Source organism: Lactuca virosa, chromosome 4 (genome assembly GCF_052849685.1).
Source record: "Lactuca virosa cultivar CGN04683 chromosome 4, Lactuca_virosa_CGN04683_v6, whole genome shotgun sequence".
NCBI lineage: Eukaryota > Viridiplantae > Streptophyta > Magnoliopsida > Asterales > Asteraceae > Lactuca > Lactuca virosa.
In genome coordinates this window covers 462,473,497-462,617,675 of record NC_136429.1, presented here as the reverse complement: position 1 = coordinate 462,617,675, position 144,179 = coordinate 462,473,497, and positions in this window count along the sequence as shown.

Here is a 144,179-nt window from a genome sequence, read left to right as displayed (position 1 = left end):
TTTGCATTGTTAAGCAACATTGTGCACATAGATTTCCAATGGTTCTTCTGTTTACAAAAAACACATTCATCAAAAGCAACTTTAGGAGATGTTATAGTCTAGTTTGTAACTTAAGGACATGGTGGGATATAAAAAAAACAGCAAGAGTAATAGATGTTTTAGACCCTTTATCAACTTGAGACTTGAAACGAGTCTCCTCTTCAATAAATTCATGAACAACCAATTAAAAATTAAGAAGCGGGGTATGATGAAGGAATTTTCCATGTAATCCTTCAAAGTTAGATCGTAATGCCATAAAAAATCAAACAAAATATTGTTATTCCTCCTATAATATAGGGTTTGAATGCCTCTAACTCAATAGATTTTGTAAGGGCCAACTAATCCTACATATATTACATAGCAACATGAAATTCCTAAACACCCATAGTATCATGTTGGAGTGCTTAAATACATGTCTCAAACTGGCATTATTTAGCAAAATTAAACTGGATATATAGTATGTCCAAGTGATCCTAAACTTCTTTAGTTGTATTATATTTTTCCAATTGGGTGCCAATGGACTGGATCACATAAATCTTAATCCAAGTGATAATTTTTGAATTATTGGTCTTCCACACATCAAAAAAAGCCGCATAGTTGGTTTCCTTCTAATCATTAGGTTTATCTGACGTGCAATATCCCTACTTATGTTTACCATGTAGAGTATTCTTCATCGCATAACTCCAATAACTATAACATTTGACATCTAGTTAGGTAATAAAGGACTATTGAGATTTATCCTTACAATACATATTGAATGCCTCTAACTCAATAGATTTTGTAAGGGCCAACTAATCCTACATATATTACATAGCAACATAAAATTCCTAAACACCCATAGTATCATGTTGGAGTGCTTAAATACATGTCTCAAACTGGCATTGTTTAGCAAAATTAAACTGGATATATAGTATGTCCAAGTGATCCTAAACTTCTTTAGTTGTATCATATTTTTCCAATTGGGTGCCAATGGACTGGATCACATAAATCTTAATCCAAGTGATAATTTTTGAATTATTGGTCTTCCACACATCAAAAAAAGCTGCATAGTTGGTTTCCTTATAATCATTAGGTTTATCTGATGTGCAATATCCCTACTTATGTTTACCATGTAGAGTATTCTTCATCGCATAACTCCAATAACTATAACATTTGACATCTAGTTAGGTAATAAAGGGCTATTAAGATTTATCCTTACAATACATATTAACAGTAACCAAAAAAATGAATATCAGTAACAAATATGAACAAATACCAACAATATCCAAAACTAACAAACAACAACAAAACGAACTAGAATGAAGAAAAAGACGAAAAATTACTAAAACATCAATGACAAAGTATCGTTTGATCTGCGAGACTGGTGTCTGCTACACCATCATCCATATTCAACAACTCGAGAAGCATGGATCATATAAAACTCGGATACCATATAAACTAAGGCTATCCCTATTGATAAGCTAGAAGGTATGGTTCACCAATAAAATATTTAAAAATAAAAGAAAAATTGAAGAAATCCCACGATCCGCTCATGCCCACGATCCAAGCTCACCAATTTCTTAAACTTTTTGTTAGGAAATTAGCCGATACTTGTCAAGACTCAGATCAAATCTAATGCCACTTGCCAAGTTCTGATGACCCTTGTTAGGAAGTAATGCGAATACCAAGCAAAACTAAAAGCACACAAGAATACAATATTTACGTGGTTCGGTCAAGGTGACCTATGTCCACGGGCAGGAGGGGAGTATTATTTATTTCAGAGTTCTTAAATAGAGGTTATAAGTACAATTCACAAGAGATTTGTCATACTCACTAAGGATACGAGATACAAGACAAAAAACGACTTAGCAATCATCCATATTTCTACTTGAAGGATCAGACCTAATACCCTAATGGGCCAAGCCCATTGGCCCACATTCCTATGAATGGTGTCAACCAATCACAATCATCCATTCAGCATCTTCTGGAACATTTTCCATGTCATACAACACATGTGTATCAACAACGCAGATGATGGACCACCTTGACCATAGTGGAGCATCATGATGTACAGGTGGCACATCATAAACACTAATGGTCCAAAAGCCATCATGGTGACACAATGTAACGCCCCGATTCTCAGGTATCGATCTTTTATAAGAATTTCCTTGATTCAAGGTCTACTCGATGAGTTGGTTGCCCTACTCGTCGAGTAGCAGCGGGTTGGTCCACGTATTATAGTGACCTACTCGCCGAGTCCAAGAAGTGACTCGACGAGTAGGAGCTGGCAGATGAAACCCTAAATCCCGGGGCATTGCACCCTATTTAAAGGATCATTGGCCTTCCCCAGCCTCCCCTTTACTGATTCTTGTCCCTCTTTAACCCTAAGTCGTGTGTTTGTGTGTTCTTGTGGTGTGTTCAAGCTTGGAGGAGGAATTTTGGAGGAGGAAACACTTGGGGAAGCAAGGAAATCAAGGCTAGAAACTCGTGGGGAGCTAAGAGATTCATCAGTTGTCACTCTCTGGAAGGTACTAAGCTGCTTCTTTGGTTTGAGTGAATTGGAGGAACATGAGTGTGAATCCGGTTTCAAATCAAGGAAAGGTTTTCAAAATGCTTTCTAAAGTGGTTTTCAAATAAGTAAAGGGGGATGCAAGGTGTACGATCAGCCGGAGCCAGTAAGTTGACCCCAAAATACCATACAGTTATTCGATTATGTGATATGTTAGAACAGCATGCTAGAGATAGGCTAAGGATTTTCAGGAATTGCATGATAGAATTGCCTGATCATATGATGCCTGCTAGCCTAGGGTTTTCCTTATATGAGATTGACATCATTACTGTAGTTGCTTAATGTATGCATACACGGTTATACATAAGTAAGATCTTATAGTCTAAGAATGTTAGGCTCGACCTTATGTTTCGATCTCTTTGATTAGGGATTAGGGTAGGATCAAATATTCGAAAGTCTATAGGGTCCAGTGTTATGTATGGCTAGCATACACTAGTGCTGCAAGGTTGGTGGAAGTTTCATGGATGAATGGGTTATGAGATATCTAGCATTCCTCTAGGAGTGAGGATTGAGCGCTCGCTATGTTTATGTGTTAGTAGGGTGTTGTGGTGATACATGAGACAAATATGGGTAGGTGTGGAAGGTAGTATGGGCCCATACTACTGAAAGCACATGACCCTTACGCGTATCAAGGAAGTCACAACCCCAAGGTTTAGTCGGGAGTTGGCTCCCAGTTGCTTATGTGGATTATCTGATGTCTTGTGGTATATTTTAGAATGGTGATGACGAGACGCTTTGTGACTGGATCCGGTTCAGGATCAGGATAAGGAGATGGGGGCCAGGAGGGGCCACCAGCACCTGAGCCCGTGGTGCAGATGGGTACAAAAGAGTTGGACGCCAGGATTCGGGAGATCCTGGATGATGAGGTTGCTGCTGCTTTCCGGGCACAACTGCCGGAGATGTTTGGGTCTATTAAGACCGCCATGGTCGAGTACTTCGATGAGCGATACGCAACCCTTGCGGAGACGGCTGCCGCTGCAGCTGCATCGGCTGTAACAGTGGCAGGGGGAGGAGGAGGAGCCATTTGGGGCTTCCAGTACAGGGACTTTGATAACACGAAGCCCCCTACTTTTGATGGGACGCAGGACCCCATCAAGGCTATGAGGTGGATCTCAGATGTGGAGGGGTGTTTATTTACCTGCTCGTGCCCTACTGACCAGAAGGTCAGGTGTGCTCTGAACCTGCTACGGTCCGGGGCCAAGGACTGGTAGAGATTGGCGACTGGGTCGTACACTGATGATTAGAGAGCTGCTGTTACTTGGGAGTAGTTCAGGGATATGTTCCGTGCCCGATTCATTCTACGGGTCGAGGGAGAACGGTTGTCACAGGAGTTTTTGAGTTTGAGACAGGTTGGGTAGTCGGTGACGGAGATCACCCGCATGTTTACAGAGAGGCCGATGTTCTGCCTAGAGTTTGCTTCCGAGCAGGCTCAGATGACTCGTTATATGAGCATGCTCAAGGCTGACATCCGTCAATTTGTGTCTACCCAGCGATGTGATACTCTTTTGGAGTTGCAGGAGGCCGCTAGGCGGCGTGAGTTGGAGATTGAGCTGCAGTCGAGGGAGCAGCGGCAGGCCCCGGCACAGTCGCAGCCGGTGCCGAAGCGGTCTAAGACCGCTGATTCTAGGACCGAGGGTCAGCACAGCCGCACTTGTGGAAAGTGTGGCAAGGGTCATTCTGGTATGTGTCGAGCTGATAGTGGGTGCCACAGGTGTGGCAAGGAGGGGCATTACGCGAAGGACTGTCGCCAGGCAGTCCCGGTTCAGGGTATGAGGTTATGTTATTACTGTGATCAGGTTGGCCACGTGAAGGCCAACTGTCCGTTGCTTGCCGCTAAGCCGGCGCAGGTTTCCGCGCCAGCTACATTGATGATTTCTGATGGGAGGCCAGTTAAGGCAGAGCCTCCGAAGGCTCAGGGGCGTGCCTTCCAGCTTACGGCCGAAGAGGCCAAGGCAGCACCAGATATGGTTGCTGGTACGTTTCTTGTGAACTCCTTACCTGCATTGGTTTTATTTGACTTGGGGGCGAGTCGGTCTTTTGTATCTCAGACATTTAGTAGGGAATTCAGAGTGCCTGTTGGCGAACTAGAGTGTCCGTTGTGAGTCTCTATCGCTAACGAACACGGGGTTTCTGCTTCTTCAGTCTACCGAGGATGTGAGATGGAGATCTTTAGTATACCTTTTCCGATAGACTTGATCCCGATTCCCATGATGGATGTATGCGTGATTGTGGGGATGGACTGGCTCAGTCGATTCGGTGCCATGATTGATTGCGAGGGTCAGCGAGTGGTGGATCGAACCCCAAGTGGGGAAGAACTGATCGTATATGTCAGGGTTCTGTCCAGCCGCCAGGGCTCGGCGGGAGATTCTGCACGGGTGTGCGGGATATCTAGCGTATGTGGTGGATACGCGGGTCAGGGACAAGATTTCAGTTTCAGAAGTTCCGGTAGTCAGAGAGTTTGCTGATGTGTTTCCGGAAGAATTACCCGGAGTGCCTCCGGAGAGGCAGGTCGAGTTCAGGATCGACCTAGTGCCAGGTGCGGCCCCTATCGCCAAGGAGTCGTACCGGTTGCCACCACCTGAGATGCAGGAGTTGTCGTCACAGCTTCAGAAGCTGCTGGGAAAGCAGTTTATCCGACCTAGCAGTTCTCCATGGGGAGCACCGATCCTCTTCGTTAGGAAGAAGGATGGCTCGCACCGAATGTGCATTGATTATAGGGATATGAACAAGTTGACGGTAAAGAACCGTTATCCTCTCCCTAGGATAGATGATCTCTTTGATCAGTTGCAGGGGGCATCTTGGTTCTCCAAGATAGATTTGAGGTCAGGTTATCATCAGGTTCGGGTCAGAGAGGAGGACATGGAGAAGACCGCGTTTCAGACTCGTTATGGACATTACGAGTTCGTGGTGATGCCGTTTGGGCTCACTAACGCACCAGCATTATTTATGGCCCTGATGAATTGGGTCTGTAGACCGATGATCGATCGTTCGGTCATTGTATTCATAAATGATATCTTGGTGTATTCCAAGACCCGAGAGCAGCATGAGGAGCATCTACGGGAGTTATTGGGAGTCTTGAGGCGAGAACAGCTCTATACCAAGTTCTCGAAGTGCGAGTTTTGGTTACGAGAGGTCCATTTCCTGGGGCATCTCTTTAACCAGGAGGGGATTTTGGTCGATCCGGCCAAGATTGAGGCGGTCATGCAGTGGGAGGTTCCGAAATCTCCCTCGGACATCAGGAGCTTTTTGGGATTAGCAGGGTACTACCAGAGATTCATTCAGGATTTCTCCAAGATTGCAGTACCCCTCACTCGTCTGACGAGGAAAGGGGTGGAATTTCGGTGGGGCCCTGAACAGCAGAGGGCGTTTGAGACCCTTCGACAGCGGTTATGCGAGGCCGCAGTCTTGAAACTCCCGGAGGGAGTTGAGGATTTTGTGGTGTTCTGTGATGCATCCATCACAGGTTTGGGGGCGGTCCTCATGCAGACAGGACGAGTGATAGCCTATGCATCGCGGCAGCTGAAGCCGCATGAGACGAGATACCCTACGCACGATTTAGAGAGCTGAGAGCGGTAGTGTTCGCTCTCAAGATATGGAGACATTACTTATACGGGGTCCGTTGCACCATATACACGGATCACAAGAGCTTGAGGGATATCATGGATCAGCCGAACCTGAATATGAGGCAGCGCAGGTGGCTGGATGTATTCAAGGACTACAATTGTGAGATCCTTTACCACCCCGGTAAAGCGAATGTGGTGGCGGACGCTTTGAGCCGCAAGTCAGCTGGGTCTTCCACCCCAGAGAGATGTATGAGGATAGTTATGGATTCTCCGCTTATGAGTTTGATCAGAGATGCCCAGGTTGAGGGCATGCGACCGGAGAATTGGAAGCTGGAGAGGATCAAGGGTGAGAATACCCGATTTGTGCAGGATAGTCGGGGATTATTGACCCGATGCCGTCGGGTTTGGGTTCCGATGTCTGGTGGTGTCAGGCAGACGGTCATGGAGGAGGCTCATAAGTCTCATTTTTTTATTCACCCCGGGGCCACCAAGATGTATAGAGACCTGAGTTTGAGTTAATGGTGGCCATGTATGAACCGAGAAATCGCGTGATATGTCGAGAGGTGCTTGACCTGCAGGATGGTCAAGGCTGAACATCAGAGGCCGCATTGTAAGTTGCAGCCTCTAGAGATTCCCATGTGGAAATGGGAACAGATCACGATGGATTTCATTACCAAGTTGCCGAGGACGGCGAAGGGATTTGATGCTATATGGGTCATCGTGGATTGATTGACCAAGGGTGCCCATTTCTTGGCTATTCGGGAGAGTTCGTCGGTTGAGAAGTTGGCCGACATGTACGTTCGCGAGATCGTGTCTTGCCATGGGGTTCCCGTCTCCATTGTCTCCGACCGAGATGTTAGGTTTACCTCCCGTTTCTGGCAGAAGTTCCATGAGGAACTGGGTACGCGGTTGCACTTTAGCACAACATTCCATCCGCAGACTGACGGTCAGAGCGAGCGGACCATTCAGATCCTCGAGGATATGTTGAGGGCATGTGTCATTGACTTCGGTGGGAGTTGGGATTCCCACCTACCGCTTGCAGAGTTCGCCTACAACAACATCTATCATTCCAGCATTGGCGCCCCGCCTTTCGAGCTGTTGTATGGACGGAGATGTCGCACCCCGGTTTGTTGGGGTGAGGTTGGACACCGAGTGATGGGACGGACGGAGATAGTTCTGCAGACTACCGAAAAGATTCAGCAGATTAGGCAGCGATTGTAGACCGCTCAGAGTCGGCAGAAGAGTTATGCCGACAGGCGCCGATCTGAGTTAGAGTTCCAGGTGGGTGATATGGTACTTCTGAAGGTCTCACCCTGGAAGGGCGTGATCCGCTTCAGAAAGAGGGGGAAATTGGGTCCCCGTTATATTGGGCCGTTCAGGATCATTGCCAGGGTTGGCAAGGTGGCTTACAGGCTAGAGCTACCAGAGGAGCTTAGTCGGATTCACAACACTTTCCATGTTTTACAGTTGTGAAAGTGCATTATGGACCAGGAGGCAGTGGTGTCGTTGGATGATATTCAGGCCGATGAGCGCCTGAATTACGTGGAGAGGCCTGTGGCCATACTGGAAAGGAAGATGAAAGTTCTGCGGAACAAGGAGATACCTTTGGTGAAGGTACAGTGGGAACATCGGAGGGGGTCCGAGTGGACGTGGGAACCAGAGGCAGAGATGCGGGAGCACTACCCGGAGCTGTTCGCCGCGGCAGACCTCGAGGACGAAGTCTAGTTCAAGTGGGGGGGGGGGGATTGTAACGCCCCGATTCTCAGGTATCCATCTTGTATAAGAATTTCCTTGATTCAAGGTCTACTCGATGTGTTGGTTGCCCTACTCGTCGAGTAGCAGCGGGTTGGTCCACGTATTTTAGTGACCTACTCACCGAGTCCAAGAAGTGACTCGACGAGTAGGAGCTGGCAGATGAAACCCTAAATCCGGGGGCATTGCACCCTATTTAAAGGATCATTGGCCTTCCCCAACCTCCCCTTTACTGCTTCTTGTCCCTCTTTAACCCTAAGTCGTGTGTGTGTGTGTGTTCTTGTGGTGTGTTCAAGCTTGGAGGAGGAATTTCGGAGGAGGAAACACTTGGGGAAGCAAGGAAATCAAGGCTAGGAACTCGTGGGGAGCTAAGAGATTCATCAGTTGTCACTCTCTGGAAGGTACTAAGTTGCTTCCTTGGCTCATCTCTCTTTTAACCTCCTTTGGATGGGTTTTTTGAAAGGCTTCTTATGTTTGAACCAAGATCTAAAGTTGTAACTTCAGATCTGGACTCCCTTTGGCCTCTAGATCCATAAAGTTATCATCCTTGCCTAGTATGAGCCTTCCCTTAAGTGTGAGACTTCATTGCAAGCTTAGTTTTGTCATTTAAGGGCCTTAAAAGCCTTGCATGCACGTAAAGTTTGCAACTTTACGTGATAAGCATGCCTAAGGAAGTTGGATCTGCAATTTGGAGCCTTGGCATGGCTTAAAAAGTGTCTGTATGGTTAAAGGACTGAAGGGACTCGGCGAGTCGCATAGTCGACTCGGCGAGTCGTATGAAGATGGTCATGAACTCGACGAGTGGGATGAACAACCCGACGAGTCCGATGAAGATTGCCTTGGGCTCGGCGAGTCAGTCGATGACTCGGCGATTCGGCTAGGGTTTTCCCAACCTTTGGACACGTATGAACGCGACGAGTTGTAAGGGGAAAACTCGCCGAGTTGGCCAAGGAGTTACGGCCACAGACACTAGGAACTCGACGAGTCACTCAAGTGACTTGGCGAGCGGACGAGTATTACAAGGAACTAGGCAAGTAGCTGAGGGTACTCGACGAGTTGAGGTCAACATGGACTGTTGACCGTGGCAGTGGACTTTGACTTTGACCATGAGTTAACCAGTTGACTTTTGGAGGACATTTTGGAGAGATTGGAAATTTACAAGTATGGTTTGCAATGAATATAAGGGGTGGAGTTCGTGGCAATAATCCAAGAGCTTGAGTTTATCTTCGAGTCGACAGTGCGAGGTGAGTTACCTCACTATACTAAGGGGTCTAAGGCACCAAGGCCGGCCCAATGAATATGTTATCCTAGCAGTGTTAGTATGTTGAGTATGAAGTTAATGTTGCATGCTAGTGGTTATGCCAGTTAGGTAGATCTGTAGGACTACCTGTGTTGTTATATGATTATCTGCATGCTCAGTGGTTATGCCAGTTAGGTAGATCCGTAGGACTACCTGTGTTGTTATATGATTATCTGCATGCTCAGTGGTTATGCCAGTTAGGTAGATCCGTAGGACTACCTGTGTTGTTATATGATTATCTGCATGCCCAGTGGTTATGTTATATGTTGATATGTTATGTGGGATGGGTTGAAGTGATACTATTCCGTGCGGTAACCAACAAAACCGGGAGCATTCCAGTTACGGGCTAAGGGAGACTCATACTGTGGGCTCGATGGCAATCCAGATGTGAGTTGTGGGCCAGTACGGCAATCCAGACTCACACTGTGGGCTCAGAAGTGATCCAGTCTGCAAAGCGGTGGACCCAGTACATGCTGTTGCTTATTTATGTGTTATCTGCAGTGTATCGGTATTTTGGGGAAGCTCACTAAGCTTTCGGGCTTACAGTTTCAGTTTATTGTTTCAGGTACATCAGGGGATCGCGGCAAGGCGAAGGCATGATCGTACAGCTCCTCCTGTTTTATTTATGGTTCTGGGAAAAAAAACTCTGATATAAACTATTTTGGAAAATGAATTTGTAATCATTAACGGATCTTTAATGTTTTGAAAAGTTTAAATTTGGTCTCATTTTTTTGGGTGTTGCACACAACATGGTGTATTTCTTGAGCATACGTACGTGGATCATCATGGCACAACAAAGGAATCAAGATGACGCATCATGTACTAAGATGGTCCATGGTGGCGCAACATCTCCTCCATGGCGCAACTTCGCTTCTTGATGGAGCAACATCGTCTTCATGGCTCAACATCTCCTTGGCGCAACTTCAGACATGATGGCGCATCATGATATCATTTGGCGCAATATCTCCAAGGATGGCGCAACTTCCTTCTACATGGTGCAACATGATGTTCCATGTTACTCCATATTACTCTAAGTGTTGCAAGTGCTCCAAGTTGCTCCATATTGCTCCAAGTGCCGCAAGTGCTCCATGTTGCTCCAAGTGCTCCAAATGTTCCATGTTGCTCCAAGTGCTCCAAGTTGCTCTGTGTTGCTCCAAACCACTCCAAGTTGCTCCAAATCACTCCAAGTTGCTCCAAACCCCCTTTCGGAAGATCCGTTCCTTTGTCACTTGACCCGTTCCTTTGTGAGATGATCCATTCCTTTATCACTTGCTCCATAAACCTCAAGTGCTCAATTGAGATCTAAGTGCTCAAAATACTCCATGAGAATGCTCCAAATGCTCCATGAAAATGCTTCAAATGCTCGAGTGACATTTAGCACTTTTCATTGCCCACATATCCATCTCTCAAATATGGAATTCAATTAACTTTTATAAACCAAAAGTAATTTTGAAATAAATATAGTTTATCTTTATTAAAAAATAAAATAAAATATACCAAAATACATGATTTATTTTTCTCTACAAAATGAGATGAATATTGATATAACTTTTATGTATAATTTTTTAGTTAAAATTTGGGTTGGGTTGGATTGCTAATGAATGATAAAATTTTGGTATGATTGGGTTATGTATTTTAATGAGAGGTAATATTTTTTTAATAAATAATTGAGTTGGATGAGGTTGTGAATAGTGATAGTCTAGTAACAATCTATATAGAAAACAACTAGGACACATAAAATTTGATTATAAAGAAAGAGAAATAAAGACTACAAATAGAAAACCAATGTAAAATTAACCTAGTTAAAATGGCTAATTAAAAGTCCAACAAAATAAGTAAATAAATAAATAAATAAAATCTGGTATTTTATTATACTAATGTTTTAAGATGTTAACACTTACATGAATCTAATATATAATCGCCTTCCATAAACATGGATTGTAGATGCTAATGCTATATTGCCATACGCGGAAAACCCATTTATGCCTATAGCCCTATATGCAAAACTTTTATTAGATGAAAGGGTGGTTCGCTTTAACATATGTTGGGCTTTCGGCCTTTCACTATAAATGTAAGAACTCTTTCTTTTATATAAAGTAATCCAGATTCTAGCCCACAACCTCGGCAAGACTAACAACCAACAAGATACATTAATATTGTCCCAAATATAATTGTGATCACAATTCATGTGATGTAATAGTATAATGTTACCAAAGCAATATTCCAAAACTGAGCACGTTTTACAATAATAAAAGAAAATATAGAAATAAAAATAAAAATTCCAAAGTATATAATATAGGGCACAATCGACCTATATTTCTTAGGTGGTTATGACTAGCGAGTATTAAACTTTGAATCGTTCATTAATAGGTATTAAAAGAAACAAGAGCATATGGACCAAAATAAATTTACCTCGACGAATGCATCAAATCTTTAATGTACTGTTAAAAAATAACATCTTACTATCAATCTAAAATTCAAAGTGGGTTTTAGTTGTAACTAGTTAAACTTGGTATGGTTAGTGCGGGATTTGGAGATAACAGGAAACATGAGGGACTGAAAGTGTCAAGATTGATGTCTAGAGGGACTACGTCTCATATCAGCTAAAGAAGAAAAAGGAGACGCGGGTTTGACCGTTTGAGAGATATGTAGATAACAATCAGACAGCTCTCGTTTTCACTCTCTTGTATTTTAGGTTTTTTTCTTACATCTGTAACCCTAAAATTTTGTCATACTCTCTTTCTAGAAGATAGGTTAGTTTATACTAATCATCTTGATTAGTATTCTAGATTTGACTAATTGAGTGAGAGGGATTTTTTGTAGTGAGATTTTGATTTGTATTTGTTGAAAGAACCGGCTGCTTGTCAATAAATTAGTTGTACAAGTTTAGGTTGTTCTTTACTACAGATCTTATGATGTACCCAATTTAATTTATAGGTGTTGAACACAAAAAAGAATACATAGACTTATTCATTTCTCGAATGAGTATGAAATTTATTCTCTTTAAAGATTCGTTTGATCAGCATTTATCAGTTTGATGGGCTAAAGTGGAAGTACATTTGGATTTTTCTTAACATTAAGGGTTAATGTATTTGTTTTGAGAAGTATTGTATGTCCTTTCTATTAATGGTTTTCTAAGTTATTATGACTCTCAATACGTTTTTAAAGTATTATAAATAGAATACTGGTCATTAAAATTATTCTGTCGAAGATGGTCTTTGATTAAAGTATATGAAATTTTGATAATCCTTGAAAAACATAAATTGTTTTTGTGAGTTTCTTGAGACTTCCTGTCTATCTTCACTTCAAGCTATTTTTTCTTATAAGCTCCATATTATTTGGTATAGGAGCCCATTCAAGATGACTAAGTGTGGAAGACCTCACGTAGATGGTGCGACCTATGTTCCAAACTCGAATGATGCCAAGAATGAGAAGTTGACTGGGAAGAATAAGCGATTGTTTTTTGTTTTAGTTTGTTGAACGAATTACTGAATTCGTCTTTATGGTTTGCAAAAATTTCTTGTTTGGCCCTAACTTTTTTTGCACACGAACCGGCTCTATAGTATGATTTTATTGCATTTTTCATCCCTAACCGACTTCAAAAGACCAAAATACCCTTATTAATTATTTTATTAGTTTTCTTTATTAGTAACCTACTAAAAGGAAACACTTTAATATGTGGGGCCCATCTAACCCTTTATCCTCCCCACTCCCCACTGTGTACGTACTATACCCCTCACCAAACACTCCACCTCCCTCTTCCTCGTCGGAAACCACCATTGATAACCCTCTTCTTGCCGAAAACCACCACAACTATCTTCATTTGATAGTGCAGAAGACCGGAGACGATGGTGCAGAAGAGTGTCGTTCGTTTGACATGACTCAAAGCCACAACCACCATCGTCGAAGCAAGCGTGAGGTGCAGAAGAACACCGAACACCCATTCCTTCTCTCCAACGTCGTCATCATGATCACTCTATACCGTCGGAGTTGCTAAATCACCACCAACAGAATTGCCTTTGCCTTCGTCCAAGCCCTAAATTGCCACTATCAATGTCCGGCAATCCCATCTTCACAGTTGCAAGAAACCACCTCTAGCATACTTCATCTTCTTTCTCTACACCCTAGATCGAATACCTCTCTCTAAACTCATTGATCTCTCTCTTCTTCTCCCAACTTGTAACATCCTAACCGTCAGGTATCATTATTATTCCATTTGGGTTTCATGTTTTAAGGTCTACTCGACGAGTTGACGCTGTGACTCGTCGAGTAGCAGCGGGTCAGGACACGTCATTTAATGAGTGACTCGTCGAGTCGGCATGGGGGACTCGACGAGTAGGAGCTGGCAGTGGAAACCCTAAATTTCAGGGTTTTTGCACCCTATATATTGGACCATTAGCGCCTCCCACTGTCCTCTATCACCCCTTGAGAGCCAGAAACCCTAATTTCCGTGAGTGTGAGCTTGGAGAGTGTTTTGGAGCTTTGAGAAGTGATTTTGTGAAGGAAACTTGTAGATCAAGAGGCTAGCCTCAAGGATTTCGTGTGGATCCGGAGTCTACTTCAGCTTGGGCACGTTTTGGAGGTAACAAGCTGTTACCTTGACCTCCTTGCTTCTAGAATCTTTCATATGTGAAGATTAGGGTTTTCTTTAGCTATTCATGAAGGGATTATGGTATGGGAGCTAGATCTGAAGTTGAAACTTCAGATCTGAACCTCTTTTGAGTCCTAAGTCCATAAAGTTCTTATTAGGGTCATGAAGGAACCCTTGTTTATGAGTAAAGTCCCATTCAAAGCTTAGATGTGGATTTTGAGTCATGCAAATACGTAAAGGTAGCAACTTTATGTTGCTAATGCACTCTAGGGACCTAGATCTACTGTTTGGATCAAAGGGGTAGTCCAGAATCGCTTGATCATGAGAGTATGCGTATGGACTCGGCGAGTCTGGGAGAGGACTCGGCGAGTCGGGTAGGGTTTTGTCCAAATTAGTCCCGCTTGGACTCGGCGAGGTCTGGGAAATGACACGGAGAGTCAGTTTGGACTTCCAAGCTGAGTCGCGTATCGACTCGGCGAGTCTTCTAGAGACTCGGCGAGTCGAGTCGAGAAATTCTGGAATCAGAAGGGGCTCGAAGCAGAGAAAGTTATATCCAGCAAACAGGTCAACATGGACTGTTGACCATTGACCAGAGACTTGACTTGACTGTGGGATGTCTTGTACCTCCTAAGGGTATTTTGGTAATTTGGGTAATTATGGTGTGGACCATTTATGGGTACAGGCGAGGTGGTTGGAGCTATATCGGGAGGTGTGGACAGTATCATTCCGAGCTGCTAGCAAGGTGAGTTATCCTCACTATATCAATAGGGTCTAAGGCACCAAGGCCGGCCCTTTTAGTTGTTATCTTGGTTACAGTATGCTACATGTGGTTATGATCTGTTAGATCGGTAACAGGATAGACAGTATGTCGTTATGCTCTTATGATCCGTTAGGATTGAATGTTAGTGGCCTGTTTAGGTCGGTGCTCTGGTTAGGAAAGATTACTGTGATCGATGATCTGTGAGATAGTTATATCTGATGTCTGTATATGCTAGCCTATGTTAGTCTTGTGCACATGGTTATTGGTTTGATGTTTGGGTTGAGGCGGTCCTGCTTTGTGCTGAAGGCCAACATACCCTACGAGCGGTCCGGAAAGACTGTAGGCCCGTATGGCGGTCCAGTCATACCGAAGGCTCGGGATAGATCCAGATAGACTGAAGGCCCGTTTGGGCGGTCCAGTCAGGCCAAAGGCCCAGTATGCATGTTGTTGATTATCTGTTATTGATATGGTATTATTGGTGTGGTATTGGTATTTTAGGGGTAGCTCACTAAGCCCTCGGGCTTACAGTTTTAGTTTATTGTTTCAGGTACTTCCGGAGATCGTGGCAAGGCAAAGGCTTGACCGTACCGCTCCTCATCCATATGATTATACTTTTGGGACACTCTGATGAATAATATTTTGAAAACATTTTTGTAAAACTCTATTTGGTTTTATGGTTGAAAAAGTTTAAATTTGGCTTAAAATTTTGGATGTTACAAGTTGGTATCAGAGCCTTGGTTTGAGTGAATTGGAGGAACACTAGTGTGAATCCCGTCTCAAATCAAGGAAATTTTTAGAATAAATTCTAAAGTGGTTTTCAAAATAAGGGATGGAGGATGCAGAGTGTACGATCAGCCGAAGCCAATAAGTAGACCCCAAAATACCATACAATTATTTGATATTATGATATGTTAGAACAGCATGCTAGTGTTAGGCTAGGGATCTTCAGGAATTGCATGATAGACTTGCCTGATTATATGATGCCTACTAGCCTAGGGTTTCTTTTATATGGAATTGACATCATTACTGTAGCTGTTTAGTGTAAGCATCACGGCTGTGCATAATCAATATCTTATAGCCTGAGAATGTTTGATTCGACCTTAGGGTAGGATTAGATATTCGAAAGTCTATCGGGTCCAGCGTTATGTGTGGCTAGCATACACTAATGCTGCAGGGTTGGTGGAAGTTTCATGGATGGATGGGTTGAGAGAAGCCGTGAGGCCAGTTGTGAGATAGTTTCACATTTCTCCTAGGAGTGAGGGTTGAGCGCTTGCTATGTTAATGTCTATTGTTAGGGCGTTGTGGTGATACTTGAGAAAAATATGGGTAGGTGTGGAAGGTAGTATGGGCCCGTACTACTGGAAGCACAGGACCCATACGCGTAGCAAGGAAGTCACAACCCCTAGTGTTTGTGGGAATTGGTCTCCCGATTTTATGTTGTTTATCTAACGTCTTGGGCATATTTTCAGTATGGTGATGACGAGACGCTTTACGACCGGATCAGGATCAGGGGGCGGAGGCTCGGATGAGCCTATAGCACCTGAGCCCGTGGTGCAGATAGGGACAGAGGAGTTGGATGCCAGGATTCGGGAGATCCTACATGATAAGATTGTTGCTGCGTTTCGAGCCAACTGCCAGAGATGTTTGGGTCGATCAAGACCGCTATGGTCGAGTACTTTGATGAGCGTTATGCAGCCTTAGCAAAGACGGCTGCCGCGGAAGCCACATCGGCTGTAACAGCGGCAGGGGGTGGAGGAGGAGTCAGTCGGGCTTTCCAGTACCAGGACTTTGATAACACAAAGCCCCCAGCGTTTGATGGTACATAGGATGCGATCAGGGCTATGAGGTGGTTATCTGACGTGGAGGGTTGTTTCTTCACGTGCTCTTGTCCTACTGACCAGAAGGTTAGGTGTGCCCTGAACCTGCTGAGGCTTGGGGCCAAGGACTGGTGGAGACTGACGACTGGGTCGTACACTGATGATCAGAGAGCTGCTATTACTTGGGAGCAGTTCAGGGATATGTTCCGCACCCGCTACGTTCCACGCGTGGAGCGGGAGCGGCTTGCTCAGGATTTTTTGACATTGAGGCAGGATGGAGAGTTGGTGATGGAGATCACCTGCATGTTCACGGAGAGGGCTATGTTTTGCCCATAGTTTGCTTCTGAGCAGTCTCAGATGACTCGTTATCTGAGTATGCTCAAGACAGATATCCGTCAGTTTGTTGCTACGCAACGTTGTGATACTCTTCTGGATCTTCAGGAAGCCGCGAGGCGGCGTGAGTTGGAGATAGAGTTGCAGTTGAAGGAGCAGCATCAGGTTCCGGCTCAGTCTCAGCCGGCACCTAAGCGGTCTAAGACCGCTGATACTAGGACCGGAGGTCAGCAGAGCCGCACTTCTGGAAAGTGTGGCAGGGGTCATTCTGGAGTTTGTCGAGCAGGTGGTGGTTGCCACAAATGTGGCAAGGAGGGGCACTATGCCAGGGACTGTCGCCAGTCCGCCCCTTCGGCAGATATGAGGATATGTTATCACTGTCATCAGGTTGGTCATGTGAAGACCAACTGTCCGCAGCTCGCCGCCAAGCCGACGCAGATTCCCACACCAGCTACGTTGAGGATTGCGGATGGGAGGCCAGTCAAGACGGAGCCTCCGAAGGCTCAGGGGCGTGCCTTCCAGCTCACGGTCGAGGAGGCCAAGGCAGTACCAGATGTGGTTGCTGGTATGTTTCTATTCTCTATTTCAGTTATCATATTTGTGTTATGCTTATCTGTTGTACCTATGTTTAGGTACGTTCTTAGTAAACTTTTTGCCTGCATTGGTTTTATTCGACTCGGGGGCGAGTCGGTCGTTTGTATCTCAGACTTTCAGTAGGGGGTTCAGTGTGCCGATAGATGAGCTTGAGTGTCCGTTGCGAGTTTCTATCGCCAACAAACACGGGATTTCTGCTTCTTCGGTCTACCGGGGGTGTGAGTTGGAGATTTTTGGGGTATCGTTTTCGATAGATTTGATTCCTATTCCCATTGGGGAAGTATGTGTGATTGTGGGGATGGATTGGCTCAGTCGATTTGGCGACATGATCGATTATGAGGGACAACGAGTAGTAGTTCGAACCCCAAGTGAGGGAGAACTGGTGGTATATGGTGAGGACACCAGAGTAGGATCAGGGTTTTGTTCGGCAGCCAGGGCTCGGCAGTATATTCAGCACGGGTGTGCCGGTTATCTAGCGTATGTGGTGGATACGCGGGTCAGGGATCAGACTTCAGTTTCAGAGGTCCCGGTGGTTAGAGAGTTTGCTGACGTGTTTCCGGAGGATTTACCTGGAGTACCTCCGGAGAGGCAGGTGGAGTTCAGGATTGATCTAGTGTCGGGTGCGGCCCCTATCGCTAAGGCGTCATACCATTTGGCACCGCCAGAGATGCAAGAGTTGTCATCTCAGTTGCAGGAGCTGCTGGCTAAGCAGTTTATTCGTCCGAGTAGTTCTCCATGGGGAACACCGATCCTTTTTGTCAGGAAGAAGGACAGTTCGCACCGGATGTGCATTGATTATAGGGAGTTGAACAAGTTAACGGTGAAAAACCGTTATCCACTCCCGAGGATAGATGATCTTTTCGATCAGTTGCAGGGTGCATCGTGGTTTTCCAAGATCGATTTGAGATCCGGATATCACCAGGTCAGGGTGAGAGAGGAAGACGTGGAGAAGACCGCGTTTCGGACTCGTTATGGTCATTACGAGTTCATGGACCTGATGAATCGGGTCTGCAGACCGATGCTTGATAGCTCGGTCATTGTGTTCATAGATGATATCTTGGTGTATTCCAAGACCCGAGAGCAGCACGAGGAGAACCATAGGGAGTTATTGGGAGTTTTGAGGCGAGACCGGCTTTATGCCAAGTTCTCGAAGTGTGAGTTTTGGTTGCGAGAGGTCCAGTTCCTTGGGTACCTCATTAACCAGGAGGGGATTTTGGTCGATCCGGCCAAGGTTGAGGTGGTTATGCAGTGGGAGATTCCGGAATCTCCCTCAGATATCAGGAGCTTCTTGGGATTAGCGGGGTACTACCGGAGATTCATTCGAGATTTCTCCAAGATTGCAGTACCCCTCACTCGTCTAACGAGGAAGGGGGTGGACTTCCGGTGGGGCCCTAAGCAGCAGAGGGCGTTTGAGACCCTCTGACAGTGTTTATGCAAGGCGCCAGTGTTGACACTCCCCGAGGGAGTTGAGGATTTCGTGGTATTCTGTGATGCATCCATCATAGGTTTGGGGGCAGTCCTCATGCAGAGAGGACGAGTGATAGCCTATGCATCACGACAGCTGAAGCCGCACGAGACGAGATACCCTACGCACGATATGGAGTTGGGAGCGGTGGTATTCGCTCTCAAGATTTGGAGGCATTACCTTTATGGAGTCCGTTGTACTATATACACGGATCACAAGAGTTTGAGACACATCATGGATCAGCCAAACCTGAATATGAGGCAGCGCAGGTGGCTTGATGTAGTCAAGGACTACGACTGCGAGATTCTTTACCACCTCGGTAAAGCGAATGTGGTTGCGGACGCTTTGAGCCGCAAGTCAGCTGGGTCTTCTACCCCAGCAAGGTGCATGAGGATAGCTGTGGATTCCCCGCTTGTGAGTATGATTAGAGATGCCCAGGTTGAGGGCATACGGCCAGAGAACTGGAAGTTAGAAAAGGTCAAGGGCGAGAGCCCCCGGTTTGTTCAGGATAGCCGTGGATTAGTGACCCGATACGGTCGGTTTTGGGTTCCGATGTTTGGTGGGGTCAGGCAGACGGTGATGGAGGAGGCTCATAAGTCTCATTTTTCCATACACTCGGGGGCCACCAAGATGTACCGCGATCTGAGTTTGAGTTACTGGTGGCCATGTATGAAGCGAGAAGTCACTTGGTATGTCGAGAGGTGCTTGACCTGTAGGATGGTCAAGGCCGAGCATCAGAGGCCGCATGGTAAGCTGCAGCCTCTAGAAATTCCCATGTGGAAATGGGAGCAGATCACGATGGACTTCATTACGAAGCTGCCAAGGACGGCGAAGGGGTTCGATGCTATATGGGTCATCGTGGATCGATTGACCAAGAGTGCCCATTTCTTGGCTATTCGGGAGAGTTCGTCGGCCGAGAAATTGGCCGACATGTACGTCCGCGAGATTGCCTCTGGCCATGGGGTTCCGGTCTCCATCGTTTCTGACCGGTATGTCAGGTTTACCTCCCGTTTCTGGCAGAAGTTCCATGAGGAACTGGGTACGCACCTGCACCTTAGTACAACGTTTCATCCTCAGACCGACGGGCAGAGTGAGCGGACCATTCAGACCCTCGAGGATATGTTGAGGGCGTGTGCTATTGACTTCGGAGGGAGTTGGGATTCCCATCTACCTCTTGCAGAGTTTGCTTACAACAACAACTATCATTCCAGTATTGGCGCCCCGACTTTTGAGCTGTTGTATGGTCGGAAATGTAGAACCCCGATCTGTTGGGGTGAGGTTGGACACATAGTGTTGGGTCGGACGGAGGTAGTTTTGCAGACTACCGAAAAGATCCAGCAGATTAGACAGTGACTACAGACCGCCCAGAGTCGACAAAAGAGTTACACTGATAGACGCCGATCGGATTCGGAGTTTCAGGTTGATGATATGGTACTCTTGAAGGTCTCACCCTGGAGGGCGTGATCCGCTTCAGAAAAAGGGGAAAATTGGGTCCCCGCTATATTGGGTCGTTCAGGGTCATCGCCAGGATTGGTAAAGTGGCATACAGGCTGGAACTACCGGATGAGCTCAGCCGGATTCACAACACCTTTCACGTTTCGGAATTACGAAAGTGCATTGTGGACCCGAAGGCAGTGGTGCCACTGGATGACATTCATGTTGATGAGCTCCTGAATTATATTGAGAGGTCGGTTGCCGTTTTGGAAAGGAAAGTGAAAGTCCTGCGCAACAAGGAGGTTCCGTTGGAGAAGACACAATAGGAGCATCGGAGGGGATCCGAGTGGACATGGGAGTCGGAGGTTGAGATGCGGGAGCATTACCCGGAGTTATTCGCTACAACAGACTTCGAGGACGAAGTCTAAGTTAAGTGGGGGAGAATTGTAACATCCCAACCGTCAGGTATCATTATTATTCCATTTGGGTTTCATGTTTTAAGGTCTACTCGATGAGTTGACGCTGTGACTCGTCGAGTAGTAGCGGGTCAGGACACGTCATTTAATGAGTGACTCGTCGAGTCGGCATGGGGGACTCGACGAGTAGGAGCTGGCAGTGGAAACCCTAAATTTCAGGGTTTTTGCACCCTATATATTGGACCATTAGCGCCTCCCACTGTCCTCTATCACCCCTTGAGAGCCAGAAACCCTAATTTCCATGAGTGTGAGCTTGGAGAGTGTTTTGGAGCTTTGAGAAGTGACTTTGTGAAGGAAACTTGTAGATCAAGAGGCTAGCATCAAGGATTTCGTGTGGATCCAGAGTCTACTTCAGCTTGGGCACGTTTTGGAGGTAACAAGCTGTTACCTTGACCTCCTTGCTTCTAGAATCTTTCATATGTGAAGATTAGGACTTTCTTTAGCTATTCATGAAGGGATTATGGTAGGGGATCTAGATCTGAAGTTGAAACTTCAGATCTGAACCTCTTTTGAGTCCTAAGTTGTCGCACCCCAAAACCGGAACGGCGGAATCGTTCGGGGGTGGAGGACGTCATGTTTAGTATAACGAGATATGTATATGGTAAGCAAGTAATGAACAACCATTTCATTTCGAAAGAAAGTGTTTACAATGTGTGTGTTCACAAAACATAGAATTCATAAACAAATAACAAAACAAGACTTGAAGCTATAATGCTCCATCTTCTGAATTCCCAGCACGAGCACCTGTCTAATAGTCTCCTGAGAATACAAGTTATTTGAAAGAGTTGATCAGCAATTAAGCTGGTGAGTTCATAAGATTTTAGTGATGTAAGTAAGTTGTAAAGTGTTGTTAAAAATGTAGATGCAACATGTAGTTGTAAAATGTTGTAAGTTGTAAGTTCTGTTTTGAAAAGCTCGCCTGTTCCTCTAGAAAATCCTATATTTCCTACTTTGATGGAAGTTTAAGTAAAATGACACTACAACCCCTTCTATGGGTACTAAGTGGGTACAAGTTATATAAGACTCAGAGTAAACAAACAATCGATTGTGCGCATCTGCCCTAAGCTCACAACCAAAAAAGGAACATAAATTTAGGCGGATAGCACACATCCCATTGGTTGTTAGATCATTGTCATATATAACCCAGGTGTATTCACTTGTTACTCATGGATTTAATTGTAATGGTTCCTTTATATCTAATGAAAAGTTCTTTAAGAAAACCCTTATTTCTTATAATAAAATGGTGACCACAATGACTACTTTTATAATAGCTTAGTTTATACTGATATATATAATCTAATATCGGATAGAAAGTTAATTGAGTGAATCTGCCCTAAGCCCACAACCAAACAAGGAACAGGAAGTAAGGCGGAAAGCACACATCCAACTACCTATTGGGTATTAGTTTTATATATAAACATGATGTATAAACTAAGGTATTAGAGAGTTACTCACCTAAGATCCTTTAAATTGTACTGGTTAAATAAAATGGATTAAACCCTTTACTGGGAAGTTTCTAGTTTTGTATACCAAGAGTACTAATTTTGGAAAGTATGTTTTGTACTGGAAAAACTGTGCTTTGACTCTGTGTCCTAACCTAACCCATACCTGGTATCCTTATGATGACTTAATGTATACTAAGCATACATATATATAGAATCGGGTAGAAAATAGATTGCGTGAATTCGTTCCAAGCCCACAACCAAACAAGGAACAGGAAGTGAAACGGAGAGCACACATCCTATTACCTATCAGACTCTATTGGTATATATATATATCCTGTGATGTATACATTAAGGAATCATAAGACTAGCATTATGGTCCTTTCTTTTAAACGTAGCCTTCTACCAAGGCATCTTCTGTTACGTATTAGACTCGACTGTTCCGCTTGTCGATTGTAAAAATGTATATTTTCCCTAGTTTATAACTATCTTGACGCGAAAATAGTTTGAGTTTGACTTTCAAGTGGTACTGTCACTTTATGAAAGAAATGGGAAAAATGAAATAGTACTGTAGTGTTGTATTAAGTAACTACCGCTGTACTAATTACTTTAAACCTATTGTTATTTAAAGTACCATGTGATCGGACTGTATCCTGCTACCGACTCTATAGAAAAACGACGATGTAAGACGTCGTAAGAAATGACGTTTGGCAGCCGTAGACTTGCAAGTCCCACTGTAGCGAGCATCGAGGTGTAGGATTGTCAATCCAGTATAGATCTATACACAAACTCATACGCTCTCCACTTAAGGAGATTCTGGATACAAAACGGGTCATGACAGGTAGTGCCATGCCCCCGTTAAGTGGATCACATAACTGTAAGTAATGTATATGTATATGTATATGTATGTGCTAGTTGTATTGTGTGTTCTTTCTCTGTCTAGCCTGTATTGTTTGTTTCTCATCATAGTATCTATTGTTTGTTTCTCATCATAGTATCTATTGTTTGTTTCTCATCATAGTATCTATTGTTTGTTTCTCATCATAGTATTTATTGTTTGTTTCTGTACTTCATTGTACTAGAAGTAATGAAAAGTATTCTCCTAAACTATACCTATTATAGCTTACTAATGTTCTATTTGGACTGTTACTGAAAAGACTCGTTTATCTACCAAGTCATGTTTGTACTTTAAAAACGGAGTTTTGTATAACTATAAAGTAACATAACTTTAAAAGAGTTTTTGAAATGTTTTGACAACTTATAAGTGACATAAGTAACATTTTGAAAGATGTTTATAACAAACATTTACACAATTATCATTGTGTTCAACTTGTATTCCCCCCCCCCCTTAAAACAGTTAAAACAGTTAAAAGATTCATTACGGGGTATGAACTCACCTGATGTGGGTGATTCAAACGGGTATGTGTGTAAGGATGAGAAGTTCCACGAATGAAGTCCCGAGACACAATAAGTCCTAAATGACATATATTGGCATATATTGACATCAATATAGTGTTTATAAGCAACCAAATGCAAGGAAACACCTTCCAGGACTAGGAAACACTTTGACCAAGTGTTGGAATCACATGTGATTCAAACAAAGGGAGTGTACGGCCAGGGGAGTGTGCGGCCGCACACTCATGGTAAAGTGTGCTCAAAACGTTTTCCAAATGGTGGGGAGGCTTGTAGGGCTGATGTTCATCAAGTGTTGAAGCTAGAAAGGCATTTTAGAAACCCTAAAGCACCAAACAAAGGGGTGTGCGGTCACATGAGTGTGTGCGGCTGCACACTCCTTGATGAACATGTTTTGGACGTTTTCTAAGGCTCATAACTAGTAGTAACAAGCTTTGGGAATGGTCCTTACAATATGGAAGCCTTTAGGTGTGTTTAAAGGGTGACTTGAGGGGTTTTTGAGGGGTGTACGGCCACCACTGTGTGTGCGGCCGCACACACCACATGCTCTTGAGTTCTGGGCATTTTCAAGGCTTTAAACAAGTGTTCTCATCAAGTTCTAAGCTTAACGAAAGAATACTTACGATCCGGAAGCTCGAGAAGGTCCAAAATCGCCAAGAACAAGTGTGTGTTCTTGGTGAAATGGATGAAGATTTGAAGATCTAGCCAAATCACGATTTCAAATGGATGAAATCAAAGAGTGTTACTAGTTTGGAAGGATTAACAACAATTTAAGTGAAGAACACTTACATTCTTGAAGATCTAGGCTGAAAATCGGATGGTAGTTGAGAGAGAAATCGAGTTCTAAGCCTTGGAGGGTGAAAAGTGATTAAAGGAGGCTGAGTTCTACACTTATACTCATGAGTGTGCTGCCAGGAGAGGAGTGTGCGGCCGCACACCCATGTGTGCGGCCGTACACTCCTTGTGTTGGAGTGTAAGGCCCGGTTTTGATGCTAAAAGCGCACGCGATCCTTTTCTATGTTCAATGCTTGAATGTACTAACCTTTGGACCTTTAAATGGACTCTAAACAAGGCTAAATGATAGCAGACATGAGTTTGACACTCAGCTGAGTTGACTGGCTGAGCTTTACCAGGCAAAATTTTAAAAATTTTCGGGTTGTCACATCATCCCCCCGTTAGAGGGAATTTCGTCCCGAAATTAGCTTTCTTAGCCGTACTACTGGGGTTGCGCTCCTCTGATTTGCAGAATACCCACTCGTAAACCTGGCAACTTTTGCCCTTCTCTTCATAATAGGATTCGTACTTGGTCCATCTATCATTACCTCGTGTATACAAGTCGTATATGATTAGAATTAGTTAGACGGTTGGATGTGCGACTCTGCCCCAGGTCCACAACCAAACAAGGAACAGGAGACAGGGCGGAAACACACATACTAAATCTGTGTAATCATAATCATATACCACCCTCGCGTATACACTGAATAGTGACAGGTGGGCTGTATTCGTCCTTAGCCTCTGTGCTCGAGCTTGGTCTGCTGGACGAATGGTATTTCGTGACGGTCTGCGGACATCTGAGGATAAGGCTTCGGAGGACAAAGTACTCTTCGCACGAGTGCTTCGGGGTTGAGAATACAAAAGATAAAATCGAGGTTTAGGTCGTACTTTCGATACGAATGACGAAAGTTTCTAAAACTTTCCGATCGAGGCGATAGAAACATATGAACTCAGTATGGTGAGGAGCACGCCAACTCATGACGAATGAAAGTAACGGACTCTTTACCGAACAAAGTTTTGGTCAAATGAAAGAAACGTCGGTTATACGACGATGTATCCCTTGTATGCTCGATACTGTACTCCTAGTATGTTCGACAATGTACTCTTTGTAAATGTTCCCGTGTTTCCTGTTTTCTTTTTGAAGTTAACACTCCTACGTATCGTACCGCTATGTGCGCATACATACAAACAGAAGTGCTCTACTAACTGGTGGGGATAATTTATATCATAATCCTCCTTGGTACCACTACAATCGCCTGCCATATACAAGTTATGAATATTTAAGATGAATCAGGCAGTCGACTGAGTAACTCTGCCTCAAATCCTCAACCAACTAAGGAATGGGGACCTAAGCGGAGTCACTCACTCTTAGTCTGCAACATCTTAGTTATGCACCACCCTGCTGTAAATGGTAAGCCATAATAGCTTCTCTAAACGGATCTTTTAGTTCTCTTGAATATTGTGACCTATTTTAACATGTGAGTTGTTATAATTACTTTTAAGTGTTGTCCCCAAATTTAAATCTTATACCAATATAAATTATTTTTAAAAGTAATTACTATTTCAAAAACGTACCTCTACTCGTCGACGACTCCGGCGTAGATTCTCCTGCGGTGATCATCAGAATGCGTCCATCTGCACCTGAGTTCCTTATTATCGGGCAGTCCCTCTGATAGTGTCCAGTCTCACCACAGCCATAGCAGGCTTGGTTTTCTTCAGCTCCGGGGACTTGGGAGATCGGTTGAGCCGGTGACCTGCAGAAACGGACTATGTGTCCCTTCCTGTGGCAGTTCAGACACTGCATTTCCCGGCATACTCCTGTGTGGTGAAAGTTGCACTTTCCACACTTCGGAAGGTTTCCAGCATATCGACTGGCAGGTGCTGAAGCAATAGGCGTCGTAGCGGCGTACATAGTACTCGCTCGTTGCTCTTGCGGGGTGTCTTGTGTTGTTCGCTTCTTCTTCCTCTTGTTCCCCGACTTCTGATTATAGTCCTCGTCCCTCGATGGCTCGGAAATAGGGACTTTTACACTATGGCGGACTCCATGGTCGATGAGTCGCTGTGCCAGGCGTTTAGCACTATCGAACGTGGTTGGGTTAGAAGACAACACATTTCCTTGGGTCGGAGCAGTCAGACCCCAAATGTATCTTTCTATCTTCTTGCTCTCCGAGGTAATCATCCCGGGGCATAGAGCTGCTAGTTCGCTGAACTGGTCAGTGTAGGTCACTATGTCTGAGCCGACCATAGTGAGATCCCACAACTCTTGTTCCAGTTTTTAAATCTCGCCTAACGAGCAGTATTCCTCCCGCATTAACTCTTTTAGGTTTTCCCAACCTATTAAGTTAGCCACTGATAAAGTCAGTGATTTAACGTGGCTGTTCCACCATGTTAGGGCCTTGCCAGAGAAGGTGCAGGCAACAAACTTCACCTTGCTTCCTTCTAGGCATAAACAAATTTCAAAGATCGACTCTGTTTTCTCGAACCATTGCATGAGGGTGATGACTCCTTCAGTCCCATTAAAGGACAATGGCTGGCATTTGGTGAAGTCCTTATAGGAGAACTCTCTCGAGCGCCCGAGGACCTCACCCTGAGTAGAATCAGTAGGCGTTTCACCTCCGCTGGTACTGATAGAGTGATATTGATCCATGGTTGTTGCCACAGCCGCAGCCACTGCAGCGTTTATAGCTGCCATATCGATTTGTGTAGGAGGCGGTATTGGAGTTATCGGAGTAGTGCGTCTGTTAGATCTGCGAGGAGGCATCTTTGCTAAAAGAATACAAAGATGATACGGAATAAGTCTAAAGCAATGGACACAAGCCGAAAGCTAAAAAGGGAAGGTTACCCTAGTTCTGGATGTATCGGGTCCTGACTTCCACAGGGTTCTAGAAACAATTCATAAAAGAGTCTATACCTAATAAACTCTATGAATTTGAAATAATTATCCTCGAATGAATATCTGTTTCCTGAATAACTGTTACCAGCTGCATGTAAGAAAATAATCTCAACATAAAATGTGAGCAGTATTTCCACTCGCTCATTTAATTAACCAGATTTTTATTTATTAGTGTGACGTGTAAGACGTTTTGGTTACTTCGGCTGATCCCTCTTTGAAAACTTCTCGTGAACTTGTTCTTGTTCCTCCTGGACTCTTATGTTGTATACTATGAGGAAGTGGTTACATCTATCTGGGCTTGTCGTGTGAGAATGAAAGTGACTAAAGAATCTATGAGCTTTAAGGTAACTTTATGGGGTGATCCTTACGGGGTCCTCCTATAATTGTACTAGGTACACAAGTTTGTATATAATTGAAGATTAAATAGACCTTCGAATAAGTGATCCTACTCCAACACTACACCCTTAAGAGGAATGGATAGCAAAGCGTAGACCACATATTCTAAGTCTATAAGATATTGATTATATATAAAACTTTAGGAATATACCTTGCAAGATTATAGACCTATCCGTAAGGGTCTTTAAGTTGTCACATAAGTTATTTATATGAACTAAAATACTCCTATAGTATTCTAACGTAATGTACTTGTTCTGGTGCTCAGGTAAGTTTTAACATTGTTGCAATACCACGTCATTCCCAAACACATGTCGGTCACATCTCGAATGAATATAGTTGATCAGGCTATATTGATCCTAGCTATGATTACATAACTGTTCAGGTTGACGACAGTGCCCAACCTTTAAATACTTTTAGTTCTGTTCTCCTCGTGACACTAGTTCTATTATGTACATGAATAAGCAAGTAGGTATATTTTTATAACTTGTAGTTATACTCTAAAAATATATCATTATCCAGAGCACTTAAGCTCCATTGTATTTATAGTTGTATATCTTTTATCGGTTGATATACTTAGTTCACTATAAACAATGCTCTGATACCAATCTGTCGCACCCCAAAACCGGAACGGCGGAATCGTTCGGGGGTGGAGGACGTCATGTTTAGTATCACGAGATATGTATATGGTAAGCAAGTAATGAACAACCATTTCATTTCGAAAGAAAGTGTTTACAATGTGTGTGTTCACAAAACATAGAATTCATAAACAAATAACAAAACAAGACTTGAAGCTATAATGCTCCATCTTCTGAATTCCCAGCACGAGCACCTGTCTAATAGTCTCCTGAGAATACAAGCTATTTGAAAGAGTTGATCAGCAATTAAGCTGGTGAGTTCATAAGATTTTAGTGATGTAAGTAAGTTGTAAAGTGTTGTTAAAAATGTAGATGTAACATGTAGATGTAAAATGTTGTAAGTTGTAAGTTCTGTTTTGAAAAGCTCGCCTGTTCCTCTAGAAAATCCTATATTTCCTACTTTGATGGAAGTTTAAGTAAAATGACACTACAACCCCTTCTGTGGGTACTAAGTGGGTACAAGTTATATAAGACTCAGAGTAAACAAACAATCGATTGTGCGCATCTGCCCTAAGCTCACAACCAAACAAGGAACATAAATTTAGGCGGATAGCACACATCCCATTGGTTGTTAGATCATTGTCATATATAACCCAAGTGTATTCACTTGTTACTCATAGAGTTAATTGTAATGGTTCCTTTATATCTAATGAAAAGTTCTTTAAGAAAACCCTTATTTCTTATAATAAAATGGTGACCATAATGACTACTTTTATAATAGCTTAGTTTATACTGATATATATAATCTAATATCGGATAGAAAGTTAATTGAGTGAATCTGCCCTAAGCCCACAACCAAACAAGGAACAGGAAGTAAGGCGGAAAGCACACATCCAACTACCTATTAGGTATTAGTTTTATATATAAACATGATGTATAAACTAAGGTATTATAGAGTTACTCACCTAAGGTCCTTTAAACTGTACTGGTTTAATAAAATGGATTAAACCCTTTACTGGGAAGTTTCTAGTTTTGTATACCAAGAGTACTAATTTTGGAAAGTATGTTTTGTACTGGAAAAACTGTGCTTTGACTCTGTGTCCTAACCTAACCCATACCTGGTATCCTTATGATGACTTAATGTATACTAAGCATACATATATATAGAATCGGGTAGAAAATAGATTGGGTGAATTCGTTCCAAGCCCACAACCAAACAAGGAACATGAAATGAAACGGAGAGCACACATCCTATTACCTGTCGGACTCTATTGGTATATATAAATCCTGTGATGTATACATTAAGGAATCATAAGACTAGCATTATGTCTTGGGTTTTGAGCATTCTAACACTCCTATGGTGTACATGCAACCCTATAAACCTTGGATCTATGTTTTCTCTATTATACATGCAAATATTAACTATTCCAAGGTTTCATCCTAACTAGCATATTATGAAGCAACTATACTACAAAGTTCTAGTTAGATGACATACCTTTTGATGTAGCTTGATGTCTTCAAGCTTTAAGAGCTTAGCCCCAATAGTGTGGAAGCCTCAAATGGAATCACAAATCACCAAAACATCTTGGAAGAACTTGAGAGAATATGTATGCACACTAAAATCGGCCCACTCTTATTTTCACACACTTGTCCAATTTTGTGAGCCAAGGACCCCTTTATATATTATGGAGGATTAGGGTTACATCCATATAAACCCTAATACCCATGACCTTTCATTTACATAGGATCCATGGGTTAAAAACTCCATGGACCATCCATGAAAGCTTAGCCCAACCTAAATGAACTTGGCCCATTCCATATATATAAGAGTCCATATTTAATTAGTTCTTTTTGATCACTTAATTAATTCTAAATTAATTCTTGATCAATACTAATTAAATAATATGATTCCATATTGATATATTAGAACTTATAATATATTAATATAAATCATAAATATATTATTCTCAAAAGACTATCCATATAAATTGTGTCGGTGAAGTGCAACCCAAATGGACCATGCCGGGTCGGGTCAAGTACATACCAAATATAGTTATGGACTTAGACATTAATCCAACAGTCTCCCACTTGGATAAGTCTAAAACTATTATTGAGTATGACTTCAAAACCTAACTGGCAATCGTAGCTCTTAAAGCCGCTGTCGAACTCTGACTTTGTCAATGACTTGTCCATTAGATAAGGGATCATATATTCCTCCATTCTAGATATCATATGGACTGAGACATGGATTATAATCATTCTCTCTGTCCATTTGTTGTTTCTTGATTTTCGATTTATGATAACTGACTGATTGAACAAATCAAATCAGTCCTGGCTTGGCCAAGCACTCACATGTGTCATCGCTAAATCATCGAGGGGCCCATAGATATCGCTTTTATCCCGAAGGTAAAAGGAATGGATAAACTTCGACTCATATGGCTTGTTCTACTACTTGTTGAATCATACAGAAAGGCACGTTTTATAACATCGAGTTACCAAATGCGTTTTCGTGCAATCAATGTATAACCAACTCATAGTAACAACTCATATGTCTAGGTTTGAAGAATATAAGATATTATCATCTCATGATCACTCGTGATAAAATCCATGAAGTGATTCAAATGAGCGCGGGTTGAATCCAATACTCAGAACTTATGAGCACTCATGAGTGTTGTAGCACCACTTTGTCCACCAACTTGGACCTCTACAAACCAACCCATGACAGTCTTGATTCATATCTACTTCCAACATATGACCGACTGTGGATGGTTTGAATAACTTAATCATTCAGGAAGAGCGACTTAGTTATTCTGGAAGTCAAAACATGCAAAGTGAAACACAAGAATAAATGAATCAAATATGGTATCATACCCTATGAATATAAATAAACACTTTTATTTATCACCATACTGATTACTCATTATTCATTGTTTCGGTTTTATCAACTTTATACTTGAATTAAAAACACTAGTTGTCCCATGCTCCAAGCATGTACACTATGTTTTTCTTAAAAAATAGCTTTGCCATACACCAAGTATGCACTCTATGTTTGTCTATGATCCTTACTTTGTGAAATAAACCAATTGAACATAATTTCAATGATTCTAATTTCACACTCCCAAATCCTTATCGAAAAATGTGAGAATTTCAAATTCCTATCATTTATCGAAATCTGTTTAGATTTTAAACTTATATGCACTGACCCTCCTGTAATAGTCACAAAGACTTGTCAACAGTCATTATAAGGTACTCCAATGGAGATCAACTCATGGAAACTAAGTCTCATATTCAAAGTACATTGCTTTGGACATGCTTCTTGCATTGAGTTTTCTAATCTTACACAGATAGCTTCCACCTATGGAGACAACTCCATATTCTCATTTTGACTATCACTTCTGAATAAGAGATGCCTCTTTTCAAAATATGTCAATATGGTCCTTCCAAAATTAGCACTATACTTCCAACTGTCCCTGAGTAACCAATCTTTGGTAAACCTCAGATTGTCCTCGACAATTGCTTAATCTTTTTAGTCATATCCAATTCTAGACCTTTTCCCTTTTTAATGCCTCTGGGCATTTGGAAAAATTTAGAAATGACAAATATTATAGCACATGCAATCGATCCTGTACCCAAAGCAAATGGTACACGATTCATGATGTCTCACATAAAGACATGATTCTAGACCAGTCTTTTGCTACAATATTTTTATTTGCCATGTTTTCAAAATTTGACTATGAAGAGGGATGCCGTAATCATAATCGAATTTTGAGAACGCAATATATAGAATTTCCTTAAGTTGAACCAATCCAACATGAAATTCATATATATATTCTTGACTAAAGATGATTAAGGTCTCAATCTAAGCCTTTAGAACTGAAATGAAGTATATCCTCTCCCTTAATTATAGCAAAACAACTTTTTCAATCCCTGCAGCCTCACGAATTGAAACTTTTGTTTTCTATAATTAACATTGCTAACTTGCAACACTAACAATAATTATCATGCTCCCACTAACATGATGATTATTAGCATAACACTTATGCTCCCACTAGCTTTGACATGTACTCAAAAATCAGCTGGACTTCTAGAAATCAATACTTTATTGACTTTCTTACCAAAGTTCAGATTTCTGATATGAGATGCTTTGATAAAACTTTATCAAAATCATACACCTTTCCTTAGATAGCATGCATGTGTGTCTAAAGAATTTCAGAACTATGAAAAGGGATGCCGTAATCATAGTCTCAATTGTTTAGACCTTTTGCCATCTGCTTCAAATCTACTTGGTGGAAGTATTTCCTCACCATCATTTTCATGAATCGGAGAGAAACCTTATGACCCTTAGATTTTATGGTGTATGTCTTCTTATCCATGTGAATCGTCAAAACCATAGTCATAAGACAAGGATAATGACAAATCCAAACTCATATGGACTGAACTTATGCAATCTTAACTTCTTGCCACCTGGCAGTACAGGGCCTGCCATTGCTTCCAAGTTGTTATGCAACCAATTGAGAACTTTCAGAACTCCTATGCAAAGCCAACTTTAACTGGAATGGGCACAGAATATGTCACCACGATAGGTTATAAACCTCAAGTCGTGTGCTAGTGAAGAACCTCAGGTTTTATTCTTGATTAGTTCTTGAAATTCTTTTTAGGATCTTTAAGACTCCCACTATCCTCTTGACATATAAGACTATCTTGCCAAATATTCAAGAGATAGTGCAGATTCTTTATCAAGACAAACACTTCACACAATTGGCCTTAGTTGGTCTTTGTTTTATCCAAAACATCACAACTTACCAATTTCAAATGTACAAGAGTAGGACACTTTTACTCTTACATTTGACAAGTGTTTTAAACCTTTCTTTAAGATATGTCACTCAAGTTACAATCTTGGAGTATGACTCTAAGAATTGTTTTGGAACGAAGTATGACTCATCTTCCTGATCTAACCATTTCAACAATTCATGACTCCTCTTCTTAGTCATAAGAATGCACTAAGATGACCTTTAGAGGACTAATTGTGATATGATTTCTAAATCATTAAGATGATCACAAACATGATACTAAAGTACTCTCCCATCTTTTCAGATTTGAGAAACTTTTATCTTTCTGCCTAATTTGATTCTTCCCATTCGTTCTGCCATACATTGAAACTTTTCCAATGTTTCAGAATTATACTTAAACTTGTAAGTATAACCATATTTACTAAACTTTAGTAAATCAAATAGTCTTAACGAGCTTTGTGGTGGACATGACCAGTGCACAAGAATGTGTACTCGATCCCTTTAGTCCTTCACTTGACTCACACATCCATGTGAACAAGTAATTAGTCTTGATTTTCCAATGCTTGAAAGTTCTCATTCATCATACTATTCAACTTGCATGATTCCAAGTTTCGGTCCAATTGAAACTTGGGTGATGAGGAACTTTCCTGATTTGGTAAATTTAGACACTACCACAAATGAAAGAATCAAATCCATTTTCCAATATTGCTGTCAGTGGAATCATATAAGCAACAATTTTCCACAAATGCCATTGTAAGGATACTTCAAATAAATAAAATTAAACAATTTTCTTTTATTTTAAAACTTTGCGGAAAAACTTATCCTTACAATCCACATGGAAAATTGTTGTTATCTATTCCTTAGCAATATATCATAACTTCTTAAGCAACTGCTCAAAATTCTGATGCGATCGAAATCCACCTTCGCGATCAGAATCAACATATACTTCCTTTAAGATTTCTCTCTATTCTTTGATTCTTAAAACATCAACATGTGACCCAGTCACATCATGTAATGAGGATCTCAGAATAGAACTTAACAGAGTTAGATAATGGGCTCTACCTGATGTAGAGTCAAACTTATTGACTTTAACATCCTTAGGTAAATTTGGCAGCTTTGCAATCAACGCCCCTTCCTTTGGCAAAATAAACATATGGACCCTTTGGTAATGGGACTATCTCAGACTTAGCCTTTCTCTTTACCATTTGGTCAACCGGTTTGACTATGGCCAATCCCTTTCCATTGGGAAGAGAATGTTTTTTCTGGATTTCCAGTGTCACCATTGTCACTGTCCATAAAGTTTTTGGGAAGTTGATCTTCTAATCAAATTTGCTTTACTATCGTTCCAAATCATTGCTGATTCAGCAGCACCAAGCAAATAGATATGATCACTAAGATTCATGTCATAGTCTGTTTCATAGTAGTCCCAAAGGAACTCACTATGTGACTTAGAAAGTGATTGAACATCCAACTTTCTCAAGACTTTGACACCTAACTCTCCCGGCTTGTCAATATGTGACTTCATCTCTAAGATGTGATCACACATAGACCTTGCTTGCCATTAGGGCTTGAGTGACCTTGAACTTGTGGGTTAGGGAGAATAATTGGAGGAGGTGGAGGAAGAGAAGTATGACTTCCATGAGCCAAACTCGGGAAGTCATATTCATTAGGAAAGCTTGGTTTGGGAAGATCATTGTTGTCTAAACCAGACATCAACAATGGGAGAAATTCACGTAAAGTTGATTTAAGTCCTTAATATAACACCCAATATGATATATTAAGGCTAGGACCCAACAAACTATTTTATAACTTGGAAGAGGGATGCAGTAGTCCAAGCTATAAAATATTTGAAGGTAGGTGAATGACGATTCACCAATTTCCACCAAGATAAACGAAATGTATTATTAGGTTTTAATTGGTTTTGAAACTCCTAGATTCTTTTGAGATTCATTGAACTTTTCAATGACATGTTTCAATCTCGAGTGTGCCCTTCAGGTTTTGTGACTGGGATGCCGAGGATCACAAAACAAGGTGTGAAGTAACCATGCAAATATACTTGGTACCCTTAATATTTACCCCTCAATCGATGTGCTGGTTAACCACACACGCTTCAACGATACTATGATAAACATTAAGTTACCCTTTGCCTACCTTGTTAAGTCCAGGTTAGTGTGCCGGTTAACCACACACGCTCCACTAACAGCTTAAACAAAGTGCAAAGTGTAATTTCATGGATTAGCACCTTATTCACATTTTCGTAAGTAACTAAGATTGGGAATTTATAAGTGTTTAGTTACTTAGTATTTATCATTATACTTATAATGAAGGGAGAATTATAGTCCTTGTCCTACCTGTTCGGCTAACGACCCTCCACCGGTCAAGGAAGCGGTGAGTGAGAGTGGACACCCTTTAAACTGCCATTTTATAGGCAGTAACCTTATACCCCCCTTATAGACCGGCTTCGTGAATGAGGCCTACTAATGGTAAGACGACTTGCTCTTATACATATAATATATTAAACTTTTAATATTATAATAGTATAAGGGTGTATTTTAGACATTAAAAATACTTGGTGGTTTAATCTATTAATTAAACTAGACTTTTAATTTAATTAAACTCAAACCATATATTTATGGATTAATAATACTCTTTTAATTAAACGCTTTAATTAACTATTAATAAAGTCCATAAGAGTTAATTTGAACTATTCAACAAAACATCATGATTCCAATTATTAAACTCAAAATTAAAACCATTTAATTAATTGTTTAAGTTATGAACCCAAGAGTTTTAGAATTCAATTCTTTTTTTCATAAAAATTTTTTCTCAAATTCCAAAACTTGAGGGCAAGTTTTGTAATTCTTGAAAACCTTTGGATTCCATGTTCCATAACTTAAGAACAAGTTATGGAATTATTTAAAACATTAACACCAAATTTTGTAACTCCATAAAAACTTTGAATCAAATTTTTTTTTTTAAAAAAAAAACTTTCATATCCATAACTTATGGAAGTTTCAAAAACCCTTAAGATCACAACTTTAAAAAAAAACTTTTGAGCTCCAAAATTTTATGACAAAATATGTAACTCCTTAAAACATTTAGATCAAACTTTTAAAACTAATAAAATAATCATATCATTTTATCTTTTACTAAATTTGACCTAATTCAACTCATATAACAAATGATTCAAATTTTACAAATAATTCGTTTTTCACAAAACAAGTAATTATCTTAAAATTTGACAAACGTCATGTTTTTTTTTCCTTTTTTTCAACTTGAAAATAAAACATTTGCATCAATATAACAGAAAACAACCCATGGCTCTGATATCAGTCTTGGGTTTTGAGCATTCTAACACTCCTATGGTGTACATGCAACCCTATAAACCTTGGATCTATGTTTTCTCTATTATACATGCAAATATTAACTATTCCAAGGTTTCATCCTAACTAGCATATTATGAAGCACCTATACCACAAAGTTCTAGTTAGATGACATACCTTTTGATGTAGCTTGATGTCTTCAAGCTTTAAGAGCTTAGCCCCAATAGTGTGGAAGCCTCAAATTGAATCACAAATCACCAAAACACCTTGGAAGAACTTGAGAGAATATGTATGCACACTAAAATCGGCCCACTCTTATTTTCACACACTTGTCCAATTTTGTGAGCCAATGACCCCTTTATATATTATGGAGGATTAGGGTTACATCCATGTAAACCCTAATACCCATGACCTTTCATTTACATAGGATCCATGGGTTAAAAACTCCATGGACCATCCATGAAAGCTTAGCCCAACCTAAATGAACTTGGCTCATTCCATATATATAAGAGTCCATATTTAATTAGTTCTTTTTGATCATTTAATTAATTCTAAATTAATTCTTGATCAATACTAATTAAGTAATATGATTCCATATTAATATATTAGAACTTATAATATATTAATATAAATCATAAATATACTATTCTCAAAAGACTATCCATATAAATTGTGCCGGTGAAGTGCAACCCAAATGGACCATGCCGGGTCGGGTCAAGTACATACCAAATATAGTTATGGACTTAGACATTAATCCAACATTATAGTCCTTTCTTTTAAACGTAGCCTTCTACCAAGGCATCTTCTGTTACGTATTAGACTCGACTGTTCTGCTTGTCGATTGTAAAAATGTATATTTTCCCTAGTTTATAACTATCTTGACGCGAAAATAGTTTGAGTTTGACTTTCAAGTGGTACTGTCACTTTATGAAAGAAATGGGAAAAATGAAATAGTACTGTAGTGTTGTATTAAGTAACTACCGCTGTACTAATTACTTTAAACCTATTGTTATTTAAAGTACCATATGATCGGCTTGTATCCTGCTACCGACTCTATAGAAAAACGACGATGTAAGACGTCGTAAGAAATGACCTTTGGCACCTGTAGACTTGCAAGTCCCACTGTAGCGAGCAGCGAGGTGTAGCATAGTCAATCCAGTATAGATCCATACACAAACTCATACGCTCTCCACTTAAGGAGATTCTGGATACAAAACGGGTCATGACAGGTAGTGCCATGCCCCCGTTAAGTGGCTCACATAACTGTAAGTAATGTATATGTATATGTATATGTATGTGCTAGCTGTATTGTGTGTTCTTTCTCTGTCTAGCCTGTATTGTTTGTTTCTCATCATAGTATCTATTGTTTGTTTCTCATCATAGTATCTATTGTTTGTTTCTCATCATAGTATCTATTGTTTGTTTCTGTACTTCATTGTACTAGAAGTAATGAAAAGTATTCTCCTAAACTATACCTATTATAGCTTACTAATGTTCTATTTGGACTGTTACTGAAAAGACTCGTTTATCTACCAAGTCATGTTTGTACTTTAAAAACGGAGTTTTGTATAACTATAAAGTAACATAACTTTAAAAGAGTTTTTGAAATGTTTTGACAACTTATAAATGACATAAGTAACATTTTGAAAGATGTTTATAACAAACATTTACACAATTATCATTGTGTTCAACTTGTATTCCCCCCCCCCCTTAAAACAGTTAAAACAGTTAAAAGATTCATTACGGGGTATGAACTCACCTGATGTGGGTGATTCAAACGGGTATGCGTGTAAGGATGAGAAGTTCCACGAATGAAGTCCCGAGACACAATAAGTCCTAAATGACATATATTGGCATATATTGACATCAATATAGTATTTATAAGCAACCAAATGAAAGGAAACACCTTCCGGGACTAGGAAACACTTTGACCAAGTGTTGGAATCACATGTGATTCAAACTAAGGGATTGTACGGCCATTTTGATGGGTGTGCGGCCATGGGTGTGCGGCCAGGGGAGTGTTCGGCCACACACTCATGGTAAAGTGTGCTCAAAACGTTTTCGAAATGGTGGGGAGGCTTGTAGGGCTGATGTTCATCAAGTGTTGAAGCTAGAAAGGCATTTTAGAAACCCTAAAGCACCAAACAAAGGGGTGTGCGGTCACATGAGTGTATGCGGCTGCACACTCCTTGATGAACATGTTTTGGACGTTTTCTAAGGCTCATAACTAGTAGTAACAAGCTTTGGGAATGGTCCTTACAATATGGAAGCCTTTAGGTGTGTTTAAAGGGTGATTTGAGGGGTTTTTGAGGGGTGTACGGCCACCACTGTGTGTGCGGCCGCACACACCACATGCTCTTTAGTTCTGGGCATTTTCAAGGCTTTAAACAAGTGTTCTCATCAAGTTCTAAGCTTAACGAAAGAATACTTACGATCCGGAAGCTCGAGAAGGTCCAAACTCGCCAAGAACAAGTGTGTGTTCTTGGTGAAATGGATGAAGATTTGAAGATCTAGCCAAATCAAGATTTCAAATGGATGAAATCAAAGAGTGTTACTAGTTTGGAAGGATTAACAACAATTTAAGTGAAGAACACTTACATTCTTAAAGATCTAGGCTGAAAATCGGATGATAGTTGAGAGAGAAATCGAGTTCTAAGCCTTGGAGGGTGAAAAGTGATTAAAGGAGGCTGAGTTCTACATGTATACTCGTGAGTGTGCTGCCAGGAGAGGAGTGTGCGGCTGCACACCCATGTGTGCGGCCGTACACTCCTTGTGTTGGAGTGTAAGGCCCGGTTTTGATGCTAAAAGCGCACGCGATCCTTTTCTATGTTCAATGCTTGAATGTACTAACCTTTGGACCTTTAAATGGACTCTAAACAAGGCTAAATGATAGCAGACATGAGTTTGACACTCAGCTGAGTTGACTGGATGAGCTTTACCAGGCAAAATTTTAAAAAATTTCGGGTTGTCACATAAGTCCATAAAGTTCTTATTAGGGTCATGAAAGAACCCTTGTTTATGAGTAAAGTCCCATTCAAAGCTTAGATGTGGATTTTGAGTCATGCAAATACGTAAAGGTAGCAACTTTATGTTGCTAATGCACTCTAGGGACCTAGATCTACTGTTTGGATCAAAGGGGTAGTCCAGAATCGCTTGATCATGAGAGTATGCATATGGACTCGGCGAGTCTGGGAGAGGACTCGGCGAGTCGGGTAGGGTTTTGTCCAAATTAGTCCCGCATGGACTCGGCGAGGTCTGGGAAATGACTCGGAGAGGCAGTTTGGACTTCCAAGCTGAGTCGTGTATCGACTCGGCGAGTCTTCTAGAGACTCAGCGAGTCGAGTCGAGAAATTCTTGAATCAGAAGGGGCTCGAAGCAGAGAAAGATATATCCAGCAAACAGGTCAACATGGACTGTTGACCATTGACCAGAGACTTGACTTGACTGTGGGATGTCTTGTACCTCCTAAAGGCATTTTGGTAATTTGAGTAATTATGGTGTGGACCACTTATGGGTACAGGCGAGGTGGTTGGAGCTATATCGGGAGGTGTGGACAGTATCATTCCGAGCTGCTAGCAAGGTGAGTTATCCTCACTATATCAATAGGGTCTAAGGCACCAAGGCCGACCCTTTTAGTTGTTATCTTGGTTACAGTATGCTACATGTGGTTATGATCTATTAGATCGGTAACTAGATAGACAGTATGTTGTTATGCTCTTATGATCCGTTAGGATTGAATGTTAGTGACCTGTTTAGGTCGGTGCTCTGGTTAGGAAAGATTACTGTGATCGATGATCTGTGAGATAGTTATATCTGATGTCTGTATATGCTAGCCTATGTTAGTCTTGTTCACATGATTATTGGTTTGATGTTTGGGTTGAGGCGGTCCTGCTTTGTGCTGAAGGCCTACATACCCTACGAGCGGTCCGGAAAGACTGTAGGCCCGTATGGCGGTCCAGTCATACCGAAGGCTCGGGATAGATCCAGATAGACTGAAGGCCCGTTTGGGCGGTCCAGTCAGGCCAAAGGCCCAGTATGCATGTCACACCCCCGTAACCAGACGGCGGAAACGTCCGAGGGCTCGCGTGACTTAAATTGAATATCATCACAATGAATATACATGAATCATAACATAAACATCACCATGCATCAATACATTACAACTGATATTGTTCACATCCAGTACATTGTTTTAAATATTACACATTCATAACATAAATTGTTTGAGAGTTTTCAAAACATAACATCCTAACGTACTTGATATTACCCTTCAGCTTACCTGTTACCTGAGAATACAAGTTATTTTGAAAAACGTCAACATATGAAATGTTGGTGAGTTCATAAGCAGGGTTGTGATAAAAATGATTTGTGTAGTTTGTAAAACCCAGAAAATCCGATATTTTCTGAAAAGACAATAGTTTACCAAAGTGTGAAGATCCATAAGTTGATGCATGAATGATTTCAAAATGTGTATAAAAAGGGAGTTTTGTATTATAGTTATAGAAAAATACAAGCGAGTGATGTTGATTTCCTCGAAAAACCCGATGTTTTCCGAATACATAAAATACAGTTGTTTCTCAAATTGCTATACCGCCACAACGAATGATTTTGATTACTCTTCCTTGATTACTCGGATGGTATTGGATTAATTAATTTTTGTGAGTCGTTATAACCATGCATAATAATGACTAGTTCGTCTGTCTTGGGAACCTATCGTGCGCCGGGATTGATCTTAAGATTTTGTCACCTTAGACTGGCCAAGTCTAACTGTAGCGAACAACTGAGGTGTGGGGGAGTCACCCCCGTATAGATCTATACACAAACTATCGCTCTCCTTCCAGGAGACTTTGATTATAACTACAGACTACGAACGACCCTTAGAGGTGTCGCCCGTTATTACTCACTTAATCCAAACAATATTGAGTTCTATTGATTAACGACCTGAATTTGTTTACTTTGATTACGCATAAGCCTAACAAACGAGGAGAAGAGGAATACAAAGCCCTGCTACTTTCGTGAGTTATTTTAGGCTGTTGGGTATACGAAGGACACGTTGGCCCATTTCGCATTTGATTACTTGGACCTTACTAGCAATGTTAATGGGCCACTAAGGCCCAATAGCACTTAAAAGCCATTGAGGGTCCCTTTAATATGAAATTGGGTCATAGAAGGCCCAATAACATTTATTATTATTATCCATTGGGCCCAAAAATCATGTTAATGGATCACAAAGGCCCAACAACATGTTTGGAACTTTCAAGCCCAAAGTTTTAAATGTTTACTTGTTTTAGGTATTGCATATTTGTTGGAAGGTTTGATTGAACGATTGATAATTTCGGATCGGCACGAGGCCGTTCGGTTGTTTTTAACAATTTTTGGAATTATACATATATTCACCTTCATGAGTTGTAGTTTTGTATTTTTTTTTTACTCAAACATCTTAATAGTAAAAGAATTGATTCAAAATATTGGTTTGACCTTTTCAGCCCTTCTTTAATAAAAATGACAATTTTAGTCCCTTATATAAAAAAAAGACATTTTAGCCCTTAAACCATTTTTTTGACACATTTGACCCATAGACTTGTTCAAGTGATATATTTTTTTGGCTCAAAACTTATTCTTTGGCAGTTTCAGCCCTTCCAGCAAAGTGTTTTTCGGTTAAAGTCCAAACTTTTTGCAACTTTTACAATTTTAGCCCAAAATCCAAAAACTTTACATTTTTGATCCTTTTTGGAAAAGAAAGCATTTTAACCCTTGAAATAGTTTTGTTTAACTTCTTATCCCCTGTTTTGAAGAATTTACCATTTCAGCCGCTTGAAAATCATGTTTTTCGCAACTTTGGGCTTAATGGGCCGAAAAGCCCAAAAATTGGCCCATTAAGCTAATATTTACACTTCAAGTCCTTTGAAGGGCATAATATTCATAAAAACATATATATTAACTATTTTGACTCTTTTGACCCTTAAGAAAACCGTGAATGGCAATTTTAAACCCAACTTTTGTTTATTTGACAATTTAAGTCCAAAAATTGGTTTTATGTTACAATATGTTTATCATAATCTTGGAGGGTAATTTTCTTGGCTTGTTTAGTGTAATATATCTTAGTTCATGTTTGTTTTCCTTCTTATGCCATAGATTTCGTGATTTCTTCCCTCTTGTTACATATTTACCACATAAACACTTATAATCACACATACATGCATAAAATCATACATAGCATACACATACACATAGATCTACACATTTTACTTGTATTCTCCCCCATAAAACTTATGAAAACCGAAAAAAGAGGGGTATGAACTCACCTTGAGTTTGTGGGTTCGGTTTTGAAGAAGAATGGAAGAAGTTTGATGTTATTCTCGGCCTAGCAAGCTTCTTGGAGGATCTTTGGCTTAGATGTGTTCTAAGATGCAAGATCACGAGTTTGAATAGATTAGGAGGAGATTTTTGATGAAATGAAGTAGTTAGATCATGGATTTAAGCATCAACTTACCTTAGATGATGACTCTTAGGGAGAATCCTACTTGAAAGCTCTTAAATCTCGAAATTTTTAAAGAAGAAGTAAGAGTGTTCTTTAAGAGTGTTTGAGTGAATTATGTGTGTGTGTTTTTCCCTTTGTGTTCTCGGCCGAAGAAGAAAAGAGAGAGGAGAAGAGAGAGTGTGAAGTGATAGGTGCTTGGGAGTATGAGATGTTGCATGGATATCCTTTGTGTAATTGTGAGGTGGCATGTAGGAAAGTCAACTCTTTTTCCCCCCATTTGTGTAGTTGGGCCGAGAGAAGGAGAAGGAAGAAAAGAAATTGGGCCTTCTTGTGCTTAAGTCCATATTTTGGTCCAATTGGATGATTTTTGGTCCAATTGGTCTTTGGAGAGGGTTCATGGCCCAAAATAAGTCAAGAATGAGTTTTATGGCCTTTTTAAGTTAATTAGATTTGTTATGGCCCATTAGGGTATTTATTTCATTCTAGGCCCATTATGGCCCAAAATGTTAAAATAAATGAGAGTGGGTCCAATTAGAGTCCATATAGAAGTTCTAAGCCCAAAATAGTCAAATTGGAAGCTTATTGGTCCATTAGGCCCAATAAGAAAATCCTAATCCAAAATGGACTTAACCGAGATTTCTAGGGTTTCCAATTCTTTGTTGACTATTTGCAGTGCTTGTATAAAGTGTTTGATGGAAGTTTGCTGTTATTGAATAAGCATCATACATGCTTTTACATTTTTGGTTCACAAATGTTATCATTGTTGTTGTTACAAAGCATCAAAATTCCTAGTTGTGACATCATCCCCCCGTTAGTGGGAATTTCGTCCCGAATTCTTTTGAAAGCTAGATTTGAGAATGCGAGAATAGGTGTGGGTACTTCTGCTTCATTTGGTCTTCACGTTCCCATGTGAATTCTGGTCCGCTTCTCGCGTTCCATCGAACTTTCACAATCGGAATGCGACTTTGCTTAGTACGCTTCACCTCCCTGTCCATGATTTCGACTGGTTCTTTGATGAACAGGAGATTCTCGTTGATTTCAATTTCTTCAAGTGGAATGACGAGGGTTTCGTCGGATAAACACTTTTTCAAATTGGAAACATGGAACACGGGGTGTACACTGCTGTGTTCAGCGGGTAACTGCAGTCTATAAGCCACTGGACCTATTCGGGCAAGAATCTCGAAGGGTCCAATGTATCGAGGGTTTAGTTTTCCCCGTTTCCCAAAACGAATCACCCCTTTCCAAGGAGTGACCTTTAATAACACCCTATCCCCGACTCTAAATTCCAAGGGCTTTCGCCGCTTATCGGCGTAGCTCTTTTGTCTGTCTCGTGATGATTGCAGTCGGGCCCTGATCTGAATTATCTTCTCGGTCGTTTCGCGTATGATTTCTGGTCCCGTTAATGCATTCTCTGGTGTTTGTCCTTTTTCTAGCTGAGTGTCACCTACCTCAGCCCAACACAACGGTGATCTACATTTACGCCCGTACAATGCCTCGAAAGGAGCAACTTTGATGCTTGAGTGATAATTGTTATTGTACGAGAATTCGATCAAAGGCAAGTGGATATCCCACGAATTTCCAAAGTCTATCACACATGCGCGAAGCATATCTTCTAGCGTTTGGATGGTTCGCTCGCTTTGACCATCTATTTGTGGGTGGTAGGCAGTGCTCATGTCAAGTTGTGTTCCCATACCTTTCTGAAGTGATTACCAAAAGCGTGAAGTAAACCTACTATCTCTATCTGAGATGATAGATATTGGCACTCCATGGAGTCTCACGATTTCCTTGATATAGATCCTTGTCAGTCGTTCCATCTTGTATGATTCTTTTATTGGCAGGAAATGAGCGGATTTTGTTAATCTGTCAACTACTACCCATATGGTATCCAAACCATCAGTCGACTTGGGTAGTTTGGTCACAAAGTCTATAGTAATCCTTTCCCATTTCCACTCGGGAATTACTAGTTGCTGTAGTAATCCCGAGGGCTTCTGATATTCCACCTTTACTTTAGCACATGTGAGGCATTTGCTAACGTAAGTGGCAATCTCTGCCTTCATGTTAGGCCACCAATAATGTTGCTTGATATCCAAGTACATTTTATCTGAACCCGGATGGATGGAGTATCACGTCTTGTGGGCTTCAGTCATGACCACTTCTTTGAATCCCCCAAGTTTAGGGACCCAAATGCGGTTCATGAAATAATATGCTCCGTCCTCCTTCACTTCGAGATTCTTTTCCATTCCACGTAACGCTTCGCTCGTTCTGTTTTCTACCTTCATGGCATCCGACTGGGCTGCTCTGATTTGCGAGGTCAGGTGGGATTGGATGGTTATAGAGAGAGTCTTCAAATGACGATTCGAGTAATCCTTCCGACTCAAGGCATTAGCTACTACGTTAGCTTTACCTGGGTGGTACTTGATTTCGCACTCGTAATCGTTCAGCAATTCAACCCATCTTCGTTGCCTCATGTTTAACTCCTTTTGATTTAAGATGTGCTGGAGACTCTTGTGGTCGGTGAAAATGGTGCACTTGGTACCATAAAGGTAGTGCCTCCAAATTTTCAGGGCGAAGACCACAGCTCCTAATTCCAGGTCATGGGTGGTAGAATTCACTTCATGTGTCTTTAGTTGTCGGGACGCATAAGCTATCACCTTTCCACGCTGCATGAGTACACAGCCCGAACCCTGATTCGACGCATCACAGTAAAGTACAAAGTCTTCTGTTCCTTCCGGTAGTAATAGCACCGACGCACTGCAGAGTGCTTGCTTCAGAGTTCGGAATGCAGCTTCTTGTTTATCTGTCCATTCAAAAGGTACGCCCTTTTGTGTAAGCGAGGTAAGTGGCTTGGCTGTTTTGGAAAAGTTCTGAATGAATCTCCTGTAGTAGCCTGCGAGGCCTAAAAATTGGCGAATTTCTGTGGGTGTTGTTGGGATCGCCCATCCTTCAATGGCTTTGACCTTAGAAGGATCCACATGTATCCCTTCTTGACTAACAACATGACCTAAAAAGTTCACACTACGGAGCCAAAACTCACACTTATAGAGTTTTGCGTATAAATTTTCGGTTCGCAGGGTTTCCAGGATTTGTCGGAGATATCGGCCGTGTTCTTCTTCGCTTCGAGAATAGACGAGGATATCGTCGATGAAAATGATGACAAAGTTGTCAAGGAATGGTCGGCAGATTCGATTCATTAGGTCCATGAATGCGGCAGGGCATTCGTTAGACCGAAGGGCATTACGACAAATTCATAATGTCCATAACGAGTTCGGAAGGCGGTTTTGGGGATATCCTCCTCCCGGACTTTGAGCTGGTGGTATCCAGATCGCAGATCTATCTTAGAGAAGTAACTTGCTCCTTGGAGTTGGTCAAATAGATCGTCGATTCTCGGAAGTAGATAGCGATTTTTGATAGTGAGCTTATTAAGTTCCCTATAGTCAATACACATCCTAAAGGTACCGTCTTTCTTCTTAACAAAGAGAACCGGAGCTCCCCAAGGTGAGAAACTGGGTCGGATGAATCCTTTGTCCAAAAGCTCGCTGAGTTGACTGGACAACTCTTGCATCTCCGCATGAGCCAATCTGTAGGGCGATTTGGCGATGGGAGTAGCTCCTGGCACTAGATCAATTCGGAACTCGACTTGTATTTCTGGGGGTATCCCCGGAAGATCCTCCGGAAAGACATCCGGGAAATCGCAAGCCACAGGGATGTTTCGAATATTGATCTCTTCTTTGGACTTATCCACTATATGAGCTAGAAACGTCAAGTCCTTCTTTCGTAGATACTTCTGTGCCTTAATGCAAGAGATAAGACAAAGGTTCGTGCTGGGTTTGTCTCCGTATATAATTAGGGTTTCGTGATTTGGGAGGTGAAGGCGAACGGCCTTCTCGTGACACATAATTTCAGCATGGTGGGGGCTTAACCAATCCATGCCGATAATCACATCAAAACTCCTAATGGAAACAGGCATTAAGTTTATTTGAAAGACGTGATGATTTAAGGTCAGGGTACATCCGATGTAGATTTCCCCAGTGGATTCTGTTTTCCCATTAGTCATTTCCACCGTAAAGGTTTCATTAAGCTTCTGGGGTTGTTGTTTTAACAAGTGTTTGAATTTATTACTCACAAAACTTCGTTCTGCCCCAGTATCAAATAGGATGCATGCATAAGTGTGGTTTAGGAGAAACATACCGGTAACAACAGCGGGATCCTGAACCGCTTCTCCCTAACCCATAGCTAGCACCCTTCCTGTTCCTCCATTCCCAGGGTTGTTGATGTTAGGGCAGTTTCGACGGATATGCCCAGTCTTTCCACATCCATAGCAGGTGGGGCTTGATCCTGCATTATTGTCGCTGTTGTTGGTGTTGTTGTTGTTGTTTCCTTGTTGTTGGCTCTGGGGAGGATAGGTCCTGCAATACCTTGCCGTGTGACCCTTCCGATTGCAACTGGTACAATGTATCTCCCTGCATTCACCATTATGATGGAGGCTGCACTTGTTGCATTTCAGGTGATTCCCAGAATACTGCCTAGGGGCACTTGGATTAGCTGAAGCTGGAGCATGTGGTGTGGAGGGTACTTGGGTGGTTGCAGCATTGACTGTCACTGTTTGTTGTTTCTTTGACGACTCTGAGCCTTGTCGCCCTTTTCTCTTGTTGTTCTTTCCATTCTTGTTGTCGCTCTCCTTCTTGCCTTCAGTTTCCACTGGCTTCTCGCCCTTCTTGTTGTTGTGGTCGTACAGTTTCTTAGCCAACCTCTTGGCACTGTCGAATGTTTCAGGATTTGCAGCTATTACATTTCCTTGGATTGGGGAGGTTAATCCCCAGATGAATCGTTCAATTTTCTTTCCCTCTGAAGTGATCATGCCAGGGCACAACAGTGACAGTTCGCTAAACCTTGATATGTATGCATCTATATCAGAATTTCGGACGGTGAGATTCCACAGCTCTTGCTCCATTTTCTGAATTTCGCCTCGCGGGCAGTACTCAGCCATCAGCATTTCTTTCAACTCCGCCCACGGCATAGCGTTGGCTACGGGGAGAGTCATGGCCTCTACATGTCCATTCCACCAAGTGAGAGCTTGGTCAACGAATGTGCATGCGGCGAACTTCACTTTCACCTATTCGGGGCATTCACATATCTCAAATACTGATTCCACTTTTTCCATCCATCTCTTTAGGGTTATCATTCCACCCGTGCCATTAAAGGTTCGTGGCTTGGCGTTGGTGAAGTCCTTGTAGGAGCATGTCTTGGTAGGTCCTTAATTTATTCCGTTGTTCGAACTTCCAGCCCCTTGTCCATTGACTCCACCATTGTTCCCTTGGTGGATTTGCACCATGGCTACAGTAACCGCAGCAGATACAACTGCTTGGAATGCAGCTGAGTTGACTTCAGGTGGGGTTGGTCCAGGGTTTCCACGGGTTGGTCGTTGGGGCATCTTTCTGTCATGGAACGGAAAGATGTTGAGTGCCTATGATTTTTGTGAGATTGTGGTCCTATAAACTAGGTGTATTGCATGAACTCAAGTAGTTTCACAAATTAGCATACAATCATGGGTACATAACACATAGCAGATCACAACATCACAATAGAACACATAAAAATTTTCCATTAATATTATCCGAAATTTGTTACATGAAAATTTGCTCGAAAGAGCATACATAAGTGGTGCAAGTTCGGCAGCGTAACGGCTCTATGAGTAGTGTAATCACTTAAACATAGAGTCGATGGTACATAGCATAGATCATATAAGCATAATACTAAGGATAGATATGACTAGTCCTAACACTCTAAGGAGCGCTCGACGGCGGTAGTGAGGTCATATACCGAAGTGTTGTGCCAACAACTGGGCCATCTCAGTCATTTCTCCAATGACTTCATCTCTTTCCTGTCCAACTTGCACCGCTCGTGCTTCCATGGCGAATAGCTGTTGCCGCAGAGCAGCAATCTCAGCTTCCGGAGAGCGATTCTCCCTCGCGGGATTCCCTGGTGGGGCGGGGTGGTCCTGCTGCATCTCGCTGGTAGGTGATGTGGCAGAATCCTTTCCTGAGTCGTGCTCTTCATCCATGTCATCGTCGGTACCATCAAACTCGTAGTCTGTGTCCGTGTACTCGTCGGGACCCACGCCATGTGCCCCTCCCTGATCTCCCTCAGGCTCATCCTCGATCATCCCGTGGGCCACTAAGACCTGATGAAACTGAATGCCCTGGTGTTCTCCTTCCATGGTGACTGAGAGGAGGTGTATGAGTAAACTATTATTACTACTAATATGTTTTAGTTATTATGAAATTGAGTTGATGTTCTTTTCTTGGTAACAAAGGGGTATGTTGTTAGGTTTACCGACCATCAAGGTTTTCCCGGAGCATGTAATAGTTGTAGTTCGGAGAAAATGTAGTTGATCAGGCTACATCCACCCCTTAATACAACTAAGAACAATCCCGACTTAACCAAGATGTCAGTATTATCTTATTTGATTTGGTATTATGTTCTTTTTCCTATATCGCACAAGTAAAGATGTTTCTATCGTTGTGTTTTATTTTGTTTTGTTCAGAGTTGTTTTAGTCCCTCTTTGGTTTATAGTTGCATATCAATGTGTGGTTAGATATGGCAGTTCACTATAAACAGAGCTCTGATACCAACCTGTCACACCCTCGAAACCAGACGGCGGAAACGACCGAGGGCTCGCGTGACTTAAATTGAATATCATCACAATGAATATACATGAATCATAACATAAACATCACCATGCATCAATACATTACAACTGATATTGTTCACATCCAATACATTGTTTTAAATATTACACATTCATAACATAAATTGTTTGAGAGTTTTCAAAACATAACATCCTAACGTACTTGATATTACCCTTCAGCTTACCTGTTACCTAAGAATACAAGTTATTTTGAAAAACGTCAACATATGAAATGTTGGTGAGTTCATAAGCAGGGTTGTGATAAAAATGATTTGTGTAGTTTGTAAAACCCAGAAAATCCGATATTTTCTGAAAAGACAATAGTTTACCAAAGTGTGAAGATCCATAAGTTGATGCATGAATGATTTCAAAACGTGTATAAAAAGGGAGTTTTGTATTATAGTTATAGAAAAATACAAGCGAGTGATGTTGATTTCTTCGAAAAACCCGATGTTTTCCGAATACACAAAATACAGTTGTTTCTCAAATTGCTATACCGCCACAACGAATGATTTTGATTACTCTTCCTTGATTACTCGGATGGTATTGGATTAATTAATTTTTGTGAGTCGTTATAACCATGCATAATAATGACTAGTTCGTCTGTCTTGGCAACCTATCGTGCGCTGGGATTGATCTTAAGATTTTGTCACCCTAGACTGGCCGAGTCTAACTGTAGCGAACAGTTGAGGTGTGGGGGAGTCACCCCCGTATAGATCTATACACAAACTCTCGCTCTCCTTCAAGGAGACTTTGATTATAACTACAGACTACGAACGACCCTTAGAGGTGTCCCCCGTTATTACTCACTTAATCCAAACAATATTGATTACTATTGATTAACGACCTGAATTTGTTTACTTTGATTACGCATAAGCCTAACAAACGAGGAGAAGAGGAATACAAAGCCCTGCTACTTTCGTGAGTTATTTTAGGCTGTTGGGTATACGAAGGACACGTTGGCCCATTTCGCATTTGATTACTTGGACCTTACTAGCAATGTTAATGGGCCACTAAGGCCCAATAGCACTTAAAAGCCATTGAGGGTCCCTTTAATATGAAATTGGGTCATAGAAGGCCCAATAACATTTATTATTATTATCCATTGGGCCCAAAAATCATGTTAATGGATCACAAAGGCCCAACAACATGTTTGGAACTTTCAAGCCCAAAGTTTTAAATGTTTACTTGTTTTAGGTATTGCATATTTGTTGGAAGGTTTGATTGAACGATTGATAATTTCGGATCGGCACGAGGCCGTTCGGTTGTTTTTAACAATTTTTGGAATTATACATATATTCACCTTCATGAGTTGTAGTTTTGTATTTTTTTTTACTCAAACATCTTAATAGTAAAAGAATTGATTCAAAATATTGGTTTGACCTTTTCAGCCCTTCTTTAATAAAAATGACAATTTTAGTCCCTTATATAAAAAAAGACATTTTAGCCCTTAAACCATTTTTTTGACACATTTGACCCATAGACTTGTTCAAGTGATATATTTTTTTGGCTCAAAACTTATTCTTTGGCAGTTTCAGCCCTTCCAGCAAAGTGTTTTTCGGTTAAAGTCCAAACTTTTTGCAACTTTTACAATTTTAGCCCAAAATCCAAAAACTTTACATTTTTGATCCTTTTTGGAAAAGAAAGCATTTAACCCTTGAAATAGTTTTGTTTAACTTCTTATCCCTTGTTTTGAAGAATTTACCATTTCAGCCGCTTGAAAATCATGTTTTTCGCAACTTTGGGCTTAATGGGCCGAAAAGCCCAAAAATTGGCCCATTAAGCTAATATTTACACTTCAAGTCCTTTGAAGGGCATAATATTCATAAAAACATATATATTAACTGTTTTGACTCTTTTGACCCTTAAGAAAACCGTGAATGGCAATTTTAGACCCAACTTTTGTTTATTTGACAATTTAAGTCCAAAAATTGGTTTTATGTTACAATATGTTTATCATAATCTTGGAGGGTAATTTTCTTGGCTTGTTTAGTGTAATATATCTTAGTTCATGTTTGTTTTCCTTCTTATGCCATAGATTTCGTGATTTCTTCCCTCTTGTTACATATTTACCACATAAACACTTATAATCACACATACATGCATAAAATCATACATAGCATACACATACACATAGATCTACACATTTTACTTGTATTCTCCCCCATAAAACTTATGAAAACCGAAAAAAGAGGGGTATGAACTCACCTTGAGTTTGTGGGTTCGGTTTTGAAGAAGAATGGAAGAAGTTTGATGTTATTCTCGGCCTAGCAAGCTTCTTGGAGGATCTTTGGCTTAGATGTGTTCTAAGATGCAAGATCACGAGTTTGAATAGATTAGGAGGAGATTTTTGATGAAATGAAGTAGTTAGATCATGGATTTAAGCATCAACTTACCTTAGATGATGACTCTTAGGGAGAATCCTACTTGAAAGCTCTTAAATCTCGAAATTTTTTAAGAAGAAGTAAGAGTGTTCTTTAAGAGTGTTTGAGTGAATTATGTGTGTGTGTCTTTCCCTTTGTGTTCTCGGCCGAAGAAGAAAAGAGAGAGGAGAAGAGAGAGTGTGAAGTGATAGGTGCTTGGGAGTATGAGATGTTGCATGGATATCCTTTGTGTAATTGTGAGGTGGCATGTAGGAAAGTCAACTCTTTTTCCCCCCATTTGTGTAGTTGGGCCGAGAGAAGGAGAAGGAAGAAAAGAAATTGGGCCTTCTTGTGCTTAAGTCCATATTTTGGCCCAATTGGATGATTTTTGGTCCAATTGGTCTTTGGAGAGGGTTCATGGCCCAAAATAAGTCAAGAATGAGTTTTATGGCCTTTTTAAGTTAATTAGATTTGTTATGGCCCATTAGGGTATTTTATTTCATTCTAGGCCCATTATGGCCCAAAATGTTAAAATAAATGAGAGTGGGTCCAATTAGAGTCCACATAGAAGTTCTAAGCCCAAAATAGTCAAATTGGAAGCTTATTGGTCCATTAGGCCCAATAAGAAAATCCTAATCCAAAATGGACTTAACCGGGATTTCTAGGGTTTCCAATTCTTTGTTGACTATTTGCAGTGCTTGTATAAAGTGTTTGATGGAAGTTTGTTGTTATTGAATAAGCATCATACATGCTTTCACATTTTTGGTTCACAAATGTTATCATTGTTGTTGTTACAAAGCATCAAAATTCCTAGTTGTGACAATGCATGTTGTTGATTATCTGTTATTGATATGGTATTATCGGTGTGGTATTGGTATTTTGGGGGTAGCTCACTAAGCCCTCGGGCTTATAGTTTTAGTTTATTGTTTCAGGTACTTCCGGAGATCGTGGCAAGGCAAAGGCTTGACCGTACCGCTCCTCATCCATATGATTATACTTTTGGGACACTCTGATGAATAATATTTTGAAAACATTTTTGTAAAACTCTATTTGGTTTTATGGTTGAAAAAGTTTAAATTTGGCTTAAAATTTTGGATGTTACACAACTCACATTAGTGAACACCAAATACAGCTGCTTCACATCCAACGATTTCAGGTTTATTTGGTTCGTCAAGAATGATTTCATGTTCGGTTTGGGGAAATATGGTTCATATTGTGTTTTTTAGTTCACCTTTGGGAAATTAACGAAAGATTTCAAGTTTGGGGATTTTCAATATGGGTGGATTGTTGGTTGTTGTTGTTAATGGCGGAAGTTGGTGGTGGTGGTGTTAATTTGATTTTAGATTTCTCAGGTGGGTGTGGTGGTGTGACATCCCCAAATTTACGGTCATTTTAAAAATTTTATTTATGTTTATTTGAAAATCAGAGTATCTTTTTTAAAGAATAATATTGCAGAATTTTTTCCCAGAAAACATGATAAATATATTATCAAAGCATTTCCGAAGAAATGTATTTTGTTTATATTAAAACTTTGGGATGTCATTGTCAATACATAAACATAAGTATAAACGGACCTTACATTCATTTACATCTTCTTTAATCTCTCAGTGTAATGTGTCTTCGTATCGATAGCTGTTAGGGATGTAAACGAACTGAACGTTCGGCGAACCGTTCGTGAACTGTTCGGCGGAAAGTTCGTTTATTTAATAAATGAACGAACATGAACACAAATTCTCGTTCGTTTAGTTAAACAAACGAACATGAACAATGGTCTCATTCGTTCATTTACATTCGTGAACGTTCGTTTATGTTGTTCGTTTACGTTCGTTTATGTTCGTTCGTTTAAGTTTTTTTATGTTTATATATGTTCAATTTTTTTTATTACATTACTATATTATAGTTCGTTTACGTTCATATATGTTCAATTGTGTTTGTTTATCTTTGTTCGTTTATGTTCGTTCGTGTGACAACCCGAAATTTCTATCTTGAATAATTATTCAAATCAGTCAAGGTTGGACTCGTTTTGCTATCTTCTAGCATTATTTAGAGTCATTTAGAGTCATTTAGAGCGTTTTAAGCCTAGTACATCCAAGAGATGAGTGTTAGGAATTATCTGCTTGAGTCTATTGTGCACCAAGCAAGCCATAAACTTCATCATGTGGAGTTTACGGCCACATCGCATGAGTTTATGGCCGTAAACTCAAGGTGGCCGTAAACTCGGGCCTTAAACATGATATTCCACCCTTTCTTCCTCATTATTCACCATTTCAACCTCAAGAACTCGATTTCTCTCTCAAGTATCATAAGGATCTTCATTTTATTCTTCAAAAATGTAAGTATTTCATCCTTTGATTAGTTGATACAACTCGTTATCTAGTCTCATCCTTCGATTTCATCCATTAACTTCATGTTTTGGGTTTGATCTTCAAGATCACCAAGAACACCAAGAACACACACTAGTGTTTTGGGCCGAAATCAACTCTTGTTGCTTCTATATTGTAAGTATCCTATTCCTATACTTGTTATCTAGTAGGAAACCTTGATTTGCACCTTGAAAACGTCCAAATCCCATGAACAATAGGAGTTTACGGCCAGGAGCATCTCCCTTGGCCGTAAACCCTTGTTTAGGGTGCATTTGTCGGCCTTAGACCCCCTAAAGGCTTCTAAACTCTTAAGTACCTTCCTATGTGTAGTACTTACTAGTTATGCTACTTGAAATCATCAAATATCCAAGATCAAAGAGAGTTTACGGCCAGGAGCATCTCCCTTGGCCGTAAACCCTTGTTAAGGCTACAAGTTGGACATAAACTCTTCTTTAAAGCTTGGATTGAGTCTAGAACACTTCCTGCATACTTGAAGGACCTTAAACCACCTCTTTGGCACAAAACTTCATGAGTTTACAGTCGTAAAATCATAGGGCCGTAAACCCTATGGCCGTAAACTCAAGGTCCGTAAACATCTTGGCCGTAAACACCATAGTGTGGCCATACACCCCTTAGATGCAACCCTTTGTACTTCTAACACTTCAGTCTAAGTGTTTCCTAAGTCCTAGGGTGTTTTCCTTACATGATTAGTTGTATAAACACTAATTATATACATATATGTGTCATTATATGCTTATTAGGATCCGTTGTGCTCAAGTCTTCACTTTACACTTAGCATCCTGCAAACCGATCTTTCATCCGTATCACTCACTACATGCGAGTTCATACCCCTTAACTTACCTTTTAAATGATTTTAAATGCTTTTATGGGGGGGGGGGGGAATACAAGTAGAATTATTATAGTTATTATATCAATCGCATGTGATTAATAAATATCAAACAAATGGATTTTTGTTACATTTCAAATTGTGTTATCAAACAAACTGATTCAAATCGTTTTATAGACTCTTTTACATGTTAAATACTTTCTATTAAACTCTTTTAAACTTATACTTTGTCAAAATCATGTCTATATAGATATAGTTATATAAGTAGGATTGAAAGGACTTAGGACTAATAACTCGCCTTATTTCTTGTTCCTTGTTTGGTTGTGGACTTAGGGTATCGATTATTTGTCCGAAGGTTGTTTTAACCTTAGCTATATATTATGTGTATGTATATAGATATAAAAGTTATCCTATTATTGCAATACCTTTTGGTGGCAAAGGTGTACAAACATGTTCATTCACACAAACAACATTGCTAGTAAACTATAATAGGTATAGTTTAGGAAGTCACTAATACTATTTCTAGAACAATGAAACATACAAGAGTCAGTTCATACATGAGTCAGTTCAAACATACTATAAAGAGAAACAGATAGAGCATACTATAACGAGAGACAATACTCACTATATAGAGAAATAGTACATACCATAACGAGAAACAATACATACTACACACTATACACTAGAGAACATACTACATACTAGACAGAGAGAACATACACTACACTAGAACATACTATACAAATACAAGAATACTATAACAATAATGTGAGATACTACTTCATGGTTCGACAATATATTGCTGCGCCATGTTTTTTACCCAGAGTCTCCTGGATGGAGAGCGTGAATTTGTGTATAGATCTATATGGGACTAACTTTCCTACACCTTGCTGCTAGCTACAGTGGGACCTGCAGGTCTACGGGTGACGAATGTCATATCATTTCGACGTCTAGAACGTCGTGTTTTACTGGTCGATCAAGTATGGTCACAATCATATCACATTTTACCTTAATTAACTAACAAGTTTAAAGGTAGTTAGTACATGAGTAGTTACCTAGATAAAAATACAGTACATCTTTATTTTTCCCATGTCATTCACTTTGTGATCTTCTCACATAAACGGTAATGAAAACTATATTTTGGTAATGATAGTCATACTTTGGGGAAATACTCACTTTTACAAAAGAACAAACATAAAGAACAGTTGGGTCTTGGTAAAAGACTGCTTTAGTAGAAAATATAGGATTTTCTAGGAAGGTTACAAACATTTACATCAAATACTTACAAACATTTACATCAAATACTTACAAACTTTTACATCAAACATTTACAAGCACATTCTTCAAACTTATACAAACAATGACACTAAAATACTTATGAACTCACCAGCTTTAATACTGATCTACGCTTTCAAAATAACTTGTATTCTCAGGTCACTAGTAGACAGGTACCGATGACTAGGTTTTGAGAAGATGGAGCACGTTCAAGACTCATCTCTTATTTTGATTATTCATTTTTGGTGTCTTATAAACTATACAGAACACACTTGTATTAAAGTTATACTATTAATGCAATGGATGATGTTGTTGCTTGTTTACTATTATGCATTGTTGTGATACTGTACATGACGTCCTCCGCCCCTGAACGTTTCCGCCGTTCTGGTTTTGGGGTGTGACAGTTCCTTTATGTGCGTTTAGCTTGTTCACGAACATAAACGAACGGACATGAACAAGACAATTTGTTAAACGAACGAACATGAACAAGAAAACTTCGTTCGTTTATCCGTTCGTGTTCGTTCATTTGTTTGGCTAACTTAAACGAACGCGCATGAACAAGCATTTGTTCGTGTTCGTTCAGTTCGTTTACAGCCCTAATACATGTGATATAAATAAACTGAGTGTGTCAGGTTGGGAAACCTGGTGAGTACATAGGGATTTCAATCCCAAAATGTTATATATATATATATATATATATATATATATATATATATATATATATATATGTTTTAGAACTCACAATATATACAATTTCACCTCATATAAGCAATTTTACCCCACCCCATCGATCCTCACAATGAAACGATCTATACTCTTGGATCTAAAATTAACCTCTTTACCTAATCCATACTCCCGGATCAGGTATGACTAATCCATGCTCTCGGATCAATAACTATGCTCATTCCATACTCTCAGACTAGGGACAATTGACTATGTCTAATCCATCCTCCCGGATTAATTACAAATACTATGTCCTCTCCATACTCTCGGACTAAGGATGAATGACTATGTCTAATCAATGCTCTCGGATCAATGACAAATCTTAAAGTTAATTTAGGTTTGTTCTGTATCCTAAATCATCATATATTATCAGATATGCTCTTAACACGTATTTCAGGCAATAACAAATATTTCACACAAAAACATATATTTAATACTTTAATCAATACTTATATTAAAATCATGTTCATGAAAGGGACTATGCGCTCGCTTGTTAAAGTGATGGCTTCAAACTCGGGCAGCGCTTCGCTTCTAACAATTTTATTTTCCTTTGACGAAACCTAGTATTATTACCACTAGATTTTAGTCTAATATTTGTTGCGATTACTTACGAGCGATATTGTTTTATAAGCGTTAAACAGTACTTTTCAACTACTATGTACAAACAGGGGCAATACAAGAAACACCGGAGGGCATGGCCATTTTGGCATTTAAGCTGTTCTGAAATCCAACAACCCTATGCGACCATCAAACCAGATTCTCCGTACCGCGAGCAGTTAAAAGGTATTATAATAACACTTTTTATAATTTATACTTAGCACATATATTGCTTATAGGTTCATAGTAACGATAACGAACTTAAATATAAGTTATACTTAAAGAAGGGTAAACATAACTCACTTACAAGGGGGTTTGGCTAGGAACCGGGCTCTGCGCAGGCAGAACTTCTGAGCCGAAAGCTCTTTTTCTTGGAGCCTTCTGGCACTCCGGGACTCGCCTCTAGCACTCGGGAAGTGCTAGGGAATGGGAGCGGCTAATAGGGGTGTTTGAGAGAGAAAGAATGGAAAATGTGTGAGTTTTTTGGTGATTTGCGCCTCTATTTATAGGCTGAGTTTGGTGCGAACGCTGAGCGTTCCCATGCCACGTGTCACCATCTGGTGGCAAGCTGTGGTGAGGAAGCAGTGACTCAAATCGCGTCACGTGTCACTCGCTGTTTACTCCAAAAACTATTTATCTTCTAAAATCCGTAACTTTCGCATACGAGCTCCGTTTTTGACGTTCTTTATATCCACACGTAGGTATTGACAGGATCTACAACTTTTGTTTAGACTTCGTCGGCTAATTTTTACTTTATTTTTAAAGTTATATTTTAACAGACTTAGACAGTAAAAATTCATTAAAAATTCATAACTTTGTCATCCGACGTCTGTTTTCGACTGTCTTTATATTGTTGAGCTCCTATTAATGAGATCTTCAATTCTCATTTAGGTTGTGTTGGCTAAAAATTGATCGATCTAAAATTCGAATCCCGGGCTGTATATTGTTATGTCAAATCTTAGAAAAATCATAACTTCCTTATACGAATTCAGATTTGGACGTTCTTTTATGTACGTTCTCGGTTTAACGTATACTACGACTTTCGTTTAGATTTCTAAGGCTAAAGAGTAGCTTATCAAAAATTCACTTTTTACGTTACGCGGCGCCGTGCCGGTTTAGCCATAAAACTTCGACAGATCATAACTTCTTCGTTATAAGTCGGATTTTAGCGTTATTTATATGTACGAAATCCTTGTGAAATATACTATAGCTTGGTTAAGATTATTAATTCTAAATAATCTTCTATCAAAAATTCATTTTTTACGCTTAGTGTCTCTAAATTGACTAGCCCGAATCTGCGGGCGTTACCGGTGGTGACGATCAGGTTTCGAGGAAGATTGTTTTGGAGTTGATTTTTGGTTCTCAGTGGTGGTTTCTGGTGGATGGTGAAGGTTTTCGGTGTCTGATGGTGGTTGTTGGTGGATGGTGGTGGCTGAAGGTGTCTGATGGTTTGAGTGAGAGTGGGTCCATGTCTCAATAAATCAATTAATTATTTTTCAATTAATAAATAAATAATAACCTAATAAAAAACTGAAAAATAAAATATAAAAGGGTAATATAGTCTTTTCATGTCTGCTAGAGACGAAAAATGTAACAAAATGAAATGTTAGGGACTATCCGAGTGCAAAAAAACATTAGAGACCAAACATAAATTTTTTGCAAACCACAAGGACGATTCCAATAATTTGTTCTAGTTTTTATAAAACCGTTTTTTTGCGGTTCAGTTTGATTCTTTACAAGGCCGGCCCAAAAGCAGGGCTACCTAGGTCATGACCCATGGCAGCAATGTGGTGTGGGGCATCGGTTTTTGTCGATCTCTTAGGAGGGACAAAGTCATGGCAAAAGACGCTAATATACCATGGTGGGTTGATTTTATGGTTTCACAAACCCGTTCCCCCCCCCCCCCCCAAACATGGCGGAATTAATAAAATTAAGACAGAATATACCTGAATGATGCGTCGGAATGGATTGACGATGGATTGATTGTCTGGGTTTGATATGTTTATATGAATATATGGATATGTTTGGATAGGGTTCTGCTATTCAGAAATAGACGAGCTATTTCAACAGAAGAAGATTGAGAACAACTCAAATCTTAAACCAAATTGAAAAACATGGCGGAATTAATAAAATTAAGACAAAATATACCTGAATGATGCGTCGGAATGGATTGACGATGGATTGATTGTCTGGGTTTGATATGTTTATATGAATATATGGATATGTTTGGATAGGGTTCTGCTATTCAGAAATAGACGAGCTATTTCAACAGAAGAAGATTGAGAACAACTCAAATCTTAAACACTCAATTTTAGCTTGTTCATTCCATATGGGCAAAGGCCCTATTTATAGGCTCAAAGGAGCCGAGTACAATAATAGAACTGCAATCGGTTGATTGCAATATGACAAACCTATTTACATTAATGCCCCCTAGAGTATTGAAGGTCTTACATACTTTTATTTACTATGCTACCGACACTTTGCATACAATAATTATAAAAGACAAAACCATAAATAATTACAAATTCCTTTTCATATTGAAAGGCCACATGTCTTCAATAATGTGTCTTCTTTAATAATGGCTTCTTATGTCATTGCTTACGTCATTCCTCCCGCCTCCGAAAAGACATGTTTTTGAATAATGTTTGCTTGTGTCATGGCTGACGTTAATCTTCCATGAATGGTGTTTCTTCTGTGTTTTCTGAACAGTGACTGCAATTGTGTCTTGGAGCATGCATAATATGTTTGCAAAGTTGTTTCTTGATATCATCGGGTAATTCAGCCAGTTGATGAGAAAATTTTTCGAAAGGTTGTTCGAATGTTTCAATTGCTTTCATTGCTTCCGGAGTGATTTCATTGTCTGTTAAAGAGTAGATAATGAAAGTTTTACTAGCATAATTTACTCTGATTCTTGACCTTTGGTCTTTACCGTTGCCAATGTGTGATGATGCTAAATAAACACCGGCAAGTGCAAAGATTAGATGCTCTTATGTTGGTGATTCACGGGGTAGATCATCTTTTGTTGGTTTTGAGCCATTGCTTATTCCCATGTTTGTAAAAGTAATACTTGGGACAATTAGTTGAGAATCTTCATCAAAAATTGGGTAGCTAGAATGCATTTTGATGAATAATCCTCTTTCTTGTTTTGCAAAGCGTATTTTATAATTTCTGATGATAGTTTGCACAGCAGAGGGGAATTCGCTGATGCAGTGTAAATTGGTGCCTTCTAGATAGATAGTGTTGATGAATCCATGAATAAAATAATCCCATAAAGTCATAGGATCTGATAAATCGGCTAGGAAAACTGCTTTAGGGCCTGGGCGCCTGGCTACTGGGTAAAACCTCATTAAAGAATGGACCTCAGTGTAGGAAACGAGGCTATCCCATAATTCGGCGAATTTTTTGGCAGATGGTTTTTTCATGGCTTCCTTTTCTTTGGTTGATAGAATGGATTCAAGAGCAATTTTTGCATTTAATTGGTTAAGGGATCTTGGGATGGATACAGGTTTTTGTGGTGTGAAGCTGGTCATAGGTTTTTGTGGTGTTAGGAGAACTGTTTTTGAACATTCTACGTTATCTTTTATTACTGCTTTGTATGCTTCGTTGTATGCGGCTTCTGCTTCATTTTTTGTTTTGTAACTTTTGTGAATAATATTTCTTCCAAGAATATATGAACTGGCAATTCCCCAATTGTCATATACTCCTTTGTTTTCTCCGTTGAAAATCACGTACCATTTCTTTATATTTTGATCTGCTTGAAGTGGTGGATATTCTTCTGGATTTTGTATTATAGGTTGTTTTTCTGACTTGAGCATTGTTTGTGGCTGACTATCATCGAATGAAATTTCTTGAATGTCTTCTTTTGGTTGCTTAATTGTTGAACTGCTAGCTGCTTCTTCTTTAGGTACTGATTGGGATGATAGAATTTGTATTGTTTGTCGTAGTTGTTCTTTTTCTCGTCTGACTGCTTCGAGTTGTCTGACTAATGATGCTTCTTGCTCTTCTTTTTGTTTGAACTGGTGTTTGATTTGCTTCATGATTGCTTCCATTTCAATATATCTGTGCTTTGAATATTTGCGTCTCTTGGGTACCTGAATAATTGCTGAAATTTGTTTGATGTGAAAATTTTCATATCAATGTATGCTTTTGGTGATATATTCATATCATTGTATGCTTTTGGTGATATATTCATATCACTGTATGCTTTTGGTGATATATTCATATCACTGTATACTTTATCATTGTTTACTTCAGATGGTACTTTCATACCATTGTATGCTTTAGCAATGTATATTCCAGATAGGTTAGATATGAGGTTTCCCTCAAGTTCTAATAATACTTTTTCCATAGGATTATATACCTGCATCTGAATCAGAATCAGTTGTATATGCATAAATATCTATATCTGAATTTATATATGAATCTTCTATGGGTTCGTATCCAAGGTCGTATGCAATTTTTAATATATTTGTTTCTTTTTCTTTTTTAGTCTTTTTCGGGCATTCATAAGCTTTGTGTCCTTCTTCTTGACATATCCAACATTTACAGTCTTTTTTATTCGATGGGCAATAATTTGTTTTGGATTGATATTTTTGTTTATATTGTTTTCTATTTCGGAAATATTTTCTTTCCCCTTGTTTATAATATTCTTTATATTTGGGTTTATAAGTTTGTTTTTTCCAAATTTTCTTTTTACTTTGTTGTTTTTCTTTACAACCATATTGATTTACTTTGTTAGAAAGGATGTCACAACATAAATCAATTTTTGCATCTTGTACTGTTTTTTGTTCTAAACATTTTTTCTGCATCCATGCTTTTAATATGCTTATTCGTGCTCCTAAGGTGTCTGCAACTTTATTTTGTTGTAATGCTTCTTGGAAATCTTTTATTACACTTTGGCTTACTAATGATGGTAATTTTTGATAGAACATATCTAATGCTGCCTTTTTTCTAATAGAATCTAAATTATAATAATGTTCAGAATATTCACATATAAATGGTTCTAAATAACACATATTACAAATTCGTAAATTAGTTAAATGCCATAGTGATTCTAATTGAAAAGCTTCTTTTGATATTTTATCTTCAATTTGTTTTCCTATGAATTCCTGAATAAGACGGCTTAATACATTTTTAAATGTTTCCATAGCATCAGTGGTGGCTATCATCATTGTTTCGGTTTCATCAAGAGATGAAAGGAAACGATATGCGTTACCTTGTGTTTTATGAATGATATAAATTAAGAAAATGTTTTGGGTGTAAATTTCTTAATTCTTCGGTTAACTGAATTTGTACTCCCATTTTATTACTCCATTCTTGAATTTTTGCTTCAGGATTTTGGTCACAGTCAATAAAAAGAATATCTGAATTTGTTGGAAATGTAAATAATTTAGGTATGTATTGAGGAGGTATTTTTTCCCATTTGTTTTGTTTATTTTTAACCATTCCTTGTCTATATAAAAAATTTTCTTCTAATGAAGGTGGTCCATAAATATATTGACTTTGATAATCATCTTCAACATATGATTGTTTTCGTTTTAATCAAAAATTGTTTTGTGAATCTCTATATGGATTTGAATAAGGGTTTTCATCATCTGAAGAAAAATCATATATTACTTCTGCGTCATTATCATCTGAATTATTTTCTATTTCTATAATATTTTCTTGAGTTTCAGATGGAATTTCTAGTGCTGCAAATAATTTAGTTAGTGTTTCTACTTTTTCTTGTAAAGTTTCCATATATTGTGTGTATTAAAAATAAAATTTTTAGTTTCTTTTTTCTAGTGAAGTAGTTATTTTTTCTATCATATTTAACAAATTAATTTTGTTATTTTATCTTCAAGGTTTTTTATTTGTTCTTGTTTCCAATTTATACTATTATTTATTATATGTATTGCTTCAATATTAGATATACAATTTATCATTGATATGTCAGAATCTATTTTTAAGTCTAAAAGAAATTTTTTAGATTGTTTCAATGTTTTACGAAAAAATTTTAATTCTTGTTTATTTGTATCTAGGCTTGAAAAACTCATTATTATAATTTTATAATAATAATGGTTTAGTTTTCGTTTTGGATTTAAAGTTACGATTAAAATTTATTTAATAGTAGTGGTAATTATAATAATGTTTAAAAGACATATCTTTTAAAATACAAATAGTTTTGTTTTTAGACGACGTATTTGCTTGTAACGGATTTTAATACTAGTTCTTATGAAATATCTAACATCATGAATATGGTTATTGTTTAAAATCGTGCCTTGATTATTAGGTTTGTAAGAATCCTTGAGATTTTTCTTAGAATTATTTATAGATTCTTGGATTTGCTGTATTCTTAAAATAATATTTCTATTAGGAATACAATTCATCAAAATTTTGTTAGACATAAATATATATTTCAAGCATGAATTTGATTAATTTGATTATTAAGAACGAGTATTATTTTAATAAAAATTTCAAATTTTGTAGAATTAATAGTTAAAACAACTCGAAATGATACTATCATAAAAGTAATTTAACAATTGAAAATATCTTGAGACATATTTATGGTATTAAATCTTCTTTCGATAAATATTTTAATTGTTGATAACTTTTTTAAATATGAATATTTAAAAACAATGGTTATTTATTATCATGTTTATGATGCTGCATATGTATATTTTCTTATTAACGATAGATTGAATATGCAAACTAATAATAAGAATAATAAGAACGTTACTTAGCTCTGATACCAAATTGAAAAACATGGCGGAATTAATAAAATTAAGACAAAATATACCTGAATGATGCGTCGGAATGGATTGACGATGGATTGATTGTCTGGGTTTGATATGTTTATATGAATATATGGATATGTTTGGATAGGGTTCTGCTATTCAGAAATAGACGAGCTATTTCAACAGAAGAAGATTGAGAACAACTCAAATCTTAAACACTCAATTTTAGCTTGTTCATTCCATATGGGCAAATGCCCTATTTATAGGCTCAAAGGAGCCGAGTACAATAATAGAACTGCAATCGGTTGATTGCAATATGACAAACCTATTTACATTAATGCCCCCTAGAGTATTGAAGGTCTTACATACTTTATTTTACTATGCTACCGACACTTTGCATACAATAATTATAAAAGACAAAACCATAAATAATTACAAATACCTTTTCATATTGAAAGGCCACATGTCTTCAATAATGTGTCTTCTTTAATAATGGCTTCTTATGTCATTGCTTACGTCATTCAAGGTTTGTCATATTGCAATCAAACGATTGCAACTCAATTATTGTACTCGGCTCCTTTGAGCCTATAAATAGGGCCTTTGCCCATATGGAATAAACAAGCTAAAATTGAGTGTTTAAGATTTGAGTTGTTCTCAATCTTCTTCTGTTGAAATAGCTCGTCTATTTCTGAATAGCAGAACCCTATCCAAACATATCCATATATTCATATAAACATATCAAACCCAGACAATCAATCCATCGTCAATCCATTCCGACGCATCATTCAGGTATATTCTTTCTTAATTTTATTAATTCCGCCATGTTTTTCGATTTGGTATCAGATCTAAGTAACGTTCTTATTATTATTATTATCAGTTTGCATATTCAATCTATCGTTAATAAAAATATATGCATATGCAGCATCATAAACATGATAAAGCATCATAAACATGATAAACATCATAAACATGAAAATAAATAATCATTATTTTTAAGTACCCATATTCAAAAAATCATCGTTATTAAAACAATTAAAAATTATCGAAAGAAGATTTAATATCATAAATATGTCTCAAGATATTCTATTCAATTGTTATATTATTTCTCCATGATAATCTCATTCCGAGTTATTCTAACTATTAATTCTACAAAATTTGAAATTTTTATTAAAATAATACTCGTTATTAATAATCAAATTAATCAAATTCATGCTTAAAATATATATTTATGTCTAACAAAATTCTGATGAATTGTATTCCTAATAAAAATATTATTTTAAGAATACAGCAAATCCAAGAATCTATAAATAATTCTAAGAAAAATCTCAAGGATTCTTACAAACCTAATAATCAAGGCACGATTTTAAACAATAATCATATTCATGACGTTAGATATTTCATAAGAACTAGTATTAAAATCCGTTACAAGCAAATACGTCGTCTAAAAACAAAACTATTTGTATTTTAAAACGTATGTCTTTTAAAACATTATCATAATTACCACTACTATTTTTAAATAAATTTTAATCGTAACTTTAAATCTAAAACGAAACTAAACTATTATTATTATAAAATTATAATCATGAGTTTTTCAAGCCTAGATACAAATAAACAAGAATTAAAATTTTTTCGTAAAACATTGAAACAATCTAAAAAATTTCTTTTAGACTTAAAAATAGATTCTGACATATCAATGATAAATTGTATATCTAATATTGAAGCAATACATATAATAAATAATAGTATAAATTGGAAACAAGAACAAATAAAAAACATTGAAGATAAAATAACAAAATTAATTTGTTAAATATGATAGAAAAAACAACTACTTCACTAGAAAAAAGAAACTAAAAATTTTATTTTTAATACACACAATATATGGAAACTTTACAAGAAAAAGTAGAAACACTAACTAAATTATTTGCAGCACTAGAAATTCCATCTGAAACTCAAGAAAATAATATAGAAATAGAAAATAATTCAGATGATAATGACGCAGAAGTAATATATGATTTTTCTTCAGATGATGAAAACCCTTATTCAAATCCATATAGAGATTCACAAAACAATTTTGGATTAAAACGAAAACAATCATATGTTGAAGATGATTATCAAAGTCAATATATTTATGGACCACCTTCATTAGAAGAAAATTTTTATATAGACAAGGAATGGTTAAAAATAAACAAAACAAATGGGAAAAAATACCTCCTCAATACATACCTAAATTATTTACATTTCCAACAAATTCAGATATTCTTTTTATTGACTGTGACCAAAATCCTGAAGCAAAAATTCAAGAATGGAGTAATAAAATGGGAGTACAAATTCAGTTAACCGAAGAATTAAGAAATTTACACCCAAAACATTTTCTTAATTTATATCATTCATAAAACACAAGGTAACGCATATCGTTTCCTTTCATCTCTTGATGAAACCGAAACAATGATGATAGCCACCACTGATGCTATGGAAACATTTAAAAATGTATTAAGCCGTCTTATTCAGGAATTCATAGGAAAACAAATTGAAGATAAAATATCAAAAGAAGCTTTTCAATTAGAATCAATATGGCATTTAACTAATTTACGAATTTGTAATATGTGTTATTTAGAACCATTTATATGTGAATATTCTGAACATTATTATAATTTAGATTCTATTAGAAAAAAGGCAGCATTAGATATGTTCTATCAAAAATTACCATCATTAGTAAGCCAAAGTGTAATAAAAGATTTCCAAGAAGCATTACAACAAAATAAAGTTGCAGACACCTTAGGAGCACGAATAAGCATATTAAAAGCATGGATGCAGAAAAAATGTTTAGAACAAAAAACAGTACAAGATGCAAAAATTGATTTATGTTGTGACATCCTTTCTAACAAAGTAAATCAATATGGTTGTAAAGAAAAACAACAAAGTAAAAAGAAAATTTGGAAAAAACAAACTTATAAACCCAAATATAAAGAATATTATAAACAAGGGGAAAGAAAATATTTCCGAAATAGAAAACAATATAAACAAAAATATCAATCCAAAACAAATTATTGCCCATCGAATAAAAAAGACTGTAAATGTTGGATATGTCAAGAAGAATGACACAAAGCTTATGAATGCCCGAAAAAGACTAAAAAAGAAAAAGAAACAAATATATTAAAAATTGCATACGACCTTGGATACGAAACCATAGAAGATTCATATATAAATTCAGATATAGATATTTATGCATATACAACTGATTCTGATTCAGATGCAGGTACATAATCCTATGGAAAAAGTATTATTAGAACTTGAGGGAAACCTCATATCTAACCTATCTGGAATATACATTGCTAAAGCATACAATGGTATGAAAGTACCATCTGAAGTAAACAATTATAAAGTATACAGTGATATGAATATATCACCAAAAGCATACAGTGATATGAAAATATCACCAAAAGCATACAGTGATATGAAAATATCACCAAAAGCATACAGTGATATGAAAATATCACCAAAATCATACATTGATACAGATGTATCATCTGAAGTATTAAAAACAGATAAATACGAGCAAAAACTATGCAAGTATATATCGGGAACATTTTCCCAAACGGAGCAAAATTACAGCACACATGAACGAGAAACACTAGCATGTCTCAGAACATTGAAAAAATGGAAAGTCGAGCTACTTCAAACCAGATTCGAATTACGCACAGATTCCAAGTATCTACTTGGCTTTTGGCGGTATAAGTTACAAGAAGATTACTGTCGAGGACGATTGATCCGGTGGCAATTACAATTACATCAATTTCATCCATATCTCAAGTATATCAAAAGCGCCAACAATCATATAGCAGACACATTGACAAGAGATGGGAAGCCATCATAGAGAAACAGTTAAAAACATTCCTACTCGATTATGAAAGAGGCATCATTCATGAAAGATTAACGTCAGCCATGACACAAGCAAACATTATTCAAAAAACATGTCTTTTCGGAGGCGGGAGGAATGACGTAAGCAATGACATAAGAAGCCATTATTAAAGAAGACACATTATTGAAGACATGTGGCCTTTCAATATGAAAAGGAATTTGTAATTATTTATGGTTTTGTCTTTTATAATTATTGTATGTAAAGTGTCGGTAGCATAGTCACATAAAGTATGTAAGACCTTCAATACTCTAGGGGGCATTAATGTAAATAGGTTTGTCATATTGCAATCAACCGATTGCAATTCTATTATTGTACTCGGCTCCTTTGAGCCTATAAATAGGGCCTTTGCCCATATGGATTGACGATGGATTGATTGTCTGGGTTTGATATGTTTATATGAATATATGGATATGTTTGGATAGGGTTCTGCTATTCAGAAATAGACGAGCTATTTCAACAGAAGAAGATTGAGATCAACTCAAATCTTAAACACTCAAACTTAGCTTGTTCATTCCATATGGGCAAAGGCCCTATTTATAGGCTCAAAGGAGCCGAGTACAATAATAGAACTGCAATCGGTTGATTGCAATATGACAAACCTATTTACATTAATGCCCCCTAGAGTATTGAAGGTCTTACATACTTTATTTTACTATGCTACCGACACTTTGCATACAATAATTATAAAAGACAAAACCATAAATAATTACAAATTCCTTTTCATATTGAAAGGCCACATGTCTTCAATAATGTGTCTTCTTTAATAATGGCTTCTTATGTCATTGCTTACGTCATTCCTCCCAAATTTTTATAAACATGCTCTGATACCAATTTTTTATAAACATTCTCTGATACCAAATTGAAAAACATGGCGGAATTAATATGATTAGGATATAATATACCTGAATGATGCGTCGGAATGTATTGACGATGGATTGATTGTCTGGGTTAGATATGTTTATATGAATATATGGATATGTTTGGATAGGGTTCTGCTATTCAGAAATAGACGAGCTATTTCAACAGAAGAAGATTGAGATCAACTCAAATCTTAAACACTCAAACTTAGCTTGTTTATTTCATATGGGCAAAGGCCCTATTTATAGGCTCAAAGGAGCCGAGTACAATAATTGAGTTGCAATCGTTTGATTGCAATATGACAAACCTATTACATTATAGCCCCCTAGACTATTGAGGGACTTACACACTTTATGTTACATCACAATAATACAATAGACATATAATAATTATCCTACCGACACTTTAATTTAATAACAATCCTTTCCATATTGAAAGGACACGTGTTTTCAATAATGTCTTCTTTAATAATGGCTTCTTATGTCATTGCTTACGTCATTCCTCCCGCCTTCGAAAAGACATGTTTTTTGAATAATGTTTGCTTGTGTCATGGCTGACGTTAATCTTCCATGAATGGTGTTTCTTCTGTGTTTTCTGAACAGTGACTGCAATTGTGTCTTGGAGCATGCATAATATGTTTGCAAAAGTAATACTTGGGACAATTAGTTGAGAATCTTCATCAAAAATTGGGTAGCTAGAATGCATTTTGATGAATAATCCTCTTTCTTGTTTTGCAAAGCGTATTTTATAATTTCTGATGATAGTTTGCACAGCAGAAGGGAATTCGCTGATGCAGTGTAGATTGGTGCCTTCTAGATAGATGGTGTCGATGAACCCATGAATAAAATAATCCCATAAAGTCATAGGATCTGATAAGTCGGCTAAGAAGACTGCTTTAGGACCTGGTCGTCTGGCTACTGGGTAAAAGCCCATCAGAGAATGGACTTCGGTGTATGAGATTAGGCTGTCCCATAATTCGGCAAATTTTTTGGCAGATGGTTTTTTGATGGCTTCTTTTTCTTTGGTTGAAAGAATGGATTCAAGGGCAATTTTTGCATTTAATTGGTTAAGGGATCTTGGGATGGATACAGGTTTTTGTGGTGTGAAGCTGGTCATAGGTTTTTGTGGTGTTAGGAGAACTGTTTTTGAACATTCTACGTTATCTTTTATTACTGCTTTGTATGCTTCGTTGTATGCGGCTTCTGCTTCATTTTTTGTTTTGTAACTTTTGTGAATAATATTTCTTCCAAGAATATATGAACTGGCAATTCCCCAATTGTCATATACTCCTTTGTTTTCTCCGTTGAAAATTACGTACCATTTCTTTATATTTTGATCTGCTTGAAGTGGTGGATATTCTTCTAGATTTTGTATTATAGGTTGTTTTTCTGACTCGAGCATTGTTTGTGGCTGACTATCATCGGATGAAATTTCTTGAATGTCTTCTTTTGGTTGCTTCGTTGTTGAACTGCTAGCTGCTTCTTCTTTAGGTACTGATTGGGATGATAGAATTTGTATTGTTTGTCGTAGTTGTTCTTTTTCTCGTCTGACTGCTTCGAGTTGTCTGACTAATGATGCTTCTTGCTCTTCTTTTTGTTTAAACTGGTGTTTGATTTGCTTCATGATTGCTTCCATTTCAATATATCTGTGGTTTGAATATTTGCGTCTCTTGGGTACCTGAATAATTGCTGAAATTTGTTTGATATGAAAATTTTCATATCAATGTATGCTTTTGGTGATATATTCATATCACTGTATGCTTTTGGTGATATATTCATATCACTGTATGCTTTTGGTGATATATTCATATCACTGTATACTTTATCATTGTTTACTTCAGATGGTATTTTCATACCATTGTATGCTTTAGCAATGTATATTCCAGATAGGTTAGATATGAGGTTTCCCTCAAGTTCTAATTCTAGTAATACTTTTTCCATAGGATTATGTACCTGCATCTGAATCAGAATCAGTTGTATATGCATAAATATCTATGTCTGAATCTATATCTGAATCTTCTATATCTGTGTTTTTTTTTTTTTCTTGTAAAGTTTTCATATTAACAAGTTGTGTTTGTTAGAGTGGTTGAAACATTGCGTATTGTTTTTAAATTACGGTTTTGTGATTTTTTGTATTTTTTAATTCCTTCTTGTAATCTAGATATCTTTTTTAATTGATTATTATATTCTTCATTTACTGATTGTAATTTTAATAAATAATTTTTTTCATATGATAAAGCATTTTCTAAATGTTGAATGGTATTAGAGATATTAGAATTTATTTTCCAATGGTTTTTTAATATATTAGTCCAAAGCATGTTATCTTTTGAAGAATTAATTTGTACTTTTGAACTCATTGAAAGAAAATTAATTGGATTGTTAGTATTTTTTATTTTTAATTTTCCAATTTTTACTAGTATGATTTTTGTTTTTATAACTCCATAATTTTTTAAGTAGATCAACTTTATATTTATTATCGTAACTACAATATACTTGAGTTTTATTACTCATAATTTTTATTTTACCATGTGAAAGGTCGTTTAATAGTAAGTAGTTTTTCTTTAAGTAGCTGTTTTTCATTAAGTGGTTCTTCTTTAATAGTTTTTATTTTTAAATATTTTTCAAGTAGAATTTTCTGTTGATTTAAATTTTGTAATAATTCAGGAATTTGTTTTAATACAATTAAACTTTCTACTTCTATAATATTATTTAATTTTTGACTAATTATGTTTAATTTTTCTCCTATTGATTTATCTTCTTCAGGATTAAGACCGATGTTATATATTGTTCCTTGTGGTAAATTTTGCGGTATTTCTATAATCATTTCTTTATCTGGTATACATGGTTTTGTATTTTGATATGATCCTTCAAGTGTTTTAAAATATTTTTGGGAATTACTAGATGATTCTGTCATATTCTTAAACTTAATGATCTAATCATTTCTTTAATATCTTCTAGCTTTTCATTGTTATTTTCATTAGATGTTGAAGGCTGACATTCTGAAATAGAAGATCTACCTATTATAGTTGAAAATGGAGGTTCTATAATTGGACTTCTTTTTATTAACGGAGTAGTTATTATTGGTTGAAAATTAGTTTCATTGAATATTCTATTATTAGTCATATTTGGTGATTCAAGGGATAATAAAGGGGTAAATAATTTATCTATATAAATTCTATCTTCTGTTTTAAATGTAATACTATGATGAGAATTTGTTAATGCATAATTTATTTGATATGTAATAGTAAATGGATGATTACCTTTTATCATAAAATTTTGTCTTAATAATTTATATCGTACAGTAATACTATTACTTAAATTTTTATCTTTAAGACTTAATCCTAATTGAATATTAATATCAAATTTTATTTTTCCTTCAATTAAATTACCTTCTCCTTTTGTAATAATACTTTCTTGGTTATTAATTATACGATCATCTCTGATTTCTAATTCTATTGGTGTATTTAAATTACTTACAGTACTTTTTAAGATTATTTGAATAGTTGATATATGAATGTAAGCAATTTTTATTCTATCTGTTTCTTTAATATGAGATAATCTATTTCTAATTTGTTGTTTATTTATTATGGGTATAGTAATATTTCTTTGAGTTAATTCTATAGGTATTGCTTGTTCTCCTATAATTTTTCCATAATATATAATATTTTTTCTAGAAAAGAAATTTTTAAATGTGTTATATCAAAAATTGTGTCTTTCGGATAGTGTGAAATTTGATTTTCTTATAGCGTCTTTATTGATGTTATTTTTATTAATTAAAGCATCAAAAGTGTATCCAGATTCATTTTCTTCGTTATTAATAACTATTGGTGAGTTTTCTATTTCTTGAGACATACTTATAGTATTAAATCTTCTTACGATAAATATTTTAATTGTTGATTACTTTTTTAAATATGAATATTTAAAAACAATGGTTATTCATTATCATGTTTATGATGTTTATCATGTTTATGATGCTTATCATGTTTATGATGCTTATCATGTTTATGATGCTGCATATGCATATATTCTTATTAACGATAGATTGAATATGCAAACTAATAATAAGAATAATAAGAACGTTACTTAGCTCTGATACCAAATTGAAATACATGGCGGAATTAATAAAATTAAGACAGAATATACTTGAATGATGCGTCGGAATGGATTGACGATGGATTGATTGTCGGGGTTTGATATGTTTATATGAATATATGGATATGTTTGGATAGGGTTCTGCTATTCAGAAATAGACGAGCTATTTCAACAGAAGAAGATTGAGATCAACTCAAATCTTAAACACTCAAACTTAGCTTGTTTATTTCATATGGGCAAAGGCCCTATTTATAGGCTCAAAGGAGCCGAGTACAATAATTGAGTTGCAATCGTTTGATTGCAATATGACAAACCTATTTACATTATAGCCCCCTAGACTATTGAGGGACTTACACACTGATAATAATATATTCTTATTAACGATAGATTGAATATGCAAACTGATAATAATAATAATAAGAACGTTACTTAGCTCTGATACCAAATTTAAAAACATGGCGGAATTAATAAAATGTAGAGAGAATATACCTGAATGATGCGTCGGAATGGATTGACGATGGATTGATTGTCTGGGTTTGATATGTTTATATGAATATATGGATATGTTTGGATAGGGTTCTGCTATTCAGAAATAGACGAGCTATTTCAACAGAAGAAGATTGGGATCAACTCAAATCTTAAACACTCAATTTTAGCTTGTTTATTCCATATAGGCAAAGGCCCTATTTATAGGCTCAAAGGAGCCGAGTACAATAATAGAATTGCAATCGGTTGATTGCAATCGGTTGATTGCAATATGACAAACCTATTTACATTAATGCCCCCTAGAGTATTGAAGGTCTTACATACTTTATGTGACTATGCTACCGACACTTTACATACAATAATTATAAAAGACAAAACCATAAATAATTACAAATTCCTTTTCATATTGAAAGGCCACATGTCTTGCAAATCGAAAAACATGGCGGAATTAATAAAATTAAGACAGAATATACCTGAATGATGCGTCGGAATGGATTGACGATGGATTGATTGTCTGGGTTTGATATGTTTATATGAATATATGGATATGTTTGGATAGGGTTCTGCTATTCAGAAATAGACAAGCTATTTCAACAGAAGAAGATTGAGATCAACTCAAATCTTATAATCACAAATCACTCTGCTTTATTCACTAAGGGCAAAGCCCTTTATATAGGCTCCAAAGAGCCGTTTACATACGGTATCTTTACATTATTGCAATCGTATGATTGCAAGAAGACAAACTACTTTACATAAGACTTTATGTCACATATAATAATGCTACACACTTATTGATACTTTACATAATTATAAAATACAAAATAGAATTATTATTGTCTATAATGCATCGTTATCTTCAAAGATGTCTTTTTCTCTTTCTTTTGTCATGCCTTACGTGATTCCTCCCGCCTTCGAAAAGACATGTTTTTGAATAATGTTTGCTTGTGTCATGGCTGACGTTAATGGTGTTCACAATGTTTCTTTCATGAATGAATGCTTTTTTGAACTGTTGTTGTTCTTGCTTCATGATGGCTTCCATTCTCTCGTCAAAGTGTCTGCTATATGATTGTTTGCGCTTTTGATGTATCTAAGATAAGGATGAAATTGATGTAATTGTAATTGCCAGCGAATCAATCGTCCACGGCAATAATCTTCTTGTAGTTTATAGCGCCAAAATCCAAGTAGATACTTGGAATCTGTTTGTAACTCGAATCTGGTTTGTAGAAGCTCGACTTTCCATTTTTTCAATGTTCTGAGACATGCTAGTGTTTCTCGTTCATGTGTGCTGTAATTTTGCTCCGTTTGGGAAAATGTTCCCGATATATACTTGCATAGTTTTTGCTCCTCAGATGATACATTTGTATCAATGTATGCTTTTGGTGATATTTTCATATCACTGTATACTTTATCATTGTTTACTTCAGATGGTATTTTCATACCAATGTTTGCTTTATCATTGTATACTTTTGATGAGTTAGATATGAGGTTTCCCTCACTATCTAATCTCAATAATACTTTTCCCCGTATAATTGCTTTTAGGCATCCTGCCCAAGTGTCTTGTGATGCATCTGTTTCTACGATTAAGAAATCATCTATTTTTGCATTATATAAAGTAGGAAGAACTTGAATGTTTTGTTTTATATTTTGTACCAAAATAGTATCTGTATTGGTCCAAGACCAAGGTATTTTTTCTGATATTTTCTTTTGTAAAACTTTTCTTTCTTTTGCTAAATTTTTAAAAAATCCTTGTTCTGCAATATAATTTAAACAACCAAGAAATCGTTGTATTTGTTTTCTATTTTCAAGTTTATTAGGAAACATATTTAATTTTTCTCGTATATTGTCTGTTAACGATAATTGACCATTTTCTCCAATTTTTAAACCGAGATATTCAACTGTAGTTTGAAAAAGTTTTGATTTCTTTTTTGATAAAACTAAACCCTTTTCTTTAATTCTTTGTAAAACCTTGATGACTGCATCAATGTGTGTTTGTTCGTTTCCTTTTGTAAAAACAATTATATCATCAATATATGCAAGACAAATATGATCTAAACCATTTAAGGTTTCATCCATGAATCGCTGATATATTGCTGGTGCCTGTTTTAAACCGAATGGAAGAACATTCCATTCATAATGCTTCTGAGGAGGACATGAGAAAGCGGTTAGTGGTTTCGTATTTTCATGTAAACGTAACTGCCAATATCCAGATTTTGCATCAAATGTACTAAAATGTGTATTTCCTTTTATTTTTTCTAAAATATATTCTTTTCGTGGTAATTTATATGAGTCTCCTATAGTAGCATCATTCATTTTTTTATAATTGATTACCATTCTTCGTTTGCCTCGTTTTATTTCATTATTATTTTCTACATAGAATGCAGGTGCTGAATTAGGACTCTTGCTAGGTCGAATGATTCCTTTTTCTAATAGTTCAATGCATTCATGTTTGAATTCAGAAACATCTTTTATGCTGTATGGAATTTTATTTGGAACATTAACTTCATCATTAGGGTTTTTTAATAATATTATTATTTCTTGATTATTTTTATTTTTTAAATGATCTAGCGGGTTTTCGCTACATACTTCTTCGAGTTGTTTTTCAGCAATTTCTTTAGCAAATGTTAGTAATATGCGTAATTGAAAGCCAACCTCTTGTTTGATTATTTTAATAAGATCATAATGTTTGATAATTGCAGTTTTTATAATACCTTTTGTTGGATGATCGAGACTTATATCGTCATTTGTTTGTATAAATGGTTGATATAATTTAAGGAAATTATTTCCTATTACTAAATCTATTCCTGAATCATGTTGATATATAGTTGGAGTTTTAAATGGTGCCTTTTCAATTACTATATCTATATCTCTTCCTACGAACCAAATTTTGTGAATTGATTTATCAGCAATTGTTATTTTTAATGGTTTTTCTAATTTTTCCCAATTTTTTAATATCTTTTTTCTTCCAAAACATAAAGTAGCTCCTGTATCTATATATGAAACTAATTCTTTATCTTGTATTTTGGTTGTAATAAAGGTACTATTTGGGTTAATATTTGTTTTTCTTTTACTCATTTTAGGATTAGTTTATAAATTTCTTTTAAATGTTTTGTGGATTTTTCTAAATCTTTCCATAATTTTTTAAGTAGATCAACTTTATATTTATTATCGTAACTACAATATACTTGAGTTTTATTACTCATAATTTTTATTTTACCATGTGAAAGGTCGTTTAATAGTAAGTGGTTTTTCTTTAAGTAGCTGTTTTTCATTAAGTGGTTCTTCTTTAATAGTTTTTATTTTTAAATATTTTTCAAGTAGAATTTTCTGTTGATTTAAATTTTGTAATAATTCAGGAATTTGTTTTAATACAATTAAACTTTCTACTTCTATAATATTATTTAATTTTTGACTAATTATGTTTAATTTTTCTCCTATTGATTTATCTTCTTCAGGATTAAGACCGATGTTATATATTGTTCCTTGTGGTAAATTTTGCGGTATTTCTATAATCATTTCTTTATCTGGTATACATGGTTTTGTATTTTGATATGATCCTTCAAGTGTTTTAAAATATTTTTGGGAATTACTAGATGATTCTGTCATATTCTTAAACTTAATGATCTAATCATTTCTTTAATATCTTCTAGCTTTTCATTGTTATTTTCATTAGATGTTGAAGGCTGACATTCTGAAATAGAAGATCTACCTATTATAGTTGAAAATGGAGGTTCTATAATTGGACTTCTTTTTATTAACGGAGTAGTTATTATTGGTTGAAAATTAGTTTCATTGAATATTCTATTATTAGTCATATTTGGTGATTCAAGGGATAATAAAGGGGTAAATAATTTATCTATATAAATTCTATCTTCTGTTTTAAATGTAATACTATGATGAGAATTTGTTAATGCATAATTTATTTGATATGTAATAGTAAATGGATGATTACCTTTTATCATAAAATTTTGTCTTAATTTATATCGTACAGTAATACTATTACTTAAATTTTTATCTTTAAGACTTAATCCTAATTGAATATTAATATCAAATTTTATTTTCCCTTCAATTAAATTACCTTCTCTTTTTGCAATAATACTTTCTTGGTTATTAATTATACGATCATCTCTGATTTCTAATTCTATGGGTGTATTTAAATTACTTACAGTACTTTTTAAGATTATTTGAATAGTTGATATATGAATATAAGCAATTTTTATTCTATCTGTTTCTTTAATATGAGATAATCTATTTCTAATTTGTTGTTTATTTATTATGGGTATAGTAATATTTCTTTGAGTTAATTCTATAGGTATTGCTTGTTCTCCTATAATTTTTCCATAATATATAATATTTTTTCTAGAAAAGAAATTTTTAAATGTGTTATATCTAAAATTGTGTCTTTTGGATAGTGTGAAATTTGATTTTCTTATAGCGTCTTTATTGATGTTATTTTTATTAATTAAAGCATCAAAAGTGTATCCAGATTCATTTTCTTCGTTATTAATAACTATTGGTGAGTTTTCTATTTCTTGAGACATACTTATAGTATTAAATCTTCTTTCGATAAATATTTTAATTGTTGATAACCTTTTTAAATATGAAAACAATGGTTATTTATTATCATGTTTATGATGCTTATCATATTTATGATGCTGCATATGCATATATTCTTATTAACGATAGATTGAATATGCAAACTGATAATAAGAATAATAAGAACGTTACTTAGCTCTGATACCAAATCGAAAAACATGGCGGAATTAATAAAATTAAGACAGAATATACTTGAATGATGCGTCGGAATGGATTGACGATGGATTGATTGTCTGGGTTTGATATGTTTATATGAATATATGGATATGTTTGGATAGGGTTCTGCTATTCAGAAATAGACAAGCTATTTCAACAGAAGAAGATTGATATCAACTCAAATCTTATAATCACAAATCACTCTGCTTTATTCACTAAGGGCAAAGCCCTTTATATAGGCTCCAAAGAGCCGTTTACATACGGTATCTTTACATTATTGCAATCGTATGATTGCAAGAAGACAAACTACTTTACATAAGACTTTATGTCACATATAATAATGCTACACACTTATTGATACTTTACATAATTATAAAAGACAAAATAGAATTATTATTGTCTATAATGCATCGTTCTCTTTCTTTACATTAATGCCCCCTAGAGTATTGAAGGTCTTACATACTTTATGTGACTATGAGACTGACACTTTACATACAATAATTATAAAAGACAAAACTATAAATAATTACAAATTCCTTTTCATATTGAAAGGCCACATGTCTTCAATAATGTGTCTTCTTTAATAATGACTTCTTATGTCATTACTTACGTCATTCCCCCCCCCCCCCCCCCCCTCTTTTTTTTTTCTTTTGTTTCATGTGCTTTAAGATTTGTATCTTAATTGTTTTATATTTTTTTTAATTTAGTGAGTTGGGAAAGATGATAGAGAGAGAAGAAAGAAAATCTGATGTGAGCGAGTTGAGTGGGTTGAGAGAAAATGACTCAGTGCTTCTTATAGGTGTATATTTTATTTGGGCAAAAAAATATGATATAGATAATAATTTAAGTCCAAAAGCGGCAATTTAAGCGGCTAAAAAAACGCAGACCTTAATGTTCTTTGTGAATGCACACACGCCTCATTCGACGAGTCAGGGAGAAGAGGAGGAGACGGGAGCAGTATTCGACACACTTCCTTTTAATGCCAGCCTACCCCAAAATTATTTTGTCATTCCTTTCGTTCGCATTGTCACCTATTAATTGGTGTTTTCTTTTGAAAGTTGTTAAATTTGTTATTTTTGAGAATGCTACCAAAGAAATTCGTTTTCTTGTTTTTATTTTTTTGTTAAGTCGTTTTTCTCGTTACGTGAACCTTTTGGCCCCCAAATCCTCTTATAATTTATCCCTCTTTCTTTATGAATCTGATGATGTATCATGTACTAATTGTATATTCGGTTTTGTTATCTGCATATATGTTTGGTGCGTCTAGGATACAAAATAAGGGCATTATTATAATATGTCTCTCTGGACATGAAAAAGTGATGGAATAGACATGGTTCTTTGTTATATAAAATTTGGAAAAAAAAAGGAACTCAATCAAACTATCAAAAAATATATCATTTTATGTATATGTTTAATTGATTAAGTGCGTTGAAAAATAAAATAGCCATCAAACTATCAAAAAATATATCATTTTATGTATATGTTTAATTGATTAAGTGTGTTGAAAAATAAAATAGTCATTATCTATTTACTGATTCTAATTGAAAAATAAAATAATAAGCATGTATTGGCCTTATATTATAGACCTAGTAAATTATGTGTTTTGCAATGTTTTAGCAAACCAACACGTTGATAAAGAAACCAAAGAAAAAAAATCAATGGTTTGTTATTTCCAAAGTTGAAAGACCGAAATTTTCGTTGTGCTTTTGGTTTTAGTAAACATGAACTATCTTATTCTAATAAATGAATATTTTTTTGTCACATGTCACACTCTAATTTAATTTAATTTTGAACTAATTTATTTGTCACATGTCATTTTATTAGATTTTCTATTTTAATAAATTCTATATAATGTTTTAATGTAATAATTACAATAAATATAGTAATAAATGAATATCAATTTTATTAATAAACTTACCTTCTTATTTCAAAATTCTCAAATTAAAGATCATTAGTTTATTTATTTAAATTTAAAAGATAAAAAAAATTAATTTTAATAATTCATTATTTTTCTTATTTTCTTATAAATCGAAAGTTTTAAATATTTAGACTTTTATATTTAATTTTTTTCAATTAACCCATGTAACACATGAGTCTTACACCTAGTTCTTTAACATAACGATTAACAAAGTATGTTCTACGGTGAGAAATTATAGTGTATTATGTTAAAAATGTTTTTTGAAAGACTTTTTTAAATATGAATGATTTTTTTTTCGTAAAAACTCTTAGAAATATGAGTGTTTTTTTTAATTAAAAAATAAAGTAACGGCTTTTCATATAAAATGTTAAAAATATAGTGGTTTTCCTAATCGTGTATTAAAAATATGTCACCATATTTTGCTTTTGTGGATTATGATTGCCTACCGGTTAAAATTCCAAATGTATTTTATTTATATTAAAACATTGGGATGTCATCGTCAATACATAAACATACAGGTAGTCTTACTGTGACATCACCAATTTCATACAGGTAGTCTTACTGTGACATCACCAATTTCATCTTATTCTTCTTCTCCTTCTTCTTATTTTAATCTTGCATCATCCAATTGATTGAGATTCCGCACCATCAATTGGATCTGATATGATACATCAAACAAATTTGGGACTTACAGTTGGTATCAGAGCTTGGATTGTATCAATCATTTTGGCAGATCTGGAGCGTATTTGATCTTTTTTTTTTGAAGGATTTTTGCATTTTTGGATAGATCTTTGCAAAATAATGGGGGTTTATTCTTCGTGTTTTTCACAAAAACGAGTTTTTGATCGAGTTTTGGAGCAAAAAGAGGTGAAAAACGTTGTTTTTTTGCGATCCGAAGAACGGTTCACGGCCTCCGAATTCACGGCCGGATCCGAAGAAGCTTTCACGGCCCAGCAGTCTCGTTTGCGGTCAGCCTTCTCGTTCTCGGCCCAGCAACATTCTCGATCCGTTTGCGATCAGCAACATTGGTGCAAAGCAGCAAACTTATAAAAATCTTTTGGGGGTTGCAAGGATCGAACCCGAATCTCCCATGCACTCAACCACCGCCTTACCAAGTCCTCTAATAACCTTGGTGTTACATTCCTTCCCGATTTAATTCAAAAAGACTCGTTATCTCGGTTCCAATTTCGCAATCTTGACAATTTCAGCCCAAAAATCAAATTTTCAAATTTTCAAATTTCATTTTCAACCAAAAGTTTTGACTTTTAATTTTTAACTTTTATTTTTGACCTTTGACCTTAAAAAATAGATTTTGACTTTCAAGTTTGACCTTTAACTTTAAACTTTGACTTTCTCGTTTAACCTTAAAATTTTCAAATTTAGCTTTTCGGTTTGACTTTTAAGTTTGACTTTTTAAGTTTGGCTTTTAAGTTTGACTTTTTAAGCTTGACTTTTAAGGTTGACTTTTGAGTTTTCAGTCAAAGGGCAATTTTTAAAAAAAAAATTAAAAAAAAATGGAACCAAAAACCTTTCCGGTAAATGTAGTTTCATGCTCAAAATCTTGTGAAACCACTATTAAATTTTTACGTGAGCAAATTAAATTGATAAAAAGGGAGAACGATGACCTTAAATATGAGAAGTATACTCTTAAGAAAGACCAGAGACCATTAAAAGAGAAATTAGAGGCCAAGACTAGGGATTTTAGGAAGTTGCAGGAAGAATACAGCAACAAGTGTGAAAACTATAATTACATTAAGAAACAACTTGCTGATGTAACTGATGAACTTGACATTTTGAAAATTAAGTGTGAAAAAACAGATGTTAGTTTCAAAAATTATACTGTGTCAAGTAAGACAGTCGAGTCCTTAGTTAAAAAACAATTGAGTTTTAAAGATAATCAAACCAAGGGTCTAGGGTATCACAGTGTTCCACCGCCTTTCAATGACAACTATAACCCACCCCTTGAGACCAATGAGGTAGAGACACCCACTCAGTTTGGCCCACTCCCTGAACCAGCTTCAGTTAAGACTGAACCAACTTCAGTTAAGACTGAACCATCTGGGCCTACTGAGGTTATTAAGGTGAATGTTTCTGATGCTTCTACTTTATGTGCAAGTAAAGTAGTGGAAGATGAGAACAAGGAGAACACTATTGAACAAACCAATGTCTCCTTGAACTCAGAATCTGTTGCTTCTAACTCAGTTACTTCTAACAAACCCGCTGTTGGTAAATACAAGCCACCAATTCAAGCTAAACAGAGTGCCTGTTACAAGTGTGCTTGTGGGAACAATAAGAGACAAGGCAAGGATACGGCACCATGGGCAGGAAGAAACAATTCCTATGTGAAGCAAAAAAACATGTTTTCACTGCGGAACACCTGGACACATTGCGCGAAACTGTCCAAACCGCGCATATGTTCCCTACTACGCACAAGGCTGGCATAACGCACCAAGAGGGAGATACTTCAAAAGAAACCCTTCGATGCCACGTTCAAACAATGGTGACTGGAATGTGCACAAGGCCAAGAATCAAAATCCCAAGGTCAAGAAGGGTATGCCGGCCAAGAAGTCCAATCCAAGAGATGCTCCAGTGAAATCAAGATCAGTCAAATCAAAGTCTTCTCGGAGATCGGCTTCAAATTCAAAATCAAGTGCCGAGGCACCCATCGGATCGAACACGAAATGGATTAAACCCAACTACAGATGGGTACCAAAGGTTCAATCTCCCAAATCTTCTAACGATTCTAATATTTCTTCATCTTATGTTTGTGATAAGTAGGACATGTCATGGGAGAGAGTTCATTGCACAAATGACAAAGGACAACCCAGTTTCAAAATGGACTGGGTTCCAAAGAGCAACTAATCCCGCTCTGTGTCGAAGCATCTATGGAGGCATATCATCATACTTCGGTTTGTTGATAGTAGCTATTCCAAGCACATGATAAGAGGCATCTCTCAACTGTACAACACTCAAAACTTTGTTTGAGAGTATGTGTCCTTTGCGGGAAAGGAAGAAAGGAGAGGATCACACATGGGGTTTTGAGCTTAACGATGTGAAGAATTTTTGGATCTGTTCTGAGATTATGCGTGCTGTTCTCAGACCTTCTAGATGCAAAATCAATTGATGACTTACGGTTTGAGTTTTCTTCTCGATACTCCTGAGTTTATCTTAAACTGATTCGTTTTGAAGACAATTTTTTATTTTTTATGTCTGTTGGGAAGTGATATCAAGAAAGTGATAACGGGCAGTCTAAATCAGTGTACGATACTGAATCTGAATTTGTCTAGACTATGTGTTCAATGTGCTGGTAGGCACAAAGGATTTGACATTGTGGATTTAGATAGGATTGTTTGGACTGACCATATGGCGCTCGGGTAGATTGAGCAGTGAGATAAACACGGGAACCCACATGATACACTAAATTAATACGCATTTAGAACAGTGGTTCAACTTTACCTCGATGTACGGACTCATGTCCTTAATTCTGGTTCTGATAGGGCAACTGGGGGGTTCTGATAAAGTAGGTCTGTAGGAAATTATTTTCTTGCTTTCTATCTGTCAGTCATATGTTGCTTCCTCTGCGTGATTGGAAGAGATCCGACCTGGATTGCAACATATGCAACTCTAATTCTACACACCTCCTTATCTATGAAATTCTTTCTATCTGTTAGCCATATGTTGTCCCCTCTGCGTGATCGGAAGATCCGACCTGGGACACAGCATATGCAACATTCTACCTCTCAATCCCTCTATCTCTGTTAGTCATATGTTGTCCCCTCTACGTGATTGAAAGAGATCCGACCTGGGACACAACATATGCACCTATTTCTAAATCTGACTTTCTCCTTAATAATTGTCTATTCACCTAAAGTAATGAGTTCTTTGGAAGTTCTTGATAATCAGGGTATATCGGGAAGTGGGGAACACGTTCTAATGCAACTAAAATTGAACCATTTAGAGGTTGTCTGTAGATCTCGCTGCTTAATTTAAGTGGACAACAATACATGTGGTCGTCGTCAGCTAAATGGTATATTTGAAAATTTTGTCTATATCCTTCGTGTTTAAGTGGACCACAATACCGGCAATTGACAAGATCTATTCATGAAGGTGAAGGTACTGATAAACAAAGTTAAGACTGTCTCACAACTTTGATCCCAAATATTTTTGTTTTTGTTAAATTTGTTCATAGTTTTCCTCTATGCGCAAATTTAGGGGGAGAATTAAAAAATTCAAAAATCAAAGAAAAATTAGAAAATTAAAAATCCAAAAATATTTTTGTTTCTGTTTTATTTTTTTTCAGAAAATATGAAAAATACAAAAATATTGTGTGCTAAGCTTTCTTTTAGTTTTGTTTTGTCTTGAAAAGTGAATTCAGATGTAGATGAGACTCATGGAGACTGTATCGAGATTTTATGAGCCAAGGCTTCGTCCGTGATCATCGAAGAATTCTCATTCGAAGGAACAAGAAATGAAGACTATTCTTTCAACATACAATCTTTCAACCACTGAAGCAAGGTGAAGCTGTTTTTAAAGATTATGCGACATATTGCATTGAATCCTCCTCACTCAATTTGATGCTATCTAAGTACCTGCTGAAGTGATCCAAAAGATTCGTTCTCTCTGATATTCTCTCTGAAGATTCTCAAGCTGAAAGCGCAAATTTTCAAGAATCTCTACATGAAGCCTCCTCACCCAATGTTCGTTCAAAGTCAAATCTTGAAGAAAATCCCAACTGCTCAAGATGAAGGCATTTATTGAAGATTCATCAAGTTCATCTTGAAGCTGTGAAGAAATCGAAGATTAAGGCTGAAGCCAAGCTCCAAATGAAGATTGACAAGAAAAGTCGGCTACATTTTTAGGGGGAGTTTGTTGGGTCCAAAGAAAAGAAAGCTATAAACCTAGGGGGAGTTTGTTGGGTCAAAAGAAAAGAAAGCTATAAACCAAGGGGGAGATTGTTGGGTCTAAAAATATGGTTTATACTTTACTTTTCTAGGCAATTGTATTTTTCAGTCTAGGACCGTAACCATCCTTGGTGTTTGCGGTTAGATGTGTTCATGGGTGTGTTCACGGCCAGGTGATGTTTACGGCCGTGAACTAGTTCATGGCCGTGAACCTGTTCACGGCCCATGTTCCATTTAAATAGATGTCAGGTGGTAGGTGGAGTCATAAGTGTACACGGCCAAGAGTGTAAGGTGGGAGAGTTCTAGAGAGAGAAAGTAGAGAGAAGAAGAGAGTGTTTGTGAATCTAGTGTTGGATCATAACTCATATCATATAAACATTGAAGATTCATCTTATTCTTCTTTTCCTTCTTCTTATTTTGATCTTGCATCATCCAATTGATTGGGATTCCGCACCATCAATTGGATCTGATTGATACATCAAGCAAACTTGGGACTTACACCTAGTGAGTACATAGGATTTTCAACCCACAATAATATAATTATTACGTTTAATCATCAAACAGTTAACCCAATTTCCCATCTCCATTATCTTCTTTATTAATAAGGATCTTCCCTAAGAATCATCTATTCTTCATTTATCTATTCCTAATGATTGTCCTAAGGAATAGGCACGAAGTCCATTGCTGCCAGGGTTTCTCTAACAAGCACTAATTCCATAGCTGCCAATGTTATCTATTAGGCACAACTGCCAATGTTACTATTAGGCACTAAGTCCATAGCTGCCAATGTTCATATATAAGGCAATAAGTCCATAGCTGTCAGGGTTCATTTGTAAGGCACTTAGTCCATAGCTGCTAGGGTTTTTAGAGTACATCTGGTGAACACGTCGTTCACAAATACCTACAGGTTGCGAGCCTGCTAGCGTTCCACTGGACTGTCTAGAATAGTCCGTGGTCGTTATCTATACTCTGCTAGATGACTGGATCATCGTTAAAGACAAGGCTTCTCATCATTCTCATCATCTTTCACCTCTCCTCATCTATATCATCTTTCGTCTCTCATCATCTATATCATCTTTCATCTCTCATCATTCATCTACCTATCTTTAACCAATATATTTATAGGTATAAAAATACATATACAGTTTAAATTGCGTAAAACATGTATAAATCGTTAATCTAGCATAGATATCAGAAACACAGATAATAAGCACATATAGCATGTATTAATATTAAATACTTCATATCTATGTGTAAGATGAAAGTAACTATGCACTCACTTGTTAAAGTGACGACTCGAAATTCGGGCAGCGCTTCGCTTCTAACAATTGTCTTTTCCTTTGACGAAACCTAGTATCATTATTACTAAGTTTTAGTTAATTATTTATTGCGACTAGTTATTCGTCTAGATTCATCATTAAATCAAAGTCTAGTTTCATGATCTATCACGTAAGGATCAACCAGGTAGGATCATATCAGAGGTAGGGTCCATTTGGTATATGAAGTATACTGTTTGGAAATCCCACTTTAAACACCTCACTAAATCACAGCCTAGACATCATCCCCGTAAGTAGATCAATCAGTATAACGACTTGGAATCACTGATAAATCTTGTTTATAGGTTCATAATAACGATAATGAACTTAAACATAAGTTATACTTATAGTAGGGTAAGCATAACTCACTTACAAGGGGGTTTATCGAGGAACCGGGCTCTGCACGGCAGAACTTCTGAGCCGAAGTTCTTCTTCTCGAGGCCTTCTGGAGCTTCGGGACTCGCTTCTAACACCTAGAAGGTGCTACGGAAAAGCTTAGAGGGTTTGGGGGTGTTTGGGAGAGAAGTGTTGAGAAAGGTGTGAAGAAAACAAGTAATTAGCGCCTCTATTTATAGACTGCGAGATCAAGTTACATGACGTGTAATTGAGTTGTACACAACGTGTTTCGGTTCCAGGTGTCACTTCGGGGAGGAAGTAGTGGCTGAGATTGTGCCACGTGTCACTTCGGGGTTTAATAAGAAAAGTAATTATCTTATAAAATCCGTAACTTTCGTATACAAACTTCGTTTTTGACTTTCTTTATATCCACGCGTAGGTAGTGACAAGATCTACAACTTTCATTTAGACTCCGTCTGCTAGGTTTGATTTTATTTTTAAAGTTTTGTTTTAACAGGCTTAGACAGTTAAAGTCTGTTAAAAATTCATAACTTTATCATCCGACGTCCGTTTTCAACTGTCTTTATATCATTGAGCTCCTATTCACAAGATCTTCAATTCTTGTTTAGGTTGTGTCGGCTAAAAATCGATCGATCTAAAATTCGATTTCCGGGCTGTATACTGCTACGCTAAATCTTAGAAAAATCATGACTTCCTCTAACGAAGTCAGATTTGGACGTTCTCTATATGCACGCTCTCGGTTTAACGACTACAATGACTTTAGTTTAGATCGCTAAGGCTAAAAAGTAGTTTATCAAAAATTTACTTTTTACGATACGCGGCGCCGTGCCGGTTTAGTCGCAAAACTTCGACGAGTCATAACTTCTTCGTTATAAGTCGGATTTCAGTGTTCTTTATATGTATGAAATCTTTGTGACATATACTATAACTTTTTCTAAGATTATTTATCCTAAACAATCTCCTATGAAAAAGTCATTTTTAACGCTTATTATCTCTAAATTGACTAGCCCGAATCTGCGGGCGTTACACTGACTTTTAGGTGGTGTTTGTTTTTTGTCTACAAACCTTTTTGGCCTCTTTTGTATGTGTCGTACACAGACATTAACATTTGCATTCTTTTTGTTTTTTAGAAGACCGCATACCTAAAAAGGTTTATATGTTTTTTTGTTTCTTGTGCAGATGTAGACTAGAGTCTTTAACCTCTTCAGACATCTTCTAGCCTAAAAACACAATTTTTTTTCAAATGCCTATTTTTTTTCTTCGAATGCTTTTTTTCGAATATATTTTTTCGTAATCTCTTCAAACATTAATATTTTTTTGAATGTTTTTTGTAAAATTTCCTCATTTGAGCTGCAACAGTATACAATAGATATCAAACATATCTGTTAATTCATATCATTTTACTTTTTTTATATTACACAATGCTATTTTAAAATGACCTAATTATCCTATTGTCATTAAAATACAAAATAATTTAGACAAACACATTACTCATAATATAATATCATATGAAAGAAATAAAACACAAAATTGGTTATGAAAATTAAAGTGTTATACAATAATACACAAGATTTAATCTAGATATGTTAATTATTTAGAATAAAGTCATAAAAGAGTTCAATTCAAAAGAAGATTTTTTATAGAAAATATTGATAAACGACAAAGGGTTCTATGATTCCAATATTGAATCTAATATATGAATTGAAACTGAAAGGATTTTAAATTTGAAGAAATTTTCTAGAGTTATAAAACTAGAATGATTTAAATTTCATTATTTAAATACTCTTTTAAGTTTTAAAAAAAATCCGTTTATTAAAATTTTATTTTATTTTAGCATCCCCCTGACACTAAAAAACAAACAGTTGTAACGTCTCAATTTTCAACCTAAGTTTTTTTATTTTTATTTATTCAAATATATCAGAGTATAATTACATTACACGGAAACAAGTTGCGAATGCGCATGTGTACAATCGAGCCTTCCCCTTCTCAGAGATCTATGAAGTACCTGAAAAAAATTTATATTAAACTGGGTAAGCACGAAGCTTAGTGAGTTCCCCAAAATACCATATTAGCTTAGTGAGTTCCCCAAAATACCATATACCACAATACATATACAATGCATACATATAATGGTCTTCAACATAAAGTTGGTCCGCCATTGGCCTTCAACACGAAGCTGGTCCGCCCTTTTTGCCTTCAGCATAAAGCTGGTCCGCTACTTGGCCTTTAGCATAATGCTAGTCCGCCCGAGTTTATTGGCTTTCAAAATAAAGTTGGGCCACCCTCAACTCCCCATATAATATATCCACACATATATAACAAACAAACAATTCAACATGACAGGCAACTAACTAAACTAGCCAAGTGGCCTAGTTACATACTACAAGGCAACTATATCCTAACATATATAGGATAAATACTGGAGCACATAATATAGTGAGAAAAATTACCTGGACAATTACTCAAACGATTGACAGCTATCTGGGTGATCTTACTGGCGATCCAATTGGCGGGTAACGCGGCTAACAAGTATTAACCTATAATACTATAACTAATTTATCTATTTGACGATATGGTAATGAAAGTTAGATCTTTCACTAATCCAAATGAATACCGACAACTCTATCAAATAAGGATCACCAGGAAAAACAGTTTGGAGGCAGGACCATTTCATCATATAGCCTTTTTTGAAATCCAACAACCAAGCCAACATGACCATTTTAGACACCTCTCATGTAAGTAGAGCAATCAGTATTATGACTTGGAAATAATGACGAATTTAGCATTTATAGTTTCCTAATAACGATTATAATTACAAATATAAGCCATCCTAAATCCTAATAAGCGTAGCTGCACTTACAAAGGTTTCTAGCAGAAAACCCGAAAAGTCGCGGGCAGGAACCTAAAACCGAGCACTTCTATCTGCCCGAATTTCTATCTCATAGTCATGCCAAAAATAGATGTTGGATTAGGTGTCTAAGCCCATAACTATAATTGGTATGTACTTGACCCGAGAGTAGCATGGTCCATTTCGAGTTGCCTTCATCAGGACAATTTGATAGGATAGATATTTGAGAAAGAGGTTATTTATGATTTATTAATATATTATAAGTATAATATATTAATTGAGAAATCATATTATTTAATTAGTATTGATCAAGAATTAATTTGGAATTAATTTAGTAATCAAAAGAGACTGATTAGATTAGCGGGGATTGATTATGTAAATCAGTGATACATATGGTTTGGCTAATGATCCATGATTGATTTTTAATGTGCTAAGCTTATGTGAAAGTCCATAAAGTGTTAGTCCAAATAAGTTATGGATCATAAGCCTAAGTGTAAGAATTAGGGTTTCATATGACGCTTGGAATTCTACACTATATATGTAACCCCTAGCTTGCTAAAATCGGTACTATGAGTCTTCCATGTGTAACCCTAGCCAATTTTAGATCTACTAGCCTCTCTCTCATTGTCCTCCAATTGTTCATGGTGTTTATGACTTGTTTGAGACATCACACTTGGGGTGCTAAGCTCTTGAAAGGCCAAGTTCTACAAGCTACAATAAGAGGTAATCTTCTAACTAGTTTTTTATGATTCTTATGTCAAATTGCATGTTAGTTAGGCTTCAAGATTTGGAAATGAATATTGCATGTATAATTAGAGAAAACTTAGATCCAAAGCTTTAGGGTTGTATGTGCACCATAAGAGTGTTATAGTACATAAAACTCAACAGTGTTATCAGAGCCATGGGTGTTTTCTATTATATAGATGCATAGATTAATTGTTCAAAGTTGAAAAAGTTGAAAAAACTGCATTATGACAGAAGGACTAGACGAGACAATACATGAACTCGACGAGTCCATGCTCATCAGTGATGAACTCGTTGAGTCCCTTATCCGACTCAACGAGTTGGATCACCTGTTTGTAGTTTTTCGGGTTTTTTGGCCAGAATTGGATTATGATCATTACCACAAACTGTTTTAGATCATTACCACAAACTGTTTTATACTCATCCAGTTAAAAGATAAATTGTCAAATTTTTAGATAATTACTAGTTTATATGATAAAACTAATTATTTGTAATTTTGATTTAAGATTATCTTACTACAAGAGTTGTATTATGATCAAATTGGTAAAAGATAAAATGGTTATTTTATAAGTTTAAAATTTGATCTAAATGTTTTGAAGAGTTACAAAACTTGTCATCAAGTTTTGGAACTCAAAAGTTTTTAAAGGAGTTACAAAAACAAGCCATCAAGTTTTGGAGATCAAAAGGTTTTTGAAGAGTTTCGTAACTTGTCCTCAAGTTATGGAACATGAAAAGTCTCATTCATCATCTTCATTAAACATTAACTCCATAAGTTAGGGAACTTGAAAAGTTTTTTTTTATGAAACACTGAATTCTAAAACTCTTGGGTTCATAACTTAAAAAATTAATTAAATGGTTTTAATTTTGAATTTAGTATTTGGAACCTTGATGTTTTGTTGAATAGTTCAAATTAACTCTTATGGACTTTATTAATAGTTAATTAAAAGAGTATTATTAAATCCATAATCATATGGTTTAAGTTTAATTAAATTAAGAGTATAATTTATTAATAGATTAAATCATCAAGTATTTTAAAAGTTTAAAATACACCCTTATACTATATAAAATTAAAAGTTTAATATATTATATATGTATAAAAAGTCAGTCTTACCGTTAATAGACCTCATTCACGAAGCCAATCTATAAGGGGGTATAAGGAAACTGGCTATAAAATGGCAGTTGAATGGGTGTGCACTCTCACCCACCGCTTCCTTGATTGGTGGAGAGTCGTTAGCTGAACGGGTAGTATAGGACACAAACTTCCATTAAAAGTATAATGAAAATACAAAGTAACTAAACACTTTATAATTTCCCAATCTTAGTTACTTTAGGAAAAATGTGAATTTGATGCTAACCCATGAAATTGCACATTGCTCCTTATTGGTCAGTTAGTGGAGCGTGTATGGTTAACTGGCACACTAATGTGGACTAATGAAAGATGGCAATGGGTTTCTCGTAAATTATCATTGATCAATGGAGCGTGTGTGGTTAACCGACACATTGATTAGGTGATTAATGATATCCAGAGTACCAAGCTAATTTGCATGGATATTCACACCTTGTTTGTGATCCTCGGTATCCCAGTCACAAACTTGAAGGGCATAATCGAGATTAAACATGCCATTGAAAAGTTCAATGAATCTCAAAAGAATCTAGGAATTTCAATTCATTTAAAACCTAATATTCATTTTCATTTTTCATGGTGGAAATTGGTAAATCGTCATTTACCTACCTTAAAATATTTTGCAATTGGATTACAGCATCCCTCTTTCGAATTGCAGAATATTGTGTTGGGTCCTAGCCTTAATATTTCATTTGGATGTCATATTAAGGACTTAAATCAACTAACTTGAATTTCTCCCTTGTAGATGTCTAGTTCTGACAACTATGGTCTACCTTATCCTTTTGGAAAAAGCTTTCCTTATAAAGTTGATATTCCACGAGACGATCGAGGTGAAAGATTAATCCCTTTTTCGTGATGTAGTAGAACTTCTCTTCCTCCACCTCCCCCAATTATTCTCCCTAACCCACATGTTCGTAGAATTGAAAAGTTCAAGGTCACTCAAGCTCTATTGGCTAGCAAACACAAAGATGGAAAGTCTGTCTGTGCACACGTCTTGGAGATGAAGTCACACATTGACAAGCTGGGAATGTTAGGTGTCGTTGTCTCGAGGAAGTTGGTTGTTGACTTGGTTCTTCAATCACTTCCTAAGTCATATAGTGAGTTTGTTAAAGACTACTATGCGACAGACCACGACGTGACCCTTATCGATCTTATCTATTTGCTAATTGCTGCTGAATCAGAAATGATTTGGCTCACTGGTAATGCAAATTTGATTGGAAGATGTACTTCCCAAACTTCCATGGACATTGACAATGGAAAGATTGGAAGTCCATAAAAGATTTCTCTTCCCAAGGGAAAGGGAAAGGCTAAGTCTGAGATTGCCCCGTGTGCCATTCCAAAAGAATCTGTTTTTGCTTCTATTGCCAAGAAAAGGGGCATTGGTAGCGAAGCTGCCTTATCTACCTGAAGGATCATAAGGATGGTAAAGTCAGAGTGCATAACTCTGCTTCAGGTAAGTTCACTATCTAACTCTATTAAGTTCCTACTTATAGATTCTTAATACATGATGTGATAAGATTGCATTTTTGATGTTTTGTAGGATCGAAGAAAAGAAAGGAAGCTTAAAGGAAAAGCGTGTTGAGTCTGATCGCGAAGAGATGGATTTCGATCGCATGATTCGATGATCAGAATTGTGAGCTGCTACTTAAGAGTTATGATAGATTGCTTAGAAATATGTAGTAACATAGTTTTCATTTGTAACTGCATTGTAAGGACAAGATTTTCCGCAATTTTAATAAATAAAGAAAAATTTGATTTGATTTTATTCTATATTTCCTTGCAATGGCATTTGTGAAAATTGATGTTTGTATGTTCTATTTTTAGCAATATGGATTTGATTCTTTCGGTTGTGGTAGTGTCTAAATTTACCAAATAAGGAAAGATTCTCATCACCAAGTTTCAATTGGACAAAAACTTGGAATCATGCAACTTGTATTGTATGATGAATGAGAACCTTCGTCTTTGGGAAATTAAGACTAATTCATGTTCACATGTATATGTGAGGACTAGGGGATCGGGTACATTTGGTTGTGCACTGGTCAGGTTCACCACAAAGAACGATAAGACTATTCGTCATGATTTACTAAAAGTTTAGTAAATATGGTTATGCTTACAAGATTAAGTATAATTCTGAATCATTGAAAAAGTTTCAATGTATAGCAGAACGAATAAGAAGAATCAATTAGGCATAAAGATAAAAGTTTCTCAAATCTGAAAGGAAAGGAGAGTACTTAAGTATCGTGTTTTATGATCATATTAATGATTATGAAAACCATATCACAATTAATCCTCTAAGGACACCTTAGTACATAAGTATGGCTAAGAAGAGGAATCAGGAATTGTTGAAATGGTTAAATCAAAAGGATGAATCGTACTTCGTTCCAAAATCAAGTTTAAAAGATATGATCTAGTTACTCCAAGTTCTACTTTGAGTAACATGTTCTAAGTAAGATTATAACACCTCATAAAATGTGGAGTAGAAATGCTTGCTAACTCTTGCACATTTGAAATTGGTAGTTGTGATGTCTTGGATAAAACAAAGACCAACTAAGACCAATTGTGTGAAGTGTTTGTCTTGATAAGAATCCACACTAACTATTGAATATTTGTTTGTCAAGGAATGGTTCTTGACAAGAGAATCTTATATGTCAAGAAGTCAGTCGGAGCCTTAATGGTCTTGAAAAGTTTCAAGAACTAATCAAGAATAAACCTATTGAATATCACTAGCACACGACTTGAGGTTTGTAACCTTTCGTGTTGACATATTCTTGTTTCTTTGCCCATTCCAGTTAAAGTTGACTATGCATGTGAGTTCTATGAGTTCTCAGTTGTTTGCATAAGGCAATGCACCTTGATCAATGAAAGTTCATTGATCAGTTTGTTTGCATAAGGCAATGCACCTTGATCAGTGAAAGTTCATTGATCAGTAAGGGTGAGCTGCTAAGCAACTTGGAAAACATGGTAGGCCCTTGTGCTGCCAAGTGGCAAGAAATTAAGATTGAACAAGTTCAGTCCATATGAGGTTGATTTTGTCAAAGACCTTATCTTATGATAATGGTTGGAAAGGACGGATTCACATGGATAGGAACACATACACCATTAAATCTAAGTGGTAAGGTTTCTCTCCAATTCATGGAAATGATTGTGAGGAAACACTTTCACTAAGTAGATTTTGAGAAGATAGCAGTTGTGTTAATCGCGTTCTAAAATTCAATTATGATTATGGAATCCCTCTTCATAGTTCGAACTGTGAGAAATGGCAAATAGTTTGGACATTCAGAATTTATTACTGTAAGTTCTGAAATAGTTTAGACACACATATGAGCTTTCTAATGGAAAGGTGTATGAGCTTAGATAAATGCTTATCGAAGCATCTTGTATCAAAAATCTGAACTTTGGTAAGAAAGTCAACAAGTATTGATTTCTAGAAGTCCAGCTCATTTCTGGGTACATGTCAAAGCTAGTGGGAGCATAAATGTTATGCTAATAAGAATGTAATTATTATGCTAGTGGGAGCACAATTATTACGTTAAGTGTTGCGAGTTAGCATTGTTAATTATAGAAAACACAAGTTTCAATTCGCAAGGTTGCAGATTTTGAAAAGTTGTTTTGCTATAATTAAGGGAGAGGAACTTATACTTTATTTCGAATCTAAGAGCTTAGATTGAAGTATTAATCAAACTTGGTCATGAGTATATATGAATATCTGAAAAATTCTATATATGAAAATATTACAGCAAGAGACCGGTCAAGCATCATGTCTTTATGTAAGACATTATGAATCATATCCCATATGCTTCGAATATAGGATCGATTGCATATGCTATAATATTCATGTGTTCTAATTTTCCAAATGCCTAGGGCATTAAGAGGGAAAAAGGACTAGAACTGGATATGACTAAAGTGGTTAAACAACTATCAAGGACGATCTAAGGTTCGCTAAGGATTGGTTGCTTAAGGACAGTTGGAAGTATAGTAATGGATGGACCATATTGACATTATTATGAATAGACATAATTCTATTAATAATGCATTGTCATATGGAAAATATGGAAATGTTTTCATAATGGGAGTTGGATATTAAGAATTTATGTGTAGGTTAGAAACTTTTATGCAAGAAGGATGTTCAAAGGAATGTACTTTGAATTTGAGACTTCAATTTCCAAAGGAATACTTTGTAATATCGTTGGCAAAGTCTCTGTGACTCTTGTACCATGAAATTACAAAGAGGATCATTGCATGATAGTTTAGAATCTAACACTTGTGATAAAGATTTGGAGTTGTGAAATGAGTTTCATTGGAAATGTCTTCTATTGATCTATTTCACAAAGAAAGGACCATAGGTAAAGATCGTGTGCATGCTTGGAGCATGGGATAACTATTGTTTTAATTCAAGTATTAAGTTGATTAATCGAAACATTATAAAATGAATAATGTGCAATCAATATGGTGATTAAATAAAAGGTGTTTTATTTATATTCAAAAGTTTTGAGACCATATTGGATTCGATTATTCTTGTGTTTCACTTCGCATGTTTTGACTTCCCGAATAATATGATTATTCAAACTATCCACAGTTGATCATACTTTGGAAGTAGGTATTGAGGCAAATTGTCATGAATCTGAATGTAGATTGTCTAAGTGTTTTAGACATGACGTAAGTTTGATGCAGTGTTCATGAGTACTCCTGTAATAAGATTTGAGTATTGGATCAAACCCACACTCATTTGAACCACTTCATGGATTTTATCACGAGTGATCATGAGGGGATAATATCTTATATTCTTGAAACCAAGACATGTGAGTTGTAGTTTACAAGTCGGTTGCATATTGATGATATGTAAACGCACCAGTAACTTGGCGTTATAAAACATATTGTTGTGTGTGATTTGATGAGTAAATTCGGCAAACGTATGAGTCGAAGTTTATCCGTTCCTTTTACCCAATGAGGGATAAAAGTGATATCTGTGGGCCCCTCGATGATTTACTGATGACAAACCTAAGCGATTGGCCTAGCCTGGACTGATTTGACTTGTTCAATTAGTCGGTCATCATAAATCGGAAAATCAGGAAACAACACATGAGCAGAGAGAATGATTATAATCCAGTCTCAGTTCATACGATATCTTGTAGAACGGAGTAATATATGATCCCTTATCTAATGGACGCGTCATTGATTTGTTCAGAGTTCGACAACGGCTTTTTGAGAGCTACGATTGCTAGTCGGTTATTCAAGTCGTACTTTAAGTTATAGTTATTAGACTTATCCAAGTGGGAGACTGTTGGATTAGGTGTCTAAGCCCATAACCATAATTGGTATGTACTTGACCCGAGAGTAGCATGGTCCATTTCGGGTTGCCTTTAGCAGGACAATTTGATAGGATGGATATTTGAAAAAGAGGTTATTTGTGATTTATTAATATATTATAAGTATAATATATTAATTGAGAAATCATATTATTTACTTAGTATTGATCAAAAATTAATTTTGAATTAATTTAGTGATCAAAAGAGACTGATTAGATTAGCGGGGACTGATTATGTAAATCGGTGATACATATGGTTTGGGCTAATGATCCATGATTGATTTTTAATGGGCTAAGCTTATGTGAAAGTCAATAAAGTGTTAGTCCAAATAAGTTATGGATCATAAGCCTAATTGTAAGAAGTAGGGTTTCATATGACTCTTGGAATTCTACACTATATATATAACCCCTAGCTTGCTAAAATCGGTACTATGACTCTTCCATGTGTAACCCTAGCCGATTTTAGAGCTACTAGCCTCTCTCTCATTGTCCTCCAATTGTTCATGGTGTTTGTGACTTGTTTGAGGCATCACACTTGGGGTCTAAGCTCCTGAAAGGTCAAGTTCTACGAGCTATAATAAGAGGTAAGCTTCTAACTAGTTTTTTATGATTCTTATGTCAAATTGAATGCTAGTTAGGCTTCAAGCTTTGGAAATGAATATTGCATGTATAATTAGAGAAAACTTAGATCCAAAGCTTTAGGGTTGTATGTGCACCATAGGAGTGTTATAGTACATAAAACTCAACAATAGATTCCTCAGAACCCCGAAAGAACCCAATATTTTCAGACCTTAGAGTGAAATAAAGAGAGATTGGATGGTGTTGGAATGAGAGGCATCATGGGGATTTATATAACAAAAATTTGAGGGCGTGTTGTGTCGTGTATAGGCGCACGTCGCGCCTCTGGTCGGAAAGGGTGGTGTTGGTCGCGTAAAATTATGCCACGTGTCGAAGATTGGTGGCTCCATGTCAGCATTGTCGTCTGCCTTTTAGATGACGCCACGTGTCAACACATGGTGGTGCCACATGTCCGTTTCCTAAAGGTGCCACATTAGCTGGTTGGTGGAGGAGTCCAACGCTTCATCTGCCACGTGGCGCACTCTGGTGCCACCACCTCATCCTAGCAGGTATTTTCCTGAAGTTTTCGGACGACCATAACTTTCATATACGAGCTCCATTTTTGATGTTCCTTATATCCCTAGAATCCTCTCGACAAGCTCTACAACTTTCCCTAAGTTCTTAACAGCTAATTCCATCTCTAACTAAATTCCATATTTAGACCAGTTTAAACTGTTAAAGTCCGTGCGAAATTCATAACTCCTTCATAGGAACTCCGTTCTCGACTGAATTTATATTGACGGTTTCATATTCACGAGACGTTCAACTCTCGTTCAGATTGTTTTGGCTAACAATCAACCGATTTAAATTTCGATTTCTATGTCCGCACTTTTGCGCTAAAACTTCAAAAAATCACAACTTCCTCATACGAAGTCAGATTTGGACGTTCTCTGCATGCACGCTCTCGATTTTATAATTACTATGAATTTCATTTAGATTACTTAGGTTAATAAGTAATCTATCTGTATTTCGTATTTTACAACGCATATAGCCATGTCGATTTAATCGCAAAACTTCGAAGAAGCATAACTTCTTCATACGAAGTCGGATTCGGGCGTTCTATATATATACGAAAACCGTATTGATGTTTTATACATGTTTATGATGATTAATTTGGCTAAAAAGTAATATATTTCTACTTAGAATATTATAAACAACGATTTATAGTGAATTCTACAGAAAGGTGAAAATGGATTGTTAGAACATTCTTCTTTTTGCACACTACAAGCGTTTGGTCTACCACCTTTGCTGCAGATGTTTGTGGATACCATCTACAGACTGCAGACGTTTTGCATCTAAAAAATAAACAAAAGCTTAGTCTCACAGTCTTGAAATTCTGGCGTACTAACTTTGGTTGACCTATTAAAAATATGGCGTAATCGGTAAAGAGTTCTAAATATTTCTTTAATGTACTAGCTTCATAAATATATTGGAATGCGACGTCCCAAAATTTACGGTCATTTTAAAACTTTTTATTTATGTTTATATAAATCAAAGCTCATTTATAAATGCGGAATTGGTCCCATAAAAGTATTTTCGAAGAAATGTTTTTCATTGATTATAAAAAAATGTTGGGATTTCATAATTGATACAAGAAATTAAAGCATAAACGTAGACCCTACATCTTCTTATATTCTATAGCCAATATTTCCTCAAATCTCTCATCAGGTCCGGACATCAATATCTTTGTACTACTTCCTGTGATACAAAGAAACTGAGTGGGTCAGGTTGGAAAACCTGGTGAGTACATAGGGTTTTCAACCCACAATAATATAGTCAACGTGTTTAATTATCAAACAATTAACCCGATTATCCATCCCCATTTTCTTATTTATTCTTCCCTAAGGGTCATCATAGTCATCGTTGTTAACAGTAATGTTACAGAGATTTTTCCGCAAAACATGTCATTAGGTTTCTTTCCACTATCATTCCTAAGGATCTATCCTAAGGATTATCTTAATTATCGTTACTGACTGTTTTGGTCAAAAATTGATCAAGTGATATTCAACCAAATTGTTTGAGAGGTTATGGTGTTTGAGGTAAAGATAGTATCGAATAATGATCAAAGTGAGACAAGTGAATTACAAGGAAAGCCCTAAATGCTTTATAGGATCTCCGACATAATACCTTGGGAGGTGATAATGATCACATGCCTTGTTGTTTTTATTGATTTGAATACGAGGTTACATAAATGATAATGATAACACGAGTACAAATGTAGTAATAGAGCCAATCGTGTCTATAATGTGTGTATTATAGGGGTTTTTTTAGTCTAGACTTGGTATTCCCGGGTCTTAAGCCTGGTTAAAGCGATTCTTCCTTGAGAATGAGTCTCATATTGACCATTTCTACATATGTAAGAAAAAGAAATGGAAATATGACCGTTAATAGTGTTAGGAAATAATAATAACAATAGTCAGGATCCTGAGAAGGATTTGGGATCCTGAAAGATCTTGAAAATCTGGGATCCTGAATAGGGTTGAGCATCTTGGCCCTAACAATTGCCCCTAAATTATACCTTTGAAATATCAAGGTTAATTTAAAATATCTAAAGGTATAACTTTTTAAAATAAAAAGAGAGAAATAAAGATTTGGAAGTTCTAACGGATAGGGTAATTTGAATCCCAACGTATATATTTCTAGCCGTTGAAGCGGGCATAATCTGTCAAATCACCCTTCTGTATTTCCATGATTCTTGTATAAATAGGATGTTCGGTCTTTTGTTTTTGCCATACTCTTTCACCTCCCTTCAGACGTTCATTGAACACCATCAAAGGTACTATCCTCTTTGCTTTTCTTCTAATATTTCTTCATCTTTACACATGGGTAAAAAAGTAACTCGCTCTCGTATAAACGTCATCGCCGTTCCTGATGATGAATTCATCGATCGGAAGGTCTTGTCTTACGAGGAAACTTTCACTTTCGATGACAACGATATTGAAGCCCTAAAATCAGCTGAGGCTTATCCCACCGGTACTGTTCTTTGACCTTTTGATGCAAGGATCCAACCAGATTTTGTTTCTTCCTCTTAGGTTTGTTTTCCCGAATACCTTTCACCTTAGGTCTTTCTTACCCCTTTCCCAGGATTATTTTTGAGTTCTTTGAGATTACCAAAATCTCGTATATTCAAGCCATGCCAGCGGTTTGGAGGATCCTCTATTAGATCGATCGAATGAACCACCCCACGGATCTTAATATCGGTTTGAATGAATTAGCTTACGTCTATGATCTTTCGACCTTTGGGAGCTCTCGTTTCTTGTTGAAAGTCAAAACTGATAAAGCACCCCTTTTTCTGAAATCCAAGCATAATGATGGTTCTTGGAAAGGAAAATACTTCTTCGTGAAATGTGACTCCATTCTCGATAGAAATCTCTTGCCACAATTCTAGGTTAAAAAGGGCAGGGTTTCATATTTTTACGCTAAGGATCCTGGCATTCACACTTTTTTTGTTTGATTTTTTGTAGCTTTCAAGTTTGAAGAGCTTGTTCCTCCTGTTGAAGACATTGAAGATAAGATTGAGAATTTCCCCACCCTACCTGAGCTTGATAGAACATTCAAGCTCGATCATCCTAGTCACCAAGAAATTTCAACTGCCATTATCCCATGGCTACCAGTAAGGATCCTTAAATTTATTTCATTACTTATGAAGGATCCTAAACTGATTAAACTCTTTTTCTATGCTTAGGATTCAAATCTACTTGTTCTGGTGCACATTTTACCCTTGCCGGCCTTGATTCTGCCATGTCCGGTGACCAATTGGTGGTTAAGAAAGAAAAGGCCTATCTTCTTTCCAAGAAAGCTCCCACATATTTGTCCGTCAAAACTCCAGGATCCCGAAAAAGGAAATCAGCTGAAGTTTTCAACCTGGAGAATCTCGGGGTCGACGAAGCATTGAAGAAGTTGCTCTCCTTCTCGCAATCTGTAAGTCCCCTTGTAGCTTCTTATATCTACCTTCAGTTTTCTCATCGTTTCTTCTTACAGGTGGCTGATCATATCTCCCATTCCTCTGAGGATCTAAAGTCCAAGCTCAACCAAACAAAACAAGCTTTGAGGGAACAAGAGGCGCTCAACAAGGATATCTGCAGAGGGTGGAGAAACTGGTCAAGGAGAAGGCAGAAAGAGAAGAAGAACATACAACATAGATTAAAGAGTAGCATACAATAGAGATCAAATAGGTGATAACTTAGGCCCAGAGTAGTGTTGCCGAGGTGGTTTGGGAGGCAAAGATCAAGTTGGCAGAGGATATCGAGAGCGTGGGATCCTGGGATGTAGTTGGGTGGTGTGAGGCCCTGGCTAAGTTGACCGATGAGCATGTTGACGATGGTGAGGATCCTACAAAGAATGAGAGAGAAGAATAAGAGAAAAAGGTGAAGGAAGATGAAGAGAAGAAGAAGAAGACAGAGGAGAAGAAAACAGAGAATACCCCAGCTGGGGGTGATCAAGCCTAGGATTAGGTTTAAAAACATTTTAATATTTTGCATGCAATACAATGTATATTTTATATTTTTTGAGAAGTTGGTGGGCAACCTCTTTTAATTTCATACCATGGTTGCTTTATATCTTGTTTTGCATGGTTGATGTGATTGTAGACTCAAAATAGGTTAAGTTTTCACAAGGAACCTCAGAATATTGGGATCCTAAAAGGTTTAGTTCTTATAAGAACTTTTTGGGATCCTAGTAATCTGAGATAATTAATCAACATCTTAAAACAATTAGGGTCCTCGGAAAAGATAAGCCTTTAATTATAGCGTAGGGAATTTTCTTATAAATAAAATAATAAGTATTGATAAAACCTGATGACCCTTAGGTGTAGTCTTGGCCTTTAGAAAATTTCTTTAGACTTCTATATTTTAGAGGAGTTCCGTGTTGTAAGTCCTTTAGTTGCATGGGTTCTTATATAGGGAGGATCCTTCTTTGGATGATACAACTTAGGAGGAGTTCGTTGAAGAAGATCCTTACTTGGCTTTCACTTGGGGGGAAAAACCCACTTTTAGCAAACTTTGGTAAAGATTACGTCTTATGATATTCTGGGGAAAATCCCAACTTAAGAAATTATGAGGAGGATCCCACCTTAGAAAATAAATGGGGAAAATCCCAACTCGTAAGATAACATGATAATGTTATAAGCCTTAGGCATTTATTGGGGACGATCCTAACTTAAGATAACATGTCAATGTTATAAACCTTAGCAAATTATTTGGGAAGACCCCAACTTAAGATAACATGTCAATGTTATAAACCTTAGCAAATTACTAGGGAAGATCCCAAATTAAGATAACATGTCATTGTTATAAACCTTAGATTCAAAATTTAGGATCTTAACATATGTTCAGAAATAAGAGGGTTGGCAAGTCACTAAAGCGTGAACTGATCCCCTTATTCACATCCCATAGTTAGATATCGTGCGTCCAATCGAGGTGTAGAAACCTTAACTTGTGTGAAAGAGGTCATTAACTCTTTAAACCTTAAAGGGGATTAAGTACCCTTAATCATAGGAGAGATGATCCGTCTCTGTTTGTGGTTATTATGATTATTAGATAAAAGTAGCGGGTAGAGAGTATGTACCTTAATTTTGTTGGAAAATGATTAATACAACTTACATGAAGTCTTTCAGATGTATATTATTCCAGGATCTTGGCAAGACGTTTCCTTCAAGGATAGCTAGCCAATATGCCCCTTTTCCTGCTTCTGAATTAATGCGATATGGTCCTTCCCATTTAGGTGCCAATTTACCTGCATTTGGATCCTTGGTATTTTGGAATGTCTTCTTAAGGACCAAGTCACCTATTTGGAATCTTCTTACTTTAATGTTCTTATTGTAAACCTTAGTGGTCCTTTATTGATGAGCAACAATACAAATCCTAGAAAGATCCCTAAGTTCATCGATAGTGTCAAGATCCTGGGCTAGGATCCTATCGTTGTTCTCTTGATCCTGTAATTGGTATCTTGCCGTTGGGATCACCACTTCAGTTGGGATCACGGCTTCTGTTCCATAGACCAAGGAGTATGGAGCTTGACCAGTGGCTATTTTTGAAGTGGTCCTATTCGCCCATAGGATGAAAGGGAGTTCCTCTACCCATCTTCCTCTCTTTTTGTCTAACCTTTACTTCAAATTGTTGACTATGATTTTGTTGATGGATTCAGCTTGACCATTAGCTTGGGGATGAACAGGAGTGGACATTATCATTTTGATTCCCCAACTCGTGCAAAAGTCTCTAGTCATTTTGCTTATGAATTGGGATCCATTGTCGCATATGATCTCGAAAGGGATCCTAAACCTGGTCAGGATATTACGTTTGATAAATGAGACTACCACCTTGTCTCGTATTTGAACAAAGGCTTTATCCTCTATCCATCTTGAGAAATAGTCTGTCATTACTAGCGTGAAGACTTTTCCACCGGGAGCTTTTGGTAACTTGCCAACTATATCCATTCCCCATTTTATGAATGACCAAGGGGAAATGATAGGATGTAATGGTTCTGCAGGTTGATGAAGGATGTTGATATGCCTTTGACAATCATCACATCTTTGTGGATATAAGAAGGCATCTTATTTCATCATTGGCCAATAGTACCCTGTTCTTAATACTTTGGAGTATAAGGATCTGCCCCCATCATGGTTACCATAATCTCCTTCTGTATGTCCTTTAGTACTTTGGCATCTTCATGACTTTCCAAACACCCCAAGTATGGACCAGCCATGTGTAACACTCGGTTTCGAATCGCTTCATTATTCGGGGTTGTGGCCCGATCATTAGTTATCATAAGGCTTAGGGCCTTGGGGAAGAAAGGATTTGGCCCTTTTTGGATGTGGGTATTATAGATTACATGATCCAAGAGTTCGATGGTGTTTCAGAACCCAAGGATATAATCGTAATTTGATAATTCGGTCCTTTATGAATTTTAGGTTTTTGGTTCAGGAAGTTTTAAGGCTAAGGTGAGTTGTTAGAAGTGTAGGTCTTCTCGTCACCTTTCCGTGGATATTAAGTTTACGGGCTTAGAACGAAGAAGTTAGGGCTAAATGAAGTTTTAGGGTTTTAGAGGTTCAATGAGTATGCGTGGCGTACTGGTCGTGTACGCAGGGAGTAATGGTTAAGTTGGTCGCGGATGGTCCTTGAGTACGTCGGGCGTACTAAGGAGTACGCGGGGCGTACTCCCTTCAACACTAAACCCTAATTTTTGGGGTTTACCCCTATATAAGCATCATTATAACCTTCCTTTGGGCATTTTAAGTTAGCCTCCATCCCCTTTAGCGTACATTGAAACCCTAGAGAGCCTTGAGTGAGTTTTGGAGCTTGGAAGAGTGTTTATGGAGCTTGAAGACTTATTTCTTGGAGAGGAGCTTAGAGATCCAGTGTTAGCATCTTCATTTCATGACTTTAGAGGTATAAAGTTCTTATCTTGTCTACTCATTGTGTAGATCTTCTTTTGGGTTTGTTTATGGTCATTTTAGCCTCTTTTGGTTTGTCCTTGTGAGCTAAGGTTGTTTCAGAGGCTTAATCTTGTAGATCTGGAGGTTTTAGGTGTCCCACAGGCATAAAAATGTCATCTTTATGGTTTATTTGGGCTTATGCATGTGTTAAGACCCTTTATTAAGCTCTTTTGAGCTCTAGAGCCCCATTAAGCCATGCATGTAAGTAAAGTTGCCAACTTTACGTGATAAGTCATCCATAGGAATCAGATTTGAGAGTTTGGAGCAAGGACTTAAGTGGTTACGTGCTTAATGGAGAAGAATAGGGTTCAGGGGAGTACGTTGGGCGTACCCGTCTGGTATGTTACGCGTACTGGCCCCAAAGGGTGTACACTGGGCGTACCAGCTGAGTACACGGGGCGTACTCAACCTGTTTGACTTTTCTTGTTTTGTTGACTTGTTGTCCATAGATCGTTGACCAGAAGTTTGACCAGGGTCGACCATTGGTTATTTTGAGCCTTTTAGGATATTGGGCCTTCTTGGGCTAGGCCCATGATGGGATTGGGCCTAATTTGGATATTTGGGCCTTATTGGGCCTTATGGTGTCATTTCAGGGTTTGGGATTATGATGCTTGTGGATTGGTCTTTGGATTTATGGAAAGTAAGGAAAAAGGGTAAAATGGACTTTTAACCTGAAGGTTTGGTTATTGGATGAGAATTCTGGTTGGGTCGGGAACTAATTATTGATGAAATATGATTTGATGTTGTTAGTGCATGGATTTCGGTAGCAGCAGCTTGAGTATCTTCGTTTGAGTCTCCTCACTGTAATATGGGTCGAAGGCACCAATGCCGACCCATTTGGTTTATGTGTTATAGGAAGATCAGTGGTGGCCGTTGGCATTTGAATGAAAGACTCGGAGGTGGCTCTTGGCAAATCTATATACAAGACCAGAGTTTGGACTCTGACAGTTAAGTAAATAAGTAGTTGTAGATTGTATGTTAGTTGTCTTTGTGATGCTTGCATGGATGACCAGGAGGTGGCTCCTGGCACTTGTCTGTAAGACCCAGGGTATGCTCCCCAGCTTGGCAAGGAAAGACCATGATACAACTCGTGGCATAATGGGAAGATTATGGTTGACACATAGCACCTCCTATTGCATGTTTGATAAGTATGACTCGTATGTTTATGTATGGTATGTGTTATTTGGGGAACTCACTAAGCTTTGTGCTTACAGTTGTTGTTTATGGTTTCAGGTACTTCCGGTTCAAAAGGGAGGGCTCGGCTTGATCGCAGCGCATACACCCATATTTTCCGCAACATTGAAATTTTGGGATTGTACTCTGATAACTGTTTTTATTATAAAATACCTTTAAGAGTTTGAATACATGATAATGATTGTTTTGGTTGTTTTAAAAATGAAATTTTTATCCTCGTATTTTAGGATGTTACAAGTTGGTATCAGAGCCTTGGTTTGAGGGATTTGGGCATACTCATGGGTGTGCCTAAACTCAAACTGAGGTTTTCGTGAAAACTTTTATAAAATAAATGTTTTATAAAAGGGGTTTCTAATCAAATAAAGGGGTGTGATGCGTGCAATTGGCCGAGCTCAAGTAAGTGGTTCCCAGAAAAACCAATACATGATTATTATGATATATTATATGATTATGAAAATTACATGCTAGATTAGGGCTAAGGATCTACTCAGGATTTTATGATAGGAGAGATGCCTTTATATGCCTGATTGTATGAGCTTTTAGAATTGCATGCTAGTATGGTTTTCTGATAAGTGGATAGAATGGCTTGATTAGTGCATGTTGGTTAGATTTTTCGTTTCCTGAATGATGTTTGCTTTGTGCTTTGTGGGACTCTTAGTGATGTGGATCAACTACTAAGTGAATATATTAAGCCACATGTTGCACAGGATAAATAATCTCAAAGTGGTGGATTTGGCCCTATTGTGCAACTCTCGTTAGAGTCCAACCGTTCTAGGTTTGAGTCTTTAACTCGAAGGATTATCTAATCTCTGTTGTTTGTGACTATATTCATGAGGTAGTTAGTTGAAATTAGTGAGAGCCTTTCAACATTTGAGGGCAGGGTGAGGTCAAGAACCTATGAGAGCCTAGAAAGTGCTTCAGTGGGTTTAGTTGTGTTGTTTAGCATTCAAAGGGGGCATCAGTTTGAGAGGGTGACTTAGAGGATTCAGGATGATTCCTGAGGAAAGTATGGTTAGGTGTAGAAGGTAGTATTGGGCCCGTACTACTGAAAGCACAAGATCCATAGTCGAATCGGGGAGAGTCTTGGAGAATCTAGGAAGCTTGCGGGATGAGGATTCTTGGGTGTGTTCTGATCATTTGCTTGTTGTATTTCAGTTTGGTGATGAGCACTCAGGGAGGAGGTTCAGGTTTTGGTTATGGATCAGGTGCAGGTATTGAGCCAATTGATGAGCGCATGCGGGAATTCATCTCATCGGCGATTACCCGCGACATTCTGGAATGGACTCATGTGATCTTTGGTTCAGTCAAGGATGGGATTTTGGAGCTATTGGATAGTCGTCTTGGGGCCTTTCGGACCGAGATCATAGCGGGGAAGTTGGGGCCTCATTTGGAGCCCAAGGATTGTGGATCCCTAGGATCCTTCAGGAAGGAGGATCCTATTGTTAGCTCTTGTCATTTGGGATCAGAGGTGGGTTATGCACCATGTCTTCAGGAGAGTCGACCACATGATTGGATTGCCACGGAGGTTATGCAAGCCCTATGCGAGGAGTTACCAAACATCATTAGGCGTGTCACTAATAGATTGGTTGCCAGGTTCGAGGGTCGGACCTTGGCTGTTCAGTTAGTTGATGGGATGGTCGGGGTAACCTAGGAGCAGGAGATTGGTTTGGATAGGCAACTAGGGAAGAGGAAGCAGACTCATGGTCTGGCTTGGTGATCTGAGTTGTTGGATGCTTCCATAGCTAGTGTCAGAGAACAGAGGGGCCGTGGTGGTTGCACGAAGGATGAAGGGGGACATGAGGAGGTGCGCAGCAGGTCTAAGTGCGGCAGGTACGGATGGAAGGGTCACCTCCGCCAAGAATGCACATTGGAGGTAGAGTTGTGCAATCGTTGTCATCATCCTGGTCATATCAGGGAGAATTGCCCCCGTTTAGTGGTTGGGGTAGCTCAGGTTTCATCGCAGGTACTTCGGCAGGAAAAGAGATTCAAGGTTTCTTCAGGCGATATTGTTGGTATGTTATCTTTTGCTTTCTCTTTGGTTTTTATCAGTATTTTTGTCGCTTGGGATTTCATATCGGTTTGGGTAAGCTGTATCTTTAGTATGATTCTCTTTTAATATTTGGGTTATATCTTCAAGAATTGTTATATGCCATTTTGCATGCCATGAATCATTAGTGGGTTAGTGAGGGGTTGTATCTCATTGAGCGGGTTTTAGTGTGTTTGATTATTGTTCCGATTCTTGGTCAGGACTAGCGGGTTAGTCTTCCAGTTAAGTCAGGGTTCAGTGGTTTTAGCATTTGTTCTGGTAGGAGCGGCAGTCATCTGTGGAAGAACTTGTTGGGTTTTGTATACTACAACATCCTATGGTGCACATATAACCCTAAATACCGTGGATCTATGTTTTCACTAATTATACATGCAAATGGTTTGCAAGGCATTAAACCTATAACTAGCATGCATTTGACATAAACCATATAAGATACTAGTTAGAGCTACATACCTTTTATGTAGCTTGAAGTCTTGATGTATTTGGCCTTAAGAGCTTAGCTCCAATAGTGTGGAAGCCTCAAATGAAGTCACAACACATCATGGACAAAGGATGAAACTTGAGAGAGAATTCATACACACCAAAACCGTCCATATCCTCCAAGAATACATTAGTGGTGATTTTGGCTATGAAATAACATATTTATATGTAGGATTCCAAGGGTCATGGGTATAACCCAAATCCATACCCATGGGTGTTATGACCCATGGTTCATGTGGCCCAACTCTTTATGTATCCATACATAAACTTGGTCCAACATGGATCATAAACCAAACACATATAAATATAACTAATTACCATAATTAGTCCCCATAGATTTAATTAGTATCTTTTGATCACAAAATTAATTACAAATTAATTCTTGATCAATACTAATTAAAACATATGATTTCATATTAATATATTAGAACTTATAATATATTAATAAATCATATATAACCTTCTCTCAAGAGTCTATCCTAACAAATTGTCCTGATGATATGCAACCCAAATGGACCATGCTACTCTCGGGTCAAGTACATACCAATAATAGTTATAGGCTTAGACATCTAATCCAACAGTCTCCCACTTGGATAAGTCTAAAACTATTATTGCAAGTAAGACTCCAAAACCCGACTAGCAATCGTAGCTCTTAAAAGCCGCTGTCAAACTCTGACCTAGTCAATGACGCGTCCATTAGATAAGGGATCATATATTCCTCCATTCTAGATATCATATGGACTGAGACATGGATTATAATCATTCTCTCTGTCCATCTGTCGTTTCCCGATTTCCGATTTATAACGACCGACTAATTGAACAAATCAAATCAGTCCTGGCCCGGCCCGGCCGAGCACTTACGTTTGTCATCACTAAATCATCGAGGGGCCCACAAATATCGCTTTTATCCCTCCAAGGGTAAAATGAATGGATAAAATTTGACCCACATGTTCGCTTGTACTTACTCATAAAATTACACACAACGATATGTTTTATAACAACCAAGTTACTGGTTGTGTTTACATATGTCAATGTGCAACCGATGCGCAACTACAACTCACATGTCTCCGTTTGAAGAATATAAGATATTATCGTCTCATGGCCACTCATGATAAAATCCATGAAGTGATTCAAATGAGCGTGGGTTTAATCCAATACTCGAATCTCATTCCAGGAGCACTCATGAATGTTGCAGCATCTTTTGCTATGTCTAAACACTTTAGACATCTACAAGCCCAATTCATGACAGTCTTGATTCATACCTACTTCCAAAGTATGATTGACTATGGAGGGTTTGAATAACCTAGTTATTCGGGAAGTCAAAACATGCAAAGTGAAACACAAGAATAATCGAATCCAATATGGTCTCAGAACTTATGAACATAAATAAAACACCTTTTATTTATCACCATATTGATTCCACATTATTCATTGTATAATGTTTCGATTTATCAACCTAATACTTGAATTAAAACAATAGCCATTCCATGCTCCAAGCATGCACACTATGTTTGTCTACAATCCTTACTTTGTGAAATAGAGCAATTGAACATGATTCCAGTGATGCTCATTTCACAATCCCAAATCCTTACCACAAATGTAAAAATACAAGATTCTTTGCCATTTACTGAAATCTGTTAGAAACTTATATGCATTGATCCTCTTGTAATGACTATGCACAAAAGTTACAAGGACTTGGCAACAGACATTTACAAAGTATTCCAATGGAGAGCAATTCCATGGAAACGAAGTCTCACATTCAAAGTACATTCCTTTGAACATCCTTCTTGCATTAAGTTTTCTAATCTTACACAGATTTAAAAGAATAACTTCCACCTATGGAAACATTTCCATATTCCATTTTGACTATAACTTCTGAGCAAGAGTTGCCTCCTTTCAGAATATGTCAATATGCTCCTTCCAAAATTTACACTATACTTCCAACTGTCCATGAGCAACCAATCTTTGGTAAACCTCAGATTGTCCTTGACAATTTCTTAATCATTTTAGTCATATCGAGTTCTAGTACTTTTTCCCTCTTAATGCCCTAGACATTTGGAAAAATTTAGAACAAATGAATATTACAGCACATGTAATCGATCCTATATCCGAAGCATATGAGACACGATTCATGATGTCTCACATAAAGACATGATACCAGACCAGTCTTTTGCTATAATATTTCTATTTCTATTTGCCATGTTCTCGCAAATAATGTAATTATGACAAAAGTTGATCAAAATCTCACAATCTAAGCTTTTAGAATTGGAATGAAGTATAATTTCCTCTCCCTTAATTATAGTAAAACAACTTTTCAAACCCTGCAAAGTACACTTTACAAGTTGAAACTTATGTTTTCTATAATTAACATTGCTAACTTGCAATACTTAACATAATAATCATGCTCCCACTAACATGATAATTATTAGCATAACACTTATGCTCCCACTAGCTTTGACATGTATCCAGAAACCAGCTGGACTTCTAGAAATCAATAATTTATTGACTTTCTTACGAAAGTTCAGATTTCTGATAGGAGATGCTTTGATAAGACTTTATCAAAATCATACACCTTTTCTTAGATAGCTCACATGTGTGTCTAAAAATTTTTTTAGAACTCTGAAAAGGGATGCCGTAATCATAGTCTCAATGGTTTAGACCTTTTCCATTTCTCACAAGTCCATGTTAGTGTGCCGGTTAACCACACACGCTCCACTAACGACTTTGAGAATGCAAATATCACAATTGCTATCTACTTAAAATCTATTTAGCAAAAGCGTTTCCTCACCATCATTTTCATGAATCGGAGAGAAACCTTATGACACTTAGATTTTTATGGTGTATGTGTTCCTATCCATGTAAAATTTTCATAACCATAATCACAAGACAAGGTTAGTGACCAATCCAAACTCATAAGGATTGAACTTGTTTAATCATAGTTTCTTGTCACCTAGCAGCACAAGGGCCTACCATTGCTTCCAAGTAGTTATGCAAACAATTGAGAACTCATAGAACTCACATGCATAGTCAACTTTAACTGGAATGGGCACAAAAACAAGAATATGTCAACACGACGAGCTATAAACCTCAAGTCATGTTCTAGTGATAAACAACAGGTTTTATTCTTGATTATGTGACATTCCCAAATTCATGGCCAGAAAAGACCGATTTGTTTATGCTTTGCTTTATAAAATCAGAGTAATCCTTTGATTAAAAGAGTTGCGGAATTCGTTCCCAAAACAAAATATGATAAAATTTATCAAAACATTTCTCAAAGAGAATGTATTTTCATTAAATAATAAAACCTCGGGATGTCATGTTCCGATACAGACCAAAAGTATAAACAGTACAATTCAACCTTACAACAGTTATTTACAACTACTGGTCTATTATCCAAAATCTCTCGTCAAGTCCACCAACTTATACTCTTGTGCCATTACCTGTATTACAAAGAAAACTGAGTGGGTCAGGCTTCGGAGCCTGGTGAGCATATAGGGTTTTCAACCTGCAATGTTGTATCATATATATATTAGAACTCACAAACATATACAATTTCACTATACACAAGCAAAACTTATCCCACCCCGTCGATCCTTACAACGAAACGATCCATACTCTCGTATCACAATTTACCTCTTTACCTAATCCATACTCACGGATCTAAAACTAACCTCTCTACCAAATCCATACTCACGGATCTAAAACTGACCTCTCTACCAAATCCATACTCACGGATCTAAAATTGACCTCTCTATCAAAAAGTCATTTTTGACGCTCACTGTCCTTAAGTTGACTAGCCCGGATCTACGGGCGTTATAATTATCTCCCCTTAGGATGATTACGTCCCGGAATCATCAACCAGAATAGGGCTTGTATAATGATTCCATACGTTATCTTTCCATCCTAAGTAATAACCGTAATATATATGTTTCTTCGAACGAGTATCTAACTCTTGGGCTTCTTGACCGCAGGCGATACTCAATCTTGCACCTTCTCCTCGTACTATGATGGACGCTCAATCGTAACCTTTGAGTTAAAAAATAAATCCTTATTGAGGGCTCCTTCTTCTTCTTAGGATAAGTACTTTCCTTTATCTATTGTAACAGACCGATGGGTCATGCTCTAATGATCTCTCATCGTATGATGCAACGCTTAGACTCAAGTCTCTTAGAGTCAAATTCCAGAATGGAATATACCTTCCTTCATATTCTAATGTGATATGATCACATTTTTGCATGTAGCATTTCTAGCTACTAACTTCTTTAACAACGGGCGCGATACAATTGATCGCTTTGAATTCAATCTTCTGACTTAAGTCAAATGCTTCATCGAACTCAGTTCTCGGAACCACGTAACAAACTCATCGTAGTCGGACTCAATTTGATATGAACACTAGGTTCGGAATAACAGTCATCTCATTAGTCATTACCGAAACGATGGTAACGACATACTTGAATAAAAACGAGACCAATCACTAGCTTCTTGGTAACCTTGTGACTTTCCCTGATCCAAGCGTGAGTCCTGTGCTTCCAGTAGTATAGGCCTCTACTGCCATTCACACCTACTCATACTCGTCCCAAGTATTGTCTCGCAGTCAACCAAGTCACCATACAAAATCACACAATCATTCAACACATCAGATAACAAAACCAGGGTTTATATTATTTTCTTGAAACTATTACACAAAAGTTCAAGTTCACCCTATACTATGCCTTTAACAGGCTACACTTCCTGATACTAGCTATATCCTGATATGAAATCTTCATACTTGATTCCTGGCATTGTCATCTGCTTCGTCAAGGATCATTTGAAATGCTCTTGCCTTTGGCTGTGGCAGCACATTCGGCCTTGTAGCCCCTTCTCTTCTTGGTCAGTTTTGCTTGAAGTGTCCTTCTTCACCACAATTAAAGCAGGCTTCTCTTTTGGTTGTGCATTCACTGGCATAATGACCAGTCTTCCCGCATTTGAAGCAGGTCATCTCTTTAAAGCGTCTCCCAATGTGCTTCCTCTTGCACTTATCACACCATTGTGCTCCTTCTTCGAACTCCTTCGAATCAGACTTCGAGACTTTTCTCTTCTCATCGGACCTTGAGGATCCTTCAAACCTTCTTTTCTCGCCCACTTCGGCCCTCTCCAGATTCTTTTCCCTTATCCGGGTCTCGACGTTCTTAGCAGCCTAGATGGCGGCTTTCAAAGTGGTTGCTTGCTTGACCATCGGACCAAAGTCCGCTGGTAATCCACGGGCAAACTTGTTAACCTTGGAGAGTTCAGTTGGAACTAAATATGGAATAAACTTCATCTTTTCCGTGAAACTAGCAGCGTATTCAGTAACGCTCATTTTTCCCTTATTCAAATTCTGAAACTCATTATTGATTTCCAGAAGGTCCTGCTCGGAGCAGTATTGCAATTTCAGTTGTTCCACAAAGTCTTCCCAAGACATTTTGCTCGCTTCTCCCTTGGGCATAGAGTTGGCTAACAACTTCCACCAACCCAACACGCCAGATTTCAACAAAGGGATCGCAAGAGCGGTCTTCTTCCTATTGCTGCATTCACAACTTTCAACAAAGGGATCGCAAGGTGAATTTAGATCCTCAATCACGATAGAAAATCAAATCATCCTTATCACTCCGAAACGTTTACATGCTAGTTCTAATACCGTCGTCAAACGCTTAGAATCCTAAACACATAAGGTTTCCAGATCCGGTTGGTAACAAACTATAGATCCGAACAAATAATATCATATATGGCAGACATATAACATTTAGCATATAAAAGCATTTTAGGCAACTTTCCTAAAATAAACTAGTGCTCGTGTCTTAAATATAACAGACACTCATCTCACAATCTTCACTTAGCATTTTAAGTTTAAGTCTAGAAATCCTGCAAATTCCTAGTTCGCTTAAACTAATGCTCTGATACCAACTGTGACATTCCTAAATTCACGGCCAGAAAAGACCGATTTGTTTATGCTTTTCTTTATAAAATCAGAGTAATCCTTTGATTAAAAGAGTTGCAGAATTCGTTCCCAAAACAAAATATGATAAAATTTATCAAAATATTTCTCAAAGAGAATGTATTTTCATTAAATAATAAAACCTCGGGATGTCATGTTCCGATACAGACCAAAAGCATAAACAGTACAATTGAACCTTACAACAGTTATTTACAACTACTGGTCTATTATCGAAAATCTCTCGTCAAGTCCACCAACTTATACTCTTGTGCCATTACCTGTAATACAAAGAAAACTGAGTGGGTCAGGCTTGGGAGCCTGGTGAGCATATAGGGTTTTCAACCCACAATGTTGTATCATATATATATTAGAACTCACAAACATATACAATTTCACTATACACAAGCAACACTTATCCCACCCCGTCGATCCTTACAACGAAACGATCCATACTCTCGTATCACAATTTACCTCTTTACCTAATCCATACTCACGGATCTAAAACTAACCTCTCTACCAAATCCATACTCACGGATCTAAAACTGACCTCTCTACCAAATCCATACTCACAGATCTAAAACTGACCTCTCTACCAAATCCATACTCACGGATCTAAAACTAACCTCTCTACCAAATCCATACTCCCGGATCTGGTATATCTGATCCATACTCCCGGATCTAAATTAACCTCTTGATCTGATCCATACTCCCGGATCAATAACTGTGCCTAATCCATACTCCCGGAATAGAGACAAGTAACTATACCTAAATCCTGATCGGATCCATACTCCCGGACCAATAATTGTGCCCAATCCATACTCCCGGAATAGGGACAATTAACTATACCTTAATCCGTAGCTACCAAAGTTCTTCTCTAACAGGTGCTAGGTCCATAACTATCGATGTTTACTCATACCATCTTTTATCTCTCATCGTTCATCTACCCATGCTCTACCCAACATATTTTTAGATATAAAATACATATACAATTTAACTTATTTAAAAACTATATGGAATATCCATTCCACACCCATCTCATATAAACAAACGATATATAAACACATAGCACGTATTTCATAGCAAATACTTCGTATTTATGTGTTAGAAGAAAGTAACTACACACTCACTCATAACATAGATGTAATACATTAAACCAATACTTGTATTAAAATCGTGTTTATGAAAGGGACTATACACTCACTTGATCAGAAGATGATCGGACAACACTACGACTCCAAGAGTAGTATTCTTCAGTGAAACTGGAATATCTTCACGCACCGGGCTTCTCGCGGGCAGAGCTTCGGCTCGGAAACTCTTTTCTTCTCAGGATATTCGGAGCTTCGGGACTCACTTCGGGTCTCGGGATGATACCGGGACTTTCGGGGTACTTCAGGATGGCTATAGAGGGTATCGGGAGTGAGAGAGAAGAGACGGAGCAACCAAATTCGGTTGAACCTCGATTTCTATTTATAGGGCCAACATTCTGGACTCACGTCGTGAGTTTCCAATGCTCAGGTCGTGAGCCTAGTAGTTCACTGCGTTCGTTACTGGTCCACTTGCTCTGGAAGACGTCCAGTCTCTGCTCACGTCGTGAACACTGTGCTCACGTCGTGAGCTCTGACACAGCCTCGATGTTTGTGTTCCAAACTTCAGAAATTCATATCTCTCGCATACGAGCTCAGTTTTCGACGTTCTTTATATCCACGCGTAGGTGAGATTATGCTCTACAACTCTCATTTAGACTCTAATGGCTAATTTTGACTTTCACTTTTATTATATTATTTTTAGTAGGCCGGGACAGGAAAACTCCGTTAGGAATTCATAACTCCTTCATCCGACGTCCGTTTTCGTCTGTCTTTTTACCGTTGGACTACTATCGACGAGATCTTTGATTCTCATTTAGATTGTTTTGGCTAGAAACCACTCAATCTCAAATTCGAACTTTGGGCTGCATACCGCTAAGTCGAAACTTCGAAAAATCATAACTTCCTCATACGAAGTCAGATTTAGACGTTCTTTTTATGCACACTCTCAGTTTAACGTATTCTATGACTTTCGTTTAGATCGCTAAGGCCAAATATCGTTCTATCGTAAATTCACTATTTACGTCGCGCTGTGTCGTGCCGGTTCTGTCGCCAAACTTCGACAGGTCATAACTTCTTCGTTATAACTCAGATTTCGGCATTGTTTATATATCTAGAATCTTTGTCACGACCACTACAACTTAGTTAAGATTATTCATTCTAAATAATCTTCTATCAAAAAGTCATTTTTGACGCTTACTGTCCTTAAATTGACTAGCCCGGATCTACGGGCGTTACAGATTAGTTCTTGAAACTTTTCAAGATCATTAAGACTCCCACTAACCTCTTGACATATAAGATTCTCTTGTCAAGAACCATTCCTTAACAAACCAAATATTCAAGAGTTAGTGCGGATTCTTATCAAGACAAACACTTCACACAATTGACCTTAGTTGGTCTTTGTCTTATTCAAAACATCACAACTTACCAATTTCAAATGTACAAGAGTAGACAACATTTTACTCTACATTTGATAAGTGTTTTAACCTTCTTAACATTATGTCACTCAAGGCTCGATCATGAAGTGTTACTCTAAGACTTAATTTTGGAACAAAGTATGACTTATCTTTTTGATTTAAGCAATTCAACAATTCACGATTCCTCTTCTTAGTCAAACAAATGCACTAAGATGTCCTTAGAGGATTAATTGTGATATGGTTTCTTAATCACTAAGATAATCACAAAACAATATACTCAAGTACTCTCCCATCTTTTCAGATTGGAGAAACTTTTATCTTTCTGCCTAATTTGATTCTTCTTGTTCGTTCTGCCTTACATTGAAACTTTTCCAGTGTTTCAGAATTACACTTAAACTTGTAAGTATAACCATATTTACTAAACTTTAGTAAATCATGACGAATAGCCTTATCTTTCTTTGTGGTGGGCCTGACCAGCGTACAACCAAGTGTACCCGATCCTATAGTCCTTCACTTGACTTACACGGACATGTGAACAAGGAATTAGTATTAATTTCCCAAAGATGAAAATTCTCATTCATCATACAATACAAGTTGCATGATTCCAAGTTGCTATCCAACTGAAACTTGGGTGATGAAAATCTTTCCTTATATTATGACACTGCCACAAACGAAAGAATCAAATCCATTTTCCAATATTACTAGCAATGGAATCATATAAACAACAATTTTCTCAAATTCCATTGTAAGGATATTTATAAATAAATACAATTAAAACCTTTTCTTTTATTTTAAAACTTACGGAAAAACTTATCCTTACAATGCAAATGCATATGAAAACAATGTTGTTATTTATTCCTAGGCAATCTATCCCAACTCTTAAGAAACAGCTCAAAATTCTGATCACCGAACCATGCGATCGAAATCCATCTATTCACGATCAGAATCAGCTTACTCTTCCTTTAAGCTTCCTCTCTTTTCTTTGATTCTTAAAACATCAAAATGCAACCTAGAGTGGTGTATCCGAATTTCAAGTGTACTGATGATGTTGTTTTTCCAAATCAAGTGTTTGTCAGCACTGGAAATGTTGAGAACGTTAAACCAGAATTCAACAAAATATTCGAAGATGACAACAAGAAAACAACAAACGAAGGGTTCTTTTCAAATCAAGGCACTGTCGAAAACAATCTAATAAAGAATTCATATGTTTTTCAAAGATAAAAACCATAACGCAAATGGTTTGAAAAATCGAAAATTGTGAAAGAAGTAACAAAAGAGGTTATTGTGGAAAATGAAACTGTTGTCAAATTAAATTCCAAAGAATTTAAAGAACAAATTGACAAGTTTTCAAAAGAAAATGCAATTTCAAAAAGACAAGCTCGAAAGAAGATTTTTTGGCAAACCATGGAGCTTCGAAAACAACAAAATGGTTTGACTTTGAAAACAACTGAAAACACAAAGACTAAATCTGTTGAGAACAAGTATTTTCATTCAGCAATTCATTCAGATCAAAAGATAAATCCCGCTCAAACATATAAATCTAAATATGAATTTCATCCAAAAACAAATTCTTCGAAAGTTTCAAACTCATCATTTTCTAAAGATAACAAAAATACCTCAAAGAATGTTCAAAATCAACCATCACAACAACGATTTTCTTCTAATCAACAAACAAGGTTTTCTCAAAAACAAAAATCTCCAAATCGATTTTCTCAAAATCGAAGTGTTGGAAACAATGATGGAACTCGATACGCCATGGAATTTTGACCTAAATAAAATGTTGATTTTTTCCCACAAAAACCGAATTTTCCAAATCCTACAGGGAAACAAACCTTAAATGTTTCGTACACAAAAGGGTTGTCTCGTGACAAAAACATCGATCGTTGGCTTGAAGGAAAAGGACGAAAATATCAATCAAGGAATTATTCTCAACAACAAATTCACGAAGCCTATGAGAATTATGTGAACACTTCGTCAACTGAAAGCTCATCTTCAAAAGATTCGAATGTATCGGTAAAAACTTGGCAACCGGTTTCGAAAGAAGAGCATGATCATACACAATCTAAAAAGACGAAGGAATGTGTCAGTGACAATCCCAAACTAACAAAAACTTATGTTTCTATTCCTTTACCTAGTGATGTGGACTTAATTAATAGTCTCAAAACTAAAGTCTGCGATTGGGTTAAAAGTTCTTCATTTCATTATGTTTTCAAAACTAATTTCCAAGGACCCAAACATCCTTGGGTACCTAAATTCTTTCATTGATCGCAGGTACTGTGTGACGAGCAATATGATGAGAAATGGTATATCGATAGTGGTTGCTCACGTCACATGACAGGACGAAAGGAAAATCTGAGAGATTTTCGAAGCTTTGGAAAATGCAGGAGTTGTGAAGTTTGGCAATAATCACAAGTGTCAAGTGAAAGGTTATGACAAAGTCACGAATGGAAAGTTCACTGTTAATCGTGTAGCTTATGTCGAAGGTCTTCAACATAACTTGATAAGTGTTTCACAACTTGTTGTGGGCACTGGCAATCAAGTGGTGTTTAACGAAGAAGACAACATCATTTCGAATGTTGAAACAAACGAAGTTTTACTCAAATCCAAACGACATGGTGACATGTTTAATCTTGATATCAAACCAATCATTGGCAAACCCTCAGTGTGCTTACTTTCGAAAGCTTCCTCTGACATCAGCTGGTTATGGCATCGACGTTTATCGCATTTAAACTTTCGAAATTTGAATAAATTGGTTGTTGATGATATTGTTCGTGGTTTACCTATACTAAAATTTGACAATGATACATTGTGTGCATCTTGTGAACAAGGGAAACAGCATAGGAAAGGACATCCAATTGTGATAGATTCGAAAATTGTGGAACCGTTGGAACTTCTTCACATTGACCTTTGTGGACCATCGACTGTTGAAACTCTCAACAAGAAATGGTACATTTTGGTTATTGTTGATGAGTCTGAAGAAAAATGTTCGAAAGATCAAAAGTTGCTCAAACGATGATCGAGTTTATAAAGAAGATTCAGATGAGTCTGAAGAAAAATGTTCGAAAGATCAAAAGTGATAATGGATCTGAATTTAAGAACAAAGTGCTAGATTCATACTTAACTAAAAAAGGAATTTTGCATAACTTCTCTTCGCCCTATATACCTCAGCAAAATGGTGTTGTTCAAAGACGAAATAGGTCACTTTGCGAAGCAGCAAGAACTATGTTGACATATGCGAATCTTCCTCAATATCTATGGGCTGAAGCAGATTCGATAGCATGTTTCACTCAAAATCGATCTTTCTTTCATCGTTGATTCAATATCACTCCGTATGAAATCATAAATAACCGAAAACCTAATGTCAAATTCTTTCATGTTTTTGGTTGCAGGTGTTTTATAATGAATCTTAAAGATAGCCTTTCAAAATTTCAAGGTAAGGCTGACGAAGGCATATTTTTGGGATATTCACACAATTCGGTTGCATACATAGTGTTAAATAAGCGAACAAGAAAAGTCGAAGAGACATTCAATCTTACTTTCGATGATTATTATGTCAAACAAGTTGAAAAGAAATTTGAACAAAAACCAATTATTAATGAATCATCTGATTAAACTGAAGAATCAAATTCATCTGACTTTGATTATGATTTAATTTTTGGTATTCCTGACAGGGCTGTGGATGCTGAAGTTCATCCGAATGATAATCATCACTCTGAATCTTCGAAGCATAATGATTACTTGGAAATTCCTCAAAATATTTTAGATGTTAATTCAACAACGAATTCTCCAGGAGTTGGCGAAAGTATGCATAATAATCTAATGGAAGAAGAGCACTTGGATTCAAATATTCTGGTTGAGGGGGAGCATTCTTTCGAGGGGGAGAATGGGAGAATGGATGAAGTTGTTTAGGGGGAGCATCTAGTTGAGGGGGAGCATCAACATGATAATTGTGTTGAAGAGGAAAATGAGGAAACTGATACAACAAATATTAATCAAAATGATGATTTTCATGATCTAAATGATAATGTTTCTGTTGTAGGATCTGATAATGAAGAGATGTACGAAGATGCACCTTTGGAATTTGATCCGACATATCCACCGTTAGAGAAATGGACAAAGACTCATCCGATAGATCAAGTCATTGGAAATCCTCAAGATGGAGTATTAACAAGAGCTCAGATTCGTGCAAAGAATGAGGTATTAAATACTCATCAAGAATTTTGCATGTTCAATGTTTTCATCTCGAAAATAGAACCAAAAACAGTTAAGGTTGCAATGGAACACTCAGATTGGGTTGTTGCAATGCAATCTGAACTGGCTGAATTCGATAGAAACAAGGTTTGGTGATTAATTCCTAAACCTGAAAATGTTTCGATTGTCGGGTTAAAATGGATTTTCAAAAACAAAACCGACAAAGATGGAAATATTGTACGAAATAAAGCATGACTAGTTGTAAAAGGATATTCGCAACAAGAAGGGATTGATTATGAAGAAACCTTTGTCCCTGTCGCAAGACTCAAGGCTGTTCGAATATTTCTAGCTTATGCAGCTCATAAGGATTTCGATGTCTATCAAATGGATGTGAAATGTGCTTTTCTCAATGGTGAACTTGAAGAAACTGTTTACGTTGAACAACCTCCAGGTTTCGTAAATGAAATGCATCCTGATCATGTGTACATATTAGATAAAGCAGTTTATGGGTTAAAACAAGCACCAAGAGCATGGTATGCAACTCTTACCAGTTTCTTAAAACAGTCGAAATTTAAACAAGGATCAGCTAACCCCACATTATTTCGAAAGAAAGTTGGGAATCATCTAATGCTTGTTCAAATTTATGTTGATGATATTATTTTTGGCTCTACTGGCCCTGCTTTGTCTAGTGAATTCGAAAATTTGATGAAAAGCCAATTCGAAATGAGCATGATGGGAAAAATCAATAATTTTCTTGGATTAAACATTCATCAAAGCAGAGACGACATTTTCATCAATCAGGAAAAGTATACAAGGAATTTGCTCGAAAAATTTGGAATGACTAACAGCACGAAGCTAAGAGTACCAATGGAAGTTGGAACAAGGCTAACCCCTTCGTTAGAAACGCCTGCGGTTGATCTTACCTTATACAGGAGCATGATAGGTTCATTGCTTTATCTTACTGCAAGTATACATGATATCATGTTTTCTGTATGTAACTGTGCTAGGTATCAAACAAATCCATGAGAACCACATTTAATTGCTGTGAAGAATATCTTTCGTTATCTCAAGGGAACAATTTCGTTAGGATTGTGGTATCCTTCGAAAACATGGTTTTTCATTCAGGCATTTTCAGAGGCAGATCTTGGAGGATGTACTTTGGATCGAAAAAGCACAAGTGGTGGTTGTCAATTTTTGAATGGCAAGTTAGTTAGTTGGCAGTCGAAGAAGCAGACATGTGTTTCAATTTCTACTGCTGAAGTTGAATATGTTGCAGCTGCTGCTTGTACATCACAAATTATTTGGATTCAGAGTCAGTTGAGAGATTATGCCGTGAATATGAAAAAGATTCCTATGTATTGTGATTCACAAAGTGCTATACGCATTTGTCATAATCCAGTACAACATTCGAAAACAAAACATATTGCTCTTCGTTATCACTTTATCAAATATCATGTGGAAGATGGAAATATAGAAGTCCATTTTGTAAAAACAACGGATCAGCTTGCTGATATTTTTACAAAAGCTTTGGATGAAAAATCATTTGTTCGAATTTTGACAGTTTTGGGAATGATCGAAGCAAGTTCAGTTCTAGGAATGATTTCAAATGTATAACAATGAAGTGTTATATAAATATGTCGATTCAGAGGTCATCATGACTCATTCAGAGGCTGATAGTATTAAACATTCAGCGATTACTGTTCATAGTCAACGCTTCGACTTCGTTACATTGAGCATTTTGGTTTGGTGTAACTCTTTTCGTTAGATTTCCAAATTTCTTTTGTATCTTAGTTTTCTTTTCGAAAAATCAAAAACTACAAAAAGAATTTATCTTTGTTTTGTCATTTTATTTTCGAAAAATCAAAAACTACAAAAATATTTTATCTTTGTTTTGTCATTTTATTTTCGAAAAATCACAAAATCCAAAAATATTTTCTTTTATTTGTTAATTGTTTCTCTTAAGAAAAATCAAAAACATCAAAAAGATTTTTTGTTATTTTGTTATTTATCTTTTGTGTGTACAGATTTCACGAAGTATATCCAAGGGTCATGCTTATGTTTCTCTAGGAAGGTACAATTTCGACATCTTTATACTAGTTAGACTGTCCCTAGAAGCATGCTGCAGCATGTTGACCCAAGCCTCCATAGACTCAATGTGTGTTTACGAAAGCCTTAATGAAATTTTTCTTACGAAAATTTCTTCCCAAGTCAGGCTTATATTCACATTAGTCAAATGAGCTACCTTACTCTTCTCAAATGAGTTCAGAGTTGTCTGTTTGGTCCAATCGTAACAGAGGTACAAGTGTTTTCGTCAACCAATCTTTTTCATCACTAAATTTCTTACACTTGCACACACAAAGACATATGTCCAAGAGATCTTTTATTCAACCCATCAAGATTTAGACATATCAAAATTCTGTGTTAATGATCTGACATCATGAGGCCGTGATGAAAGTGAAACCCAACACTCTATCTTCGAAAGGAATTGACGGGGAACTATGTTCCAGTTTTGACGAAACATTTGTTTCAGTACCACTTTTCGAAACTCCAAATCATATTCAATTATTTTGAGTAATCTTGATCAAACTATCGAAGCCCACGATGTTTGTTACCCAACAGGATTCAGTATCAATTTTTTTTTATGAATATGATTTTCGTGTGAGTCTCATTTGCTTTCGAAGTTACTTTCAAAATAATTCAAACCATACTTGTCACTGACTACACCGGTCAAACAAGTAATTTCGGTTACAATTACTCACCTTATGTTAAGGTTGATATGTAACGAAATTGAAAACTACCCATGAAGCCTTATAAAAGAAGCGCTTCGATACTTCTCAATAAGTATTCGATTGAAATTCACGGGAACATACACAAGCAGTTGATTATCTCTCTTGATAGTTAACGAAGTAACCTTTTCCTGGGGTTTATCTGCTTTTGTGTTGAATTTATTTGACATCACATATCCAAATTTTTGATTAATTGTTTCTTATCTTCTCTTTGGAACACTGCACTCACGAAATCCTTGAGGTTCTGAGTAATACCAACTCAGGCTGATGATTTCAAACATCTGGCATATGACTTCTCTTTTTATCCCAAAATTGAAAGAGCCTTACCTCCATCCTAAGATCAGTGACGGTTACAATTCAATTGAGATATACGATCAGACTGTTTGAAAAGACGTTCTGTATTCAGTCCGGGTTTCTAGGTGATGTGATAGCTACTTTTTGACGCATGGCTACTTTATCGGCAGTATGGTGCGAGATTCAAGGTGCCACGTCGGATCTCATTTAATGCCAGTCCTACTTCAAATTCAAACACTAAGGTTACATATAAAAAGGGGAATCAAAGCGTGTTCTCAGTTTACGCTTCCAAAAGAAAAATTCCTACTTTCTCTGAAAATTTCCGATTGTTCTTCAAAGCTTTCAAAAACCCTAATCATGGTCAATTCTGCTGAGGTTGTTGTTCAATCCCAAAACACTGAAGATGTTACATCCCAACCAATCATGAAGATTCAAGGAACAAACTATCAAGTTGAAGATGATGTTTCTCTTTACCCAGATGAATTGAAGATGTTGGTAGTCGCCTTGAAGAGTTCTGTTCTTTCCACTGCCATGTTCAATTCGTTTGCAGTTCCACTTTCATGGCTTTCTCAAGCAGGATCCACTGCCACGTACAACAAAGCAATGGATATCATCACTTTTCAACTGGTGAATGACAAGAAGATTCGATTGTCCAAGAAGATTTTCTGTCAAATTCTTGATATCCCTAATTCTCCAATCTATACTGATTTTTCTTTTGCTCAAATAATCCATATGTTCAATGAGATGGGTTATCAACCCCCACTCACCAAGATCAGTGATTTCGAGAAATCAGGACTTCCAACTGTTTGGAATTTTCTCTTCGGAATCTTTTTACGCTGCTTGACTGGTCGCAGTGTAGGGTTGGACAAAGGTCGAATGGAGGTGTATGCAATGGTGGCAGGGTTGTATTATGACATTATTGTGGATTATTCTACCCAACTATGGAAGGAATTTCAAAAGTGTCTAAAACACGAATGTCGTTCAAGGAATTTCGTGTGCTAGGTATTGGAGTTTAATCCTTCGATACTCTTATGCCAAAGAGGGGATTGAGGTGCCTACTGATGAGGAGACTGCTGAGTTCATCAAGTATCAATTTCCGAAGGAGGTTTTAGATGATGCTGAGATATTTACACACATTGCAAGAATTCCAGATGCAATGTTACAACGGGTTGATCCAACGAATTTGGTTCTAATGGACTACTTAGAAACAATCAATCCGGATGATGGCTATGGGAAGTTGTTACCAAAAGAAACAGCTGGTCCTTCGAAGAAGTCCCGCAAGTCAAAGAAGGATGTAACAATTACTCCTGAGAAACCAGTACAAGAGCCAAAGAAAAAGAAATCACCACCAAAACAGACGAAGCCAGATGCACAAGTTTCGACTATTGTGGTTGAACCGGTGGAGCCTGTTGTTGATACCCAAGAAAAAGAAACAATACCATCAAAATCAGGTATTTTTCGAAGGGTGAAGAAAAAGTCTCGTCGATCACAAAAGCTTTCCGATGGTTCATTTAAGTCTTCTTCGATGGTTCGTAAACCATATTTGAATCACCACGGAATTTTCATTCGTGAGGTTCCAGCTCCTGTTTCTCCTTCTTCCAAGAAACGAAGAGCTGAAGATGTTGCTACACATATTTCAAAGAAGAAATTAAAGAAAAGGAAGATGGTTCTTCAAGAAGAATCATCCGAAGGGGAGAAAGTTCATGAAACTTCTGAAGCACTATTCTCTAATCAACATCTATTCCTGAGAAGACTACGGTCACACAACCCGAAGTTTCGTTAACTGAATCAATTCTTGAGGAGGTTCGAACTTCAGACATCAATACACACGTATCTGATACGGATGTAAATGTCAATATGGGTGAAGAAAATACGAACACAGAACTTGTTGTTTCTACTCAAGGTATTCCTGCATCCTCTGCTACTTTTGTTTCTTTACCACCATTCATAGTCCCTATCTCGAACACTACAAACTCACCCACCTTTGAAACCATTCTCACCCAACCCATCACAACTTTGTTCTCATCGCAAACCACTAATCCACTTCAAAATATTGAGGATACTGAAGTTGACGAAGGGGGTTTTGGGGGAACATTTGAAGAGATGGAATTTGACGAAGAAGAAGAAACTTACCCTGACAACATGTTAATGACGATGAAGAAATTTAAGATTTTGAATAAGAAGATGAATTCCATTATTCAATCTCAAGCTGACATGGGGGGAAGTCAATCTCTTTCAAGTTTGGAATTGGATGTTATGCTTAAAGCGTTCGAAGCCAGGTTGGTTAGTAAAGTGTCTGGCATGCTTCAAGATTCTGAATCTAAAATCTTGGAGAAGGTGGATCAAAGTGATAAGTGTAACGAATTGAGGGTGAAGTCTCGATCTTCAAACTTTGTGAGTGAATTTCAAGATTTACGAAGGGTGAATAAAGAAAGACATGTTTTATTCATTAAAGATGTGAAGCAAGTTCGCGAAGATGTCAATCTAAAGCTTCAAGAACTTCGTGAAGACATGATCAACGAGATTGCTAGTGCTCAGAAAGACTATGAATCTCTTAATCAAAAGGTGGATATCATTTGTGAGGCTGTCACAAAATATGTCAAGTTGTATGAAAGTTTGAGTCCTCAAGTTACTCAACTTTCAACAGATCACAGTCGAAGCTTTGTGGAGCTTACCTCTTTGTTGAAGGAATTGAAAGATTTGTCCACCACACCTGTTTCCTCTTCAATAATAACTCCAGAATTCTTGTCTCAGAAGTTTTCTCAGTTCGAGGCTGTGTTGCACAAATAGTTGGCTCCATTATCCAAGTTTTCAATTTTACTACCAACAGATGCCCCACCTGTGGTCACAGGGGTGCAAGGGGGAGAGAAGAAGGTTGGTAATGCGAAAGTGAGTGAGGTTTCGCATGAAGCTGTGAAAACTGTTGGGAAGATTTTTCAAACATCAATTCCTGTATCGAAGCCAATTATCTCAACTGCTGGCCCTGTTACTTCGACAGTTGTGACAACAATGCCAATTTCAACGAAGCCAATTCCAAGACCAATTTCTAAAGGAATTATGATTGGGGAAGGTGGTAGCAGTTCGAAGCCTAAGGAAGTTGTTGATAGTTCTTCGATCAAAGATAAAGGAAAAACAATCTTGGTCGAAAAGTCAAAAGAAGAGAAGAAATCTGAAACTGATGCTGAGCTTGAGAAATTGAGAGTTGTACAAAGCATTTTACGTCTTCGTGCAAGTGACCCACCTGGAATGAACAAGGGTGATCCTGCGAAGCATTACAACTATGAAACAATCGAAGCAAGAGTTGCATATAACCATATGTATGCTTTTGAGAAGAAGCCGAAGCAGAGCTATGCTGTGGTCAATACTAATATGAGACAACTGGATTTCCCAATCAACGAAATGATGTTCATCATGGCTCAGTACAAAATTGGTGAGAAGTTCGACAATGATGATGATTACACATACATGAAGCTTAGATTTCATGCTGTGTTAGGGAAACTTCCAGAGGAAGTTTGGTCACTCGTGAAGATCAAGAAGGTGATCAGTATTCAGAAGGATGTTCTTTTCGAAGACATGATGCAGAACCTTCGATTTTACGTTGCTAGGGTGAATGGTCAGGAGTGTAATTTCTCAATTGTTGATTTTCCATTAATGAACTTGTATGATCTGATACAAGTTACATTACTTCTGAAAGACAAAGATGCTTCGTATCTTCGAGAGACTAATCCAGAAGTGTTTCGTCTTGGTCTAGCTCACATCAAAATATTCATAGATAACTACTATGAGTGTTTAGCCCTAACAGATGTGGAGTTAGCAACTGCGAAGGGGTTAGAAGTAAAAGTACCCATGGAACCAACGAAGACTCAACCTGAGTTAAAGAAGTATGCTGATGGGGAAATATGTTTGAAGCCTTTTGGCATGGTCTTCGCAGGGAAAGACAAAAATGGAAAAGCCAAGAGATTCTTATTACAAGCTTGCGAAGTGGAGAGATACACAACGTCCTAGTATACGAACTTTATTGTTCATATGAACAGCTGCAAGAAGAATAACGAAGGCGACAAGAAAGAGTTGAAGAAGATTATTTCTTGGTATTCTGAAATTCGAAGGGTGATGCTGTGTGCTATACAGATCCTTTTGAACTGAAGATTGGTCGACATTATTACAAAGGAGGAGAATGTAAGGTTCGAAGACCTGTTGTAATATGTCAAAGCCATAAGTTTATTTTACAAGGCATTTTTATGTAACGAAGTGTACTGTTTTAATCCTTGTAATTTTTTGTGTGCTTTCATGTTTCCTATAAATAGGGACATTACTTAGAGTTAGATAAGAGTCTTTGTATGAACTTGTCTATTTTCTCTCTGTAACACTGAAAGCATAATAGACCTGAAACCAGATCATATTTAAATGGTGTGTTCAATCTATATTCTGATTACTCTGATTTGATTCATACTTGATTCCACACTTCATTAGAGGTCTCCATCCGAGATTCGGAGCTTTCTGGGATTGGCGGGCTACTATCGGAGATTCATTCAGGACTTCTCCAAGATAACTGTGCCCCTAACACGGCTGACGAGGAAGGCCGTGGTCTTTCGCTGGGGGCCTGAGCAGCAGGCTGCGTTTGAGACCTTGAGACAGAGATTGTGCGTGGCGCTAATCTTAGCCCTGCCGGAGGGCACGGAGGATTTTGTTGTATATTGTGATCCGTCCATCTCAGGTTTGGGTGTGGTATTGATGCAGAGAGGGCATGTTATTGCTTACGCTTCGAAGCAGTTGAAGCCTCACGAGGCGAATTATCCGACGCATGATTTGGAGTTGGGGGCTGTTGTTTTCGCCCTCAAGATTTGGCGTCATTACCTCTATAGGGTTCCTTACACCATTTACACGGACCACAAGAGCCTGAGGTACCTCATGGACCAGCCAAATCTGAATATGAGGCAGCGTCGGTGGCTTGATGTGGTAAAGGATTACGATTGCGAGATCCTCTACCACCCAGGGAAGGCCAATGTCGTGGCCGATGCGCTTAGCCGCAAGTCAGCGCCGATTAGGGACATTTTTCTGAGAATGACAGTTGTGACTCCGTTGTTGGAGCAGATTCGGGAGGCCCAGAAGGAGGCCATGAACGAGGAACATCGGAAGAGCGAGCGAATTGTGGGCCAGGTTTCCTCCTTCGACTATGATAGCCGAGGATTGTTGACTCTTCACCGTAGGGTGTGGGTCCCTTATCATGGGGGTGTGTGCCAGGTATTGATGGCAGAGGTGCACAAATCCAGGTTCTCTATCCATCCCAGGGCGACGAAGATGTATAGGAATCTTCGTCTCGATTATTGGTGGCCCTATATGAAGAGGGACATAGCTTGGGTTGTGGAAAGGGGCCTGACCTGTAGGAAGGTCAAGGCTGAGCACCAGAGACCTCATGGCAAGGTCCAGCCGTTGGATATCCCGCTGTGGAAGTGGGAGGATACTACTATGGACTTCATTACGAAGCTTCCCAGGACCGCGCGAGGAGTGGATTCGATTTGGGTCATCGTTGATCGATTGACCAAGAGCGCCCATTTTATTTCGATCCAGGAGAGTATTTCGGCCGAAAAGTTGGCCGACATCTACATCAGGGAGGTGGTGGCGCGGCACAGGGTGCCAGTTTCAGTAATTTCCGACAGGGATGTGCGGTTCACTTCTAGGTTTTGGAAGAACTTCCATGACGAGCTGGGTACTCGTCTGCATTTTAGTACCGCCTTCCACCCGCAGACGGATGGCCAGAGTGAGCGGACCATCCAGACTTTGGAGGATATTCTGCGGGCGTGTGTTTTAGACTTCGGAGGTAGTTGGGATACTTACCTTCCTTTGGCGGAGTTCTCTTATAATAACAGCTATCATGCGAGCATCGACCGTCCTCCTTTCGAGATGTTGTATGGGAGGAAGTGCAGGACCCCGATATGCTGGGGAGAGGTCGGGCAGAGAGTCATGGGGAGTACCGAAGTGCTACTCAAGACTACGGAGAGAATCCAGCAGGTTCGGAGCAGGCTTCAGACTGCTCAAAGTCGGCAGAAAAGTTATGCCGACAAGCGTCGATCGGACCTGGAGTTCCAGGTCGGGGATATGGTGCTCCTGAAGGTGACGCCTTGGAAGGGCGTCATTCGATTCAGGAAGCGGGGCAAGTTGGGCCCCAGGTATATTGGACCCTTCAGGGTTATAGCCCGGGTGGGCAAGATGGCATATAGGATGGATCTGCCAGCCGAACTCAGTCAGATACATAGCACATTTCATGTCTCCCAGTTGCGGAAATGCCTGGTAGACGATTCGGCGGTGGTGCCTTTGGAGGATATTCAGGTTGATGACAGCCTGAACTATATCGAGCAGCCAGTGGCAATCCTTGACAGGAAGTCAAAGGATCTGAGGAACAAGAGAGTGAAGCTAGTAAAGGTGCAGTGGCAGCATCGAAAGGGCTCGGAATGGACCTGTGAGTCGGAGGACGAGATGAGGGAGCATTACCCCGATCTTTTTCAGGATCGAGCAACAGACTTCGAGGACGAAGTCTAAGATAAGTGGGGGAGATTTGTAACACCCGATTCCTGGTATGTCTTTAATTCAAGTATTTATTATGTTTTCTCTGGGACTCGACGAGTTGGAGGTCCAACTCGTCGAGTAGAGTCGCGATCCGCAGGAAGTTTAAGTAGTCTACTCGACGAGTCGGGAGACCGACTCGGCGAGTAGATGTTGTTTGAGTAAAACCCTAAATTGAGGGTTTTCACCCTACTTAAACACATTATAACCCCTCAACTCAGCCCCCATCATCCATAGCAAACCCTAACTCGAAACCCTAGCCTTGTTTGAGTGTTCTAAGGTCATTTTGTGCATTTTGGTGGTTTGTGAAGCTTGAGAAGAGGAAAGGAGCTTGAGAGTTCAAGTGGGAGCTTGGATATCCAGAGATTGTGTTCCATTTCTAGCTCATTTAAGGTAAAAATCTCCTATCTTGATCTTCCATGTAAATAATCATCTCTAGGGCTTGGATCTTGGTATATTTAGGGCTTTCTAAGCCATTTTCGGGTTGTGAAGTGTAATATGAAGTTATGACTTCAGATCTGGGGCCATTGGGGGTCTTTATGGCATAAAGATGCCAACTTTGTTGCCATAAACACCCCATGCATCTTGTAGGCCATCTTTTATGGATTCTTGAGCCAAAGATCCCATGCATGTGCACCAAGTTCGTGACTTTACGTATAAAAGGGACCCTAGGAGGTCAGATCTATGTTTTGGATGCATTAAGTCCCACTAAAATCGACTGTATAGTAATGGACAATGAGGGACTAGACGAGTCACTTGGGTGACTTGGCGAGTCGAGACACTTTTTCCCCAAAAACGTCTTCTGGAAATGGTTTTGGTTGAATGGAAGGAACGCTCAGCCTGCTAGGGGTTTGCCTTGGACCTGGAAATCATGGGACTCGACGAGTGCTAGAACAAACTCGGCGAGTCCAAGGAAATCTCCCAACTTATGAAGACGGACTCGGCGAGTTCGAGAGGAGCTCGGCGAGTCATAGACCGAACATCTTCTTATGGATGAAGATTAACTCGACGAGTTCATGAACGAACTCGACGAGTCGGATGAAGATGGTCCCGATGGTTTGAATGAAGGAGAACCCGTTGAGTTCTTGCTAGACTCGACGAGTGGTGTCGGGGTTGGATCGGGTTAGTAGAGTATGGACTCGACGAGTTGGTAGAACAACTCGGCGAGTCAGGTCAACTGGGTGTTGACTTTGACCAATGTTGACTTTGCCTGGTTTTGGTATTGACCCTGGTTGGGTTGTATGTTCGGTTTGATGACTTGAAGGTTGTCGTGTAGGGATTGAGGAGTCGAGGAGAGCCGACCTTCATGCCGAGGACAGTTCAGACACTACACGACATCGAGGTGAGTTACCTTCCAGTAGAAGTGGGTCTAAGGCACCAAGGCCGACCCATTAGTAATTGATAGTTGGGACGATTATCTTTGTGATAATTGTCTGGTCTGTTATTGTTTGATATGTGAGTATGCTAGATTGCTAGATATGTGAGTATGCTAGTTTGCTAGTTACTATGTTATGTGAGATAGTATCAGTAGAAGGGGACTAGTCCCCGATTCGGTCGCTAGGACCAATGGGTAGGTCGGACACCCCATATATGTCTGACAGCATAATTATGATATGATATTATGTGTTAGTAGTAGGGGTGAAATAGTCCCCGTGTTCGGTTGAGATTAACCGGAGGGTAGGTCAGCACCCCAGAATAGCTTGACATGGGTAGGTCAGCACCCCAGAATATCTTGACATGGGTAGGTTAGCACCCCAGAATAGCTTGACATGGGTAGGTCAACACCCCAGAATGGCTTGACATTGGTAGGTCAGCACCCCAGAATGGCTTGACATGGGTAGGACGGGCGCCCCAGAATTGCCCGACAGTATGTATGCTATGTGATTGTATGGTATGTGTGTTGGATATAGTGTCTAAGTCCATAACTATATTTGGTGTGTACTTGACCCGACCCGGCATGGTCCATTTGGGTTGCACTTCGCCCGAACAATTTATGGATAATCGTTTGAGAATAGTATAAGTTATGATTTATTAATATATTATAAGTCCTAATATATTAATATAAAATCATATTATTTAATTAGTATTGATCTATAATTAATTTAGAGATCAAAAGTATGACTAATTAAATATGGGCTCTTGTATTTATATAGTGTGGGCTAATGCTTATTTGGAATGGGCTAGGCTTGCATGGAAAGTCCATGGATACTCCATGGAGCTTTAACCCATGGATCTCATGGAAATGAAAAGACATGGGTATTAGGGTTTACATGGATGTAACCCTAATCCACCACACTATATAAAGGAGGCTTTGGTTCTTGAAATTGCACTAGTTGATGTGTGTAAACTAAGAGGGCCGATTTCAAGAAGTTTGTGACTATTCTCTCAAGTTTCCAAGTTTGTGGTGATTTGTGACTTCCATTTGAGGCATCCACATTATTGGTGCTAGGCTCTCAAACTCCAAGCAATCAACTACTACTACAAGGTAAGTAATTCTACTAGTTTTATTTGATTCAAATACCCCATGCCATGCTAGTTAGGATAAGAACCTTGGAAAAATAATTATTTGCATGTATCTTAGTCAAACATAGATCCAAGGTTTCTAGGGTTGCATGTACACCATAGGAGTGTTAGAATGCTGAAAACCCATCAGTGGTATCAGAGCCTGGTTTGTTTATTTGATACTTGATGCAAAAAAAAAAAAAAAAAAAAAAAAAACTTGAAAATCGAAGTTTTGTTCAAAAGCTCGTATCAAAATTTCAAGTTTTGTATATGTACTTACGATTCTTGAAATTTTTGATATGAACACTCATAAACATATGACTTTAGAAGATCATAGAAATTATGTGCTAATAATTGATTAGATTAATTCTTGATCTTTATGTGTTTTAATGGAGTCCATAACTAGTTCTTAAGTTATGGATAACCAAAAGTCACATTTATAAATAACCATTAAAAGAACACATAGGTTACAAAAAAATGAATAGTCTTCATTTTTAATAACCATTAACTCATAAGTTATGAGAAATGAAAAGTTTTGAAAGTTTACAAAACTTTCCCTCAAGTTTTGGAACATGTAAAGTCATATTAAAAACTTCAGTTCCAACCCCTAGAATTTTAAAAGTTAAAATTCAACCCTTATACTTTATAATATTATAAGTTTAATAATATTTATATATGTATAAGATCAAGTCGTCTTACCGCTAGTACGCCTCATTCACGAGGCCGGTCTATAAGGGGGGTATAAGGTTGTTGCCTATAAAATGGCAACTTAATGGGTGTCCACTCTCACCCACCGCTTCCTTGATCGGTGGAGGGTCGTTAGCCGAACGGGTAGGACAAGGACTTATAAATTCTCATTAAAAGTATAATGATAATACTAAAGTAACTAAACTTTATTGAATTCCGAATCTTAGTTATTTTAGAAAAATGTGAATAAGGTGCTAATCCATGAAATTACACTTTACACTTTGTTTAAGTTGTTAGTGGAGCGTGTGTGGTTAACCGGCAAACTAACTTGAACTTGACAAGGTAGGTAAAGGGTGACTTAATGTTTATCATAGTATCGATGGAGCGTGTGTGGTTAACCGGAACATCGATTAAGGGGTAATACATTAAGGGTACCAAGTAATTTGCATGGTTACTTCACACCTTGTTTTGTGATCCTCGGCATCCCAGTCACAAAACTTGAAGGGCACACTCGAGATTGAAACATGACATTGAAGAAAGTTCAATGAATCTCAAAGAATCTAGGAGTTTCTAAACCAATTAAAACCTAATTAAATATTTCGTTTTTCATGGTGGAAATTGGTGAATCGTCATTCACCTACCTTCAAATATCTTATAGCTTAGATTACGACATCCCTCTTCTAAGTTGTAAAATATTGTGTTGGGTCCTAGCCTTAATATTACATTTGGGTGTTTTGTTAAGGACTATCTCTATATCTAATCTAATCTATTCCCTCTTCTTTTCAGATGTCTTCCAATAACAATGCTTCTGGCTCAAACCCTACTAGCTCCTTCTCTCTCATGAATCTTTGTGGGAGAGTCATCTTTGATGGGTCCAACTTTACAGATTGGATCAGAAACATCAGGATGGTCACTCGGTATGAGAACAAAGAATATGTTCTCGACAAGGAGCTGAAGGTACCCGAGCCAACTGCTACTCCTGAAGAGCTTGCTGAATATGAGGTACATGAAAGAGATGCTACAAAAGTGGCATGCATCATGATGGCCACCATGACAGCCGAGCTCCAAAAGTCCTATGAGGACTATTATCCTTTTGAGATGCACCAGGACTTGATGGACCGCTACCATCAAAGTGCTCGTCAAGAGCGATATGAAATAATCTCCTCCATGATAACAACCCGAATGAAGGATGGTGAACCCATCACGGGCCACATGCAGAAAATGCAAAGGTATGTGGACCGTTTACTGAAGCTGAATGTGAACTTCCCTGAGGAGTTAGCAATAGACATCATTTTGCACTCCTTGCCATCGTGTTATGATCAATTCCGCATGACATATCACATGAACAAGGAAGAAGTCACCCTCAGCAAACTTCAATGACTCTTGAAGACCGCCGAAAGTGGTCTAAAGGGTAAGTCGGTTGTTACTACTCCTACTCCTACTCCAACTGCGGCCAATGTCTTGGCAATCGGGCATGGAAAAGGAAAGAAGAGAAAGAACCCTTCTAAGGGTACCAAGGGTAAGACCCTTGAAGGCTCCTCTTCAAGCAAAACCAAGAAAGGTTTTGTCACTCCTTCTGCTAACCCTAATGAGGCTGAATGCTTCTATTGCCATGAAAAGTCGCACTGGAAGCGAAACTGCCCAACGTACCAGCAAGATTTGAAGGATGGGAAAGTAAAACCCAACCATGCAGGTATATACACTATATTGTCTAATAACTCACCTCATTCTAAGTCTTGGGTCCTTGATACAGGTTGTGGTATTCACATATGTTGTGATTTGCAGGGACTAAAAAGAAGTGAGAATGTGGAGCAGGGAAAGATAAACTTGATCATGGGAAACAGGAAAGCTTCACCTGTCACCAAGATAGGAGTTTATTCCTTAGTGCTAATTAGTGGGTTTACATTAGATTTGAATAAATGTTATTATTCGCCAGAAATGGCAAGAAATGTTATTTCCTTTCATGCATTGTATAAACAAGGTTTTACCTTTTATTTTGATAATAATAATGGTAGTATTGATGCTTTCTTTAATAATGTTCTTTATTTTAAAGCATTACCTTGTGATGGCGTGTATGAAACTGTATCTGTTGTAGATAATCTAGGAAATAATGTATTGTGTATTAACTCTTCCACTAGCTTAGATAGAGCATCCTTATGGCATTGTCGTCTTGGACATGTAAGCAAGAAACGCATAGGCCAACTCCAAAAGGATGGAGTCTTGGAGTCATTTGACCTACAGTCAGATGATAGTTGTGAATCTTGTTTGCTTGGTAAAATGACAAAGTCACCTTTTACTGGCACTTGTGCTAGGGGTGAAGGTTTATTGGACCTCATACACACGGATGTGTGTGGACCCTTCAGAACCGCCACAAGAGATGCTAATCGGTTCTATATGACTTTTACTGATGATTTTAGTAGATATGGATATGTCTACCTAATCAAGCGTAAGTCAGAAACCTTTGAGAAATTCAAAGAGTTTAAGCAAGAAGTGGAGAATCAGTTGGGCAGGAACATTAAGATGCTTCGATCCGATCGTGGTGGTGAGTATCTTAGTACTGAGTTCCTTGACTATCTTAAGGAATGTGGGATTGTCTCACAATTGACACCTCCTAGGACACCACAGTTGAATGGTGTAGCTGAGAGGCGCAATCGGACCTTGTTGGACATGGTTCGTTCCATGATGAGTCGAGCTTCGCTACCAATCTCATTTTGGGGGTATGCCTTAGAGACTGCCACCCATATCCTTAATCTAGTCCCTACAAAGAAGGTTGCCAAAACACCTCACGAGGTGTGGACTAGAAAATTTCCCAATCTAGACCACATCAAGATTTGGGGTTGCGAGGCTTTCGTGAGACGTGAGACTCACGATAAGCTCGAACCCCGAAGCGAAAGGTGTATTTTCATCGGCTACCCACAGAAATCCTTTGGATACATCTTCTACAGACCCAGTAATAATGTGGTCTTTGTAGCAAGAAGAGGATTCTTTCGAGAGAGAGAATTCATGAGCCAAGGAGACAGTGTGAGGCAAATTGACCTTGAGGAAATTCAAGAGTCAAGTGGTGAAGGAACCTCAAACCCTAGCCCTCAACCTGAGGAGGAAACTCTTGTTGAGCCGACTGAAGAATCTATACCTCTGAGGCGTTCCACCAGAGTTAGGAATGCACCTGAGCATTATTATGGTTTTCATATTACTGCAAAAGGTGAGACACTTATCAGTGATAACACACTGGTAAATCTGGATGAGCCTAACAGCTACACGGAAGCCATGGCAGGCCCTGAGGCTGCTAAATGGAAAGAGGCTATGGATAGCGAGATACAGTCCATGTATGACAATCAAGTTTGGAACTTGGTTGATAATGTACCTGATCGTAAGATAGTTGGGTGCAAATGGATCTTCAAGAAGAAGACCGACATGGATGGTAATGTACACACTTATAAGGCACGACTGGTTGCAAATGGTTATTCTCAAACTCCGGCAGTTGATTATGATGAGACCTTTTCACCAGTGGCCAAGATTAAGTCTATTAGGGTTCTGTTAGCCATTGCTGCATTTCATGATTATGAAATATGGCAAATGGATGTCAAAACCGCTTTCCTTAATGGAAAGTTGGCTGAAGATGTTTACATGGTTCAGCCAGAGGGTTTTGTCAGTACAGAGTACCCCAGTAGAGTGTGTAAGCTCGAGAAATCCATTTATGGATTAAAACAGGCACCTCGTAGATGGAATCTTTGCTTTGATGAGAAAATCAAAGAATTTGGCTTTTCAAGGAGTGAAGATGAATCTTGTGTCTATATCAAGGCTAGTGGGAGTATAGTCAGCTTTTTGGTACTGTATGTGGATGACATACTGCTCATAGGAAATGACATCCCAACCCTGCAGGAAGTAAAGTCCTGGCTTGGGAAGTGTTTCGCTATGAAGGACCTTGGAGAAGCTGCCTATATCCTAGGGATAAGGATTTTGAGAAACAGGAGTAAAAGAGTAATTGGACTTAGTCAAAGCACCTATGTGGACAAAGTGTTGAAAAGGTTCAACATGCATAACTCCAAGAAAGGAGAGTTACCCATCCAGAGTAACGCCAGATTGAGTAAGACACAAAGCCCTAGTACTGAGGCTGAGATAGCAGAAATGAGTCGAATACCTTATGCTTCAGCTGTAGGATCGATCATGTATGCTATGACGTGTACTCGACCTGATGTAGCCTTTGCTTTGAGCATGGTTAGCAGGTATCAGGGGAACCCTGGCAAGGCACACTGGACTGCGGTAAAGAATATCCTCAAGTACCTACGGAGGACTAAGGACTGGGTCCTTACCCTCGGTGGCAGTGAGGACTTGAGAGTTGTAGGGTACAGTGATGCTAGCTTTCAGACTGACAGGGATAATTTCCGCTCTCAGTCGGGCTGGGTCTTTACTCTAAACAGAGGGGCAATTACTTGGAAAAGTTCCAAGCAGGAGACAGTGGTTGATTCCACTTGTGAATCAGAGTATATAGCAGCAAGCGAGGCAGCAAAGGAGGCTATATGGCTAAAGAACTTCATCGGAGACCTTGGAGTTGTATCAGCTATAAAGGAGCCAATGGAGATTTTCTGTGACAGCAATAGTGCGGTTGCCTTAGCCAAGGAACCAAGAGATCATGGGAGATCCAGACACATTGGCAGAAAATATCACTTCATCAGACATCGAATAGAAGAAGGAATCCTCGTGGCAAAGAGGGTATCATCGGATGAGAACCCAGCAGATCCCCTCACGAAGGGACTGACTCGGGCTAAGCATCTCCAGCATGCTCGGAGCATAGGGCTGAAGGATGATATTAGTTTTAGTAGTTAGATAATCTTGAAATTTGTAAAATGGAATTGACATTTGATGATAAATAAAAGCTGTTATTTATGAGTAAAGTGTTGCTATCTCTTGTCAATCGTTTACTATTATTTCTTTTTGCATGTTTTGACTTCCAGAATAATTATGTTATGGTTTATATCATATTATTCAAACTCTCCACAGTCGGTCATATGTTGGAAGTAGATATGAATCAAGACTGTCATGGGTTGGCTTGTAGATTTTAAGATGTTAGACAAAGCGGGGCTACAGCACTCATGAGTGCTCATAAGTTCTGAGTATTGGATTCAACCCACGCTCACTTGTATCACTTCATGGAATTTATCTCGAGTGATCGTGAGACGGTAATATCATATAAGTCTTCAAACCTAGAGATATGATTTGTTGCCTATGAGTTGGTTATGCATTGATTGCACGAAAACGCATTGGTAACTCGATGTTATAAACCGTGCTTTTGTGTGTAATTCAACAAGTAGTAGAGCAAACATATGAGTCGAAGTTTATCTGTTCCTTCTAGGATTAGAAGCGATATCTGGACCCCTCGATGATTTTGTTTTGACCTATGTACCGGGCCTGATCAGAACTAAATTGATGTGTTCAGTTAAGTTCTATGTCAAACAAATCGAAAATCGGGAAACAAATGCTGGACAATAAGCAAGACCATGTTCCATGTATTTGTCCGGCTGATATCTAGAATAGAGGATTATATGATCACTTATCTAAAATGGCGCTTCATAGTTCAACAGAGTTTAAAGAGCTACGATTGCTGATCGGTTCCTGAAGTCATACTTGCAACTATAGTTATTAGACTTATCCAAGTGGGAGACTGTTGGATATAGTGTTTAAGTCCATAACTATATTTGGTATGTACTTGACCCGACCCGGCATGGTCCATTTGGGTTGCACTTCACCCGAACAATTTATGGATAATCGTTTGAGAATAGTATAAGTTATGATTTATTAATATATTATAAGTCCTAATATATTATATAAAATCATATTATTTAATTAGTATTGATCTATAATTAATTTAGAATTAATTTAGAGATCAAAAGTATGACTAATTAAATATGGGCTCTTGTATTTATATAGTGTGGGCTAATGCTTATTTGGAATGGGCTAGGCTTGCATGGAAAGTCCATGGATACTCCATGGAGCTTTAACCCATGGATCTCATGGAAATGAAAAGACATTGGTATTAGGGTTTACATGGATGTAACCCTAATCCACCACACTATATAAAGGAGGCTTTGGTTCTTGAAATTACACTAGTTGATGTGTATAAACTAAGAGGGCCGATTTCAAGAAGTTTGTGACTATTCTCTCAAGTTTCCAAGTTTGTGGTGATTTGTGACTTCCATTTGAGGCATCCACATTATTGGTGCTAGGCTCTCAAACTCCAAGCAATCAACTACTACTACAAGGTAAGTAATTCTACTAGTTTTATTTGATTCAAGTACCCCATGCCATGCTAGTTAGGATAAGAACCTTGGAAAAATAATTATTTGCATGTATCTTAGTCAAACATAGATCCAAGGTTTCTAGGGTTGCATGTACACCATAGGAGTGTTAGAATGCTGAGAACCCATCAATGTGGTATGATAGGGGAACTCACTAAGCTTTTTGCATACAGTTTCAGTTTTGGTTTCAGGTACCTCTTCGTCCAAGGGAAAGGAGTCGGCGGTGTAGCAGCGCATCACACATACACACATGATTTCCGCTTCGAGTTTTCTGGGATTGTACTCTGATATTTCGTTACTTCAGATGATTTGGTTTTGAGACGTGATGTCATGGTTTTATGTATTGACATGATTTTGGCAATGTTTTGATAAACCGATTTATAAACCACTTAATTAAAAACGAAATTTTTGGCCTTGAAAATTAGGATGTTACAATGCTAGTTGTCTTTGTGATGCTTGCATGGAAGTTCAGGAGGTGGCTCCTAGCACTTGTCTGTAATTGGTCCCTGTCTTCGCAAGGAAAGACCGTGATACGATGTGTAATAATGGCAAGACTATGTTTGGCACATAGCACCTCCTATTGCATGTTTGATAAGTATGACTTGTATGTTTATGTATGGTATGTGGTATTTGGGGAACTCACTAAGCTTTGTGCTTAGAGTTGTTGTTTATTGTTTCAGGTACTTCCGGTTCGAAAGGGAAGGGACCGACTTGATCGCAGCGCATACACCCATATTTTCTGCAACATTGAGATTTTGGGATTGTACTCTGATAACTGCTTTAATTATAAAATACTTTTACCCTCATACATTGAGATTGTTGTTTTAAAAAAGAAAATTTTACCCTCATATTTTGGGATGTTACACCATGGTTTTCTTGTATAGCTTCCCTTGGATCATCACAAAAGGTGAGACCCTCATTCAGAAGGCTCTATCGCTTTTGTCTTCTTTTGGAATCGTGACATTGTGGAGATACTCCACAATGGGTTGGATCCAAGACTTCGAGCTTTGCGGAGGATCCTGGATGTCAGGATCCTGACGATTAGGATCTTGAGGAAGTGATTGGGGATCAGGATCCTCGATTGTTGAAACATTGGTTGTTTGATTATGGTCATTAGGATTATATGGTTTGTTGAAGGGATCTTCTACTGCTAGGATCAGTATATGGGTTATAGGGATCCTGGTTTCTGGAGGGATCCCGAGGAAAGATCCTAGATTGGCCAATGTGTTTGCCTCGACCTTTTCTTCTCTAGGAACTTGACTTAGTCTTAAAGCTTCGAATTTGTAGGCTAATTTTTTGAGGTTCTGGAGGTATAGTGCTAGTCTTTCGCCTTTTACTGCATAAGATCCATTAAAACGATGGTAACGACATACTTGAACAAAAACGAAATCAATTACTAGCTTCTTGGTAACCTTGTGACTTTCCCTGATCCAAGTGTGAGTCATGTGCTTCCAGTAGTATAGATCTCTACTACTATTCACACCTACTCATACTCGTCCCAAGTATTGTCTCGCAGTCCCTAAGTCCTAAAATCACAAAACAATTTAACACATACGAATGTGTCCAATTAATCATAAAATTTTCCTAGAATCTACTAGGACTTCTTCCATGCGTATCTTCAATTATCAATTCTACTTCAACTTGGTTGGTGATGGAAATTCCAGACGATGGGACAACTTCAAGAATTACACCAATCGTTCCATCATTATGCCAATCGAAGGTGTACTTCAGACGTACCGTACCCCTCTAAACGTTCCGTTATTTTATCAGACATCTTCTAAAGGCAAGATACCACTCTTACGATATCTTCCGATAGGTGTTATTCACTATCATAAACTTTTCATTTCCTCCATCTACTCAATTCTCTACGAGTCTTCACCATAATGTTTTGTACACCCAAGCAGACGTTCGGTGTACCGGGCGAGAATTTAAGATAGGAAAGCTTTATTTACGATAGACGTATAAATCTCCTTATCACTTCGAAACGTTTACATGCTAGTTCTAATATCGTAGTCATATGCTTAGAATCCTAAACACATAAAGTTTCCAGATCCGGTCGGCAACAAACCATAGATCCGAACAAATAATAGCATATAAGGCATCTTTATAGCTATAATATAAAACATTTAACACATAAACATTTTAGGCATCTTTCCTAAAATAAACTTGTGCTCGTGTCTAAAATATAGCAGACACTTATCTCACAATCATCGCTTAGCATTCTAAGTTTAAGTCTAGAAATCCTACAAATTCCTAGTTCGCTTAAACTAATGCTCTGATACCAACTGTGACATCCCCAATTTCACGGCCAGAAAAGACCGATTTCATTTATGCTTTTTAAAATAAAACCAGAGTAATCATTTGATTGAAAGTGTTGTAGAATTTGTTCCCAGAAAAATATGATAAATATGTTATCAAATCATTTCTGAAGAAATGTATTTTATTCATTTAAACCACTGGGATGTCCTTGTCAATACAAAAACATAAGCATAAACAAAACTTACATTCATTTACACTAGTGGTCTACTTCTCTTTTTAATCTCTCAGTGTAAAGCAACATCGTATGGATACCTATGATACATATAAACTGAGTGGGTCAGGCTTGGGAGCCTGGTGAGCATATAGGGTTTTCAACCCACAATAAATAAATTTATTATGTTTAAACATCAAACAATCAACACAATTACCCAATCCCCATTATCTCCTTTATTTATTAAGGAGTTACCCTAAGAATCATCTATCACTCATTTCTAAGGAATTTTCCTAAGGAATAGGCACGAAGTCCATCGCTGCCCAAGGTTTATACTACAAGCACTAACAAACGTCGATCCCCACATACTGATCCTATACAGTGATCTTACTAGATCTAGCCTAAAGGATCGACATGAACAACCAACTGACGAAACTGCTTCGGAAATTTCCTAGCAGCAAACGAGGATCGATAAAGACATCAAATGAGAGGAATGGAATAAGTTTCACCACGAACCTTCGTTCGTAAAAGAAAGAACCACGAGACAATTAAGTCAGAGGTAGTTATCAATGCCTAGCCGTGGTCCGAATATCGTGAGGTATTTTACCCCTAGACTCACCCTATCCAGCATCGAACTTTGCCTAGCAGTGATCTGAATATCGTGAGGTATGTTACCCCCAGACTCACCCTATCCAGCATTGAACTTTGCCTTGCAGTGATCTGAATATCGTGAGGTATGTTACCCCCAGAGTCACCCTATCCAGCATTGAACTTTGCCTAGCAGTGATCTGAATATCGTGAGGTATTTTACCCCCAGACTCACCCTATTCGGCATCGTGAACGGAAACGCTGACTCATGAAGCTCGTCCGATCACTTCATAAAAGAAACGAAGACTCCAAAGTCTTCAAAATAAAAAGTATAGGGAAAATACTAATAAAGTACTCCCGTACGCTCCCGTACCCCGACACGTATTAGTGTAAAAAAGAAGAACTATCGGATGAACACATAGTTCAAAAACACCTAATGAACATATAGTTCGAGAACACGTTATGAACATATAGTTCAAACATACCTACCGGTTACGAGTCTGCTAACATTCCACTGGACTATCTAGAGTAGTCTGTGTTCGTTGCCTATACTCTGCTAGATCACTAGATCATCTATAACATCGATACCTCTCATCAATTTTTATTTCATCACACATCATCTAATTCATATACC